At 48.6% G+C, this 124,334-nt stretch overlaps 8 protein-coding genes and 1 long non-coding RNA gene across 24 annotated transcripts; 4 read left to right on the top strand and 5 right to left on the bottom strand.

Annotated features, from left to right (window-relative positions):
- Positions 1-21,934: 21,934 nt before the first annotated feature.
- On the bottom strand, positions 21,935-45,253 carry LOC122388407 (zygotic DNA replication licensing factor mcm3-like). Of its 5 annotated transcripts, XR_006257785.1 has the most exons (18): positions 44,609-44,709; positions 43,270-43,371; positions 42,851-42,963; positions 41,326-41,534; positions 40,971-41,082; positions 40,715-40,833; positions 40,173-40,417; positions 39,909-40,042; positions 39,421-39,585; positions 38,672-38,870; positions 38,141-38,289; positions 37,742-37,891; positions 37,404-37,557; positions 37,081-37,221; positions 32,325-32,420; positions 31,880-32,064; positions 27,663-28,559; positions 21,935-21,950 (listed from the first exon to the last, which is right to left on the bottom strand). XR_006257785.1 is itself a non-coding variant. In XM_043379462.1 (17 exons), the coding sequence occupies exons 2-17, from the start codon at positions 43,348-43,350 to the stop codon at positions 28,358-28,360; spliced, it is 2,454 nt and encodes an 817-aa protein (XP_043235397.1). In that variant the 5' UTR covers positions 43,351-43,371; positions 45,022-45,253; the 3' UTR covers positions 27,657-28,357. The 5 variants fall into 5 exon arrangements, 4 of the variants coding, with proteins under 4 accessions (XP_043235397.1, XP_043235398.1, XP_043235399.1 ...); XM_043379462.1 differs by lacking the exons at positions 21,935-21,950; positions 44,609-44,709 and adding an exon at positions 45,022-45,253 and having other exon boundaries at positions 27,657-28,559; XM_043379463.1 differs by lacking the exon at positions 21,935-21,950 and having other exon boundaries at positions 27,657-28,559; positions 44,637-44,710.
- A 4-nt stretch (positions 45,254-45,257) lies between these two features.
- On the top strand, positions 45,258-47,772 carry LOC122388408 (60S acidic ribosomal protein P1-like). The gene is made up of 2 exons (XM_043379465.1): positions 45,258-45,414; positions 47,466-47,772. Exons 1-2 carry the CDS (start codon positions 45,343-45,345, stop codon positions 47,718-47,720), a joined length of 327 nt encoding a protein of 108 aa, XP_043235400.1. The 5' UTR covers positions 45,258-45,342; the 3' UTR covers positions 47,721-47,772.
- Positions 47,773-48,039: 267 nt separating this feature from the next.
- LOC122388406 (SH3 domain-binding glutamic acid-rich protein-like) lies at positions 48,040-62,736 on the bottom strand. 3 transcript variants are annotated; one of them, XR_006257784.1, is made up of 7 exons: positions 62,345-62,736; positions 61,876-62,061; positions 60,109-60,234; positions 58,990-59,493; positions 56,223-57,845; positions 55,271-55,313; positions 48,040-48,711 (listed from the first exon to the last, which is right to left on the bottom strand). XR_006257784.1 is itself a non-coding variant. In XM_043379459.1 (6 exons), the coding sequence occupies exons 1-6, from the start codon at positions 62,387-62,389 to the stop codon at positions 48,707-48,709; spliced, it is 909 nt and encodes a 302-aa protein (XP_043235394.1). In that variant the 5' UTR covers positions 62,390-62,726; the 3' UTR covers positions 48,040-48,706. The 3 variants fall into 3 exon arrangements, 2 of the variants coding, with proteins under 2 accessions (XP_043235394.1, XP_043235393.1); XM_043379459.1 differs by lacking the exon at positions 56,223-57,845 and having other exon boundaries at positions 62,345-62,726; XM_043379458.1 differs by lacking the exons at positions 48,040-48,711; positions 55,271-55,313; positions 56,223-57,845 and adding an exon at positions 58,644-58,822 and having other exon boundaries at positions 62,345-62,728.
- A 5,056-nt stretch (positions 62,737-67,792) lies between these two features.
- Positions 67,793-74,819, top strand: LOC122388373. The gene is made up of 3 exons (XM_043379406.1): positions 67,793-67,990; positions 73,647-73,732; positions 74,174-74,819. Exons 1-3 carry the CDS (start codon positions 67,793-67,795, stop codon positions 74,460-74,462), a joined length of 573 nt encoding a protein of 190 aa, XP_043235341.1. The 3' UTR covers positions 74,463-74,819.
- Positions 74,820-77,941: 3,122 nt separating this feature from the next.
- On the top strand, positions 77,942-88,652 carry LOC122388387. The gene is made up of 3 exons (XR_006257782.1): positions 77,942-78,074; positions 87,800-87,885; positions 88,205-88,652. It is a non-coding gene; the product is annotated as an uncharacterized LOC122388387 (long non-coding RNA).
- On the bottom strand, positions 80,685-83,563 carry LOC122388386 (eclosion hormone-like). The gene is made up of 2 exons (XM_043379425.1): positions 83,482-83,563; positions 80,685-82,002 (listed from the first exon to the last, which is right to left on the bottom strand). Exons 1-2 carry the CDS (start codon positions 83,520-83,522, stop codon positions 81,768-81,770), a joined length of 276 nt encoding a protein of 91 aa, XP_043235360.1. The 5' UTR covers positions 83,523-83,563; the 3' UTR covers positions 80,685-81,767.
- Positions 88,653-89,405: 753 nt separating the features above from the next.
- LOC122388384 (peptidyl-prolyl cis-trans isomerase NIMA-interacting 1-like) lies at positions 89,406-93,861 on the bottom strand. Of its 7 annotated transcripts, none has more exons than XM_043379423.1 (5): positions 93,810-93,861; positions 92,623-92,682; positions 92,080-92,280; positions 90,440-90,594; positions 89,406-90,225 (listed from the first exon to the last, which is right to left on the bottom strand). In XM_043379423.1, exons 2-5 carry the CDS (start codon positions 92,675-92,677, stop codon positions 90,160-90,162), a joined length of 477 nt encoding a protein of 158 aa, XP_043235358.1. In that variant the 5' UTR covers positions 92,678-92,682; positions 93,810-93,861; the 3' UTR covers positions 89,406-90,159. The 7 variants fall into 7 exon arrangements, with proteins under 7 accessions (XP_043235358.1, XP_043235354.1, XP_043235355.1 ...); XM_043379419.1 differs by having other exon boundaries at positions 93,741-93,857; XM_043379420.1 differs by having other exon boundaries at positions 93,819-93,847.
- Positions 93,862-94,219: 358 nt separating this feature from the next.
- On the top strand, positions 94,220-121,372 carry LOC122388381 (Golgi-associated PDZ and coiled-coil motif-containing protein-like). Of its 4 annotated transcripts, none has more exons than XM_043379416.1 (11): positions 94,220-94,256; positions 95,105-95,222; positions 95,357-95,529; positions 107,852-108,019; positions 108,929-109,104; positions 109,433-109,558; positions 114,187-114,283; positions 114,720-114,845; positions 115,197-115,321; positions 118,431-118,590; positions 119,679-121,372. In XM_043379416.1, the coding sequence occupies exons 2-11, from the start codon at positions 95,135-95,137 to the stop codon at positions 119,850-119,852; spliced, it is 1,413 nt and encodes a 470-aa protein (XP_043235351.1). In that variant the 5' UTR covers positions 94,220-94,256; positions 95,105-95,134; the 3' UTR covers positions 119,853-121,372. The 4 variants fall into 4 exon arrangements, with proteins under 4 accessions (XP_043235351.1, XP_043235349.1, XP_043235350.1 ...); XM_043379414.1 differs by having other exon boundaries at positions 94,245-94,278; XM_043379415.1 differs by lacking the exon at positions 94,220-94,256 and adding an exon at positions 94,268-94,290.
- Positions 95,861-106,425, bottom strand: LOC122388383. Its single transcript, XM_043379417.1, has 9 exons — positions 105,882-106,425; positions 101,099-101,257; positions 100,270-100,395; positions 99,640-99,744; positions 99,179-99,427; positions 98,787-98,916; positions 97,398-97,614; positions 96,989-97,097; positions 95,861-96,826 (listed from the first exon to the last, which is right to left on the bottom strand). Exons 1-9 carry the CDS (start codon positions 106,014-106,016, stop codon positions 96,656-96,658), a joined length of 1,401 nt encoding a protein of 466 aa, XP_043235352.1. The 5' UTR covers positions 106,017-106,425; the 3' UTR covers positions 95,861-96,655.
- Positions 121,373-124,334: the final 2,962 nt, after the last annotated feature.

Here is a 124,334-nt window from a genome sequence, read left to right as displayed (position 1 = left end):
CCCTACGGGTGGTAGGGTCCGTCGGTAGCCCTACGGGGCGCGGGTTTTAAGGTTGAACTCTGACTTGAGCCGGGGGCCTAACAGCAACAGCACCACCAAACCGTCCCAGAATTAGTGACACTCCATTACCACTTCACTCATACACCCACCAGTGACGGGGCATTGTCACGTCATCCGCCCCTGCTGTCATCGATCACCACGTCATCACAAACGCGTCATCGATCGCGTTGGCTTTGCGTCATCGATTGACTCGGCCGAGCGGTAAGAACGGTTCAGGGTACAGGTATTGTTTTACTGTTCAGGCTGTATTTTCGACAGGTAAGGGGAGCCCGCTATGGTATATGTATGTAGTTCAGACCCGAGAACACAGTACCGGCGTCATGTCTGTGCTGTCAAACATGCAGTGGTGAGCTGGTCAACGTCACCCATGAGGTCACGTGCGGGGAACAAGTGGCCTCATGGTGTGTGAGCCAGTGACGCACGAGCGCAGAGTACCAGGCGTGTAACTGACGTCCCCAGTTACAGGGACTGAGAGGCGGTATATCTGCTTCTACGGAATGGGAGGTCAGCGTATCGTTCGTCAATAGACGAACGATAAAGTAATATGAACTGGTATGGGCCAATTGTGTTGGGTGGTTTTGTTTTCCTGTGAGAGCAGCTATGTTTTGTGCCTATTGGCCATGAATGAGCTGGCAGAAATAAGGTAAAACCTAGTCGTCTGATAAGGGTTTACCTTGGGCATTTATTTGAATGCATTGCTGTCACATGTACAATTTTACGGTCAATAATATTCACCTAAAACTCAGCATGCTCGTAAGTTACCAATATTCCACGAGAAACGCTTTAGTGCAACCATATTTATTTCTTTAGGATTTAGTTACTTTTATGTCAGTCAACTTTATTTTTATCTCACAAGTCTAGCAACTTCTGTAATAAATTTAATGTGTAGCAAATTCAATAGATAAGCATCTACTGAGCTCCCAAGGACGCTGATCGCTGATCAATCTCAGAGGGGGGACGGTGAGGGGGTGTGCGTGGGCCGTGGAGCGAGTCATGCGTGCCGTCATAAGTGACTCATGTAGTGGCAAAGGCAAACACCGATGACTCAGGGGCCAGGACGGGGCCCGTGTGCCTGATGTAGAAACCCAGCCGGGGCAACACCCGTCGGGAAACGCGCCTATCATCGCCACCCCTTGCCGTTTTGTTCTCGCTCGCATTGATTTGTTGAGGAAGGTTTCCTATATTGAATATCTAAAAGTTAAAACAGAATCGTACGCATAGTACGTTACTATTTATCCAGTATCCTGCTGGAACCGAAACAGTTGGCATTATTTCCTGATACAAAGGCGAGACTTAAGCATATCATGAGAATGGAGGGATGATCTGCATTTGCATATCACTTTTACTGGATAATACGAACAGTTTCTGGAAAAACCGCATACTCCGAGACAGCCACCATAGATTATGCTAGGCATAACAAAACGAAAATGTAATAGAAATTAAACTTCAGGAAAGAGCAAAAAAAAAGAAACCATCGAGGGACGGCTGGCAAGTTTATAGCCGTATATTAATCCAAGGGCAAGGTTCAAACTTCAAATGTCAAAACAAGTAACCCAAAGTTTCTTATCTGAAAGCGAGCTACATGGCTCCGTGCCGGGAGATCCGGAGGGCTTTGAACGCGCACATCTGCAGCAAAACTTCTGTACAACTCCTAGCTAGGGCTAGAGCTTGTGGCTAGTTTCTGATTCAACACGGCAATCGATGTAGATGGGCGCATTTCATTCATAGGGATGGGTGGGCGCACTGCTTTCATCTCAGAGTCTTGAAGTCATGACATTGAGCCGGGGCTTCGTGTGTAGGTCCTGCGCTCTCGGCACGTATGTAAATACACGTCTGTTTGGTATCAGGGAAACTATATATTTGAATTTTCGTATCGATAGCCTTCAATGCTCTGAATAACGGGACGTAGTGTATTTACATTCGTTGGTATACAGTATACACTGATACGTCGGAATGGGACGGATAAGAACTTTCAAAGGGCTCAAGAAGGCAAGATAAATGATGTGATATCGAGGCATCTCATGCTGACTATGCTCGAATATGGCATCACTGATCGCACCACCATGAATACCATGAATAATGGGTTCCGATATGCCACTTTCAGGAATGGGCCATTACAATCTAGCATACGAGGCTGATTCAGATTCAGATATATTCGAATAAGGTCCACAATAAACGTGACTTTTCACTCAGTCACGTCATATGTAGAACAGAAAGGGAAGCTGGAACACAAGTCACTACGGCCACTCTCATTCGTTCACATACGCATGCACGCGCGCGCGCGCGCGCGATCGCGTATACACCAAAACGCTGAAGCTCACAACGTCATAGCAAATCGCTTCGCTTCAGCCCAAAAAGATGGAATGCTGGGCTCGATGCGCGAGTTATTAATCAGTGATATTCCGCGATAACAGAGTGTTCCTTTACTTTTTCGATAGCTCCGGGCCCCGGATGTCCAACTTTTCGCCATGCTCATCTCGCAGGTCCAATGCCATTTGTAAACACCTATACATTCTACAAGGTACTATAAAATGAATTTATTTGCTTTGCAGCGGCAACTTCGTCCAGCGTCCTTGCCTGCACTTACTATATATGTAATTGCATCCAGTTGTGATCCTGCATCACCCAGTTTTATCCGGCATTAGCTTTTGATGAGGAAGCGCCTCGTTTCCTCTGTCGGAGATAGATGTATGGTATGCATATTGCATTACTTGCGTACGCTGGAGCGGGACGAGTGCCGAGTGGTGAGCCATTTCTGTACCGCTTCTGGTCAACAGAAACTCTAATGACCAATAACCAGCAATATACCAACTGTGAGCATTGGGTAGTGCCCAACATTTCTGGATATCTTATATCGTTCATTATCAACATGCGCAGCTATGTAGCTAATTCAAGATAGTTGGCTATTCACACATAAATGTCTTGTGGAGAGGACAACACGAGGACCGATCTACGTCAATAGACATACCTAAATGAAGTGGAACACATAAACAATTTCGGTGCAAAATTGGTATAATTAAAGCTTTGACGTTCTTAAAAGATAACTTTTCAACAATGATGTAGGTAAGGCAAAATTTCACAGATAGTCCCCTTTTACCTTTTCGCTGCAGCCCTTCCAAAAAGCGACTTTTATAAAGAAAGGCAACGCAGTATTTATTCCGTTGGCAAATCTCCGGCATACATGGGCTGGAGCTACCCCAGCCATTTCGTCCCTGTCCCTATGCCTGCAGTCCGCCTGGCAACAGCTCCTATCACTCACGCACCAGTGGGGAGGGGGAGGGGGTCGCCTCCCACCGCCACCACCGGGCCGCCGTCTATTTTAGCCCACACGCACCTGCGCACGGCCTACTTCCAGGCGGCCACAGGCGGCTCCTGACACGCACTACGCACATCGGGGCTGCGGTGGGGAGGGGGCGACGAGGGGGGAGCTCCAAGCTCGGCGTCTGTAGCCGGTTGCGTCGGCTTTAGGGGACCAGACAGCTGTTATGTAACAGGTGATTTGCTGTTTCGACATCTGGGCTGGTAGACGCAGATCAGTTGTTTTGCGGGAGGAACTCAACTCATAGCGGCGACGCGGCTATGGAAGGTTAGGACCCTGCCCGGGCGCCACTGAACGTGACCGGAGCAAAGGGAGACGGGGGTCGGAGACAGATAAATCACCCCGCCGACAGACGCGGGGCAGACCCTGACTAGGGGTGGTGCGAAGGGGAGTGTAGGAACGGGCGCGCCGCTGGCAGCAGAGCTGAGAGGCGCGAACGGCAGTCGTCGACTGCGACGGACGGCGAGTGGAGCAGAGAGTGGGCGAGAAGTGAGCTAAGGAATCCGTGCGGAGTGCCAACGGCTACGAGGTTTATCCGATCACGCACTCCTTAACGCCGACATGGCCGCCGGCGAGTGGAGCGGAGAGCGAGCGAGAAGGGAGCCAGGGAAGCTGTGGGGAGTACCAACGGCTACAAGGATTCTATGGTCAGGCACACTAACGCCGGCACGGCAGGTGAGGCGTATCGAGCACGGCTCGGGGGTACGTACAGCGGAGTGCGGTTCCTTGGCGGCGACACCACGAGGATGGTTGCCCGGCGACTGACGCGGCGCCACCATGAGGATGGTTCCCCGGCGACTGACGCGCAGCTATTCAGAGGCATATTAAGCGCACACACAATCGTAAAGGAAACCGGGGAGCCTGGTAGGCACGCTTTGAAGGGTCGTGCAACGCGGCACCCCAACCTGCTACGCGATACACACAAAACACCTGGTTCCGGCCACCCTACAACTCATGCACACACATCAGGTCCGCCGCCGACCCCTCGGCTACTCTGCAACTGCAATGCGTCCGACGCCCCGGCTACTCCGCACTGCACATACATCAAGCCCGCTGCCGACGCCTCGGCTACTCTGCAACTCACGCACATACATACTCATGCACATGCATCAGGTCCGCCGCCGACGCCTCGGCACGCACATACATCAGGTCCGCCGCCGACGCCTCGGCACGCACATGCATCAGGTCCGCCGCCGACGCCTCGGCACGCACATGCATCAGGTCCGCCGCCGACGCCTCGGCACGCACATGCATCAGGTCCGCCGCCGACGCCTCGGCTACTCTGCAGTAGAGACGTCCTCGGATACAACTTTTCGGTATACCGATACCATACTGATACCAACTCGGTACTTGTTATTTGATTCCTAATGTGTTCGGTATTTTGTTGGTATAATGCACCCTAGGTTGGTACTTGGTTTTGTATCGGTATTCCGATTTTCCGTAGTCGACGTCCTACTCTGCACCGCACATACATCAGGTCCGCCGCCGACGCCTCGGCACCCACATGCATCAGGTCCGCCGCCGACGCCTCGGCTACTCTGCAGTAGAGATGTCCTCGGATACAACTTTTCGGTACACCGATACCATACTGATACCAACTCGGTACTTGCTATTTGATTCCTAATGTGTTCGGCATTTTGTTGGTATAATGCACCCTAGGTTGGTACTTGGTTTGGTATCGGTATTCCGATTTTCCGTAGTCGACGTCCTACTCTGCACCGCACATACATCAGGTCCGCCGCCGACGCCTCGGCACCCACATGCTCAGGTCCGCCGCCGACGCCTCGGCTACTCTGCAGTAGAGATGTCCTCGGATACAACTTTTCGGTATACCGATACCATACTGATACCAACTCGGTACTTGGTATTTGATTCCTAATGTGTTCGGTAATTTGTTGGTATAATGCACCCTAGGTTGGTACTTGGTTTGGTATCGGTATTCCGATTTTCCGTAGTTGACATCACTACTCTGCACTGCACATACATCAGGTCCGCCACCGACGCCTCGGCTACTCTGCAACCCACGCACACACATCAGGTTCGCCGACAACGCCCCGGCCACTCTGCAAATCACGCACATACATCAGGTCCGCCGCCGACGCCTCGGCTACTCTGCAAATCACGCACATACATCAGGTCCGCCGCCGACGCCTCGGCTACTCTGCAACTCATGCACATGCATCAGGTCCGCCGCCGACGCCTCGGCTCCTCTGCTACTCATGCACACACATCAGGCCCGCCGTCGTATAGCCTCAGCCACCCCATAAACTCTGCACCGACATGGGTCGAGAATATGGTATGGCAGGCATGGCACGCGCCACACCAACTTAAAAGATGGTATGGCAATGCCATACCAACTTTTCAGGGTAAAAGCTACGAAATTTAAGGATTTCAGTTTGATAAGAATAAAACACGATATTATTGTTTCAAGCAACTGGCGCCATACCAACTTTGAAAACAATTCTCCACCCATGTTCGCACGTACATGAGGTCCGCCGCCGACGCCTCGGCTACTCTGCAACTCACACACATGCATCAGGTCCGCCCCCGACGCCTCGGTTACTCTGCAACGGCACATACATCAGGCCCGCCGCCGACGCCTCGGCTACTCTGCAACTCACGCACACGCATCAGGTCCGCCACTGACGCCTCGGCTACGCTGCAACCCTTGCACGTAAGTACATCAGGACCGCCGCCGACGCCTCAGCTACTCTGCAACTCATGCACATACATCGGGCCCGCCGCCGACGCCTGGGCTGCACTGTAACCCCTGCACACATCGGGTCCGCCACCGGCGCCTCGGCTAATCTGCAACCCATGCACACGCATCAGGCCCGCCGCCGACGCCTCGGCTACTCTGCAACTTACAGGCGCCAGGTGCGCCGCCGTCACCTCGGCCCTCTGCAACACGGTAGGCACTTAGCTTACTAAAGCGCATTTTAGTGACATCAGAGCCTGAGTCGATCGCCGGCGACCTGGTCACTCGTGGAGATGTTCACCGCCGTACCGTACAACACGGAACGCAGACCATTTAGTCACGCCGGCGATTCGATCGGAGTCTGGCAGGCGTAGTTCAGACACGCTATTGTCATCGCATATAACATCTTGCCAAGCGTGACACGAAACCTGCCCGGGAGCCGCTTCAATAGCGAGATAAAGCAGCACTTGTTGACGAGGCAACGTGGGGGGTTGGTTAGATGTGTGCATGTGTATGTATGTGTATGCTGACCCAACTGATCGTCCGTTTTATATTAACGACTCCAGGGTACAGGAAAGCCTCAATTACGTGGATGTGCCCTATGACGTGAATACATACATACATACATACATACATACATACATACATACATACATACATACATACATACATACATACATACATACGTAGATACATATACAACAGGTCCGCCGCCGACGCCTCGGCTGCTCCGCAACTCGACATTCTTTTTTTTTTCTTCGCCGGGACTGGAAAACAGCATCTCTTTTTTTTTGTCTCAGAGACCAGCTTTAGGATAATGCCCCTTGTCAAAACAGACCACGCATTTCGAGAAGCGCTTCCGAACGCAACTTGATGGACATACGCTGCCGCAGATACACATCTCAGCCATTCACCTTGGAGGCTCGGTTTAGCACTCAAGGAGTCTCTTCGTAAAAAGGTCTCAAGTATTTTCTAAGTGGCCGCCTCCGTATTTCTGCAAATCGACATACGCATACATCCGGTCCGGCGCCGACGCCTCGACTACTCTGTTTACACTACACACCTGGTCCGTTGCCGACGCCTCGGCTACTCTGTCTACACTACACACCTGGCCCGCTGCCGACGCCTCGGCCACTCTGTCTACACTACACACCTGGTCCGCTGCCGACGCCTCGGCTACTCTGTCTACACTACACACCTGGTCCGCTGCCGACGTCTCGGCTACTCTGTCTACACTACACACCCGGTCCGCTGCCGACGCCTCGGCCACTCTGTCTACACTACACACCTGGTCCGCTGCCGACGCCTCGGCCACTTTGCGCTTAACACACACGCACACACACACACACGCACCCCCCCCCCACACACACACACATACACACCCGGTCTGCGTCATGCATCGGCTGCTCCGCAACTCGACAGGCATCTAGCTATCGACAGACTATGAACTTCTTTCGTTCAATGTCTGAAACACTGGGCTCAGCGGTGGCAGACGAGACCGAACGAACAATCCGCACACACTGAGAAAACAGTTTCTCCATTTTCGGTCTCAGAGATCAGTTTCGGGCTAATGTCCCCGATTCAAAACAGATCACACATTCTGAGAATATTTTCTGAGCAACGCCATTGATCGCAGAAACAGAGCTCAGTCGGTACCTATTTTCGGTGTCAAGCTTTTAAAAATTAGTCTCACTATGAAACCAGTTTCCAGTCCGAACCCCAGTTTCGGTATCGCTTGAATCCAGTATTCGGGTACATGAGCCCTTAGGAAGCCTTACTGAAACCGTTTTAAAATCAGACACATTTGAGGCTGGTCTCAGCGCTCAATTGAGTCTTTATTCAAACTGCTCTCAAAGTGTATTCTGAGTGCAGGAATCGAGCAAGCACAGACAAAATGCATGCAAGATCATGCCCGGACACAAATACACCGACTACGCCGCTGCCTGCCGGCTCCCCAATCTCGAGACTCCGAGTAAGCGTCGCGACACTGCAATCTGCGGCAAGCTGGCAGCCGACACTTTCGCGAACCCTGCCCACCCACGGTAACCCGTGCGAGCAGCTGCCAAATGTGAGTCCCCACATGCGCTGGCAATGCAAAGTCGTCATCCCGCAGGCCAGAACGGAGCGGCAGAAAAGTCATCGGCGCCCGTGCTCACAGGCCTCATGAACAGCACGTGATTCTTAGGTAGGGGTAGGTGCGTTTAAAGTACGCTAACAATGCACCGTTCCTACTTTCCGTGAGGCACTGTGCTTTGCGTGCGGTGCCATCACAGCACCGGAATCCAGGCACAACCTTTTCTACCAGTCATTCACGGCCACATGGCCATACAAACCTTATTTATGTATGTGCGGTCGTATGAGCACGTAAACCGGGTCCGCCGCCGACGCCGCGGCTAAGTTGCGCGCAACATAGGTCTACGGGACCGCTGCCGACGACTAGATAATCTGCAGCACGATATCAAAGGCGAAACCAGGCCACTGATCCCAGATTCGCGGCATTCCATTTTAGCCAGCACCGATGACGTCGGTTTAGGCGCCGGGAAGCGTGCGGGGCTAAACATCACAACCCCGAGGCCGTGAACACGGGGGTCCAAGACCGACACGGGGACAAAACCATCGGATCGGACCCCCCCCCCCCCTGACCGCAGTGCGTCCAGGCATGGCTTCACACACACTGGAATATCAGCGAACGACACAGCAGGGCCGCCGGGAACCACAGTCGCCCCTCCCCCCTCCCCCCCCCCAAGGCCGCCCGCGCCGACCGCCAGTCAGAAAAGACAGCCATCGGCGGAGCCAGAGCCGGCCGCCGGCCGCTGGCACAGCCCCGGCACCGCCACGACACCGGACCGGCTGATGAGACAGTCAACGCCGGGGCAGCCGCGGGCCCGCCTGCCGGTACTGTCCGCGGGGCCACAGAGGCCCACAGTGGGGCCGCCACGGTCCTCAAACCAGGCGACAGCGGCGGGAAGGGCCGCCCGCCGCAACCTGATACCAGCCGACGCCGCACGACCCGGCTCCCCCGCTGGTCCCCCGGCGGCCACGAGAGGCAGACGACTAACGAACACCCCGAACACGGTCACGTTCCATTAGTGGGTCGCGGCGCCCCCACGCCGGTCGACAGTGAGTCACTGGCGGCACTGTGCGGGGAGTATGGGGTCCAGTCACAGCTGACTCAGGACGGGAGCCGACCTTGGGGTGGAGGGAGTCCCTCGCCGCCCCGGTTCACACTAACTAAGGGTTCGACCCAAACTCACCACCAAGAGCCATGCCGCAATAACAGACCGGGCACCGCCAGCGGAACACACTGGGAACCTTTCCGCATGCGGCATGTGCCCGGATTCGTGGTCAAACCATTAACTGCTCAGCAGAGATCGAGAAAGGTTTGGGCAGCGGACGCTTAGCCTAAGACTTTTTCATTCCATTGGGTGTATTTGGCGTTTTTTAGGGGCCGTCCTACCCTACAAACGAGCCGACGCGAGTGGTTTCGGCCGCTGACAGCCAACTGAGGCGAACGCTTGGTGATAGTGGCGCGGGCAACGGGGGCCTAATCAACTCATAGCGGCGACGCGGCTATGGAAGGTTAGGACCCTGCCCGGGCGCCACTGAACGTGACCGGAGCAAAGGGAGACGGGGGTCGGAGACAGATAAATCACCCCGCCGACAGACGCGGGGCAGACCCTGACTAGGGGTGGTGCGAAGGGGAGTGTAGGAACGGGCGCGCCGCTGGCAGCAGAGCTGAGAGGCGCGAACGGCAGTCGTCGACTGCGACGGACGGCGAGTGGAGCAGAGAGTGGGCGAGAAGTTTCCCACCCACCCTCACCTATTTAATAGATGCGACTTCTAGATTCGTCAAACCTGCATATCCTTAATCCCGACCTATATACCTCGTCGTTATCACTCCGTCGGTGCGTTTTTTAGGGGCCGTCCTACCCTACAAACGAGCCGACGCGAGTGGTTTCGGCCGCTGACAGCCAACTGAGGCGAACGCTTGGTGATAGTGGCGCGGGCAACGGGGGCCTAAAAGGAGGCTGGTGTCGCAGCAAAGCAATGTGACCTGTGATCTGATCGGTCCGGTTTTGCTGTCAAACGTGGAAAACTACTTGTTACGTAGTGTGCGCTAAAGATAAACTCGCAGAGCGAAACGTAGCCAATTCGAAGGCTAACATTATCTCGGGTCTCAACAAGGCCACCGTAAACGTCATACTAATTTCTTATTTTAAACCCCAGCCAGTTATTTCTCAATTTAAAATTACTTCTTCGACTTATTGAGATATATTTTAATTGCTTTTTATGGACAACTTAAGTGTAAAATAAAACACATTTCTGATGAGTAGGTATGTATTAAAACTCCTGTTTTGATTTTTCTTATAGATACTATGAGACGGCTACGGCATATACCATACCATCCCTGCTCATATAGGAGGGATCTTAGCACTATAAAATCAACACTTCATTCAACATCTGCTCATACTAAGGTCACATTTATGCTTGCGCAAACATAGGCGCGGGAGCCGGGGGGGGGGGGGGGTAGTGGGGGCAGCTTGCCTCCAAACTTGGGGCCGTGGCACACTGGTCGGAAACGCCCTCACGAGAGGCCACGGGCGATTCCGGAGTTTCGGATTATTTTTTATATAGATCGATTTGAAATTGATCAAATTATTATACTTAGGCCAAAAAAACTAATCCGGGTGACCAAAAATAACTGTAATCAGCCCCCGAAGATGGGGTATCCCAGAACTCGGAAACTGACGCGGAGCAAGAGGTTTCTTGAGCCGGATATTCAGAGTCTTATTGCTGATAGACACCAAATTGAAATCCCACATATTATGCATCAAAATGTTCGTTATGAAGTTGCCGACTGGTCAGTGCAAAATTTTTGGTATACTTTTTCCCTAACTAAGATGTACTATAGCTTTTTTATGAAGGCTCTCCTACAGTGATTCTGGAATATAACTGCAAAGTTTAGGTAAGGAAACAACAGGTAGTCCCATCTAGTTCCACTCTGATTTTTTGTGAGATGAAGTAGGATTTAAATTTACACCAGGGCAACATAAAAGCTAACTGCGCATATTTGCGCAAAATTTGCAGGAGCCGCTCTTCCTACCCAACTACCGCCCGCCCCGCCCCAGTTTCGGCTCGGCCGCCGCGCCCGGCTTACGCTGACCTGTGTGGCCTGCACGCATCCATGCGTAGTTGACTGGTCATTAAAAACAGATGCGCTTAAGTTTATGAATTTTGTGAAAAGCGCGCTTTATGTATGCATTTATGTATGTATTGACATCAAAAGCCTTCCACATATTGCGTGGCGATTACGGCTTGCATTTAGAGAGCCTTGCTATTGACAACCATCACTCGGCTGAAGAAAGTGGAAATTGAAACCTTCGTGAATATAAGACGCTGCAAATATAGGACACCTGTCACTGACGTCGGGTTACCTTGGGCCGTCTTTTTACATTAGATCACAATTCCGGTATTTAACCCTGGCCGGACCGATTGGTTTTCTATATTGACCGGGGAGGGTTGGTACAACTCCCTCGCCGTTTCGCCTCTAATTGAGCTAGAGCCTCGCGGAAAAAAACAAGCTTATGTGCCGTTATAAGACGCAAAAATTAGGTATTACCCGATTTTAAGGTCTTAGGTCACCCAGTGACCTCTTAGGTCAGGTAAGTGCCACAAGGCACGGGCTCGGTTTTAGGTTAATTACTTTGCCAAAAAATGGTCGCACTGCCGCGATTTTGGCATCATCGTGTTTGTCTAGATCAGGCGCGTTGAATGCTATACTTGGTGTTCGGGTGAAGTCAACTTAAGGTGTTAACCTCGGGTCAAGGTCAGGTCGGAGCCCCTCAGGTCACGAAAATGGTTGAAGGAGGTCATATTGCATATCATTCGATTCGGCAGGTCTTCCTGAGTCCAATGGTGGCTTTCCCGACTCTCTAGCTCCATCTGATCAGGAGTTATTGACGAAAAACTTATAGGGCCTTAGTGACGTCATAAATGACGTCACGCAAAGTCAACAATGCTAAAGTCCAGCACTGGACCTTGCAAGGAGTGCATGAAACCATTCCCGGTGCCCAAATAGCAGCTCCCAATTTCCCTTGTTGACTTAAAGTGGTGCTAGATCCTGTATTGTACTCAATTATGACGTCATAACTTAACAGATTCACGTCATATATTTAGTGCTTGACATCCAAATGATAGCTTACATATGACAGAGAAGGTATGCAAAGTTTTATGAAGTTTGCTTCACTAGTTGTGGAATAACAAGCAAAAAACTTTTGCGGAAAGGCCGCTGGCCTCTCGCTGGAGCGTTTCCGACCAGTGTGCGTGGGGGCGATGCCCCCACAGCTTTGACACGGAATACCACACTTTTTTGCAAATGTTTTATTTTTTGTTGAAAAAGCCAAGGGATGAAAAATAAGTGGCCCAAAACCGGTGAGAAAACTTGATTTCGGGGTACCCTAGATTGATCTCTATTATGGTGTGCCTCCCCAGTCTGAACGTAGTTCCCGCGCGCCTGTGCGCAAATTTCCAAAGGTATAAAATTTCACGACCGGTTAGTTGCCGAAAAATTCTTCATTGTGTCTTTTTGTGGACAAAAGATCGCCATTACATCCCTATCATCGCTCAGGTTCTCGTAAATGAAACTGCCTTTAAAGGGACCCTCCCGGCTCCCACCTTCAAAAAAGTTAATGAATTGGCATGAAAGAGATGTCGCTCGGTTCAGAAAGAGCGAAAACGAATATCCACCAAATCTCATCGAAAAATATTCACCGGTTTTCAAGATATTAGACTTTTACTTTTGTTTACTTTTTGGGATCTCTGCTGTTCCTAGCGACTTTATTTGAAAGTGCGGTACTTTTTGCGCGAAGCAGCGTATACCAACCGCGTGCTACCAAACGTTTTAGTAAAATATTCAAAATCGTTAGATCTGCGCTGACGTCACACATTCAGAGGGGGCATCCTAATGCATTAGCCCCTCTGAATCCAAGTGCTGCAACTTTGAAATAAGATATTTTCGATTTGAGGCATTTCTCGATCTTGTGAGTGCTCAAACCGGTAAGTGCAAGCCAGGGACCCCATTTTAGCTATCTCAATTCTCAACTCAAAACTAATGTTAAGGTGGGATGGGCACTTTAAGCATGGTCATAGATAATATGAATTCATGTTATCTATGGCTTGGTAAAACATTTGACGAAATAATGCGGCTTGAAGCCTTGCGGCGTTCAGCGTTGCTTGTTACGGAGCCTGGGGTGAGCACCTATACTTATCCTGGTGGGGGAGCACCTATACTTATCTCTAAATCAGTCTTATCAATGCCTGTACCTAGCTGCGTATGCACTGCATGACTGTCAGATTTGTCATCGATTGCCGACTATACAATATACATATAACAATAAACGCTCACAATGTTACCGCTTTAGACCTTTACCTAACCATAATAGATGCTAAGCCTGTTCCTGCCGAAAATAGTCCTTTATTCAGCGGATCTCTTCGGCCCGAGGCAAAATGAATCATCACAGATGCATCTATTATTGACGGCGCAGCCAGCCTGCCTGTTTCAAGTCGAACCCCGGGTGCGTCAATGCCCGCGTCCATGAACTATAACTGACACTATACCTGACCGAGCAAAGCATCCGCGACAAAGCGCTCTTTGTATGCCCAACTGGCACAATAGCGGCGTCATAGAGAGGCGCTGCAGTGCAGGTGGTCCCGCGGCACTGATGGGGCCTCCGGCCGGCCGGCGCGGTGGGCCAAAGACCCGCGCTCGGGTTGTTGCTCTATCGGCACGGGGTCGACGACCTCCGCGCGGCGCCGACGGAGCGACCGTCGCCGGAAGGGCAGAGGGAGGGTCCGACGGCCACCGACCAGACGCGGAGGTGGCAGACCCGTCAGATATGTACATACACCCGTTCACTCACATTAGCGCTCAATGACACCCGCGGAATAATTAAATTCTAAATGTTTAATTACCAGAAGTGTTAACTGTGTGGCACAGCCACCAGACTCTAGACAAAACCAGTCGCCACTTATACGCCCGTCACTTTGTCCAGAAATGGAAAATTACCTTACCTGGGCCACAATTCTTGAGTCCTCTTTTTGACTGTGCGGCGTGCCATCCTGAAGGCTCACTGATTTGCTTTCCTGCCTTTGCAAGCTTTGAGGGGCTTCCGCTTTTCATGTTTGTTTTCATTTTCCAATATAGACGTAAATAGCCAAAAGTTGCAAAGACGTCAGACGGCGTTCCTACGCAAGATTATTCGTTTTAAACTCTCATCATGCACACTATCATGAGAGACGTCTGCACGCACGCTCTCGTCGCGAACATTGTAACTACAATGCAGGTTCTGAAGAAGTCGAATCTTTTTCTGTTGGTTACTGGCAGAACTGTCGCCACCGTGCTCAGTGATCACGGAGTCAGTTCGTGGCTCACCACAACCGCGTAACGGTTCGAACATGCAGTAAATTCCAGCCTTATTCGCCACCGTATAAGGCAATTAAGTCTGCATGTTGCATGGCCCTTATGATTTTCCCTTAAATATTAAAAAAGAGAGCCCGTGGGGCCACAATAAGTAGTCGTAGGCATTGAGCTGAGAAAAGAAATGAGCCAAACAAGTACAAGTCTAACAATGTGCCACGTCCGAGGTGACCATTACCGTGGCGTCACTGGACATTATGCGCAGGCACGCTGGCGTCGCAGTGTGAACACTGGCAGGAGCTGAAAAGCATCTATGAAATAATATTAACCATTATCTAAAATTATAGTTGTTTCAATAAAGTGTTCCCAATCTAACAACAACAAAAATCCCATTACAAAATAAATTAATTCAAGTGGTTACTGGTTACCTCAGAAAATATTCATACCTAATCATATCATATTCGCACTGTTACCTCATCAAACCCGAACAAGTTGAGTATATATAGTTGGAGTATATATAAACCCGAATATATATTAGTTGGAGTATATATAAACCCGAACAAGTTGAGTCCAAATTGTATATATATATGTATATATATATATATATATATATATATATATATATATATATATATATATATATATATATATATATATATATATATATATATATATATATATATATATATATATATATATATATATATATATATATATATATATATAAAGACCACGACACCATAAAGACCACGAGCCATCGCTATAAACCTGCACAGCAGATAATCATAACACGTCACTACGTCACTATCACGATTAGGTTCACTGATAGGAGCAGCGCCAGTCCCGCCGCCAGCCGCCACTCACTCGCTGGGAGTGGTGGCGCGCTCCTGTAATCCGGCTACTCGGAGGCGTGGTTCCGTGGATCTCTTGAGGGCGGGAGTCCTCCCCAGCGGCAGTCTGTGTCGATCGGGTGTCCGCACTAAGCCCGGCATCAATATGGGGCCCCCGGAGGAGTCCGGGGTCGCCAGGTTGACTAAGGAGGTGCGTACCGGGCCAGGCGGGTGACCGAGCAGCCAAAAGTACCCGTGTCGGGCAGTAGTGGGATCGCGCCTGAGAACAGCCGTCGCTGGGGAGCCCGTCCAATACAGGGAGACCGGATCCTTTTCCTGCATCCTCGACGATGTTTTTTATTTGGATTAATAACATACTTAAATGGACACGTTATGATGCGTAATTTTGCGACTTGCGTAAATTTTAAATTAACCTAACATCGAATAGAAAGTAAGTCAAAATATTGTTATATTCGAATATTTTAGCTTTGTTGTTTTTACGTTGTTTTTACGGGATATCATGATTATCACAATTATTCGCAGTCTTTTTAGTTCATCATAAATCCATTTTTTGGCAGAAAATCATTATTTTTTCATAAGCTCATTAATGAGCTTATGACTTAAACATCGTAGTTCGCTGGTAGGTACATACATACATGTACTTTCCATTCCTTTATGGTGCTAAAAATGTAAATGCTTGATAAAAAATACAAGCACTATAGGTAAAGATAGCATGCATAAGTGAATGAAGTTTTATTCATATTAGATATAGTTAAAAAGTAGGTAATCCCCAACCTTTACACCTACCTTAAATAAGACGAATCGAATTTCATAAAATTGGCATTACCTACTCTTTAATGTTAATTTTCTTTAACCATTACCATCATTTAGCTTTACTCTTTAGTCTGTTTGCAAATTTGATGTGATGATAGCCGTGTTCACACAGCCATCTGGTACACATTTGGTGCAGATTTACCCGGGCCCCACTGGGGTCTGCGCATAACACGCCCTACTGGGGGGGGGGGGCTATTCATAGCCCCCCTCCTAACTCCGAAACTGCTGGGCCGATCGTCAAAATTTAAGCGGCGTCTGATAGCCCCGGAAAAACTGTCGAGCTAAACCTAATTTCATTGACCTCGAAGTCACCGATGACGTCACAGGTCAGGTCAAAGTAAAAGTGATTAGCATTTTGGCTTGTTCACGTTTTGGGCTCTTCCCGCCGTCTTACAAGTCAGATCAGGCTCATTTTTGGTTCACACACTCGTGAACAGATGCTCTAGATTTTCTGAGGGTACCAAACTTGTACTTTGATTTTCAGGTCAAGGTCAGGTCATCACAGGTCACGAAAATATTATATCATCCGTCGGTCACGTGACACATGTTTTATGGTCCATTTAGGCTAAACATTTCGAATTTGATGTCTTCTGTGTCATTCGAGGTCATTTTGAGTCAAATTTAGCTTAGGTCAGGTCATTTTCAGGTCAAAAAAGGTCAAATTTTGAATTTAAAATTTTTCAACAAAAAAGGTGTCTATTGGATGCAGTTTGAGCTCAGGAACACGATGGTGCTATTTATATTGGCGTACGATGTCAAATTCGTGCTGAAAATTTGATTTGAAAAATTAATAATTGTTAATTTTTTGCAATAATGCGTATAACTTGGCCATTTTTGAAGATATTTAGCTAAAACTTGCTAGAGTTAGTCATAATAATGCGTTCTATCACATATATTCCGTTTTTTTTCGAAGTCAATTTTTTTTAAATAATGCAAAAATATAAATTTTGAATTTTATTATATTAAATTTTTTGAAATTTTCAAAATTTCGAAAATCCGAGATAGCAGTTTGATAGCGCAGTCTATTTTGAGTCTTCTCATGCAAAGAAATTGGATCTAGCTTAAAAACTGAGCTCTTGGGAGCGTTTGCCGTGGTTCAATGTTTTGCGTCGAAATCGGCCGAACATGACCAGTGGCGTAGACAGGGGGGGGGGGGCCATGGGGGCCATGGCCCCCCGTTTCCGCCCAGCCGCCCAAATGGCGCCCCAATTAGCGCCGACTAGGCTGATGCCGTTTTACAGAGAGAACATGAATTAAAAAGTGATGTGCAGGCAGGGATCGAACTCAATATCTCTTTGGGGGTGCCTGGACACCTAAATAATCTCCAGGGCACCCCCAAATACGACCTGAGCCCCCAAATGTTGAAGGGCGCCCCTCCGGAAACCAGAATATTCCGAACCTCCAGGGTCGATGGCGCCCCTGAAGAGCCGCTGGCACCCACCTAAACGGAACAGTCGCCCCATTAAAGCTTGATGGCGCCCCTCTAGAGCACCCGGCGCCCCTCTGAAGTTCACAGCTGCCCCAATCGACCCATCCAAGATCGATCCCTGAAACCACTGGCGCCCCTCTAAAGCACCCGCATTCTTCTCAAGATCACAGTCGCCCTATCCGAGATCAATAGCGCCCTCAAGAGCCACTAGCGCCCCACCCCCTTGAGACTGAAGTCGTCCCGCTTGAGACTAAAGTCGCCCCATTCAAGCCCAATGACGCCCCTCCAGAGCGTCCGGCGCGCTTCTGAAGATCACGCCCATCTAAACGAAGGTTACAGCCAGGGTTGTGCTCGACTCAAAAAAATTTGCCGACTCGACTCATCATTCAACTTCAGAAAGCCCTGACTCAACTCTGACTCAAACAAGGAGCTGATTTTTTCCCTTGACTCGACTCATGACTCAAGCGGCTCAATGAAAATGTGAGTCGAGTCAAACTTGACTCAAATTTTTTGTTGAGTCAAGTGAGTTGACTCAAAATTGACTCAGATAAAAAAGTTGCTGAGCGGGGGGGGGGGGTGAAAAAAATCAGGCAGCAGGGCAAGGGCTAAGTTATTAAGCGGGGGGGGGGGGGGGTGAAAAGCTTATATTATAAATTGTTTCTAGAGGGTTGAGTCAGCTGACTCATGTTCCTAAATGCTTGACTCAGCTCAATGTCAAAAGTTATTTTACTGACTCAACTCTGACTCAACTCAACACCTTAATATTTTTGTCCGACTCAACTCTGACTCAACTCAACAGCTCAACATTTTATCCGACTCGACTCAAATCTGACTCATTTGAGTCAGAGTTGAGTCAAATTTCTGACTCGACTCATGAGTCAAGCACAACCCTGGTTACAGCTGCCCCATCTTAAGATCGATGGCAGCCCTCTGAAACCAATGGCGCCCTTCTACATAGACTACCCGGCACCCCTCTGAAAATCACATTCGCCCCATCCGAGACAACCCCAATCTTATAAAATGCCGTACTATTCTATTTACGGCATTTGGTAACATTCACAGTGATACCAGTGCTGAAAAAGGTTTATCTGAGTCAACGAAATGATTCTTTAGACCGTCAAATTACGATGGACTGAAATGCGTGAAAACCATTTTTCATTTGATAGTCGTTTTCTGCAGCTGAACTTCAGCCAGTGCTGCCATATCCATTCCACGGCGTTTATAAGATTGAGCCCAGGGCTCAATCTTATAAACGCCGTGGAATGGATATGGCAGCACTGGCTGAAGTTCAGCTGCAGAAAACGACTATCAAATGAAAAATGGTTTTCACGCATTTCAGTCCATCGTAATTTGACGGTCTAAAGAATCATTTCGTTGACTCAGATAAACCTTTTTCAGCACTGGTATCACTGTGAATGTTACCAAATGCCGTAAATAGAATAGTACGGCATTTTATAAGATTGGGGTTGTCTCGGATGGGCCGACTGGAGACTACAGTCGGCCCACCCAAGCTCAAGCCCCTCCAGAGCCTCCCTGCGGCGCCCTGCTGAAGGCAACAGTGGCCCCATCCATGCCCAATGGCGCCCCTCAACGCCGTTCTAAAGATCACAGTCGCCCCATCAATCCGAGGTCGCTGGCGCCCCTCAAGAGCCACTGGCGCTCACCTGAACCGGGGCTTCAGTCGGCCCATCCTTGATCAATGGCGCCCCTCTGAAACCACTGATGCTCCTCTGAAAATCCCAGTCGGACCATCCGAGATCAATGGCGCCCCTCCAGAGCGTCCGATGCCCTACTGAAGGCAGCAGTGACCCCATCCAAGCATTGCACCCCTCTAGAGCACCCGGTGCCCTTCTGAAGATCACATTCGCCCTATCCGAGGTCGTTGACGCCCTCCAGTAGTCACTGACGCGAAACTGAATTGGATACTTCGGTCGCCCCCCCCCCCCCCGAAACCACTGACGCTAGGCAATTTTTTGACAATGGGGCTTTCTCATCGACACCAAGGGCCCTTTTCAAGATGCAGCAGCTAGGCGGCGCCGAGCTGGGCTTGGATGTGCCAAGCGAAGCGTTCCTTATTAGGCAGCCTTGTAAGTGCCACCCTCGTTGCGATACCGCCCCTCAACGCGACGCTGCCCCTTCACCGTACAATGCCACCCCTCGATGCAAGTTGCGCCCCTCAGCGCTGTGCCGCCCATTATTGCGATGCCGACAGCGCCTAGCAGTGGGGTGCCGCCCCCAGCGTAAGCGTTTTTTTATTGAACCTGCTTGGGGTGTTCGAACACCCACTTCTAACTCAGCTTGTGGGCCACGTCGAGACACGCAGTAGGCGGCGTTCGAAAGAGCGTCAAAAACTATTACAAAACTACTTAGATCATTTTAAGGCTAAGTCGAACTGGTCGAAGGTCAGGTCACCAGCGACAACCGAAAATCAAATTTCGCCGATGTTGACATTTTTTGACAAAGCGGCGCATAAGTCAGGATTCAGAAAGAGATTGAACTACAGCGCCGCAGCAAAGCGCATATTCGATAGCTCTTTTTTATGCTCTCTCTTATTGATTATCTCAGATTTGACCTAAGGTAAACGTTTTAGCCTCAAAATATACGTTTTCGCGGAGGACGTTTACATTTTGCTCAGACCTGCATGAGATTAGTTCAACCAGCATCGTGTTCCATTTTTCGAGACAGACAAGTCAAATGAACTAGAATTTGACATTAAAAGGGCATTTGAGAATTTGACCTAAGGTAAAGGTCATAACCTAACCGGTAAAGGTCATATTGCATATTAGTCGATCCATACTTTCGAGAAGGAAAATAATTATATAGGGTGTTTCATTGCTCTACCATATCTCTATCAAAAGTTATTGTCCAAAATCTACTGGAGACCTTTCATGACCTGAGATGACCTCAGTAACATAAAAGTGGTCACATCACGAGTGACATTTACCGATTAAATGTGTCATATTTACCTGCATCCCGATGGTTGAGGTTGTTTTCGTTCAGAAGAAGAGCATTTCAACTGTCTCCCATTGATCCGCGCCGTGCTGGAGGGGGGGGGGGGGTACGCCCCCTTAGGTTTTTTCCTCGCGAACATCTCAAAAACGGCGTCGCGCAGCGCCTCCGCTGTCTTTGGTACACCTATTCATACATCTTTTCTACACAGCTTGTTAAATTTCAGATGAGGGTCGTTCAAGGTCAGGTCACTAGGGCACGTCAAGTGACCTTACCTAAAAAAAGTTAAAAGACCCGCTATAGCTACACCGACAGAACGATCACTTTTGAAACTTTTAGAGATTGATAAGACTAACAATATGCATAAAATGTTCATCTCGGACTTTTTATGTCTGTGACCTAAGGTCAGGTCAATTTTGGGACCTCAAGTCAGTGGGAGAAAAGTGAAATGGGCCTCTTTTGGACGAATGTCGTTTAAAACCCCTTAAACATCGGTTCATAGGTAAACATAGCACACTGAATCGTAAAAATGCACATGTGTCCTTTTATGTGCCCTTGAGGTCATCTCAGGTCATAAGCGGTCACCTATTTTATCACCATAAACGGTTTTTTGGCTTCATCTTTTAATGGAGACGTGCTAGAGCGGTGAAAACACGTCAGATGTGGTCAGCTCGACGATACGGATCGACTGATCTGCAGAATGGCCCTTTACGGTCAGGTCATGACCTTGACCTGCGGTCAAATTTTTAAAATAACCTTTCAAGGTCAACGTATAGTTCATTCGACGCGTCTCGACGAGAGGAACACGAGGCAGGCAAAAGAAATATCGTCACTGTCTTGAACCAAATGTTATTGCAGAAAAACGCTTTTCATAAAAACTGTTATTTTTGGAATTTTTGCCCTCTGGCTGGAGGCTTAACCATTGACCTGAGATCAAATCCGAGAGCAATATTCAGAAAAGCCTGTAAAAGGGCTATCGAATGCGCTTTTCCGCGGCGCTGTAGCTCTATTGGTTCCCGAGTTAGCCGTTGGCAGTTTCCAAAATTGTTGAAATGGACTCAATTTTACCTTTGATGACCTCTGGTGACCTGACCTTTGACCTGACCTAAAAATTGAAACGAAGTCTTTCCGTCATTATTTTTGACGCTCTTTCGATTTCCCCTTACCGCGTGTCGCCACGTGGCCCAGGAGCCGAGTTAGAGGGGGGACGTGAAACCCCCCCCCCCCCCCAGCACGACACGGAAAGCACAGGCCACCAGCACGGCGCGGGTTAACTTATAGGTAATCGGTAACTTATAGGTACTTATAGAGAGGTAGCAAAATTGAACTGGCCCTCAATGAAGATATTTGAGAGGCTGCAGTCCACAGGTCATTTTGGTTCAGTGAGTGAACCTGTATGTTTTTTTTTTTGCAAAGAATAAAGATTGTGCCAATCGATCAACGCATATTTTACCGTTTCGAATTCGAATGGGTGTGTATTATGAGAATAACATGTCCGTAGCCTGAGCTCGTTTCCTATATCGTGCTAAATATGCATAAAGATTTTTTATCGCTTTTGATAAAAAACACTGAGCTGCAAATTGCATTAATTGGATTTCATGAAAAATCAGCGAAACCTGGTTCTGATACTCGTGCCGGTTCCGTAGGAACACCTAGTAAATCATGCATGAATATATGACGCTACATTTTAGACTGACCCCCTGTCACTAGCTCACTATGGCGCCCCTCTCAAGGGAAAAAGTCGCCCCCTCGAGCACCATGGCCCCCCCTTTCGCTGATTTCTGGCTACGCCACTGAACATGACGTCACTCTGACGTCATTTCCGGCCGACCTATGGTAGGTACGAAGTTCAAATTTTGACACAAGGTGTCAAATTGATGCAGCCGAAGGTACTGAAAGTTTTGCGTCGATACGTCAACGGTTTGGAAGTTATTGCAGAAAAACGGGAGGGGGGGGGGCTATAAATAGCCCCCCCCCCCCAGTGGGGCGCGGGTTAAGTGCATACTTGGCGCAGATTTGGTCAAATTAGGTTCATTTTGTTATGTGTACCTATATTTAAAGTTATCCGTTTGGGTCGCACAGATACCAATAACTAGATCTCATTTTTCAATTATCATACATTATTTGCGATTAACACTGAAATGAATAAGTGATATGATTCTATTTGCTTCAAAAGAGATTAGGTGCAGATTTGGTCAAATTAGGTGCATTCTCCAGATAGCCCGTTGTGAAAACGGCTAATGTGAACGAGAAGGGGCCACTGCACCTACATGGTGTGACAGCCACTGCCCAGTGCCCACTCCCATTTTCTTCTCGGAATCAGTCACGTGCGTCGTTTGCTTGTCACGTGACGTGAAAACCGGGCTGACAAACCCATGGCATTGTTCTTATGGCGGGCCGCCACATGGCGTAAAAACTAGACCGAAGCTGACTGAAGCAAACACGTGTCACTTGCCTGCTTCACTTCCTCCTTCACATCACACTAGAGGGCATTGTTTTACCAAATTTGGTGAGGAATTGGTTACTGAAGTACCATTAACCATACCCCGAAACGGCCTTAGCGAGAATTGAGAAACCAGGCTGTGTTGCAGAACGCAGGTATGCTGCAGACTAACACATAAGTAAATTCTAGCTATTGGCAACATTGCGGTGCCCATATAAACGTCGACATCTTCATATGGCACAATTGTTTTTTTTTGGGGGGGGGGGGTAAAATATATAGCGCAGGATTTATCACTACCCTTATTTGACATATTCCGATATAACTGTGACACACACAGGCCATTCAGTACCTATCGGCAGTAGGCTATAACACTGATATAAGAAGGCGAATCGAGGAGAGCTTCAGCCTCCACGGTGCCATCAAAATAAAATTTGTGGGGTGAATGATCGTTGTTGACCCGGGCGGATAATGTTCAGTGTTGGCCCGCAGGTTCATTAGCGTCTGACCACCTCTCCCTGCGCTCGTACATCACTAAGCAATAAGCATGTCGGACGTCTCGCAATGGTGTCGAACCGGGCCGTTTAAAAGTCAGCAATATAATACACCGCCAACACACACCCCAACACACAGACATACCCGCCCTTGGATGCCCTTGTCCTCTGTATCTACTCTGTAGAAATAATAATTATAAGCTCGGGACGTCGCTGGCCGGAATTCCACGTCGATTTACAAGAGTTCAGTATACCCCGTAACTGCCACCCTGCAGAGCCACAGAGAAGGCGGCGGGGTGTGGCGGAAACACGTCACCCCCGGTGGACCAGTCAATGGCAGGCTGGCGGCCAGCCACTGGCACGAGCCACTGGCCATGCATCACGACCGTTCCGCGCGGACGGCACCGTGCGGCTGGTGTGGGCAGCACGGCTGAATGAAACGGACAGCTGGCATCAGAGCACGGCACGGACGGGCGGCACGGCACGGACAGCCGGCACGGACGGCACTGATGGTACGGCTGAATGAAACGGACAGCTGGCATCAGAGCACGGCACGGACAGGCGGCACGGACCGCCGGCACGGACAGTTAACACGGCACGGACCGCCGGCACGGCACGGACAGCTGTCAGGCCAGAGCACGGCACGGACAGTTAACACGGCACGGACAGCTGTCAGGACAGAGCACGGCACCCTGCACGGACCGCCGGCACCGACATTTAACACGGCACGGACCGCCGGCACGGCTGGCACGGCGCTGCCGTGCGGCCGTCGACCCGATCGCTGACCCGAACGGTGCCGGGCTAGGCCCGTCCGCACCGGTCGTCGCTCCCGCCTGAAGATACCTACCCTCGGATACAGATCGGAGTCTCACTGACTGGATGTGCTGGTAATAGCTAGTTATAATTAGCGCCTGAGAAGAATCATGCATGTGGGTTTCTGATATTGATATTCGGAAGCTTCATTTCGGTTGGTCCATGGATCATTCAATAGAACATTCAATACAGGGCAAAACGACTCTATGGGGCTATTATTATAATGAAAGGTAGAGCCCATCTCACAAAGTCACGACTCTTGTCTCTTGGGCGTCGATCTGACCCGCTACATGCCTACGTTTCCCTGCACACATCTACTTAGCGTCGCACTTAGCCGCGGCATCCAAAGGTCAAACGCACACCGGCTAAGTGCGTTCGATTCTGGCGAATTCGGCAGCGAGGGCGTTCCAAAGATCCACGAGCGTGGCAGCGAGATATGCATAAAGTACACATGTTCGAACTTCGCCATCTGACGTGCCGAGCTCCACCCAAACTTCACGTCTCGCCGCCCGAGAATCGATACATGGCGCCGAACTAGGGACTATCGTGTGCTGCATACTGTCCCAGCACCTTAAGAAGACGGCCAGCTTCCGTTATGGGGAGGGGGGGGGGGGGGGTATGTCTGATTCGCGACGAATATAAGTAAAGGCAATAGCCAAGTTCAGAAGACTCTCGTCTCCTTCGTATATGTGGGAAAATGGTACATACATACCTATATTTTATCAGGCACGATTCAATTGGGTATGACTATGTAACCTTCTGGAGGCATCCTGACGCTTGTCCAATCCGATGGTCATGAAATTCGATAGAACTATAAAGTAATGGAGGTAAATGAACCTATGAAAAAGAAAGACAAATAGCACTATCAAACGACAGATCGGGAGTGAAACTCTGCACCGGAGGCTCTGTGACTCGACTTCTCTCAGCCCTCAGGGGGGACTGTTTCAGAGAATGTCACAGTCACGATGACTGTCCTGGCCCGCGCCTGCGAACAATGCCAGGTTGGGTACACAATAGGTACACATGGCCCTACATACGTTGCACTTGCAGACAATGCATGCGTTGAACATATGGCGGTTCGTCACTGTGAACCGTACGTAGGTATGTATGTCACGTTATACGATACGTTTATTGCCGACATGGAGATGGAGATGAGTTGGATTGCCTCCCGAATCAAACTCCGATGCAGTCTATACGAAGTAAGCATACATTATGCATATTGAGTACACATCCGCCTATTTCACCATCACGGCAACATCAGATGCTCCGCTGTCCCAGAGAGCGGCCACAATGGCTGGAGCGTCACATTGGAGCGGGTTCGCGGCGCGCTGCCTGCCTGCTGAGGCGGCGCACAATGCCCGTCCCCGTGTCGCACCAGGGCGCTTCGGAAGTCATGAGATGCGCATCTCTCATGAGGTACGCATTACGCCGCGTAGGAAGAACATCGGCTGGCGAGTCCGCGCTCATGTGAACACTCCTGTAGATGCATACGTGTACGCGCACATGCATACCTTCCAGTTGTAGGTAATCTAAATATATTCATTATTCTATGCATTGGGGCAGGGCCCGTAGAAGGGCATGCCTAGGGGGTCAGTGGTTACATAACGGCACATGCCGAGAACTTTGGAACTGAGCGGCAAAGTCAATTCAGGTGTCGGTAAATGTGGAAATGAAGCGTAGCGCCTCTTCGAAAACAAAATTCGAATCTCTTGGTGGTATGGATGGAGCATCGCTGATCGACTGAAGCCGGCACAGGCGTTCCTAAAATCCAACGGCGAAGGAATTGGAGGCTATAGGTAATAGGTATGCAACCCGCACTACACACGACGCGCTGGATAAAAGAGCATCTGCGCGCTGGCAATGGAATTACATAGTCCTGACCGTCACTTTACTTGTTCATAATCATCGGCCTTTCTGTAGCGCTCTCTCACTGAACGCATATCTTCCACAGGCCAGCAAATATGGACACATGGTGCTCCTTGCGCAAAATCCTTATTCTTGAGCCGTCTACCAAAAAGCCTTCCATACCTAAATATTCCTAAAATAGCCTTGAAGACTCGTGCCCGCTGGGTAAGCGCTCAGAAGTCAGAACCTTTCAATAAATCAAATACCATCGGCTCCCGGAATATTCTTTCTTTGACGAGGATGACTGGTGACTACCGGCTATGATTGATGACAAATCCCGGACCAGTCGGCGCTGGAGGGTCCGAGCCAGGGTATATTGAGGGTCCGAGCCGCGCCGGATCCTCGTATGGAGCCTGGGGACGAGGAATCGGCCGGACAGACACAGGACTATAGACGGACACATCGCTAACAGATGGCCGGCTCCCGGAGATGAGTCGATAGCGCGACCCCCAGCCACCGGCGATCATACGAGAACACTGCGCGCGGCCGGCCTCGTCCAGAGGAGCTCTCAGGCGGACGCTGCATGGCAGGGGCTACCGGCTGGCCTTCGCCGCGCGCCGTGCCGTTACAGGCAGCCCCTGGCTACGGGACAGGGTTGGGCACGGCGGCGGGGGCACCGCGCGGCAGCGCTCCTCGTGACTGGGGAGGCGATAGGATGAGTGGAGACTTGTCTGTTATTGCACAACCATGAGGTATGACCGCGGTAGCATGGGTAGCAACAGGCTTCCTTACAGACGGTCGGTGTATAAATAGAACGGCGGAACGGCAGGGCACTTTCCAATAAAAACGCCCTATGCTACCTTTATCACACATTTCAAACGAAGAGGCTAATTCTCACGAAAATGATGGAAGATCTCGGTGTTGGTACAGGTAAAGATACGTATAAAATGTTCGCACTCGGATCCTGCGCAGTGCGCATTACCTTACCAGATTTCATTATTTTTGTTTCGTAGCGTAACTCAAACATCACGTCGTAGGACCAAGTGCCACGCAGTTCGCTTCTTGACGCACATCTGCGCCAAGATGTACTGATAAGCGCAACCAGGAGGCGGGCGACGCACTTGGCGGCCAACATCGAACGGTGACGCACTATGCAGATTTTCATTCATTTTTAAACCAATTGCTGCTCAGTCCGTAAACACGTCAGGCTTGCCGAGCAACGTTTGTAGACCTTCGATTACAAAGTTCCTGAAAGACAGCCGGAAGTCCATTCTGTGGTACATATACGTGGTACAATGGTACATACATGTGGTACATAGTTCATACTAAATACGTCTCGCTGTACCATTATTCTCGGTTTTAAAAAGTCAACTCATTGCGAGTTGCGACCACCGCTTCACGGGCGATTGGGTGGGATATTCTCGACAGGCCGATGTTCGTTCCCAGCCGGTCCCTTCCGCTAGCAGACGGCCATCCCTGACCATCCCACGTCTATCCTATCCAAAGCTCACCCATCACAAAACACCATCTACAAAAACAGTGTATTCGAAGGCCGTCATCCACACAGGTCGACAGCAGACCAACAGCGAGCCGGGGGGCAGCAACTGCGCCAACCGCATGTGGCCATCCATACAAAACGCACGGTCCAACAGGTACTTACATAATGGGGGAGCACGGGTCGGCGGAGAGTTGGACATGTCGCCAGTGGGAGATCCCGGCTCCGGACTTTCTCCCGAGGCTGTCGGTGAGGCGGTCACGGGCAGCCGGGTGGGAAACTCTCGGGTGGCTTCTGTTCGTTCTCAGCCGCTCCCTTCCGGTCAGACCGATATCGCCGCCTTCAGTATCGCGGGCTGTGCCTCTGGCGCCAACCTTCCGCACCCCCAGACACACAGATACACAGTCTTCCGGGAAACGAGGCCACGTCCGAGTCACATGGCACGCCGGAAGTCAGCCAGTCGTCAGAAGTGGAAGTTGCCATGAACATATGGCGTGGTCCCTCTCAGCTGTTACATCTCGCATTAGGTACAAACCAGGCGCTGTTCTGATCTACCCAAAGCACAGGTCGAGCCAACATTCCTATTTAGGCGTTACTTCAACGCCCATTTTACCAGCGCTCCAAGAACGGCCAGGCGCCAGCTATTTGGAATCCATCGCATGCTTCCCCGGGACCCGAGGCGCCGCCTAGATGAGGAAGAGCTGGTTGGCCACTGAACAGAGCCCGAGGCGCCGTCTAGATGAGGAAGAGCTGGTCGTCGGCCACCATCAGCTGGTTGGCCTCCATCATGCGATCGGTGGCGGCCTCCACCTCCCCGGTGGTGAAGGGCCGCGCTGCGTGCTGTTCGGCCAGGTAGGAGCGCACCTCGGCCATCGGCAGCGTCTGCGTGCGCCGCTCCTTGAGAAGGTTCTGCAGGGACGTCTTGAACACGGAGAACCTGCAGGGACGGAGAGAGCGGTGTCAGCATCGGCAGGGAAAAGATGCGGTCACGAGATGCTGCCTTGGTGAAGGCGTGATTATAAAGACAATACGTGCTGGATTTGACCGTGATGGTCAGTTATGTGTAAGACATTCTCAATAGTGCCATGAGCTTTTCCACACAGAACATAACTAGATAACTAGAATAACAAACTACAGCGTGCTTAAAGGGACTATCCCACCTTTAACATGGGGTTTGAGTTGAGATAGCCAAGTTTGCGGCGAGGTTCAGAAACCACTATCTATCTAGGTTGCAACCCCCGCGGCCTCTTAGTGTTGAAGAAATTCGTTCCCTTCATTTGAAAATGGGCCTTGCGCAAGGCCCTATCTTCAACATGGAGCGACCGTTAGTGTGACGTCACCTCGTTTAGTCATTCTGATTTAAATGGGTTTGTTCTTTGAAAAATCGCTTAAAACTTGGTCTGAACTTTGTTGTGGTGCCTACAGAGTAAAAATAATCAGCTTTATGACAGCAATGTGGCCTGGGGAAGGAGGTAATTTTGGGCTGTGACGTCACATATTTGAAAGTTTGTGTTTGGAATATGGGAAGCCTAAGATGTTTAATGAAAAATAAATGCCAGAACCGTGTTCCTGGTCATCCAATCTTTAAAGTCGGGCACAATTTAACTGGTTTTAACAACATTTTAGAAGGTGGGATAGTTCCTTTAACTAACAGGTGCAAGGAAAAAGGATAGACACAAGGGAGGAAGAAAATAGAAACGATATTGCATAACACTCTTGAGTAACACTTAACTTATTCAATGCCAATACCCAATAGAAGTGATACACTGAAAATAAATTATCTTTTTACAAGCAGAAAGTAACTTAACAACCCTCGTTTTCTGGAACGTTGACGACCCATCCTATAGAACCATGTGATGCCTGGGACCGTAATCAGCAAAACAGGCTTACGACTCCTGGAGCTGATTCCTAGACCGCATTAAGAAGTCGGGTTCAGGAGAGCCTGTCAGTTTTCGCACGGGTCTAGACGCTTACCGGGTATACGACGCTTTTTATGATCATTTGGGACACTGCTGCGAAAGTTATACTGTGTGGGCTTACCGTGTACACGTGCGTCAGGCCCACTAACGACTCCTTGCTGCGAAAGGTATACTGTGTGGCGTGCGGATAACTGAGGGACTGTTCAAAAGAATTTAAATCAAGTTTGAAATTCAATTTAATGCTGTTGGTGCAAGTCATGTATTCGTATAGCTGAACGCATGTTTTCGTTGCTATTCGCTCAACATATACATAGTTCCAGTACATAGTTTCAGGGAAGCACGCACGTGCTGCACCGTGTCAGCTGGTTGTACACGTTTGGTACGTTGAAGGCAATACTCTACGTCAATGAACCCATCAAAGATAGAAGCGTAGAAACTCCTTTACTGGAACAGCACAGCGGCTTTTATTGAGCGACGGCGTCAGTTTTAGAGTCGGCACATTAGCAACCCGAACATTCTCACCACACCGCAGAGCGAATGTCAAGCAGTCGATCTGTACCGTTTCACCAGAATAGCTCAACGGTCCCGGACGCTGCCCACACCCGATATAGACCGGAGGAGCTCTGACGGGAATTGTCGCCGTCCTGCCGGAGTCACCATTCCGGTGTAGATTGAATCGTTGCGCCCCAAATACATGTATTGAACCTCAATGGACATCCGTGAGATCGAGATCAGTGGTTCAGCGAGGTAGGTACGGCAGAGAGCAAATGTGAAATTGTGTCCCTTATTGTCGACAGAACTCGAGACTCGAGGTTGTTAGTGGTTTGGTGAAGTTTTTGCATGTTGATATTTTTCATTACATATTGCTTACACACTTCCAGTAAAAGAGAATGAAGAAGTTATTAAGATGGAAAATGGATCAACGTCACCTTGAATAATATATAGCATTTGGGCAGCTACCGCTCCCAAATCTTCCTCATCCAGCGGGCGATCTCTTGGTCAGATTATCGTAATGAAGCTGCAATAATTTGTGGACATCCCCAAAATGCTCACATAAGGTTCATACCAAATAGAAAGACCTCATGCAAGCAGCCTTCTCAAATGCTTTTTTAAGTACACTACCTCACACTAAGAATCCCATCCTAATCTCGAAGCTTGACTAGAATAGGTAGTTTATATTCAGTCGAGTCCGTGTGCTGGCTACGACCGACCTTCACATCAGGAGTCCTTCCAAGAGCCCTATTCACACACAGGTCTATAGATGAGCTGTTATTACGCGTCGCAGTGCCGTCAATACCTTGCTCCTGACGGCAAAGGCTCACTGCTGACGGAACTTTCCAAGCAGGCAAGATCGTCACAGCCCCAGAAGATCCGGGAGTTAAACTGACACTAACTAAATAGCGGTGTAGCATTTATACAACCTGAGACTTCCCAAAATAAAGCCACTCCCCACCTGCACAACTGGCAACAAAGGACGGACTTTTGGGCAGGGAGCTACGCTGAGAAAGGGCAAGTGGGAGGGACTGAAAAATAAGGTAACAATAAAACGTGAAATCAGTTGGAACCCAACGAACGAGTCCAATTTTTCCTCTTGTGTGGCTATAGTCAGTTACCATTGCCCAGTATTCCAGGGTATTTGCGAACGCAGAGCGTCTATTTTGGGCGAATAAGCGGAAGATTTATTATCACCTGGCATTCAGGCCGGATGGCCGCTATACCGGTCGTCCAATTACTTGTTGCGTCTCGGCTCACCGGGACTGGCCTGGGGCCGCAAATACACACCTCTCGGCCAACTCCGCAGAATCGCACCCCGCCGCCGGCGGCGTCTAAAGATAGCGGCGTGGGCGACACCCGGACGCGTCCGGCGACTGTAATAGCCGCGCCGGTGTCGACAATAGAACCTCACACCAAAACGGGAAGAGCGCACTCAGCGCGGCGCCAACCGTGCGTGCAATTCAGAAGAGACCGAAATGGATTTCTGTCCGATCGCGATGACCCGTGGCAGAACCGAGCCAGGTGTGAAGTTAGACCTCGGCCGACCTGTCCGTTGTGGCACAACGTCCACACCCACCTAACCCGATCGGATAGCACGTGTTCAGTCTGACCTATGAATCATTACAAAGGAGCAGGAGGGGGACAATAATGCCATGTCAGAGTGATGTCGGATTTATCACCCACGTCTATCAAGAGTATCCGTGCACCATTTTCATTTGTTGCGGATACACCACGCATCACAATGTGATGTTGGTGTTTGGGTTTTAAGGACAACCGGACTATGATGGTCACCAGCGCCCATTTCGACCCCGGCGCCTCATATTTCCCGTCTTTTCCGACTGACCTCTCCTCAGTGATGGCCTTCTCGACTGGCTCGGCCGGCTCGGCCGTATCCATACTCTCCGGAGCCGAGGAGCCGGCCGTGGGCCGCGGCGAGCGCAGCGTCGGCGGCTCCTCGTCGGCCTCGTCAGAGTCGTAGTCGTACGGGTCGTAACCCTCCTCGCCCGGCTGGCGACGGGGCCGCTTCGCCTGGTGGCGGACCGAGAAAACACGGTCAGGACTCAGGGGAAGGAACAACCACCTACAACTAAAACAAGGGGCATACATCGAAACTACGATTATGAACGCACTGAGATCAAAACAATCCATTTCAAAGAAGACGAGATCTCAAGCGTTCCCAATTGCTACCGCTATCAGTCGTCAAAGTCAGACACACCTACAGATATATCCAATGACCCTCTGAGGACCCTGACCGCAACATCCCCCAGTATCCCCGGGCGGCCACTGACCCTGGGTCGCTCGGAGCCCTCCTCGCCGTCGCCCTCTCCCTCTGTGTCAGTGCCGTCGTCCCGGCGTCGTCGACTCTTCGCCGGCTTCTTGTCCACCTGCAGACGATAGGAAGAAAACGCAGAAGGCATCGCTATATCAATGAAAAATATGAGCGTAAACACTTATCCCAGGCACACGTGACACATCTTCAGCATCCTGGGTAAACATAACTTTGAAGGCTTTTACAGGGTGCGGAAAAAGTTCTGTCATATGCATGCTAAGCTCGCCTACGCGCGCTGCGGTTGAGTTCTGGGCAGCGAATAGCCGCAGGCGTGACCTTCGGTGACCTAGCCACCTGGTTGGAGGGCAGAAACTACCAGCCATTCACGGTCAGTCATGAATAGGCAGGCTAAACGTCGCCTCGTCGTTGGGTGCCTGCGCGCGGCGGCCGAATCGGGCATGACCGATAAGCAGGTTGCGGCAAAATGGCGATCACCTGGCGAACAGTCATGCGCATTAAAGCCAAAATACGAGCAGGGGAGACTGTCGATCCGATGGTTCGATTCAATCCGGTGAATAAACATCCACACAAGGTGATGGTGCTCGACGTGGTGGGTTCGGACGGCAAGAAATGCCCAATGAGCCTCATTGACGCCAATGAGAAGGTGAAGAGGGCGGTGTACGAACGTCAACTGGTCAATGACGTCATCCCATGGATCCTGGGCCCAATCTTATAAACGTCGTGAAATGGATATGGCAGCACTCTAAGGCTGGATATATGTACGCAATCTTATAAAACTCTGTGAAATCGAAAACACGGCACGCTCTTTACGGTATTGGTAGCCGCCGGTTTTGAGGATGCTGTAGAATGATTTGAACCGTGAGCAGCGTGCACATCTCAAAACACCGACAATCATCAGCTGTTTGCGGTTTCAGCGGCGTCCATTTCACGCCAGAATTTGTGGCGTACTTTGACGAGCTTCTCAGACATTTCAATTGATTTAAGATAAATTCCATGTTTTTATGATATAAGTATGCAATATTTTACATTATGATAATTTTAAGATTAAAACATCCTCCACATATTAACTCATGATTTATTATAATGATGCTTATGATACAGACAACGATCAATTTCAAAATATGTATTTCCAGGAACTAAATGCACACTAAAACACATAAAAACGATTGTTCGTCGTTATATGGCTTTATTTTTCAAATTCAAAGGGGATTTTTAAGAGGATTTTAGCACCAGTAACCGTCTTAGATTTTCGGCAGCCACTGTATTATAGAATCGGTACGGGTCTTTAGCCTATTCTCACGTCTCACGTATGACACAAATAACGGGCACTTCATGGCTTCTGATTAGATATTTAAATTAATGATATACCTAAGTTTGTCAAAAAATTGTAAATTCCCACTCACTATTCGTACATATCTCCTCACTTTCTGTCTGGCACAGTTACGGATCAATCTGTTGTTTCTCTTCCTGCATCTCGAGCTGACTTCTGAGCCGAGTATTTTTCTTGATATAGCTTTGATATGTAGACTGGGTTCTTCAATCTTTTGAGGAATTGCTTTTTAGCTTAGGTTAGGTAATAGGTACCTATGCTTGATTCTTGAATAAGAAGGAAAATAAGATGTAACTTGACCTAATTCAGTTCATGTACGTAATCTTCCAATTTTAGTAGTTTATCTTCAAGAAGGAAAATGTCGAGAGCTTATGACAAGAAGGAAAATAAGCTATATCTTGAATTGTTAATGAATTAATATGCGTTAATGTACGCATATCCTAATGCTCAAATTGTAGGAGCTTCATTGTCAACGGCATTACTTAAATTACTGAAACAGTAGCCGAGCTATAATTAAATGCCTATTTAAATAATTCTTTGACAAATTTATTGCAATGCCCTAACAGCAAATAAATGCAAATGATAAGTAGAAGAAACACTTTATTCACTCGAATTTCTGAGCGCGAGAATGCCCTCGCTGAAATTTACTTGGTCGGCAATCCACTTTTCAGGAGAATTCTTCAAGCATGTTTGTGTTTTCCATAGTTTGCTATCACGTTTTCCATAAATAACTTATTCATTACACATATGTGTGTCTCTAAAAGAAATAAATGCCCCATAAAGATTAAAACACATAACTTTTGCTGTTCGCAAACAGTACGCATAATTTCCAATAGCGACGGCGACAAGACATTGACCAATCACGTTGCGTGTTTCCTGCTGGCGTTGATTTGTACCGTGGGCAAAATGGCGTGAATAGAATTACCATACTATTCTCTTTATAAGATTGCGTGAATAGGGTGCCGTAAATAGAGTGGGGTATAGTGGGGCCCAATCTTATAAAGGTTGTGCTACCAAATGGCGTACTATCATTCCACCCCACTCTATTTACGGCACCCTATTCACGCAATCTTATAAAGAGAATAGTATGGTAATTCTATTCACGCCATTTTGCCCACAGTACAAATCAACGCCAGCAGGAAACACGCAACGTGATTGGTCAATGTCTTGTCGCCGTCGCTATTGGAAATTATGCGTACTGTTTGCGAACAGCAAAAGTTAAGTGTTTTAATTTTTATGGGGCATTTATTTCTTTTAGAGACACACATATGTGTAATGAATAAGTTATTTATGGAAAACGTGATAGCAAACTATGGAAAACACAAACATGCCTGAAGAATTCTCCTGAAAAGTGGATTGCCGACCAAATAAATTTCAGCGAGGGCATTCTCGCGCTCAGAAATTCGAGTGAATAAAGTGTTTCTTCTACTCATCATTTGCATTTATTTGCTGTTAAGGCATTGCAATAAATTTGTTAAAGAATTATTTAAATAGTCATTTAATTATAGCTCGGCTACTGTTTCAGTAACTTAAGTACTGCCGTTGACAATGAAGCTCCTACAATTTGAGCATCAGGATACGTACATTAACTGGATCAATTCAAGATATAGCTTATTTTCCTTCTTGTCATGAGCTCTTGACATTTTCCTTCTTGAAGATAAACTACTAAAATTCGAAGACTACGTACATGACCTGAATTAGGTCAAGTTACAGCTTATTTTCCTTCTTATTCAAGCATAGGTACCTGTTACCTAACCTAAAGCTAAAAAGCAATTCCTCAAAAGATTGAAGAACCCAGTCTACATATCAAAGCATATCAAGAAAAATACTCGGCTCAGAAGTCAGATCGAGATGCAGGAAGAGAAACAACACATTGATCCTTAACTGTGCCAGACAGAAAGTGAGGAGATACGAATAGTGAGTAGGAATTAACAATTTTTTGACAAGCTGAGGTATATCATCATTAATTTAAATATCTAATCAGAAGGCAGAAGCCATGAAGTGCCCGTTATTTGTGTCATACGTGAGACGTGAGAATAGGCTAAAGACCCATACCGATTCTATAATGCAGTGGCTGCCGAAAATCTATGATGGTTACTGGTGCTAAAATCCTCTTAAAAATCCCCTTTTAATTTGAAAAATAAATCCATATAACAATGAACACTTGTTTTTATGTGTTTTGGTGTGCATTTAGTTCCTGAAAATACATATTTTGAAATTGATCGTTGTCTGTATAATAAGCATCATTATAATAAACCATCAGTTAATATGTGGAGGATGTTTTAATCTTAAAAATATCATAACGTAAAATATTGCATACTTGTATCATAAAAACATTGAATTTATCTTAAATGAATAAAACTGTCTGAGAAGCTCGTCAAAGTACGCCACAAATTCTGGCGTGAAATGGACGTCGCTGAAGCCGCAAACAGCTGATGATTGTCGGTGTTTTGAGATGTGCACAGCTGCTCACGGTTAAAAGCATGCTAGGGCATCCTCAAAACCGGCGGCTACCAATGCTGTAGGGAGCGTGCCGTGTTTTCGATTTTACAGAGTTTTATAAGATTGCGTACTATATATCCAGCCTTAGAGTGCTGCCATATCCATTTCACGGCGTTTATAAGATTGGGCCCAGATGCCGTAGTCGAGGGAGTTCAGGTCGGGTGACTGAGGGGGCCACATCTCCTTGCGCCAGAGATGGGCCGCCCTCCGAGCTCTTCCGTCAGCTTCTGCTGGATGGAATTTGCAGTGTGCACAGGCGCTCCGTCCTGCTGGGACACAAAATTGCCATCTGGATAGGTCTCCTGGGCCCAATCTTATAAAGGTTGTGCTACCAAATGGCGTACTATCATTCCACCCCACTCTATTTACGGCACCCTATCCACCTACCCCTATTCTACCCCTATTCTATATTCTAACCTATTCCACCCTACCCCCACTGGAGCGTATTGCAGGAGGAGGTCCAGGGAGTGTCCCATCCCAATGTAGAGGCTTTCAAGGCGCACATCGTGAAGACGGGAGGCGATGGACCCCGCCTACATCTTCAAAACATGCCAGTTTTTCCGCCCCCGTGTGGAGAAGGTTATAGCCGCTGAAGGGGGTTTTATTGAGTGAGGGGGGAGTGAAAGCATTTGGGTAAGATGTGGCAAACTAGTGTTTGGTGGTTTTATAAAATATAGCTGCTCAGGTTGCACTTGTTTGTGGAAATGCGGAAATATGACAGAACTTTGTCCGCACCCTGTAGACTGTTTTACGCAAAGATTACATGAATTACGAGAAAACTATGTAGGTACTCACATCAGATATCTAAAGGCAACGATCCACATCATTACCTAGTCTTTCAGTAACTCAAAATAAATATAGGCGTACCACTTCTTATTCCGATACACCACGATTGATAAAACGTCCCGCCCGGTCGCTGCACCTTTTTGAAGATGGCGAACTGGAGGAGCTCGATGGCCGAGTGGGCGTCCTGCATGTCGACAGTGGGGCTGAGGCGGCACTTGGCGTGTGCCGTGGCCAGTCGGATCAGCGTCTCCAGCGCTCGGGCCGTGATCGGCTGGGTCTGTATAACAGAGAGGTGTGAAGTGTCAATGAAAACACCGGTAAAACACCGGAGGCAGGTAGCGTACGACACAAGTGTCTCACTTGATACAGATTACAGATCGACACTGATGATATGAGATGCATAACTCTTCTATACCCCCCCCCAAAAAAAAAATCCTACGCGTTGCAGCCGTGCCTCACCTTAGCCATGTCGTTGTTGGTGTTGTCCTGCGACCTCAGCCGAGAGTACTCCTCAGAGATCGCAGTGCACGCCTGGTTCGACAGCTTCGGCTTCATCTCCTTGGCGATGTGGATGTACTTGCGGATGAAGTTCATGCTGATGATTTTACCGGCACTGCATGAAGGCAGAACTAAATCAGCGAGTGTAGCCATAATGACGCATCAAAACGATCAATAGAAAAACAGAATGATTGCTTTAAAACCCAAGCCGCGTTAAGCAGTTAACTTTACCAGTCAGCTGCAGAAAGGACGTGAAATAGCAAAATCACAGCAGAACTAATAGTTGATGTGCCACTGACCCGTGTTCGCGTTTTCCGTGGAGGAGCGGGTCGTGTTTCTCGTAGATGGTGGTTTTCTCGGGCTCCTCCTCCTCCGCCACGCTAGCGGTGGCCAGCAGGTCGATCCCCGAGCCCAGCGGCAGCACAGCGCCGTCCTCTTCGTTCGGAGACCTGCGGGGCAGAGGGTAGTCAGGAGTGCTGTGATCGTGTGATCTGCCTAACACATAGTTCGCACCTCACCATTATCGGTACACACGAGGGCTGGCCACTGGACTAGTTTACGTCTTTAATGCACAACTTACCGGTCCCGATGCATGCGAGGGCTATATAACGAGTTACCTTTGTTTACGATTCGCGACACACCGGTACCGGTGAATGCTAGGGCTATACATCCAGTTACGTACACAGCTCGCGACTCACCGGTAGCGGTGCATGCGCACTACGTGGTCGGAGATGCGCCGGTCACTCTCGGCGTCGATTGTGTCCAGCACGATGAACAGCAGGTCGAACCGAGAGAGCAGCGAGTCCTGCAGGCCAATGTTCTCCATCGGAGTCTTGTACTGGTCATACTGAGAACAAACATGCACTCGTTAGCCCAAGTAGCTAGGAATAACAAGTGTGAGGGGTGTTGACAACCTGGTGAAGAGGACATGCAAGCACAGCTAAACATCGGCGTACAATCCACTTCCAATGCGGTATCGGCCGTAGAAATAAATCATGTTTCAAGATAACGTACATATTCGTGCGCTTCATTTAACGGCTTCTTAAGTTCCGCATAATTTCCATATTACTTAATGGGGCGGCCAATTGCCTGATACCAAGGAATCCGCAAACGTTCATTACCAATCCAAACCTGACGCAACTTTTCAGCAAATCTCGTGTTCCACCTCCTCCTCACGACCCGATCGCCCCACCATCTATCGACTGAGCGGCGAAGTTCTGCTTGCTTACCCGGCCGTAGACGGGGTTGGCGGCGGCCAGCACCGAGCAGCGTGCGTTCAGCTTGGCGTGGATGCCGGCTTTGGCGATGGTGACGCGTCCCTGTTCCATCACCTCGTGGATGGCCGTTCGGTCCATGTCGGTCATCTTATCGAACTCGTCGATACAGACGACGCCGCGGTCGGCGAGTACCATGGCGCCGGCCTCCAGTCTGGAAACGAGGGGGTAGGGGGCGATCGACGGTCGGAAGCGAGCACTCTGGTTCCAGTTCCTTCGTCTAGCTTGGTCTGATCCAAAACATATTTCTGTATGCCTCCACAGCATTTCCTGGTTGGCAATCAAGGCGCTGACCTGCGCTGGTTGGTCTCCTGGTCGGTGGTGACCTCGGCACTGACCTGCGCTCGTTGGTCTCCTGGTCTCTGGTTAAGTGGTGACCTCACTAGACCTCACTGACCTGCGCTCGTTGGTCTCCTGGTCTCTGGTGACATCACTAGACCTCACTGACCTGCGCTCGTTGGTCTCCTGGTCTCTGGTGACATCACTAGACCTCACTGACCTGCGCTCGTTGGTCTCCTGGTCTCTGGTTAAGTGGTGACCTCACTAGACCTCACTGACCTGCGCTCGTTGGTCTCCTGGTCTCTGGTGACATCACTAGACCTCACTGACCTGCGCTCGTTGGTCTCCTGGTCGGTGGTTGAGTGGTGACCTCACTAGATCTCACTGACCTGCGCTCGTTGGTCTCCTGGTCTCTGGTGACTGACCTGCGCTCGTTGGTCTCCTGGTCGGTGGTGACGGCCGCCGTCAGACCCACTCCCGACGAGCCGCGGCCCGTAGTGGTGATGGCTCGCGGCGCCGTGTGCAGTACGTAGCGCAGCAGCTGAGACTTGGCCACCGACGGGTCGCCGATCAGCAGCACGTTGATGTCGCTGCGGACACGGAGAGGCACGGAATGACAGCGGCGGACCAAACGACAAGTGGACAGAGTGACATAGTCAGATCAGCCTGCACACCACTGCTGTGTGCGGAATATCGAGACGTCAGCGCCAGGCCCGAAAAAAAAACTATCGAAACGTACAGCGAATGGCGCTACTTCTCTGGGGAATTTCGTTTATCGAATAACTAAACCGTTGCAACAATAAGACATTAAATCTAATAGGAATTCGGTCGGGCCAGTTTTGCGGGCAAGCTCAAGTCTAAAATAATTGTGCATGATACGCACAAGCTCAGTGTACTCAGTACTGAAACTTACCCTCGGAGACGGGTTCCGTTGGGAAGAATCTTCTCTTCTCCGCCGAGCAAAAGGCACAGAAGAGCCTTCTTGATGTACTCATGACCGTGAATTGAAGGCGCCAGAGAGTGGGCTAGGAGGTCAAAAACATCCTTCTGAAATGATGAAAATGCAGTGGATGAGAAAAAAGTCATGACAAATCTCAACCATAAAACACGCTCAAACTATTAGTTGCCAGCTCCAGTGTCCCTTCCTTCCTCCCAGTAATTTTTGGACAGTACGCACCCGTTTGGCCTTGCAGAACTTCCTGCAGAGTTTGACGTCGTCGGCGGTGATGGTGGGCGACGCCTCCTTGCTGAGCAGGGAGACGTTGTTGGCGATCAGGATGGTGCGGAAGGTGCCCGAGGTGAAGCCGTTCTGTTTCCCGGGCAGGCAGCGGTAGGTGCCTACCAGCTGGACGCGGTCGCCGGGCTTACACCGGTCCACCAGGTCGCCGTCACACACCACGTCCACAGAGCGCGGCAGCTGACCTGCAGGCGCGCAGCGCACGTCAGCGACCCGGGGTAATACACGGACCAGCCGGGGGCGATACAACCTCTCCCCCCCCCCCCCCCACACACACACCAATCCCAGTACACAGACCGGCCGGGAGCCAGCCGACAGATCACGGACGATACAGCATACCCGCCTTTATCCGGGAATCGGTCGTCAGTGTTCGCACTCACACAGATCATCTGGGGACCCGCACAGATCAAAGACAATACGGCATTTAGTTCATAAACGTTGCAAGTCCACATGTCTCGGACATCACGGAGGATCGTACACACCTGCGGGCGCCTTCTCCGGCATTTCCTGAATGGTCAGCGTCTGATGGTCCTTGTATCTGGACAGGCCAAACTCAGTTTCCAGCAGGTTACCCTCATCGTCCTTCGTTGGATACGCGGAGCTACGGAAACAAAAACAGACAACACTGAGGAAAATATACCACAAAAAAAAACACAAAAAACAGCTGACACCTGCCAAACGGGGGTGAAAAGAGCAGGTCAAAACTCGTCACAAATATAGCATGGCAGTCCTACTGACCCCGACGGGAAGGCGTCCAGTGACGTCATATCGGTGTAGCGGCGTTCGATCGTTTTCCCGGTGGCCGGACAAAAGTGAACGCTCTTCACCACCTTCGGCCGAACCAGCGAACCTGTGGGAAAGGCAGGCGTTAGTTGGCAGGGTAATGAGAGCGGAACAAGGCAGCCCATCATTGGAGATCACTGCCGAATTACGCAAAAACTATCTAGACTGTATAACTTCGACATATAGCCAGGTAATTTCGTCAGGCGTGTTTAATATTGCAGAGTTACAAGTTCATGTGAAGTGTTATGAAAAAAGAACACTGTAGACGCAAATAAACCAAGACCTTACATCAATATTTAGTATTACGTACATTTTGTCACGATGCCTTCGACGCAGACGACCGAGCCGAGAAACTTTGAAGTCAGAGTCCTTGGACTGACATGATGAGAGCCGAAGCTTCCCTCAAGACCAATGCTGAGTTCTTCATGCTGCTTAGCATAGACTGGGTCCGCTGCTCCAGCATACTCCATGAGAGCACGCTGAAAACAGCTGAGCTCTTCGAAGGCATTTTTCATGAGTCTGAAAGAAAGGCAGGTTTTCACGTCTCACCAATGCAAGCTAAATATCAGGCATATCCTGGCAAAACTTATTGAAGCAACGAGACTAACCAATGTCACTATTATTCTTGTTGACTCAAAAGAAATAATCAGCGAGCACAGCAAACTACCTGGAGAAAATGTAGAAAAATAATGATCTTTTACTTGAGCAAACATAGGTTTTGTCAGATTTTCTAAGCCAGGCAGACGACTTAAATTGAATATGGTACAAGACAAGCTGTTTGTTTGTTTGTTTGTTGGGGGTTAGGGGCGCGCCGACTGCGAGGTCATTTTGCGCCCATAGTAAGAGACGAGCCATAGGAATAAAAAGAAATCGAAAAGTGAATTCAACAGGAAGATAATATTTCCTGGTGGCTAGTCTTAACTGCATTGATCCTTCATGTGCGCTACGGCGATGAAAAAAAAAATCAAATTTTATCAGATTATTACGCAGAACCCTGCAGATTATGAGTATTGGTGATAAAACATTACCAAGAAAATTCTAGCCTCGTAGCTTGACATCTTCATGCCGCGCAGAGCATCGGAATTTGTCCGTATCGAAGGTGTAAGGCGTTACAGTCTCCAATGGTGGAGCGCCGCTGCGGGCGGTGCCCAACAGAGACCTCTCCTCCGTTTATTGTTCGAGCTAATAGACGGTGCTTTATGGTGACGAACGACGCATTTTCGCCATGTCTTCTACATCCTAAACTTTTTGCGTCTATCCTCTAGCCAACCATCGGCAGTGTTCACTGTACCACTGTTAGGGTCGAGGATTGGTTTCAGGCGCTAGAAGATAGAGGTAAAAACTTAAGATGTAGAAGACATACCAAAAATGCGTCGTTCATCACCATAAAACACCGTCTATTAGCTCAAACAATACACGGAGGAGAGGTCTCACGCCACCTGGTGTTAGGCACCACCCGCAGCCGCGCTCCGCCATTGGAAACTGTAACGCTTAACACCTTCGATACGGACTAATTCCGATGTTCTGCGCGGCATGATGATGTCATGCTACCAGCCGCTAAAAAAAACTGGCAATGTTTGCTCACCAATGCGCATAAGTTGCGAGGTTCTGCGTTCGCATCCGAAACTTTTTTTTTTGGCTCACCCTAATGTGCGCTTTTGAATAATGTACTGAAAGTGATAAGATAGGCTTACAAAAACTGATAATAGGTACATATTTGTCTCAGAAAATCATCGGTATGGAATTATCTAACAAATACTCATAGGCTGAGCACACATACCTTCAGGAAAACAATCAAATCATGCACCTGTCAAAAGGAGAGCAGGTTGTCTTACCCGGCCACTCGCTTAGGCAGCTTATTCCTCAGGTCATTCACGTTCACAATGAGTCTGGTCTTCTGATTTTCCATCATGTCCCGAACAAGATGCATGTAAATCCCTTGATCTTCCTGCAATTGTAACACAAAAAGATACATTGATTGGAGACTTTTGCAACTCTTTATCATGGTTTGTTAGATAACTATTAACTACAGTATGATAAGTAAGCCTCAACAATACCAAAGATAATAAAAAATACTGGCCTTTAATGACACCTCTTCAGAAATGAAAGCTTACCTACCCAACATGGAGCTTAAGCTTCAACTGCATTGAACATGTTGGCAAAATGCATGTTTATCACCATTATCACACACAAGGTACAAAGAAGTACAAAAGACACAACAAAGAATTAATAAAGAGAGCATAGAAAAACTTACCTCATCATCCAAGAAGTCAAGATAGTCTCTCTGGATATCTCTTAAATACTGATCCACCTCAATCACACCAAGATCACCCATCTTGGAAAAATGCTAAGTTACCTGCAAAAAGAAAAGAAAAATTGAATCTTAGTGATGACAATTAGGCACACCATTTGTTCCTTTGAATCTGTGCTTAAAGAGTGCTGGGGGTTGGGGGAGCCTGGAGCAGCTCTACATGTTTTTTTTTTGGGGGGGGGGGGGGTGTTTTTGAGGAGCTCAAGTCTGAGGACCTAAGAGGTTTGGGAAGTGACAGACACAGATCCAGTGCTATGTGAGTCACCACCTTTTGGTACAACAGTGCTGGTTGCTGATAATAAATAACAGGTACAGCACAACACTGTAAATCCTCCATTGTCAGCAAGATGGTACTTCAGAACTGTAAATTTTATAGTTTAACTCACTATATCAGTAGCCTTTGAATTAAGTGGTTCAAACCACATAGGTATTTATCAGCATATGTACTAGTGAATACCAAATGCCATGTGCTGTGCCTACATGGCTTTGTTTGAAACAAAGCCATTGTTCGTTTCAATTGTTTCAGCATGTGATGTTTCTTAAAACTAATATGTATTGGAAGTTGGAGCTTAGTTTCTAAGGAAATAAGCAAAATGGACAGTTCTGCTTACATATCACTGCCCATGGAAAGTGATGGCCAAAACCAAGTAGTGTCGGGCAGCAGCAGGCCAAAAACAGGGCCGTACTATTTCTAGCTGGCTTATTTTCTAGCTGGTGCCATATAGTAGCGCCAGCAGAGCTTGTTATATATATAAATACAAGGCATTAAAGACTAAATACCTATCTATATATTAATTTTTCTATGATCCCATTTTACATGTTCATGCCCACCTACTACCGTGTTTATATCAATAAATGTCATAGCTATCATGTCGCCAGCTGATTTCAACCAGTTGTTAGTAAGGCCCATAAACCAGGGCAGCAGGGCCCATAAGCAAGCAATTGTTCAAACATTGCGGAAAACGCAGGACATCAGTAGTAGTCCAAGGACGTCCTGCATTGACAGAAGCTTCCTAGCACTACAAGCAAAAAGTTATGAGCAGCTTGGCGGTTTGATCGTATGCATACTTCAATCGTACCTATTACCTAGTCTACACCACCAATTCAATTCTTAAAAGTTTGGAAGACATAATGAACGGCGCGGCCGTGACGTTTGCGGCGCAGAGCAACGGGTGGTTTATCCTCAAATCAATCGTACATACGCATGCTCAACACTGTTTCAAGACCGACCAAGACGAAAAAAAAAATTCAAAGACCTAAAAAATGCAAAAATGACAATTACCGACTAGCAGCACCCAACCACAACACACAACAACAAATCCACAATCGCGCTTTACGCGCTCCTGCGCGCTGCGCGCTCCGAGAAAGCGCGCGAACTCCTATTAAAATACAGACAACTTTGCTTCTTGCGGTCAAAACGTTTGATTTCGATTGAAGATTCTTTTGATGATATCAAACATAAAATATTCAGAACTCGAAAAAGGAAATTTCTATGATAAGTTCCTTTAATACCATTTTTTAATCAGAAAAGGCATTGAAAGCGCAGCTCTGAATGATGAATGGGGGCATACAGCTTTTTCCTTTCTTTCTGCGTTCCCTGATGAGACATCAATGCAAAATTTTGCACTTAAATACTGAATTGAAATATTGATGAAATACATTATCACCTTGATTATCACTGAAACTTCAGCTTACATTCTCTGGTGAACTTCTTCCTCCGTAAGTTGTATGTAAGGCTATCTGCAGCAAAATAATGATTGTGTTTCTTTGACTTCCGCATCAAATCGGCAGTTTTATGAAAAAATTGTTATGCAGTGGAGAAAATTCAAATATTTCCGCTGAAAATTTTTTTTTTATCCATTTCTCTTATGAAAATTATACTCAAAATATATTTTTATTCTTTTTACTACAACAGCGACGCATACTTCCTTCTTGCTTGGCTGCTTTTGAGGTGTAGTGTCCTCGCAAGGGCTAAGGTCATTTTTGACGACCTACACCGAAATAAACGCAATAATCATGTCGACTAAGGACGAGGCTTCATGCGTCTACGCTTCCCTGATCCTGGCCGACGATGACATCGCTGTCACGGTAAGCTTCTTCATTCTTGGCTCTTGCCTCTATGTCGGGGGCGCCTCGTAGGTACTGGTGTTCTGTTGGTAAATGTCAAGTTTAAGTTCTAAGACGATTTCAATGATAAATTTTTCATATTTTTACATTATTTGACATCCTGAATCCAAAAATGATACTCATGTCTCGCAAATAAAAGAAAAAACAATCAAACCTGACCTAACCTTACCTACTTACCTATAACATACCAACCTACAACATACAAACCTACCCTAACCTAACCTAACCTACAAACCTACCTACCTACAACCTAAAACCTACAAACCTACAACCTAACCTAACCTAAAACCTAAAATTTTTGCTGTTTCATATTTGTATCTGCAGCGTCACAATTGTAGTTAGGACCTAAACTTGACATATACCGTTCTGTTTTGGGGCTCGGGATAATGGATCTTATCATTTTGATAAGATGATATTGTTATATATGTTATATGTTATATAAACCATATAACATAATAATATTTTGCTGTTGTGTTCCCATGGATAGGGTTGCAGAAACTGCAAGCTTGAATTTAAATCATTTTGCATCATAGATTCTTACCCTGAATTGGTTGATGGATTCAGTCTGAACTGCTTACTTGCACTGCACCTGGTGGTAGGTATCATAGATTGCTGCTGTTTTGTAGCTTTGAAGTTCTGCAATCATGAGGTGCACTAAAAGTAAATTATGTATTTGTATTTGTAGTACGTTCAGTCAACTTGTGATCAGCTTCCTCTGCCATTGCTGTAGTCCACCAGGGATGGAAAATAATCTTTGTATGTGAATATTTGATAATTTTTGATATGTATTTTTATTATTTTAAATGTCAGATTTGAAAATGTTGCAGGAAAAACTTAGGAAAGTGGTATATTAACTTAAACCATTTTAAGCATTAATTTATATTTGCTAAGAAATGTCATGACCACCATAGAGACCATCTGATATTTCCAAAATTGTTGTAAATTATTTCAACTCATTACTGTATCATCACTTGATTTTCTTTGCTTGAACTACTGCCCCAAAATTGCATTGTAATAAGTTTTTAAGATCATACAGTGATATTTGTCAGTGATTGAAGTGATACCATAGACTCAAACAAGCTGTGCATACTGATAACTAAAAAATGAAATGAAAAATGAAAATGACAAAGCTGGTGTAACTAAAAATAGAAAATAAGATAATTGAAAATAACTAGGATAGTTGAAAATAAAATGACAACTAACATGGCATGACCTGGTCTAACCAAACCTATCCTTGCCTAACCTAACCTTTCCTACATCACTTACAGTAACTAGTGACATAAAATAGTTCAGCTGCCACCACATTTTTATCATTTGCCTTACTATTCAAACATTGCACTGCATGGAAACCTGGACAACTTGTGAGGGGCAGTGGTGCTGGTGCTAGAGTGTGATATGCTACCTTTAATTGTTTGACAGAATAATTGTAGGCTATTAAAACTCAAACATTGATATTGTAAGTTATGTTTTGTTGTACTTGAGCTTTATGGACATGTATGCTACCACTGGATAGTGGTTTCTGGTTAGCATTACCAGTAGTGTGGGTCACCCTTCTAGCAATCACCACTAGTGTTCTTAAAGTATTATCAGCCCAGCTGTTTTTTTTTTTTTAGATGGATAAGGTGTCATCAAACATGTGTAAGTGCTGGGGCACTCCTTTTGTAGCATATGTAGAATAATTTCCCACTGGTTGAAAAAGATAAGCCTAGTCATGATTGGTATAAGCTTGAAATGTGCAGCACTAAAACATAAAAAAATATAAAGTAAATTGGCAATGACCGAGTGTCAGCTAGTAAATCATCGGGGAATGTTGAAAAGAATGATTGCCTGTGCTGAGCATGGTTGAAGGCGGGGGGGGGATGCTAAGCGTCGCGCGTTTTCCGCTATCTGCTAGAACCTGGGGGGTGGGTGGGTGGGGGGTATTGTACAATGTACAATATCCCCCTTGCCTGGGCTAGGGAGGGTTGAGTTGAATGTCCGGCACCTCTGACGCTCTGTCTGTGCTGTTTCAGTCTGAGAAGATCCAGACTCTGCTGAAGGCGGCCGGCGTCACCGTGGAGCCCTACTGGCCGGGCCTGTTCGCCAAGGCTCTGGAGTCGGCCGACATCAAGTCGCTGCTGAGCAACGTGGGCTCGTCTGTGGGCGCCGCGCCGGCGGCCGCCGCCGCTCCTGCCGCCGCCGCCGCCGAGCCGGCCAAGGAGGAGAAGAAGAAGGAGGAGGAGCCCGAGGAGTCGGACGACGACATGGGCTTCGGTCTCTTCGACTAAGCGGACTACCATCTTCATCATTGTTTTAATACACAAAACCAATGACGGAGAATGAGCGTGTTTTGCGTTTGGGTGGTCCGGGCGGAGTGTCTCTAAGACGAGAGCTCTAGCGCATGATCGTGCAACTGAGGGTGGGTGCAAGACCGGGTAATGGAGGAACTGCGAATGATGGCCCTTATAATGCTAGCTAACGGTAAGGAGCAAACTGTTTGCTTATTGGCGACTCGGGGGGGGGGTCAGGACTCGCCCCCCCCCCTGAAAACGAATTACTGCTCAAGTCTCAACCGTGGGTAATCGCAGCATGATTGGAACAATTTTATAAAATTTGAGACACGATTTATTTCTGCAATCCGCAAAGTTAGGATAACATAACAGGTGAAAAACAAACGGGAAAGGTGGACACCAGATTACCAAAGAAATGCGATGCGCCGGAACAGGAAATAACAATCCTACACTAAAGCTAGGGAAAGCTCAGGAAGCATCTTGACATAGTCATTGGACAGCCTGGTGTCCGCACATACACATCTCGTTGGTAGCAATTCGGATAAAATCGGCCTCAGAACAGCGCAGCACACACTGCCACTTCGTGATCATAGGGTTTGGCAAACGACTTACTGGATTGCGCAGTGTGCTAACATTCACGCAGGCGGCGCAAACATAAAACCAAACCGCCGAACGGCGGGGGTCGGTTAACTACAAAGCAATAACGCATATGTAAAGCAAGAAATCTCAATAAACAACCGATCAGAAGCACTTGATCGCCATGAACACAGCGTCGTGTGGGCTCACTGAACGGAATCTCGCGGTGGTGCAGCGATGGCCACCTCCCTGCACATCGGGCTGAGCAGTGACACAATTTCCACCAGACTTCCTCCTCCGTGTGAACCTTGAAAGCGACGCACGCACAAGCACGAGGCGCCGGCGGCGCCCCGTCAGCACGGTATAAAAAGGCCGGGCCGCCGGGCAGCACAGCTCGACGACCAGCCTCAGTCTGCAACAGGGAGCCACAGAGTCAGACACGGACATGGCGGCGGCAAGCGGGGCACCGGACCGCAGGCGATAATAGACCTGCGCTCAAACGGTGCCCAACTGCGGATATGAACAACATGAACTCGGTAGTCACTACCATATGTTTCTTAAGTTAGCCTTGGACGAAATTCCACCAACTGCGGGCCGTCCTTACCACAACCATGGATATCGGATCACTTTCCTGGAAGGATCATGGCCGAGGCGCCTGGTCGCGATTAGCGAGTCGCATGGTGGCGGTCTGAGGAACTAATAGTTCATAGTACCGCACTGCGAGCTCGGTAACCGGACAAAAGATCGTAAAGCAGAAGATCGTATGGCAGAAGATCGTAGGCAGTTGATCGTATGCAAAATATCGTAATGGATAAAGATCGTATGACATAATGCTCGTATGGACAAAAGATCGTATTCGCTAAAGATCGTCAAGGAAAATGATCGCATGCCAAAAAGTCGTAATGGATAAAGATCGTACGACATAATGATCGTATGGACAAAAGATCGTATTCGCTAAAGATCGTGAAGGAAAATGATCGTATGCCAAAAAGTCGTAATGGATAAAGATCGTACGACATAATGCTCGTATGGACAAAAGATCGTATTCGCTAAAGATCGTCAAGGAAAATGATCGTACGCCAAATGATCGTATGAGATAAAGATCGTACAGTCAAAATATGGTATTCACATGGTGCAGCCCAACTCCAGCGCATACAAAGCTTACCTATCAATTTCTGTGTTCGCGTAGCAAGTGGCCGTCGTAAGCTCGACCATACATTGATGTTATTTCAGAGCTTAGATGGCTCAATGACACTTAAAGGGACCCTCCCACCTTAACATTGGTTTTGAGTTGAGATAGCAAAATTGGTGGCCATGGCCTGCAAATACCGGTTTGGGCACTCACAACATCGAGAAATGCTTTAATTCGAAGATATGGAATTTCAAACTTGCAGTTTTCGGATTCTAAGGGGCTAATGCATTGGTATGCCCCCTTAGAATTTGTGACGTCAGCGGAGATCTAACGATTTTTAAATCTTAGACTAAAACCATCGTTAACACCTGGTGGTATACGCTGCTTTGCGCGCAACGTCTGCCGCACTTTAAGGCTGCCAAATTATTGCTTCCAAATAAAATCGCTAGTAACAGGGAGATCCCAAAAAGTAAACAAAAGTAAAAGCCTAATATCTTGAAAACCAGTGAATATTTTTCGGTGAAATTTGGTAGATATTCGTTTTCGCTCCTTCTGAACCAAGGGACATCACTTTCATGCCAATTCATTAACTTTTTTGAAGGTGGGAGGGTCCCTTTAAAAGCAACGCGTTGTATATGTGCCGAATAAATGAATGTATGTGCTGCCGTTTTCATGTACCTATTTGAAGTGAATACAACTAAACCACCGTTCCGTGCTTCTATCCTCAGGATACTGAAATCCTTCTCCTCCACGCCGCAACCCCCCTCCGGGCTGGACAGGCAACTTTATCTCATGCGGGCTGCTCCCTTGGAGCGGCACCGCTGCTCCCGAGGGAGCGCACCCCGTAGCCGGGTGCAGTGAGTGCCTTGGGGCTGGGTGGCCTGTCCTCTGGACGGGCTCAGCCCCGGCGACTCACTAGGGTGCCTGCCCAGACCAATGTCTCCTCCTATATCCTATCATCCTCCCGGCTCTGAAATGGTCTCATTGGACCGAAAGGGCCTAACCCAACAAAACAAACAAACAAACAAAACAACTAAACCCATGTTCCCCCCACCCCCCACCCCCACCCCCACCGCCTGGAAGTTTAAAATGTTGCTTAAGCGGCTGAAGTAAACGGCGTTAAAAATACTTTTTGCTTCGCACTGTTACATTTTCATACTGAATTGTCATCGCTTTACGAGTCATCAACAGATGTTTATCGCGTTATCACTATCGAAGTCGCAATTCTCCTAGTTATAGGATCCTAGTTTCAATCCAATCCTAGTTATAGGAGTCATTGTTATCGAAGACCGGTTAAAGATGTCAATTGTCCATCATTGGTTCGAAATCGCCCCAGTAATTACCTAGTTACTGAAATGGGAACAAATTTGGCACCTCTCCTTTTTGTATTTTGCACGTGCATTGGGGGTCACTCACATAGATCAAGGGTATCCGACCTTTGGTAGAAGGGATGCAGCTACCCTATAAAAATTACCGCAAGACAATCGCTCAAGCCGCTGCTGAGATATGGGCCTCTCAAAATCATTACTTTTGCAAAACTGCTTGAACACCCTTGACTTCTCACGTGGCACGTGCCACGACGGCCACTGAGATGTATCAAAAGTAGTCAATTACGGGGAAGAAGGGATGGGGCTACCCAGCAAAAAAGACCGCAGGCCAATCGGTTCAGCGGTTGCTGAGATATAAGCCTCTGAAAAGCGTTACAGGCCGGGCCGGGCCGGGCCGGGCCGGGCCGGGCCGGGCCGCTCATACTGAGATTTTCCTGTTATATTCAAAAGACTTCGCTTCGCTCGCTGCGCTCGCTCGCTCGTAACAACACTATTCTATACGATTATTTACTTTACGAACATAACGCTACGATCTTTTGTCGAACGATCTTTTACAACATACGATCCTTATCTTACGATCATTTTCCTTCGATCTTTTTTGTACGATCCATTGCTTTACGATCTTTTGCTTACGATCCTTGGTCGTACGATCTTTTGCGACATACGATATTTATCTTACGATCATTTTCCTACGATCTTTTTCATACGATCAATTGCTTTACGATCTTTTGCTTACGATTTTTTTGTCGTACGATCTTTTACAACATACGATCTTTATCTTACGATCATTTTCGTACGATCTTTTGCATACGATCAATTGCTTTACGATCTTTTGCTTACGATCTTTTTACCGTACGATCTTTTACAACATACGATCTTTATCTTACGATCATTTTCGTACGATCTTTTTCCATACGATCTTTTGTCTTACGATCTTTTGTCACGTAATCGCGAGCTCAAATGCACACTTCTGCGTGTGAAGAACATTTGTCTCCAGCAATGCTGTTCGGCCCTTGCGCCGCCCACCCAAACGAATAGGGATTCCCGCACTAGAGGCGATTTCCGCTGGAACACCAGAATAACTTAAAATTTCAAGTCGCGGCACTCCCAGCTGTTATGGTCACTTTTCACCTCGTAAATTGATGAGCAGATCTAACGTAAATAGGTCCTACGATAAATTTAAGGCATGCAGCATCTGAAAAGTGAGAGGGCTTAAAAAGCAACTAACAAAACGTAAAAAATAAGCCAGTGATGAACCTTTATAGAAAGCTTTCAGGCGACACGAAAATGATCGGAAACGGTAATTTGAGGAAAGATAAAGGGAGCAAGTCCATTTATGACAACGCGACCTTAGGTGAAAACCGAAAAATGACGGGCAGTGACGCATCACATGTGGGTATGACTTTGAAGATACAATAGCTAGTCAGCTCTAGTCGACTGGGACATGTTATGGATGAACTGTACCTATTGGAGAGTGGATGGATATGCCTCTTATCTACGCAAATAACGAAACACGAATGGACACTAAAACCATCACTACCGCAGATCACGGTACACCCTGCCGGACTATAACTGATGGAGGTTCGGATGGCGTGCAGTGCACACAACTCAAGAGACTAGACTACTGTACCTGAACGGGACTACCGACTCTACGGCCAGTGCGCGCTAGTCTATACAGATACCGTGTGTTGTGTGCGTGTGTGCGTGTGGGTTGGGCTCAGAGCTCGACCAAAGTGTTTCTGCGGCTGAAGCCCCGCGGCCACACTGCAACGAGTCACACAGGGGTCGGTGAGCCGGTGGAAGTTCGCACTTGTCCTCACAGCTACACATAGAGCACAGGGGATGCAGCGCCATGCTTTGTACACAGAGGGGTCTTTTTCAAATGTGGAACAAAACATTGAAACTGTTACGTTTCTACTAGCGAATCGGCCGTATAACTTTATCTAATAGGTACATCGCAATTACATGATTTTACTAGCCTGCCTAGTGCGTGCTTGCACAGTTATGAGAAAGTAATACATCCTTCGCCAACTCTTATTGCGATAAGTTGTGCAACGGTTAGAAATAAGTATAAGCATAACTGAGGGATTAAGTAAAATTTACACTTGAAACATCTATCCATAGACCTCTGTGCACCCTTAGTACAGAGGTCGCAGAGGTCTATGATCTATTTAATGTATTTTCAATCGTAAAAGGGGTTTTGGCATTACAAAGTCACTATTCACTAGGTACCCACATCCATGGGTGGAGAACCTGCCCCGGCCACCCCGGCCGTGGCCGGGGTAACTTTCAGCCGACCCCGGCGCGGCCGGGGTAACTTTTCCACTTTTGTAAATCCTAAAAGCTGTCTCCATACGAAAAAAAACTGCCACCTATAAAAGTGTCTCTCATTGTTCTTATCTACCTTGAAAAGTTTGTGAAAATTTACTTTATTTTCATTTTGGAGCTTCTATGTTTTCAAATCTTTTCATCGCGGAGCCCGACAAGTTTCATCAAACAGAATTAAATCATATTTAAGGGCAGTTATCTTAAGATGGCACTGCAATAACATCACAAGACAGAACGAGGGTAATATCAGTGAGATAGAAGGACGAGCTGCTGGGGCTCAAGGCTCCCCCCACTTAATCCGCGCCAGGGTGGTGGCTCTATCGTAACACGTTGAGTCGAGAGGAGGGCGTTTCACGCTCCTTCTAACTCGGCTACTGGGCTACGAGGCGAGAAGCGGAACGACGTTTGGAAGAGCGACAAACGTGATCAGAGAAATCTGGTCAGTGGTCATCTTTTAGGCGCAAGCACAATAATAAGCCCACCATAGATCATCAAAAGCCAAATTTCTCTGATTTTAGCGTTTTCCGACAACTTTTCTCACAGTTCATGAACATAACGGAACTAAAACCAATTTCATCATGAAACTTATATAATTTAATTAAAAAACTTGAAATCCTTTGAGTGCTTGTCCCAACCCCTGCTATACCTTTGGTCACGTGACTTCCATGATAAACTTTGCGTTTTGCAATGTTATGACTTAAACAGAAGCAATAAATGTTACAAGCGTATTATTTATGATGTTTTAGGCAGCAATCGTGTAATAACATCCTTGAATTATATACATTCTGCTTAAAAGAGGTCACGTGATGTTACCAGATTGTGCTCGGACAGCATTTTCTTAAACTTCGATTTTGAGTACTTTTTACCTTCATTGAGTCCTAATAACGGACGTTTTTAGTTATAAAATGAAGCAATGAATCTATTGAGGGCAAAATTTAATCATTTTTGCACTTTCAAGCCGGGCTATCCTGGCATGAACTTCGGCCGGTTTGTGTGTGAAGCCTATGGTGAAGGGAAAACTTCACGCCCGGCTGACGTCACAGACCTCGGCTACCAAATCGTGTCCGGTGGGGGTCGGTGCATGCCACAGGTATCGACCAGAAATTTTGTATTTAAATACATACTGGATCTTAAAGGGACCCTCCCACCTTCAAAAAAGTTAATGAATTGGCATGAAAGTGATGTCGCTCGGTTCAGAAAGAGCAAAAACGAATATCTACCAAATTTCATCGAAAAATATTCACCGGTTTTCAAGATATTAGACTTTTACTTTTGTTTACTTTTTGGGATCTCCGCTGTTCCTAGCGACTTTATTTTAAAGTGCGGCATTTGTTGCGCGCAAAGCAGCATATACCACCGCGTGCTACCAAACGTTTTAGTAAAAGATTTAAAATCGTTAGATCTCCGCTGACGTCACAAATTCTAAGGGGGCATACCAATGCATTAGCCCCTTAGAATCCGAAAACTGCAAGTTTGAAATTCGATATCTTCGAATTAAAGCATTTTTCGATGTTGTGAGTGCCCAAACCGGTATTTTCAGGCCATGGCCACCAATTTGGCTATCTCAATTCAAATCTAATGTTAAGGTGGGAGGGTCCCTTTAACTGAATCTGGACTTCGCGAGTCCAGTACCAACCTCTAATGCATGAGTATGAATAACACAGCCATTCTACAGGCAAGCATGAGTCATCTGAGGGCTCAATAAATCAATAGATGACGGCGACTCCGAACATGAAAGCCGCTCGTGTGCAATGCGCAGAGCAGTGCAGCTACCAAGGCAGAAATAAGGTGCTGAGTTTCATTCAAAACATACCTACAAAATACACAGAGAGAACACAAAGGCGGCAAGAATCATTAGACAAGGGAGGGAGAGGGAGTGGAAGAGAAAAAATAAGGAGGGAGATAGGGGCACGTAGGAAGCTTTCATGCAGGATTACTAGAATACTGAGCCAATTCCATTGTCTCGCAGCGTGAACTGCTGTACCACCCATCGGGACTGAACCTAAGCCCTAATTGTTTAAGTGTCCGGCCGTACACTGATGGACACGGAGTCGGGCACGGTCCCCGGGTACCTCCCCAGTAAATGACAGAGCTCTCGGGACAAATGCCCGCTGCCGGCGGGCAGTCGGCCGGTGGGCAAACACAATCAGCGCGCGCGCGGCGGGATGCCAGGCTGCACTCACCCTCCTTCTCGGGGTTCTCCTGTTCATTGTCGCCGCTGCCGACCTGCCGACCGGTCACAGCGGTCACTCGGAGGGCCAACGGGGGGGGGGGGACTCGGGGGTACGGTGAAACCACACGACACAACACTGGCGAAATTCAACAGCGAACCGGAAACCAATAGAGAAAACTAGACTACTATATAGCATTAAATACGTGAACAACGGTATTTTTCTTATTTTCCATATTTTAGCATGAGTGGTTGCAAGTTGCAATACATTGTATCGAGAAGTCACACTTGCACGTTAGTGGAGCTTTTCACACTTTGGTTGTTCGCATGCCAAAGCGTTGATAAAGGAGAGGTATGCCAATAGCGGGTTGAAGACCCATCCAGTATTCGCCAATTACATTGTAACAGAATATCGACAAACTCTTCGAAAATTACCAAACTTTTGGCCGCAGCAGGTGGAACTTCTACACAGGCTGCAATATGAGGATGGCATTTTAGGATGTAAACAACTGTGCCGAAACAATCTATGCAAGGCAATAATTTTGGTGGCACGATTGCATGGTTACACGGTTGGGCTTAGCGCAGTCGAATGCAACCAAACTTGTCATATGCTTCGAACATTTAAAAACAAAACAAAGGGGAATGCTTGAAGCCTAACTTTGTTTATACAACTGGGAGCAGCATGCTTTTATCGATACAACACGCCAAATGAACTGCAGGCAACTCACGCTGATATTGTTATTAGTGCCCTGGTTATTATATAAACTAAAACGTCAGACATTTGCATGCTACCATGGTCGTAAGCTTTCAAACACACACCGGAACTATTTTGTTATAACTCACACAACTTTGGTGGAGCACAACCCGTTCTACCACATCACCAAGCTGTTAGTATCACTCGCATTGCAATAACGCTGTTAAGTGTAGTCAAAGTGGTACAAACCACACCGGCAAAGACCACATACCAAGCCTCTGACGCATCTCTAACCGGAGACATCCTCGTCATCACCAGTGGCCTCTCCTCCTTCAGCTTTAATGCCATCTCCATTTCCAGTCAGCGGTCCCGTGCCATCAACGTTGCCTTCAGAGCGTCCACCTTCCTGAGCCCACTCCGGCTCTGCGGCTTTCTCTCCATCAGCAATAACAGCTGCGACGCTCTCCTCCGCATCTCCTTTGTCGCTTACTTTTGGATCTGCCATTTCAGTTTCATCATGGCCTTTGGGCTCTTTTTCCGAGTCCGATTCGTTACCAGTACCAGACTCTTGCTCTGCGGAGCCTGGCTGCATAGCTTCTGTCTTGACCTCAGTGTCACGACGCTCGTCTTCGGCAGCGTCTGTCTTATCGGCGTCGGCGTCCACCATCTCGCCATCACCGGATCCCTTGCGATCCTCATCCTCGTCCAGATCAACATGGGCGCCCTCATTCACAGACCCTGGGCTATCCCCTCGCTTTCCATCAGCGTGCTGATCCTTAATACTGTCCCCAGAACCAGAAGAATCCCCTTTCCCCTGAGCTTCCGCTGTGAGATTTTCATTTTGACCCAGAGATCCACCAGCCACCTCCATATTTCCGATAGCTTGCGCACCCTCCTTGCCATCCACAAATTCCTCATTATCATCGGTATTTTTGCCCCCAGAATGATCGTCATCCACATCGTCCCAGAACCCCGTGGTATCATCCTCCTTCCCTGCCTCTGCAGACGGATTAGCCACCTTAGTATCATCCCCGGCTGCCCGTGTCTCCTCTCTCTCGTCTCCTCTAACTGGCGTGGCATCACTCTCGTCCCTTACTCCCGATTTATCCCCTCTCTCTTCGTCCCCTGCCGAAACTGTTCTTTCCTGGAACCCAGGGCTTTCCTCTTTTTCCCCATCCCCCTCCCAGAATCCCGGACTTTCAACCTTTTCTCTTTTACTGGGCAAGTCGTCTTCGGGATTCTCGTCCCAGAACCCTGGGCTTTTTTCTTTTTCTTTTCTACTGGGATAATTGTCTTCTGGATTTTCGTCCCAGAATCCAGGACTTTCGTCTTGCTTCTCTTTTTCAGTGGGAGTATCGTCTTCTGGATTTTCATCCCAGAAGCCTGGACTTTCCACTTGCTTCTCCCTTTTAGCGGGAAAATCGTCTTCCGGATTCTCGTCCCAAAATCCGGGACTTCCTTCTTTCTTTTCCTTTTTAGTGGGAAAATCATCTTCCGGATTCTCATCCCAAAATCCGGGACTTTCCGCTTTCTTTTCCTTTTTAGTGGGAAAATCATCTTCCGGATTCTCATCCCAAAATCCGGGACTTTCCGCTTTCTTTTCCTTTTTGGTGGGAAAATCGTCTTCCGGATTTTCATCCCAAAATCCGGGACTTTCCTCTTTCTTTTCCTTTTTAGTGGGGAAATCATCTTCCGGATTCTCATCCCAAAATCCGGGACTTTCCTCTTTCTTTTCCTTTTTAGTGGGAAAATCATCTTCCGGATTTTCATCCCAAAACCCGGGACTATCTTCCTTAGTCGTTTTCCTGGCAGGCAAATCTTCCTCAGTGTTCAGATCCCAAAAGCCGGGGCTGTCTTCTTTCTTCCCATCGCGATCCTCTTCGCCCGATGTCGGCTGTCGAACGCATGCGAAAGGTCGATCGCTAACTACTACATCAAAGCATTTGAGGAGTGCGTTCAACTAGACTGGGACACCACGAACAAATAGAGGTGGCTAGTTACGCCAGAACAGGCTGTTAGCGACCACATGATACTGACATACAACTAGGGGTAGACGTCAAAACATTTACTAGCTGGGACAGGGGCGTAGTCTGCCAGTCCATAATGTAAATATACTTTTCGAGAGACTGAAAATGAGTGAAGTAGACAAAATGAGAGTGAGAGAGAACTGGCAAACCCGCACGTTCGAAGCTCTACACAAGGTTCTAAACAAGACAAGCACGGTACGCATGATGCATATGTACTTTGTAGTGATGCTTCAAATCACCTTTCAGCTAACACTACTGCTCAGTCTATTGGTGACGGAAAGCATAACAATGCAACCATTTTAGAGAAGCGTAACAACACAATTCATAGCTAAGCATTCGGACTAAGACATGGATACGAATTAAATGACGGCATTCTGGAATCATGAAACTGACAAAAAGCAAATCCTATCTTAGGCATGCTCTTGTCTGGACTCTCAACAGTCACATGTTGTGATGAGGAAACTGGTTAATCAAGGCCGACACTCTGCATCCATTTGTTATATAAGGTGTTAATGCAAGGAAGAGGCTAACGATAATGCAAAGCATGGACAATGAGCAACATACGTGTCGAAATTCGTATTACTATGCGTAGTTAATAATCAGCTCAAACCTTGTTAGAACCAAGTTAGAACACAGCAAAACATGTTAATGAAATCCTGAAATTTTGTTATTGACTAACCCAGAGTGACATGAAGTACACTGCGATCGCTTCGTAATCGCAATTTGCTAAAAGTTAACACAGCTATAAAGAGTCTTCCAAGTTCCAATGCCAGCGTCGATTTTTGGATTAGCCACGCTGGGGGCTGGACGATGCAGAGCAGCGAGAAGATGACACCAGACTGTACTACAAATGCGTGCAAAACATGATGACTTAGGTAAGTGACAAATGTCCTGTGCTTAAAATGCTAGAAATCATGCCCAAACGTTAGTAGAATCCGAAGAGTACGGAAGACTCCGCTAATTCATCGATAGTCAGCACTGCAAACTTTGTCAAACTCAAAATACACATACCAGTTTCTGTGCTACATCCTTCAACTCTGCTATATCTGGGCTTTCATCGTCATCTTCCTCCTCTTCTTCTTCTTCTTCACTTTCGGATTCTTTTCCTTCATCTTTTGCATGTTCCGCTTCCACATCTTCGGAGGGTTTTACTTCTTCACTTCGTTCCTCGTTCTTTTCGTTATCTCCCTGTTCGTCCCAAAATCCAGGGCACTCGTTCTCTTCTTTCTTTACTTCCTTTACAGGACTTTCTTCTTTCTGATCCCAGAAACCAGGGCTGTCATCCTCATCCTTCTTAACCTCTTTTACTGGGCTTCCCTCTTTCTGATCCCAGAATCCTGGACTATCGTCCTCTGCTTTTTCGTCTTTGGCAGTATTGTCTTCGTCTTTCTTTTCATCCCAGAACCCTGGACTATCATCCTCCTCTTTTTTCTCGTCCCAGAAGCTTGGCTCTTCTTTGGCGTCGGTCTGGTCGCCGTTCGGCGTTTCGTCGAGGCCGTTCTCCGCTGTTGTGTGCTACACAGAGCCAGTCGTCAGCACCAGGGTCAGCACGACCACAAAACAACATCTCACAGTCAGGAAGACAGAACACTCAGTTGTTCAGTTGACAGAACGCACAGTAGCGACTAATAGTGACCCATTCGACAGTCTTTATCACAAAAAACGAACTGCATCCTGCATCGACCACCGTATTTTAATGTAGGCTCAACAATAATTTATAGGCATTATATACTTATACCTATATATATATATATATATATATATATATATATATATATATATATATATATATATATATATATATATATATATATATATATATATATATATATATATATATATAATATATATATATATATATATATATATATATATATATATATATATATATATATATATATAATATATATATATATATATATATATATATATATATATATATATATATATATATATATATATATATATATATATATATATATATATATAGAATAGATAACCTGAAACACGTCGCTCTCAGCGTATCATGGAAGGGCATCATCAATAGTCAATACAGTGCTGCCATTACATTCCATCGGACAAAAAAAGGCCCAAGAAAAGTTTAAAAAGCCTCTGGTCTGGACGCCGTACCTCTTTGATGGAGGCGCGCCGGTTGGCGGAGAGGATGTCCTGGGCGGTGTTCACCTCGCCCTCGCTCAGCTTCAGAAACTGGTGCAGCTGATCGGTCTCGTTGGCGTAATCGAAGGCGTCATAGTCCTGCCGGCAACAGGCGGTCGGCAAGGGCCGTGCCAGCGGGCTGAGGCGGCCAACGGAAACGGCGCCGGACGCGGCCCGACAGCTGCGGCCAGCGGTCAGTCGAGCCGGGCGGTCAGCCGGTCAGCGCTCGGCCGAGCCAGCGGCCAGCGCTCGGCCGAGCCAGCGGCCAGCGCTCGGCCGAGCCGGGCGGGCAGCGGTCAACGCACAATCGACACACTGCACACAGATACCTCGAACTCTAAGGCAGTGGTAGACTATTTTTGATCTAGCAGATACCAGATTACCATGATGATTTTATGTTAAATTTATCCTAACATGATTTTTTGTTCCGAGTATAGTGATTTTAAGTGACAGATGTGAGTCAGATTAGGACATGTCCTCAGCTTCCAACAGAACGACGACATTTTATGTCTCGGCAAGCCGTAGACATAGCATTTCGGTGAAAACATGATTTCAACTGCAATCCATGAAGGCAAAGTTCCTCTGCAATATGATGCAATCAAGTCTATAGAAATGACTGTGTATTATAAATAACTTCTGAATAATATATTTCAAAAATAGGCTCCCATGCTTGAATGGACACATAGACAGAGGGGGCCAAGCGAAACTTATCACGCAGGTCCCGGCTTATACCATCCGGTACCTATAAGCCGGGATGAATTCCGGGTTGAATGAAAGTCGAACAGGTTGAATGAGAGTTGAACAAAAGGGCAATCACCACTTTTGGCTCTCTGAGGACCACCATTTTACAGGTCAGCTTGTCCAGAGGACAGGCCATCACATTCTGCGGTATTTTCGGGGTCGTATGAGGGCCGTGGTCGGCACTTTGGATTGCTTTTGCATGGTAGAGGACAGGACATCGACTCGTACAAAAAAAAACATCTGGAGTGAGCGTGATATATGAACAATGATTCTCCACCAGGCACCATGTTATTTTCCAGATCATGGCCCAAATACCTGTACAAACCCCTGTGGTTAAGGAATGGGCCTAGTGCAAGATACATTTACATACAACTATGAGGAGTTAGCACCTTGCTTTATAAAACAAGACAAATGAAGGCTTATGCATTAAACATTGCCTCAAAATTATTTGCCAAAATCGATTTTGGAGGTAAAACGCATATATAGGATACTGTGACTGTGTAGGTCATGACATCTAGTGCATGCTCAAACACCCAAGAAACAGGAAGAATGCTCAGTCAAGTTTCTATAGACATTGGGGATGCCCAGTGGCCGCATACACAGAGGCAGCTCACCCCGTTCACTAACTTCACAAGGCTTTTAATGTGAGCACTTGATACTGTTGGAAACTAGTATATAGTTAATTCCCAGTCCACACAGCACACCATTAGCATACCTTATGACATTGACAAATAGGTACTAAATACTGACACTTGAGGGTTATTATAACTTTTCACATCTAAGCAAACACCTGCTAGTTAGTCAGCAGAAAACTAAAAAAATACCAAAGCTAGAAATACAGTGAAATAGCATTCTCTGAAGATTTGACAAGATGGACATTACTTATATGTAAAAGGTATGTGGAAGGTAAACAACAGGCAGTAGGTACAAGAATACATCCCAAAAGGCAGAGTACCTATGTGGTGGGCTGGTGGCCAAATAAGCATGGTAGGTACTTACACCACAGTAGTCCTTGTCATTGAATATCTGTGGTGGCAGGGGGTTCCGGTCCCCCTCCTTTGCTTTGGCGGTCTCCTGCATAAATTTTCTCTCATCCTCACAGCCAGCTTCCGTAATGTCTATCAGCTCATAGGCAATGGCACACGAGTCCAGCACAGTCTGAATCCGCTGCTGGCGCTTCTTTACCTGGAAAACACATGTTGGGAAAAGGCCAGGAATCAGTCAGCTGCCATTTATAGAAAACTGATAAGGCATTTATAGATAAAACTTTAAAAATATTACAATAGATAGATATTTAGTCATCTATATCTCACATCGGTACCTATACAACAAGCTCTGCTAGTGCCACCATACAGCGCGAGCTGGCAAATAATCTAGTTAATAGTACGACCCGGCAAAAGGTTTAACAATTTTACTTGGAAGTCCCCCCCACAATCTTGAATATCATGTGTTTCCAGGGGTTACTTGCCTCATAGTTTCCAGACAGCCCAGAAACGTATATTTTGATTGTCATCTTGACTAGCTACAGGAAGTCTAAGGCAGCATCCAAACAAACCAATCTTCCGTAACAGAAAATACACTACACTGATATTTTGAACAATTCACTTTAAGCTACGAAGTACTACTGCAAACAAAATGCCACAATATGCGTGCACTTCAACGCACTTCCTCAAGATTCAACAATACAAATAGGAACTGATCACGCCCTCTGACTGGTATCATTTAGTGACGTTTTGTTTGGTATGAACTTGCTAATCTCTGACGTCATAGAACGTACAGCTCGGCATATCAGCCAATGAGAATCGATCTTTTATCGTCTATTTTAGTCGATGACGTCATCGTTCGATGTTTGTGCTATGAATAAAGTAGTGAATAAAGTACACCTGATGAGGCATATTTGCCGCACCCTATTTGTCAAAGGCTAAAGAAAAGCGCTACCATATCTCAAATTTTCCCTTCAGTGGCGGTGGAAAACGGGAAGAGGGGGTCGCAGTAGTAAAGGAATCTTGGGGGGGGGGGAGGGGTCGCAGGAGATGCAGCTGGTTCATCTGCAACTTTTCAAAAGCATACATTTCCGTACCCACGACAGCCTGGGGGGGGGGGTCGGATCCGACCCCCCCTGTTATCTCGAGAACCAATGGTCGCATCGAGCCCCGCGAGGCGGCGTTCGAAAGGTCTCTACGAGACCTTCCAAAAGCACTCTTAACGGGCCTATTAGTGGCAGGCTCCTGGCTACCCCATATTAGTGGCAGGGGGGGCTGTTTACGACCCCCCCCTTGATATCTCGAGATCTAACCGGCCGATTTTCAAAATTCAAACGGCATTCGATTTGGCTCAACGAGATCTAGGGGAAAGTGGGTGTATTGCGCCCTCCTAACCAATTGCGCCCACCAACATTCCCACGGATTCAATGGCATGATTAGAATTTTGTGTTCGAAAACATTATTTTCACCACTGGATAGTTCCTTTTATGGCCCAAGCTTTCCGACGAAGCCAATCAGCAAAGCTCATTACGCCATCAAAGATGTTACGGCGTTTTCTTAACTTTTTTGCAGTATTTTGAACCGTTGGCTATAAAAATTTGCGATATTTGTGTGATTTTCAGAGTGATATTTAGAAAGAAATCCCCTTTTTTAATTAAATTCACTGAAACAGTAAACTTCCTTCAACATCTTTATGATAACTTCATAGGCGTAGGAACAGGGGGGGCCAGGTGGGCAAGTGCCCACCCACTTTTCGAGGTGGGGGGGCCAACCATGTGTTTTGGCCCACCCACTTTTTACTCGAGGCCCCTCGTCTCGATTTGAGAGGACGTCGTCACCTTCCAGAATAAACAAACTCGGTACAAATAAGTTCCACGAATCCCCACGCACGGACTCCAAGGGGCCGTGATGGATCCAAGGAGGCCCTCTGTTCATACTTGTCAGTCGAAGCCCTTGAGACTGATGGCCTGAGAGGCCCTAGTGGATCTGAGGAGGCCCCAATATCCGCACTGGTCTGGGGAGGCCCCTGACACTGGCGGTCTGGGAGGCCCCTCTATCCACACTAGTCAGAGGTCTGAGACTGGTGGTCTGGGAGGCTCCTCCATCCACACTAGTCAGAATAGGTCCCTGACACTGGCGGTCTAGCCGAGGCCCCCTACCCTCACTAGTCAGAGGAGGCCCCTCTAACCTCAATAGTCAGAAGAGGCCCCTGAGACTGATGGTCTGGGAGGCCTATCCATCTACACTGTAGTCAGAGGAGGCCCCTGAGACTGATGACCTGAGAGGCCCTTATAATCACACCAGGCAGAAGAGGCCCATGAGACTGATGGCCTGGGATATATCCACACTAGGCAGAGGAGGCCCCTGAGACTGATGGTATGAGAGGCCCTCATATTCACACCAGTCAGAAGAGGCCCCCGAGGCTGATAGCTGTGAGGCCCTTCTGCTCATATAACTGGCCACTGGAGGCCCCTAAAACCGGTGGTCTGGGAGGGCCCTCTATCCACACTAGTCAGAAGAGGCCCCTGAGACCGATGGTCTGAGAGGCTCTTATATTCATCCTGGCCACAAGAGGCCCCTGAGACTGATAGTCAGAGAGGTCCACTCCTAATGAATCTGAGGGGGCCCTCTATCCACATTTACACTTTTCTAGGGAGGCCCCTGATGGTCTGAGAGGCCCTTTTATTTATACTGTCCACAGGAGCCCCCTGAGATTAATGGTCTGAGAGGCTCTTCTATTTATACTAACCAGAGGAGGCCCCTAGGATTGATGGTCTAACAGGCAGACTGGTCTTTGATTCATCTGTGATTGAATCGATTGGATTGAATCAAATAAAATTTGTTGAATCAAAAAGGTTTGATTCACCGTCAGGATTGTTTGATTCACAAGCCATTATTGAATCAAACGCATTGGGAATCAGGGCTGATTGAATCAAAACAATTAATGATTCATGAACTTGGATCATTCCTTTTATGGTTTTTTTTGATTCTCTGAATCAAAAGGAATCGATTCACTAAATTTTTTGAAGGAATTAAACGGTGATTGAATCAAACAAAAATCAAATGAATCAATGATTGAATCGATCCAAAAAAGGTGAATCAAAAACCAGTCTGCTAACAGGCCCTTCTATTTATGCTAGCCAGAGGAGGCCCATGAGACTGATGGTCTGAGAGGCCCTTCTATTCAAACTAGGCAGATGAGGCCCCTGAGAATGATAGTCCGAAGAGCTATGCGGCGGCAACTGGCCGTGGCCATATTTCGGCTCGATAGGGCCCCACAGAGCTCATGAGAGCACCTCAAGGGCTCCTAAGTAGACACGCTTATCCCCATAAGGCTGCCACGCCGGCTTCTGAAGGCTCCTTGTAGGCATCTAAGGGCCTTTTCCGGCCTCTAACGGCTCCACCCGCCTGTGATGGCTCCACACCAGTGTTTATGAGCGCCACACAGCGGCGCCTTTGAGGGTCATACTAGTGTCTCTTAGGGCCCTATATCGGTGGCTCTGGGGGCCCCACACCGGCGCCTCTGTGGGCCACCACACCTGTGCATCTCAAGGCTCTATAGGTACATCTGAAGGACCCACACCGACACCTCTGAGGGCCCCACACCAGTATCTCGGAGCTCTGAAGGCCCCACACCGGCGTGGTGACTCTGAGGACTCACCGGCTCCTGAGAGCACTATGTTGATGTCTAACGGCTCCACAAGGCCACTGAAGGCACCACACGAGCTCTCACTGAGCTCTAATGTCCATGTACCGGCCTCTGAGGGATTTAAGTCAAAGTTTTCATAGCTCCACACCAGCAATTGTATAAAAGGCTTCACACTGAAGTATCTGAGGGTTCCACACCGGTGTCTCTAAGGGCCACATACCGGCATCTCTGAGGGCCCCATACCGGCGTCTCCGAGGGTCCACATCTGGCGGGCACCCATCAGCGACTGAAGGTCCCACACTGTCGACTCCGAGAGCCCCATCTGCGTCTGGGAGCACCATGCCGTCTCTAAGAACCACAGCGGCTCCTCCGTACGAAAGATGGGCGTCTGCATGCCAAAGGGGAGCGGTTCTAAGACAGTAGGGCACCTACGTGCAATAGAGGGGCGCCTATGAAGCCGATAGGGGCGCCTCAATGCGAAAGAGGGGCGCCTCTGAGGCCTACATATATGGGCGTCCACATGCAATAGAGGTCTGCAGCAATTGATCAATGCCATGGCCCATGGGGGTGCATTCATAAGAAACAGGGGCGCCGGCATGGCAAAGAGAGGCGCCTTCAAGTGTCCATAAAAGAGAGACGCCTATGATAAGCGCACATTGTATGCGACAACGGGGCGACTGTGGGACATATAGGGATGTCTCTGATGACTATACATAGGGCACTTATATGCCAAAGAGGGCGCCTATGAAGCTAATGGGGGCACCTGGGAAACAAGGAAGACATCTTGTGTAAGGGTTTTCAGGGGTCATGCGCCGCTTGCGGCAAATAGATTCTAAAAAAAATCGGAGGGGGAATAAGTTTTAAAAATGGTGCGGACTTTCCGCACTGTTCGCCCCTGGGTACATCTGCCCGATCTCAGAAGCTAGATTTGGAGGTCATAGTTGAAAGCAGCCAGCAGGACGAGGCAAAAGTTGGAGGCCTCTGAAAATAGGAGGCCCCCTGGAAAAGGAGGCCCCTTGACAGGGTGGCCCACCCACTTTTCATGACGTTCCTACGCCCGTGGATAACTTCTACGCTTTTATTAAAAAGTACCTCAATTTTAATTGCGCCCATGGCAATTGCGCCAGGGGGACGCAAATAGAATAATGATGTAGCTATTGTATCACGACAGTATGAATGCATCATTAACTGATTGCAATAAAGAAGGAGTTTAATAAGCAGGCAGGGGAGCAACCCGCTGTCGTCAGTCCGCAAATTATTTCTCTCGTCAAACTTATAATGCAGCTGCCATTTAGGCTACGAACTTGTGGTGTAACTGACAAAATACATTTTCAACATGGACTCAGGCGTGAGAGGTGACAGCTATGATAAAAAGGTAAAAACTGATGTCATTAAGTTGTCGAAACGATAAAAAAATTATTAATTTTGAGAGAAACGAATGAAAATTTAACCGTATAAGCGCATACGTTCACATATATCTAGTCGGTTACAGTAAACGCTTTCGTTGCACGTTTACAAGCGTACGGACACATGTCAAGTTATCTACCTGGGCAAAAAACATCGCGATTTATATCTACATTTATTATTTATCCAGCCTGAATAACATTATAAATGTTTAAGTAAGCCGCAATGACATTAGAATACCGGGGCGTATGCATTTCGTCTCATTCGATTAGCCATGTTAAAGTATAGGGCGCAATTGGGTTCTAATTGCGCCATCCCCCTGGCGCAATTTACAGCAGTTGTTGGCAAATGCGCCCTTTTGCATGTTTCTGAAAAAGCAGCTGTCAGAAGCAAACGAAACATTCTTAATTGATCGGGAGGCTCTTAAATCGTAGCCAATGAGTTCCTCTTTGAAATGGTTACCAGTGCATGCTTATATCTCCAGCGGTTTTCTTACAATTAGCGTTTTTCCTTAAGGTGGCGCAATTCACCCTCCTTCCCCTACATTTCTTAAAAAAGAAATTAAAAAATGTCAATAGGGGGGTAGAGGGGGGTAAAAACGGGCAAATTGCAGATACATTTTAGACTGTTTATCACGGCTAAGTTTCTGAACCAATCTTAACGCAACTTTTGCCGATCAATAGAGAATGAACCAGGAATTCACATGGATCCTAAAAATATGCATTTTCAAAAATCATAGGCGGATACAGATCATTGAGATTGGGGGTAAACAAAAAGTATAGTAAATAAGGTTTTTGTTGGTACTGTTTCTAAAAAGGGTGGCAATGGTCTTGTTATGTTACAATTTTCTTATGAGAGAACGACTATGTCCGAGGTCGCAATGTCCGACCATCTCCCAAAGCCACAGCGTCTGCGCGGCGTCGCCGCCGACGTTCCATATAAGGTGTGCTCCGTCGCTGTCGACACGTGCACAGCAGCTGAGAGCGGCCCCGTGAGCGCCGTGCACCTCATCTGTGTCATCACATCCGCTGCGGCTGGCTGCTCCACCACCGAGCACCACCAGAGAAACATGCACAGGGTAAGAGGCACGGACAAGTTAACATGTAATATTTCTCGTTTCCGGACACCCAATAACAGTGCAAGTCTCCAACATCTAAGTACGGCTCTAGCGAGATTAAGCAGTAGGTTTTGCACTTTTACATTTCCGGTTATATTTCAGAAACTAATCGATCTACGACGAAGCCATTTTTTACGATCATGGCCGGCTTGTGAACCAACAAGTCGATCGCATCTTCAAACACTTAAGACCTTAAAACGACGAAGATATAGCCTGAAGTACGTTAATTTTTCTTGGTGCAAAACCTACCGCTAAAACCCGCGAGCCCTGTACCTACCTTGAAACGGGAGGTGCACGTAATTACCGAATGGTATTCCTCACCTCTCTAAAACAGCGATCTTAAACCTATTTCTTATTCGATTACAGTAAAAAACAAAAGGCGTCCCAGCACTAATTCAACATAAATTTGTCAAAAATTACAAAGTACCCAAGTCGCTTAATGGATAACTCTTCCGTGCTTAAAAACAAAAACAAGAAATGCGATAAAGGAATAATGCAGGTTCGAGATACATTCACGAAATGTGCATTAGGTACCCATGTGTCATTTTCTATAGCCATTTGCTAAAAAGAGCTCTAACAGATGATTTCAAAGCAAATAATTCAAAAATTAAAATCGTTTTTTTTTTTTTAAGACGAAACAAAATTGACTCAATCACCACGCATGGAACGTCTTGGGTTCATTAATCCGCCCCGGGCCGGGGGAGGGGTGTTTGAACACCCCCACTGCGGTTTATCGCAGATATCTCAAAAACGGCGGCGCGGAGCACCGCCGTTTTTGGCACATCTGTTCGCGCATCTTTTCCGCACATGTTGTGGAAATTTCAGACCCAGGTCACCTTAGGTCAGGTCACCAGGTCACGTCAAGTGACCTCACCTCAGAAGAAAATAAGAATGCTCGTCATAGCTACACCGATTGATCGATTGCCTTGAAACTTTCAGCGATTGATTAGAGCAACATTATCTATAAAATGTATATCTCGGAATTTTGATATCGGTGACCTAAGGTCAGGTCAATTTTGCGACCTCTCCATTATAAGTCAATGGGAGAAAATTGAAAAGCGTCTATTTTGCACGAACGCTATTCTAGACACTCTCAAACGTCGAGATTTAGGTAAAATGGACACACTGAACCGGAAAATGGCAACTGTGACCCCTCGTTATGTCCCCGAGGTCATCTCAGGTCACGAACAGAATCTAACCGTTTTTCGCTAATAACTTCTGATAGAGACGTGCTAGAGCGCTGAAAACGCCTTAGATGTGTTCGGCTCGACGTTGCAGATCGACTGATATGCAACATGACCTTTTCCGGTCAGGTCATGACCTTGACCTGAGGTCAAATTATAGTTCATTCGACGCGTCTCGACGAGAGGAACACGATGGTGGCAAAAGTAATGTCGTGGCTCTTTTGAGTCAAAAGTTATTGCCGAAAAAACGTTTTTCGTAAAAACGGCTATTTTTGGAGTTTTTGCCCTCTGGAGGCTAAACCGTTGACCTGAGGTCAAATCTGAGAACATTACTCAGAAAGGTCTGCAAAAGGGCTATCGAATGCGCTTTTCTGCGGCGCTGTAGCTTTATCGGCTCCCGAGATAGCCGTTGGCAGTTTCCAAAATGTTGAAATAGTGGACATTTGACCTTTGCTGACCTCTGGTGACCTGACCTTTCACCTGACCCAAAAAATGACCGAAGTGTTTTCGTCCTTATTTTGGACGTTCTTTCGATTGCCGCTTACCGCATGTCGCTACGTGGCCCAGGAGCCGAGTTAGAAGGGGGGGGGGGTTCAGACACCCCCCGGCCCGGCGCGGAATCTCAGAGCACCGGCCGGCGCGGGTTAACAAAATGCGTTAAGATGTGGAGAAATCCAGAAACTTAAAGGAAAAGGACGTGATATAACGTTGCTATATGACAGATCATCTCAATTTTTCTTGTTTATGTAAAAAAATCAATATTTTTTATAGAAGACGTCGTGTAGGAGAAATATGAAATACTGAAGATTTTAGTTGCAGTCTCGAGGTGTGAAGACATTGCAAGATTAATGGAGCAGAACAGATTCTGCTTCTCGGCCTCAGCAGGCGTGGATCAAACCAGTCAAATCTTGAGTCAAACCCAGAGGCCAGATCAAACCAGTCAAAACTTGGGTCAAATTCAGGTCAAACCAGTCAAACCTCTCGCTGTCGGCACGTTTTAAAATATTTTTGTTTGTGACTTAGTCTTAGTCTATTTAACTGCATCTGAGTGAAGACCTCAGAGTCAGGCAGGGCTATGATTTCAACCGATGGTGGCCCCACATATCTCGTGGTTTGACAACTCCCGATGAGTAACAATCGTTGAACTCTCAACTCCGCTATTCATCCGATGAATCGATTTTCAGGTAAGCCGTTGTACCAATGTGTAACGCATGCGTGCACCATTGGATAAGTTGTTTAATAAGTCAGGCTCACGAGCTCAAAGTGGCTCGTAGGCACTGCTTAACAAGTTGTGCTTTCAGCCTTCTCCCAGAAAGGCATACCGACTTAAAATGCTCACATGATAAAAATCTTATGTCCTGAACCCTACAGCTAACTCAGGAATGTCATGTTCTGCCTCTGAGTGAAGTTATTTGATCCCTACCGTCCACCCCTGTCAATCCCGACAAAATGTCAGCATTTCATATGTGGTAAAGAGATAGTATAACACTGAGTGGGTTGGCCGTCTTTCAGGTGCAATGAGGCTGGGTGACTGTCTCTCAATGGGGCTCAGCTGGGCGAGTGTAGCAGGCCACTGGAAGGAAAGTAATGGCCATCAATAATCACAGTTACTCCGTGGACTTTGGGGCATAGTCGCTCACCTATCCTGATTCCTGAATATACATACATAGGTATGTATATGAGCTTGGGCATAAGCTTTGAACCATTTAACTATCCATTATGTTATCCATTTTGGAAAGAGTAGTTTCAGCGGAAGTAAAATGGTTTAAGGTGGTGTGGTTTGCACACTCCCCTTAAACTTCATCTCATTTTCAAAAAGGCTCTTCGAATTTCGCTTCGTTGTGCATTGTTTTGCGGCTTCAAGCAATCGAGCCTTGTTATTAAAATTGTTTTGTCTTCTTCTATGCAAGAAAAATGACACAAATTTGTCAATTGTGGGCGCTGCGGGAGGGTCAAATGCCCCCCTATGGATCTGCCAGTGCCGCCCGCTGCACTAACCGAGTCACACCGGACGCGGAGTGCTCCACAGTGGCTGTATCGCGTCTCTGCTGGGACCAAACAGTGGTAATACGGCCGGACAGCATATCGATAGGCCACGTCTGGGGGTAATGTTAGACGGCCGCCGAGCCGACAGCCACACGGGGCGGTATCGGCAGGGGGGCTTATTCTTATTTGTTGTTTTTAAAAGAAATACAGTCGGAATAATTTGATGAGTGGTAATGGGAGCAGACCCTGTTGACTCGTTGGTTGTTGCACGATGTAATCACACGACAGCGTGAACCCACTACGAGACCTCTATTATTCAACCGGTTCACTGATTTAAGTTCAGACCGAATGTTTACTTAACCCGCGCGGGGCTGGGGGGGTAAATTTTACCCCCTCGCGAATTTTTGCAATATCTTAAAAACGGCGGCGCGCAGCGCCGCCAAACTTTCAGTACCTTTTCTTACATCAATTTGACACGTTCCCTGAAAATTTGAGCGAAATCCGTCGGAAATTTTTTGGGAAATTGACGTTTTAGTGACGTCATGTTCGCCATTTTCGCCTCAAAAACGGCAAAATTTCAAACGCCGCTAACATCTTCATTTTTAAAGGAATAAAGACGTAACAAAAAAGGTTATATGTAATTTTACTTTGTCTATCAAATGGTTATCTCGGTTTTTTGAAAATTTTGGATTTGGGCCTAAGTTTTTTCAAAAAACTGACTTTTTTGGGAAAATGATTATAAAATCCAAAATTTTGAGTCTATCGAAAAAACCGGAAGATATGTCAGAGAAATGGTCTATGTGCACCTACATACCAAATTTTAGAAGAATCGGTTCAAAAATGTGGGAGTTATTCAAAATTGTATGACGTCACGACACACAAATTTTTGAAAAATGACTTTTTTGGAAGTTCTAGACCTCGTACGGAAACAAAAATAGCACCATTCGATTCGCCGTGAAAAACTGCATCAGATAGACACCTTTTTAGGCCTTAACAACCAACTTCAAAATTTGACCTCACTTGACCTGACCTTGACCTGACCTCGACCTGAAATTCATCCAAAGGTGGTCCATATCACTTATTGAGTGTGCCTATTGAATTCTATGAGTAAAATGACCCATAAAACATGTGTCATACATGCCCTTTTCTATATTTTGTTTTTTGGTGACCTGACCTGACCTGACCTGACCTTGACCTTGACCTCTGAATGATATTGTATGCAACGAATATTGTCTTGGTAGCCTAAGAACACGTTTTGGGCGATCGGTCTCAGTCCATGACTCCATTCTTCGGCAACTACGGTGCAAGGCCGATACTGTAGAAACTTGCAATTTGTACCCTTGACCTGACCTCGACCTTGACCTCAAACTTTAAATTAAGTACATGTTTTTAGTTGTTCGTGATGAGAGCTTTCGATTGGCGTTTGCATTTTCCAAATCGGACCATTAGTTCGGGAGATAACAGGGGGGGGGGGTAAAATTTATCCCCCCCCCCCCCAGCCCCGCGCGTTCGGCTGGAGACCCCAGCGGCAGCCCCGCGCGGGTTAATGCATCCCAGAGGATAGCGACTCGGTCCTACTTGGTCCAACCGATTACAGTTGAAAAACAAGGAAAACTCAGGAAGTCAAGATGGGATTAATTGGAATTTTTTCTAGATGATGCACGGAAGAGCCCAAGTCTCTAGGTTATCCCAGAAACTGGGATGCGTGAAATGTAAAGTTCAATTATATTTTACTCAGAAAAAAAAAAAACATAACAATGCCGGAATGTCTCCAACTGAAACAAATATGTAGAGAGGTAGCGCCATGATTGGCTCGAAGGTGCACTGTGCAGTGTGCAGGTAACCATACCCTAGTGCGATGGTGCGACCAACTTCTCGACACCAAGCTGTCAAAGTTTTAAATAGGGAAGAAGCGAAGCAGGTGACTCACAAAGTTAAATGGATGTGTCAACTGTCAGGTCGAGCTCATGTAGTGTACAACCTGCTCTGTGACTTAACCCCTTCAGAGATGTTTTAGAATTAAGTTCATATACTCCATAATCAGATTCGAGACTAGCGAACGATAAAAGCGTTTATTTTAGTGCAACCAGCTTTGTGCTTTTATTTCGGTGTTTGAGAAATATTTGCTTTCGGGCAACAAGCAACATGTTTTTTTTTAACATTAGGTATTCACTATGCATGCTGAATGTCCATTGTTCATCAGAAATCGCTGCATAGCTTTAGCCCATGCTATAGAGGCAATCATAAACGCTCCCTCCCTGCTTTTTATACTGCAGCTAGTCGAAGATATAGGCAGGGTATAGGCTGCACTGTCTGTGTGAGGATCGAAAATTAGGAGGACTCATTGGCCATTTATTATCATCAAATACCACAAACTCCCCATTTTGTTCAGCGTGCCCGGTCTTACTCCCGTCGCTGACACGTCGCCACGGGACCTGTTCCCACAGACCGAGTCGCTGCTGGTGCTCTGCGGCGCGATTGCCGTCCTCCTGCTGAGCGGCCCGGCCCAGGCCAGCATCGGGTCCTGCGTCCGGTGAGTGGGGGGGGGGGGACAAAAATAACTGCATTTTGACCTCAGTGCCCTCAGTTCACTGTTGAGCGAGTTGCACAAAAAGAAGTATTTGTGGACTTGACTTCCTGGCTGACTTGACTGACATGACTGACTTGAGAAGTGCGCTGTCATGACTGACCTACGGACCGGAAAGTAAATAAATAAATAAACACTAATCGCTGGACCGTATCGACAATGTAGACATGCATTGATTCTCGGGCTGTCCGCGAGCACCGCTTCTATCGGTGCGGGATGGTCGTCAGTGCACGCTTTTATGTCTCAAGGCCTCATTTTATACCAAAAGGAGACGCCAACGCCCTCTCAGATATACGTCAGACCTAAGAGCTCCCAAGAACGTTGACGGCTCCTTGAGGCTTACGTCTCTCGTTACCCAACCATCAATCGTTCCATCTCTCGTTACAGAAACTGCGGCCAGTGCAAGAGCATGTACGGCCGGTTCTTCCAGGGCACCGCCTGTGCGGACGCCTGTCTGGCCGGGAATGAGGGCCCCGACTGCTACAACCCCTCGATGGTCTCGCGCTTTCTGAAGCGGCGAGCCTCGCCGGTGGTCCCCGCGTCCCCCGGGCTGGCGTCCCTCGGCGGCAAGTACGAGTATTACAGCGTGGACGGCCAGCCGGCAGAGGCGCCCATTTCCGGCAGCTCGGCTCTCTTCAGAATGCTCTCAGCTCGAGGAGTGGAGGCGCGGAAGTAGCCCCGGCGAGCTCTGCACCTCCATTACGCATTTCCCCTCGTGAACTGACGAACATGACCTCATTATCACTCTCCGCCTGATAGCATTCATACGCGTGTGAATGGGCGCTACTATGTGTATGAGGAGATATTGAAATATAAATAACATGCATTCGCAAATGATGCAATCAGCAACTGCGTTTCGATCTTCATGCGTCAATAAATAATAAATACCGTACGTTGAACGCTCCCAGGATAACAACTCAGGAACGAAATATAGGTATATAGGTACTGGCTGCTGCAGGCAAAAGGCCAGTTTTTATGTAACGACTAAGGTAGTAGTTATATGGAATGAAATAAATACCCAACATTGCTCCTTTGATGACTTTCTTTCTCCCTTCCCGACCGCTCAGCGGCCGGCGCGGTCTACCTGCCTCCCTTACGGCTGGGACCTGGAAGGTAGGCCACCCGCAGTGCTCTGCTGTATGGCGGCACAGTCTAGACTGCAGGCACGCTGGCGACACCGCGCCCGGCGCTGCTCCCAGAAAGCGACGCGATATAGCCGTAGGCCCATAATGCATGACTCCTGGCGCCATACCGATTGGTTTGGTTACTATAATCAATCAGGCATGTCTGTGCGTTGTAGGTACTCCATCCTCCGGCTGCGCTTCAGCACTTCGAACATACAAATGAACACGTATATGCGACGCGTCATCTCATGAGGAAAATGAAGGTAGCTTGCATCTTCACACATGTATTCATCTGGCTGATTAGTCGAGAAGCGGCTTGAGCTCATCAAATAACATTTGAAACAGCAACTCATCCTAATCAATGCAAAATATATCTTTAAGCTCTGCGTTTTTACGTTTATAAGCTATTTCCCTCAATGGCAGCATTTTTCCTCCGAAATAAAACCCGTTTTTCAATTCTACCACTAGATCACCTATATCGTTTTGGCTTGATATCGTCGTTTTTCTTTTCGCTTCCTTTTTCTAGCAATTAAAAGTCAATAAACGGTGAAATGAATGGCGAATAAATGACCAATTAAGAAATCCCCTTCTTTAATTGCAATGTCAACTGTCAGCCACCTGTCTTTATGGCTCGTACGCCCAATGCAGTCAGCTGGTTCAAGGAAAGGTGCGAAGGTAATACGCTGGCGCAGTGAGATTACTTTATCTACCTGGCCGTCAACTGCGCCGTCTGCATATAGTAATTCAAATAATAAACATCATATCAGGAGGCGTTGGTCTCGAAACATGCATTGCCGACTGATAGAGTATCGTCGACACATCGCCAGGGCCGGCGCAGCTGTAACATTTCTGTTATAATTAGGCAATAGGCATGCCGTGACCATCGCAACAGCACTTATATCAGCGGACAGACGACCGGCCAAATAGCACCGTGGAATGGGAGGGGCGGGGTGGGTGGGTGGGGGGGGGGGGCGCTGATGGCTGTTCATCTGCGGTGTTACCTGCTTAACGGTCGGGGAAGTGCAGTTTCATAATATATGTTTTGCATAGCGCGGTAGACGCTGCATCTTTACGGCCTTTGTGCAGTTTAGAGTGGGATTAAAACATACGATCAGAATTGTGCAACTGGGGTTCAAAAAGCGAAAAGACAGGAAAACGCACGGAAAGGGGAAATTAGCTCTCAACGAGCACGTTAAAACAATCCAGATCATTTTCCGATTTGGTCAGTATTGCAATCACTGTAGGAAATTAAAAGTTAATTTGTTTTTATTAAGACATTTTCTTATAAATGAACGCCAAACTAATTAGCCCATAGAGATGTAGCATTAGAAATAGGGCTTACGATAGTTCTATTATAAGCCTTGCACTAATGTGCCTTCGGATTTGGTCTAAGGCCAACGTTTTGGCCCAGAGGCTCCGGCTCCACCAGCGGGGGACGGGGATGGGGGAGATAGTAGGTGTCCAGACCCCCCCCCCCTCCAATAACTTAACTTCTGTAATGCAGCTATAAATGTATTAGGGTATGTATTTTGGGTCGGATCTCCGCCATCCTGAAACCGTGGCGGAGTCCCTCGAAGGACAATGAACCGTCTAAATGGAATTGCTTGTGTGAAGTTACTCTGCAATAACGTTTGATACAAATAATAAAGTTTGTACACTTGTCATAGACTACACTGTGTAGTGTGTAACCTGGCCAATTCAAATACATGAGTCGGAGAGGTATGGTGTAAACTGCAGTGTAAAATTGACCACGGTCAAAAACGTTAGGTACGGCCCTCCAGGTATTAAGTGGTTGGTTGCCAACATCACAATAGTCGATCTACATTGATGAATACGTCTAATGGTTGTTGAAAACCACTGCCGAAATGTGTGCACGGACCCTCTTCTCATTGCTATTGAGTCATTTTACAGGGTGTCTCTGTCATTTAAAGTTATTACACCAAAAGCACATAGGCTAACCAACCACTCTTTTGCTGGAGGGCCGTACACCAGCTTACACCAGGCATCATACAGTAAAAAACATACCAAACTCGGCCAATAATAAATTTTCAAGGCCTCAGTCCTTTCTGATTTTTGAGCTCCGTCTGCGGCTTCGCTCAAAATTCCAGCAAGAACCTTGGTCTTGAAGTTATTTACACCGGCCTCGTTCAGTATGAGATATAACTAATATGCAATGTACTGTGCAGTGTGCGTTGTGCCCATCTATATACCCTGCATTGTACAGCAGTGACTCTACGAACAACCATTCTTATCAACGAGTGGCGCCGAATGAATTTTAACTAAGTCTTACCTGTGTACTTACATAGTAAACTGATGATTTTGCAAGCTAAGGTCACTTTTCTGAACCTGAACAGAAAAGGTCACTTTTCTGTTGAGGCCACAAAGGTCCATTCATATTGTTACGCGGAACAAACCCATGTATTTTCATTGTTTCGCTCATCTTTCATGTCTCGATTATAAAAACTGCGTTTGTTTTGTTTTAAGTTCTTTATGATAGTGAGCACTGAGCTGATAAGTATTGCCTAACCCTCGTCTCAGATATACATAAAATCCATAGTAACCAAATCGCTAGGAACTCCACTGGTACAATCGCCTACGGAACAAAGTACCGGGACTCGATCCGCCCTTTGCCCATTGGGCTCAGTCCATGGCAGCCGTCAGCACAGACAGCAGCCGCCTGGAACCGGTAGACTGCCGCTTGACGTAAGTGCTTGGCGGCACAGCCTATCCACGCCGTAAGACGCCGGCCCCGGGCGGCATGGATGGAATGCAGTGCGGACCAGTCGTAAGTAACGTCAACGCAGTGCAGACCCCGATGACTTGAGTCCTGTTTCACGACACGACGCTGCCCACTGCTATCAGATATTGGTGCTTTGATTCCATCGAAAAGTAAACAAAATTACAAATTTGCTTTTGCTTCCATAGAAAGCGAACGCCAACGCCTTATAGTATCGTGCAGCGCTGGGCAGCGGTGCACCATGAAATAGGCCCAGCGCTGCCCGGCGCGGTGGCCCTGTTCGGTTTGGCGGCTGGCGCAGGCCGGGGAGTGATGTTGGGCGTGATACACCAAGCGTGAACAAGTGCAGCAGCGGAGGGGCGAATGTGGTCGCCTCTCGGTTGGCACCGATGTCCGATCGTGTGGCCCAACAAATGCGCTCGAGCCGGTGAGTTTTTGTTGCGATTTGAATATTTCTTGTGATATATGAAAAGAGTCCGTCTTACACACATACGAAGCCTGTTTGCTGAACAATCATGCTATATTTCATAATTCACACCAATAAGTTCAAACCACAGTGATGCATAGCAATGCCCAACGGACTGGGTCCACTGTACAGTCTGTCTTGAAAGTACCGCAGCATGGCAGGGTGGCGCTGGTGGGTCGGCGCAGCGGAGGGCGGTCAGGTTTGAGGGCCACTGGATCGCCTGACCCTGGGGGGGGGGGAGGAGGGAGGAGAGGGATGGGCGCGAGTGAGCGGGCTCTCGGTGCTGCCAGGGCGGCAGACAAGGCGCTGCTTTATGAATACTTATACAGAGACACCAGCTAAGCGTAGTAATTCTTTTCCTGGCATGAAAGTTTTGATAAATGAAAATTGATGCTTCCCTTTCGAGCCTCGCCAGACATTTACGTGTTACACATGTAATCCGGCCAGAGGGTAGCGGGTGCGGCCTCCGTCGTTTGGCTCAGATTAAGCAAAAAATTGTGTGCGTGGTTACGAGACACAGTGACTGGTAATTACTTTTAACATTCCCAGTATTGGCCGCTTTATAGCGTCTACTGATGGAAATGGTCCGTAGGAACCCGCCTTACAGCCGTTCGGCTCCTGATCGGCCATTTAAAATGATCAGGTCGGCCCTGATCATTTCACCTGCTGGGACCTGATATTTCCAATCACAAAATGCCTGGAAACGCGTGGATAATATGCGCTGACATGCATGGAATCGGCATCTTGGCCTGACATAGTATCGAGAAAGAGGTTACAGGTCAAAGGCCATTGGGTTCAGGGTCATAATTTTAGGGAAGATATAACATTGATCAATTCGAAGATATTGAAAGTTTTGTCGTGGTCGGTCGGTCGGTCGCTTTTTACGCGAGTTATTCGTGAAAAAGCCGTGAGGTACGCATCGGTTTGAACTCCTCCTGTAAGTGTGAAGGTTAAGATCTCGGGTCGATCGCTGATCTCTCGAGCATTATTCAGTGCCGGCGAGCATTATAACTTTTCCTGAGGCTAGGACACTATAACGTAACCTAAGTGACCCGACCTTGAAAGATCTGGGTCTGATTCATTCCGCCATCACAACTGTTAAGAAAAGATTTAAAATCACTTATCAGGTATGGGTGGAGGGATGTCGCAGCCCCGCCCCCCTCCAACGCAGCAGTGTGCAGAGAGCCTGCTTTGTTAAGTAATAAATCTAGCCAGCTACTTTGAAGCCGAAAATATAAAGAAAAGGGGTTCTGAGTCGCGACGGCGCTGTTCCGACTGCAACTCTAAATCTGACGTCGGCCTGCTGATCGGCTCCGACTCCGACTCTGACTCCGGACCAGTGCACTGCCATAAGATAAACGTATCACTTGCCGGTACGGGGATGGACGCAACTCTCCCGACTCTCGGACTGCTTTGGTAGCTAGACTCTGCAACATTCGTTGGAGTCTGCTAAAATTTTCTGCATCTTATGGAGGGGCAGGGAGAGAGAGAGAGAGAGAGAGAGAGAGAGAGAGAGAGAGAGAGAGAGAGAGAGAGAGAGAGAGGGAGAGAGAGAGAGAGAGAGAGAGAGAGAGAGAGAGAGAGAGAGAGAGAGAGAGAGAGAGAGAGAGAGAGAGAGAGAGAGAGAGAGAGAGAGAGAGAGAGAGAGAGAGAGAGAGAGAGAGAGAGAGAGAGACAGAGAGACAGAGAGACAGAGAGACAGGGAGACAGGGAGACAGGGAGACGGAGAGAGAGGGAGGGAGACGGAGAGAGAGGGAGGGAGAGAGACAGAGAGGGAGGGAGAGAGAGAGGGAGGAAGAGAGGAGTTTTGATAGATCGTTAAACGAATAAAATTCACACTATACAGTCCCGTATGATCTCAACTCTCATCCTGAGCTGAACAGTGAACAGTGAGCACTCAGGAACTGAAATTGATTAACCCTCGCCGGCACAGGCCATTTTGCGTCCTTCGACGGCACAAGGGGGGATTGGTACGACCCCCCCGTGTTTGGCCCCTGATTGAGCTGGAGCTTCGCAGAAAAAACGAGCGTGTTGCCCGTCACGAGAGGAAGCCGATGATACCCAATTTTAAGGTCCTGGGTCATCGGGTGACCTTCCAGGTCAGGTCAATGACCCGAAAACCGGGAAAATCGGGACCTGTTAGAAAGTCTTAAAGTGTGGCTGCTATGTGGTTTTCCGGGGTGCTGATCACGAATATCGTATTAGTTTTGATCAGAGATGATGTCTCTAAGCATTTAGACCAGGTCGGGTCAGGTCAGGTCAGGTCAACCGGTAGGGGTTGTGACGGGTATTCGTAATACGTGTCAACCGCCTCTGACAGCTTCGTAACATGTTACGAAGGCACCAAAACTACTTCGTAAATGTTCAAATGGTTGCTAAATTCGAATTCAGCTCCAAAAACTAGCCTAGAAACATGTAAAACTCGAAAAAGTGAACCGAGGTCACCCGAGGTCACCAAAGGTCAATGACCTGACCTGATCTTCAGGTGACCTTGACACCCACCCTAATGTATGTTATTCGAGAAAAACCTTAGGGGGGTGCATCAACCCCCCCTGTGCCGGCGAGGGTTAATATGCCGCTACCTGTTAATACCCATTATCTCAGTGACCTCCCGCATAAATCCGCATAATTCGTGTTTGGTATACAATTATCAAAGTGATCGTATCCTCTACCTGGAAGTAGGCGCTACGAACAATTGCTTGGCCATTCGATCGTAAAAAAGAAAATATTTGCCTGCAAGTTTTATGGATAGGAAACAAAGGAGTATAATGGGCTAGTTATTTTGTGATGTTTTTATGTAGCAGCCATTGGTGGTCTATAGTTTGAATGGTTCGTAACTTTTTTGGCATGATAGTGATTATACTTGTAACCAAGACTACTTTACTACTCCTTGTAATGAGATGGAAGAAAAGAAGACGAAAAACACCCAAGTGTAGGATTTGCTTTGGCTTCCTTTAGTTATGAGCAAAAGCCGCAAAAGGTTTCCATTCCATCTTACTTCCATTGGCTTTCGCTTTTCGTGTTTCAACCTCAACAAGGGTGGTGAGAATGGGATTTCTTTTTTATCTCGCATTAATAAATCCGAAACAAATTACCTTATCCTAAGTTACTGGATCAATCGATCAGCTTTTAACCCATAGTTCTGAGATTTTCACATTTATTCTGTTCCGTTCCATGATCGTAACTTATTGTTCAATATGTGTCATGTTCTGATAACAATGCAAGCAGTCGCGCTCATCCTTTAGATTGGCTACGTCTGTCTTTTCGTCGAGAATAAAACAGTTCCAAGGGTGAACCGGCAACCGGGGGATCGGCCGGGCCGGTCAAGTTCTCCACTCGTGCTCGCAGACGGCCCGTGCCCCCGGGCGACAGGCGCCGCAGCGGGGTGGAAAGAGTAAGGGAGAGCGGCACCCCACGCGACCTGCCCGGTCACTCTCTCCTGGCTCACTGCCGTCACGTGCTCTGGGGCTCTCAAACCACCGAGCTCCCGACCTTTAGTTCGCCGGGCCGCCGCAGCCCATGCTGCGGTACTTTCAAGACAGACTGTACACCGAGATCATATGCACGGTCTGGCAGCTAGTGACAAAGGCAGCTGATGAGAAGTCCCAGGCACTGGCTGACGCCCGTGACGAGATCGTGAACATGCCGCGGTTCCTACAGGAGTGTTGACGCTCCGGGGACCGCCGGCTGGCCGTCCAGACCGTAGTACTCGTATTTGCCACCGGAGGACGCGTCCTGAACAGCAAGCGGTGCCGAGCGGCGCTTCATGAAGCGCGAGACCATGGACGGGTTTACGCAGTCGGGGCCCTCGTTTCCGGCCAGACAGGCGTCCGCACAGGCGGTGCCCTGGAAGAACCGGCCGTACATGCTCTTGCACTGGCCGCAGTTTCTGCGGAGAGAATTAAAGGAAAACGATATCAGTTGTTGACACGCTCAATTAAGAACTTCCTTAACCCGCGCCCCGTAGGGGGGGGGGGGCCGAAACGGCCCCCCTCTGTCCTTTTCGGTCGATATCTCCTAAACGGCTGGAGATATCGCCACCAAACTTTCAGGACCCCTCCGGGCATCAATTTTACACATTGTGACCAAAAATTTTTCCAGAGGCTATGATAGGTTGGCCACAAATGACGTCAGAGTGACGTCATGTTCTGTCATTTTCGACCGAAAAAAGACCTTCGCGAGAAGACCTGTCAGGACTACAGCTTTGAAGATACAGAAAAATGATGAAGACATAAAAGGTGTAGAATTGACAGGGCTACAAAACTGCTATCTCGAATTTTTGAAATTTTTGAGTTTAGACCCCCAAAAATCAAAAAAGCATTTTTTTGGATATATTCGCCAAAAAATCCAAAAAGTTTTTTGAGTTTCGAAAAAACCGGAATATATGTGATAGTGCCTACCGTCTTCTATCTACATACCAAATTTCAGATCGATACCTCGTTTTTTGGCCAAGTTATAGCGAAAAAACTGTTCAAAAATGATGACGTCAAATTTTCAAACTCAATTTTTGGCAATTCTAGAACTCGTAGAGCAAAACGAAGACCACCATTAGACTCCCCGTGACGAGCTGCATCGAATCGATACCCATTTTATGCAAAATATCAACTTTGAAATTTGACCTAATTTGACCTGACCTTGACCTGACCTTCACCAAAACGTGACCTAGGCTGGCCCCAAAGGCTGCCTAACCCACATAATCGCATTTGTCATGTAAAATGGACCATAAAACATGTATCACACGACACATTCATATTGTGACCCCCGGTGACCTGACCTCGCTGTGACCTGACCTGGTATCAGTGACCTCAGATAGCAAATTATGTGTTTGACGAACAATGTACCATCGATGGTTTTCAATAAATTACCAATTTACTCGCTTTCACAGCACATTTCTTGAATTGCCTGTGAACGGTGAAAATCTGACCTTTGACCTGACCTGTGATGTCATCGGTTTGACCTAGGTCAATGAAATTTGGTCACAAGGTAGTTCCCGGGTGGGGCTATCGAACGCCGTTTGAATTTTGAAAATCGGCCGGTAACTTTCCGAGATCTTAGGGGGGGGGGCCGAAACGGCCCCTCCCCTACGGGTGGTAGGGTCCGCCGATAGCCCTACGGGGCGCGGGTTAATCCTTGGTATCTATCTGCGGAGACTACTGGGAATGTTGCTGCTGAGTACACATCTAATGTAATTAAGTGCGTTTAACCCTGCTTTTGTCAGACCTTATCTAACATAAAAAAACTGAGAAAATCAGATGCCAGTAAAAGCAAGATATTCGAGCCTCATCGTCCAAATTTGTGCAGCTGTTATTTAATTGTTCGAATGTCGCATGAATTCATTTCAAGTCACCCAGATCCAAACATGTCTTACCTGACGCAGGAGCCTATATCGGCGTGGGTCGGTCGGGTCATCAGGAGACAGACGAGAACGGAGCAGAGCAGCACGAGGGTGGACGACTGTGGACGGAGGTGGACAGCACGGTCAGACGAGAGTGGAACACAGCTGTAACAGAGTGGACCACTGTGGACGGAGGTGGACAGCACTGTCAGACGAGGGTGGATGACTGTGGACGGAGGTGGACGGGGTAGTCAGACGAGAGTGGGACACAGCTGTAACAGAGTGGACGACTGTGGACGGAGGTGGACGTACGGTCAGACGAGAGTGGAACACAGCTGTAACAGAGTGGACCACTGTGGACGGAGGTGGACAGCACTGTCAGACGAGGGTGGATGACTGTGGACGGAGGTGGACGGGGTAGTCAGACGAGAGTGGGACACAGCTGTAACAGAGTGGACGACTGTGGACGGAGGTGGACGTACGGTCAGACGAGAGTGGAACACAGCTGTAACAGAGTGGACCACTGTGGACGGAGGTGGACAGCACTGTCAGACGAGGGTGGATGACTGTGGACGGAGGTGGACGGGGTAGTCAGACGAGAGTGGAACACAGCTGTAACACAGTGGACGACTGTGGACGGAGGTGGACGGGGTAAAATGGTTACCAGGGGTAGCAGCAGAGCGTCCGACAGAACTATAGAAGAGCTCCACAACCCATAGTTTTCAGAAAATCATTTATACGCTTAGCATGAGTTTCCGCTATAGGCTTTAGTCTTTACGCCTTACTTTTGTGTACCAAAAAATCACTTAGGAACAATGAACAATGAAACAAAAAATAAAGAACACATTATCATAGGCATAAGAATTGTCCTTTTCGTTAACCACCAGATTCTGGGTAAAACGGCAAACGTGTTGCGGGTAGGTATACCTTGCTCATGTTGTTGGTATCTGTGCTCGGTGGTGGAGCAGCCCAGCCGCAGCGGATGTGACGACACAGATGAGGTGCACGGCGCTCCCGGGGCCGCTCTCAGCTGCTGTGCACGTGTCGACAGCGACGGAGCACACCTTATATGGAACGTCGGCGGCGACGCCGCGCAGACGTCATGTCTTTGGGAGAAGTTTTCCCACTCATGGCTCAATGAGAGCGAACATCGTAGGCATGTGGAGAATGGAGATGATGTACATATTGCACAAACGATATTTGCCAACGCAAAGATATGAGATTGATAAAAAAATCAGCAATGAGCGAGCATGCTTTTCGTCAGGTGAATGGATTACAATCTTGGGTGGCGATACGATTTCATTCCGATCTCGATCGGAAAATGCTGTCAATGCCGGCCATAAAAATATCGGCAAAATCGGTAAGTTTTGGCAAAGCACCCTGGGACCGACCGCACTATCAAGCCCATTAACCCACGAGTCGCTGGGGGGGGGGGGGGGGGGAGGGGGCATAAAGTTGCCCCCCCCTCCTTTACGTTTTGTAGAATATCTCCGAAACCTGATAAGCTATGAACGTGTAACTTGGCATAGCTTCAAATGAATACCTAGGCAATGTTTGAGAAAAGTTTGGTGGTTGTAGTGTAGCGCTTAAAATGACGTCAAACTGACGTCATAAAGTTTTGTCGTTTTCCGATATGGACCGTTTCTGATGTCGCTGAGCATGACACTCAACTGTAAATGAACTAGACAGCACCTGCTGTCATCCTAAAACATCTAAGTAGACTTCCAACTAGTTACTGACCAATAATCGGTCCTTTATATTCGGTCTCATACATCGGATATATCGTGAGGAAACTGAGAGTCGCAAATCTATACTTTGACTTTTGACGTCACTGTGACGTCATTTCAAATGGAATCGACACCAAATTTGGACACAACCTCAGCTAGGTATTCAGGAAAAAGTGTGCAAAGTTTCGCTTCTCTAGCTCTTCGCGTTGCGACGATATCGCTGCAGAAGTAAAGGGGGCAACAAGTAAAGGGGGCAACTATATGCCCCCCCCCCCCCCAGCGGCCGACGGGTGGCGCGGAGGCCCAGCGGCCGCCGGGTTAACTTAAACATAATATACAGGCAATCCACATAATAGCTTTTAATCATCAAGGCATTTTCTCGCGCCCTGCAGTACCTACTTTCATTTCGAATCATTCTGGTAAGTACATCGATCATTTTACATGCGAAGATTCAAACCATAAAAATACCGCATTTCCCTGTGGAAGAGTGTGCCTTCATAGCAGGAAAGAAATGCAATTACAGCCTAACAGTCGAACTAGCTCAATGAAATTAGGACAGATCGAAGTGACAAATTCAACCGAGCTGACCACCGACTGCTTTCCAAATGGCTTTCTAAAATCTAATCGCCAGACGACTTACGCCCAAGAAATTGGATAAGTGTATAGAGTATCGTCGTTTTGAAGACCGACTTGGCCAATATTCATTTTGTAAAGCCTAAAGGAGTAATTACAAAAGTCGTACAAACGAGGCCGCCGAGGGACACCGTATTAGGATTCCTATAGGAAGAATAGGTACAAAAATGTACCATTCCTCCTATCATAATGCATTATAATAAGAAAGAAGAAATTTATCTGCAAGACGGTTATGAATAGGAATCATCGCCTCGAAGTATGTAGGTATTTCCAAGTTACTGGTTTGAAACGTTCTTTTACACTCCTACGCTGAAATAAAAGCGGGGCCAATGACTGACTGACCTGAGAGTGGTAGGCCTTTTCCTTTTTCTAAGGTTTGACACAGGTGCGATATATCATGGACAGTTTTCACAAATTTCGGTCTAATCTGGTAAGTTCCAAGAATATAACTTGACAGCACTGGTTGACGTTCAAATGTATTAAACTGCAATTCAATCAAACAGCTTTTATGCATTTCAGTTAGGCAGCCCTTGGCGTCCTCAATAATCGGCCCGAGCTCAACGTCTTGCTCAAGTCAACGTCCTGACTTCCTCGGATACGCTATTGCCAACACAATATTACACATGTTGGCCGGAATGACCGAGTCACAGATGCCTTGAAATAGGGAATTGCGACAGGTTGAGCCCACAGGTCATGCTAGGTTACCTTGCCTACAAAAAGTTACCGCACTTACACGGACCAAGTCAACTATTCAACGACTGAAGACAGTGAAGAGCCGCAGGCTGCACAAAACACAATTCATATTTCTTTGGCATTTTTCTTTGGTAATCATCATCATCTTCGGCAGTCAATTTCATATCCTTCCACTAAGAATTGCGTGCGAAAATTTAAGCTAGTTATCGCTGAAATTAAATCACTCGTCGTGATTTAATGAGTAAAACATAGATTGCAGTAACGAACACTGGTCTTCATTGAAGTGTCATGAGCACTGAGCATGAACCGAACACGGCGTCTGCGCGGCGTCACCGCCGACGTTCCATATAAGGTGTGCTCCGTCGCTGTCGACACGTGCACAGCAGCTGAGAGCGGCCCCGTGAGCGCCGTGCACCTCATCTGTGTTCGTTACCTCCGCTGAGGCTGGGCTGCTCCACCACCGAGCACAGATACACATCAACATGAGCCAGGTATATACCAATACCTAACCATCAATGGGTAAAATCAATACCATCGTTATAATTAAAAGACCTGGTAAAATAAGGTAAAACGATGCTCTTACATATATATGCGCTTTATAAGAGAGGACTTTGGGAAAGACGTATCTACTTAAGCAAATTTGAGCTCCATGATTAAAGTAATGGGTGAGGTGTTCCACTCTCGTCTGTCTGCTGCTGACCGTGCTGTCCACCTCTGTCCACAGTCGTCCGCTATGTTACAGCTGTGTTCCACTCTCGTCTAACCGTGCCGTCCACCTCTGTCCACAGTGGCCCACTCTGTTACAGCTGTGTTCTACTCTCGTCTGACCACCCCGTCCACCTCCGTCCACAGTGGCCCACTCTGTTACAGCTGTGTTCTACTCTCGTCTAACCGTGCTGTCCACCTCCGTCCACAGTGGCCCACTCTATTACACTGTGTTCTACTCTCGTCTGACCATGCTGTCCACCTCCGTCCACAGTCGTCCACTCTGTTACAGCTGTGTCCCACTCTAGTCTGACCACCCCGTCCACCTCTGTCCACAGTCGTCCACTCTATTACACTGTGTTCCACTCTAGTTTGACCGCCCCGTCCACCTCCGTCCACAGTCGTCCACCCTCGTCTGACTGCCCCGTCCACCTCTGTCCACAGTCGTCCACCCTCGTCTGACTGCCCCGTCCACCTCTGTCCACAGTCGTCCACTCTATTACACTGTGTCCCACTCTCGTCTGACCGTGCTGTCCACCTCTGTCCACAGTCGTCCACCCTCGTCTGACTGCCCCGTCCACCTCTGTCCACAGTCGTCCACTCTCGTGCTGCTCTGCTCCGTCCTCGTCTGTCTATTGTTGACCAGGCCGGCTGACGCAAACATAGGCTCCTGTGTAAGGTGAGTTTTTAGATTGAAGTCAGAGATACTTGTATTCGATGACCGATTATTAGGCAATAACTACGCAATCTCGATATCTGAATGCTTTACACGGTGACGTCCTTTCGACCTAACTACAAGGCAAGGGATCTATTTTAGGGATGACGATTTAGCCCCGAGAAAATGGTATACCTACATCAAGGAAAGGAATGGTTGCGTCCTTCGGATTAAACAAATCTATTTGCTTAAAATAAAAATCTAGACTCCTTGTCCTGGAAGGTACACTATTGTTCAGTGTCATGCATTTCTCAACGATTGAAAGTCATTCCTTTTGTTACAGAAACTGCGGCCAGTGCAAGAGCATGTACGGCCGGTTCTTCCAGGGCACCGCCTGTGCGGACGCCTGTCTGGCCGGGAACGAGAGCCCCGACTGCGTCAATCCGTCCATGGTCTCACGGTTCATGAAGCGCCGCTGGTCGCCGGCCGCCGCGTCGGAGGTGCCCCTCAGCGGCAAATACGAGTACTACAATGTCGACGGCCAGCCGGTAGAGGTGCCACTGCCGAGTGGGCCCGCTCTATTCAAAATGCTTTCAGCCGGGGGAACGGAAGCAAGAAAGTGATTTAACCGCCATATTAGTCCATAAGCCATAAACAGCCCGCCAGAAACGTTCTCTTAGTCTCCACGAGGTACTAGTTCTCAGCCAATGAAACTATCGTGAGATGTATTCGCAATTTGAAATAAAAATTAAAACCGCACCGTAAGTCGCCCGCATTTGTCATGCTCAAACAACTCCTTGAGTAACTGTCGATTGGAGATAGGCAGGTCTGTGATCGATTCTAGGACTTCGCCCCGCAGTGACCTCAAAAATCACACGTACCGCTCCATTTTTGTCCGCCAGCTACCGAACGGGGCCATGCTCCGCTGCCACAAGCCACCTGTTTCAATGACTGATCGGTAACCGTCACCGAGGAATGCTCATACACACACAATGCGGGTAAAAATGGCTGCATGTGACGGGGTGACCAAGGGCTGAGGGTGTCCTGAATCTGCGCTACAGGTCACCAACAAATGAACGTGAAAGGCTTATCGACCACAAGGCGTCGCTTAGACACATCTCAAGAATTTGTCATTGGCATGGGGTGTCTGACGTGATGTCACGGAAAACAACCCAAAAAAATATAGTTTCTTTCCATCGATACCACAATTACCTCACCCTTGTGACTATCAGCGACCTTTGCCGCTGTGGTCACATTCAAAGCCCGTGCATTTTCGCGAGGCTGTGGACTGTGTTCAATAGCGAGATAGCCTGCGCAGTGCGCAATGTGCTCATTGTACAGATTCGTGTGCTTCATCAGCACGTAATTTTCGATGGGAGGGAACGATGCGGTGAGCACTGTCTTTCGTCATCCGATTGCAGTTCATTGCTGACATCTTGTCACAGGCCCCCCGGGCCACCCTCATTAACTTCCAGATCAAGGCCAGCTAAGGGTATTACCGGCGTAATAACTACATATTTCATCCCCATATTTCAGAGCGCGCGCCATTTCTAACACATTTATTGTCAAACAACAATATGTTGTCCAAGGGCAGGCTAGCCAAACATTGCAAGTTCATGAAAGCGGCGACAGTAAAGTGAAATTCCAGTAACAATTATTAGCTCGTCAATGCAAATGCCACCGGCTCAATCACACGACACTGTAGCAAGGTCGATACTCGGAAACACCAACAAATGATTCGACGTGCAACCGTCCGAAAATCGCCAGTCGACGCCTGGCTCAGGTATGGGACAGCCGGGAGGGCGGGAGAGGGGCAGGTTCGCCGTATCTTGGAGCAAGACAACTCGATGGCAGCGGAACAAAAGGCCAGCGCATCACTTTCCAAGCATGATTCCCATACGACTTCCCAGCGTTGAACTGATTGTAAGTGCGTTCCCATCCAGCAGCTTATACACAGCCCAGGCAAACGAGCCGACGGCTCGACGGCCGGTGCTGCCGGGACACATAAGCTATCGGGAGTAGAGCGGGGAACGGGGCTCTACAGCACGGCGGTCGTCCGGAACCATCCCAACTCAGAGGGACCCGCTGGCAAGGGTCCGCGGCTACGGCTCACAACACTGCCTCCATCCGCGAGCGGGAGTCGTCCACGGGGAGGGACACGACACCGGTCCTACTGCATTCCCCGGCCGGGAGGGTCGGCTGGGAGGTGCTCACGTCGCTCCGGGAGGGTCCATGTAGCGGAATGTGCCGGCGCTGCGCCGACGGCTGATGGCCGGCTCTGCGGGACGGGCTCGGAGCTCAGGCCAGCCGCTTGATGATGTGGACGCCGGAGTCGGTCCAGACGGGCTCACTCATCTCTCCGACCTGCGGGCGACACAGAACGTCAGCGACTACTACCGACTGGGACAAGATAAGGAATCCAAAGCAGTATAGCTTCTTCAAAGAAAAACTGATGAAATGTACAAAAAAAAAAAAAATCGACAGCGATGCTGAATAAGCTAGGACTGAGGATTTATTCTAGCAGATAAAAGCCGGAAATGATACAAAATCGCACCCCGCCGCGATCGCCCGTAGTCACCTGCAGCGCGAAGGCGGCGTCCTCGAAGGGTTTTTGCATGGCGCCGCGTCCGAAAGGCCCAAGATCACCGCCGCGCTTGGCCGAGCTGCAGTCGGAGCACTGAGAGGCCAGGTTCTCGAACGTGTCCTCGCCGGAGACGATCCGGTCCCGGTACCCTGCCGGACCGGAACACACCAGTAAGAACCGGAAAACACAGGTCAGAGCCGGAAAACAAAGTCAGAGCCGGAAAACAAAGGTCGGAACCGTAAAACAGCAGTCGGAACCGGAAAACGCAGGTCAGAGCCAGAAAACAAAGGTCAGAGCCGGACAACACAGGTCAGGAGTGGAGAACAACGTCAGAGCCGGAAAGCACAGATTAAAGCAGGAGAACACTAATCAGAACCAGAAACTGCCGATCAAAGCCGGACAACGATCAGAGCCGAAAACACTGATCAGAACCGGAAAATAAAGGCCAGAAGCGGCAAGCACCGGTTAGATCAGAATCATGGTAGACTATGGAATACATGGATAGCAAATCAGCCACATTTTAACAGCGCACTGCAGCGGGTCTGAGCCGAACACGAACTGCAGGGGGGGGGGGGGTTGAAAACAACCCCCCCTGAGATCTCGAAAACGGCGCAACGTAGCGACAAACGGTAAACGGCGTTAGATAGGTGGAGATGTTATATAGAGGAAATACTAGGTCATTTTTGTCTCAGGTCAAAAACGAGGTCACCAGAGGTCACCGAAGACAAAATGTTACGATTTTCACAACAGGAATTTCGCGGTAGTTTTTATTGAATAAATTGTCGTGCACACAAGACAGAGGATCGATTCGAACGCCATCGTTCTTAGCTCGTCAAGGCGCATCGAATGATATATAATATGACCTCGAAAGGTCAAGTTGAAAATTTGACCTCAGGTCAAGGTCATGACCTGACCGAAATAGGTCATGTTGCATATCATTCGATCCGCATTGACGAGAAAAACACGATAAACGTCGAACGGAGTCTCTATCTCTATTCAATCTCAAGTTATTGAAGAAAAACCGCTGGTGACCTCAGGTGACCTAAGATGACCTGGAGATCACCTTCCAAAGGTCATAAGTGATATGTTTCGGTGAAATCACCAACAGGGACCTGTAATACTATGATCCTGAGCGTATTGAAGTCATAGGATGGCATTCAGAGTAAGTTGAAATTTCTCCCATTGACTTATAATGGGCCGGTCGCAAAAATGACCTGACCTTAGGTCATCGATATAAAAATTCCGAGATATACAAGTTGTAGCTCGTGATGACTTTACTATTTCCTGTGGGTTTCAAGATCATATCTCAACAACTGTGGGCTTGGTGGGATTGCAAACTTCGAAATTTACGTTTCGAGGTAGGGTCACTTGACCTGACCTGGTGACCTGGCCATAGGTCACCTGGGGTAAAAATTTTTACTCAAGGTGTGCAAAAGTTGGGAGAATAGGTAAGCAAAATTTTGCGGCGCTATGCGCCGCCGTTTTCTCGCGATTTGCGAAAAACCACAGGGGGGGGGGGCTGAAAACAACCCCCCTGCAGTGCGCGTGTTAATTGTACCAGGTGATACTTGAGAAAAGCATCCTTCACGTTCAGGATTATTTCCCACTTTGCGGAGAACTACCGGCGGACTTACCCTGCAGGATCTGCAGCGCCTCCTCCTTGGTGCGGGTGATGGGATCCTGGCGCCAGGAGGCCGGCCGGCGCGAGTCGCGGTGCTTCACCAGCAGGTGGGACGCCTGCACCTTGGCCGGACCGTCGCCGCCGCCGCGCGCTGGCTCGGTGGGCACCTCCCACTGACTGTCCTTGGTGTACAGGTTCAGGTAGTAGACCTGACCTGGGGTGGATACGCATAGCAGAGGGTCACCAGTCCACACAATATACATCCTACCAATAACAGCATCAACTGCCCATTGATAATGCATTGCATAGGTATCTAGTTACTGCACATCCAATTTCACCAATGACAACATGATTAAATATATTAAGGTAGGGATAGCAAACATTAGAAAATAAAGGACAACCTGTATCCATAGTTGTTAAAAAGTATGAAGCGAGCCTTCATTCTGATACAAAGCATTTAATGCTTCTTGATATTTGTCTAGTTTGGTAGAGGAGAGGATAGGTACCTACCTATATCTGCAATTCTACAATGATCTTATACTGTAAAAAGTCTCACCTGTAGACCTGCTGGTCTTCTTTTCCCATCCTTCAGGCAAGTTATCTCCAGCCATTTTTCCTGAAATGCATAATAAATGTTGAATCAAAGCCAGAAGGTATGGAGAGTCAGTTTTAAAAGTACTGCGCAACAGTGTGGTGGATCCATCAAGCCTGACAGAGGAAAAGTCTGCTATAATTTGAGTCACCGAACCAACTGAACTGGGGAATGGACGAGGATGCCAACTGCTTCAGTGACTCAAATTTAGCAGTCCTTCCATGGTCGGGCTTGATGGATCCCCCACAGTGTTGCTCAGTACTTTTAAGACTGACTCGACTGACTTTACAGTAAGCAGGATTGTAGGTAGGTACCAACATGTTCTTACCAAAATTTTAATTACTAGAATGTAGGCACATACTTATACTTATACTTATACTTATAAAATGCGGAATTTAGGAAGGCCTTTTGGCCTCTTGGATCCGGACGTGACGAGCTTTGTGTCAGTGTGTCACTGCATCAGTCGTTGGAATGTATGGTGTACTTGGCGTGAGCCCAGTGTTCGTCAAGCCTGGCCTTGAAGCTATTGACTGAGGGCGCATCGACGACAGCGGATGGCAGAGAGTTCCAGTCGTTCAGGACTCGTATGCTGAAGGCGTTCCGCCGCACTCTGGAGACAGCTCTTGGCTTGGACAGCTTCCACTCATGCCCTCGAGTTCTGGTGACTGGTCGTCGTCACCGCAGTGAAGAACTGAGATGGGTCAACATCCACTCCCCGTCGAAGCACCTGGTGAGATCATGTTGCCTCGTCGGCGCCGATAGTAGAGCGATGGCAAATTCAGGCTCCGGAGTCTCTCCTCGTATGGCAGGTGGCGGATGTAACACTGGAGATGGAGAATGTAGGCACACAAACTTCACCAGAATTACTCAAATTTGAGTACAGGCTTTGAAATGCGATGTCACGACCGACTTATACCAGAATTTAATGAAAATTAGTCATAGTTAGCCGGCTCAGCTCAAGCTTGAGCTAGAGAGTAGGCACGCCGTCGCCAGCCTTTGGGATCGGTCTGCGACTGACAGGAGGAAGACAGACATAGAATCATGGAGGGTGGGTTATCTTGGCTCTCTCATGATCTACCTACCTGTCCAAACAAAATTTACGAGAAAAACACAGCCAGCTACCACTCAGCTCTCCCAATTTGAACTCACACCTCTTGTACCAAACACAGCGTGAGCAGCGCGACGGCGCCTGTGTATACTGTGTATTCGTCCCACTCGCGCCAGAATTGACGCATGTAATTACAAAAGTCAACGGTGAAGTAGCTTTTTCTAGAGGTAAGGTAAATATCTAGGGAAATAAGGATATAGCTCTCTTATTTTGGCGACTTTCTTAAAATCATTTTTGAATGTTTTTGTATGATTGTATCTTTTAAAGTAACAAATACATTAAAGTATACATCAAATGCATTACCTTCGGTCAAATTTAAAGCTTGTGGTTGATAGAGAAGCATCTTTTTCATTCTTTGCTGAGTACTATTTCCAGCCTTTTCAGCATTCCCAAGGATTCCCTATGAGCTAAGACAATAGTTGCAGTAATTGATCTGCGCCTCAAAACAAGTGTGTGCATTGCTGATTCCCCTCCTACTGCTTCACAACACGTAGCAACAATATAGCAACAGTGTATTTAAATAGGTGCACAATAGGTGCTTGTTGTTTATTTATATTTACTGGGGTTTGGTTTGTCTAAAGTGAAGAACACTTCCCATTTATTAGTTTTCGTTTCAGTATTCACTGTGTAGTGCAAGGTTGACCTAGTTTTTATGTCATGCTTAATTCAAATTGATTCACTTGATACCTATTGATACATTGGGTTGATAACTTAAATATTTAATGTCTTGAGGTATCTACCTACCTACTGGTGACCCTGCCCCTGGTCACGGGCATGGCTATGGCTATCAATATTTGACAGCCTATGCTTTTAAGACTGCAACATATCAATATAGTCTGGTGCATGTTGCACTGTAGAGGAAGCAAACACTAAACAGTTCCGGATTGGAACGACCCTCTCCAGCGCAGCGAGGGTCCTCAATCCTCATCCTGGTGGTGGCCACTCAGACTCAGCTGCTGCTGGGTTGCTGAGACTCCCTTCTTTCAACTATTCCACAAATCTAACTCCCAAGATGTTAGAAGTGCATACTACATTGGTGTGATCATGTCCATCTTTACGGCATTCCAAGTCCAATGTTGGGGCCCAGGCGGCCAGGCCTGACTGGATGGTGCTCAGGGCTGGCAGTCTGGCACAAGCTTCAAGCATTTGAGCTAGATTGAGATTAAGAAACATTTTAGTTAGATGGATTACAAAGCAATATAGGCACAAAAAAAAACTGCTGAGGAATAGCTGTATCTGATGTCTCTGTTTGTTTTGTCTCAATAGTGTTTATACTGAACATGGGTTTTCATGCCATACATAGGCAGGTTACTGACGGAATTGTGCTCATGTTTTCAGTATTTTAGGCAACTACAGTTGTGAAGAGCCATGGCAGTGGCTGCAATGTCATTCCGGTGGTTGGATACTCTGGAAAAAGACTTTGATGTTGCCTTTGTTGATTTGGATACCATTTTGGGTAAGTGCAACACCTACCAGTCATGCTGGATGGAAATTGCCAAAACTACAGCTTATCAATGTGTTTTTGTCATGGACCAAGTTCTTGCTGATATGTCAGCCACCACCCCTCACGAGTCACCGCGGCTCCCGCAGGCAGCGGTATCCTGGACTCCCTGGATGAGGCGGGTGATATGCCGCCGGAGCTGGACGAGGCGCCCGGAGGCCTCACGGGCGCCGTGCGGCACAAACTGGCTGCCATGGCCTCGTGCTGGGCGCAGCTCGTCCACAAGGCGCAGACCGTCTTCCAGAACAACGCCAAGCTCGAGGTGGGTCCCAGCGACGGCCGCTCAGAGAGACGGCGTATCCAGCGGAACAGCATCACTCTGGTGTTTGTTTGAATTTATAGGCGCAAGGTACACACATAGGGACGGTGATACAGTAATGGCGATACACGAATTAGTCGATGCTTTCTTTGTTGTGTGAAAACGTTGGCAGATCAATCAGATAGTGAGAATGGATTAATGTAATAAACCGAAAAAGCGTAAAACACGCCATGTAGTTGCATTCCATCGAGATGCCCTGTCCCCTGAGCAATCTTCATTCTGGAGGATGCTCCTCTGGAAAGCTGTTTTGTCATTATAAATCAAACATCTTTCATAACTTTGTAACAATCCATCTTTATTACAGTTAAAACGTATAAAAACACATCTCGCACGTGATCGTCCACTCTCGACGTAAACGTGCTCGTAAACACAAACCTCATAATCATTAAAAGTTTGATTGACGTTGAACAGAAACACGTGAAGTGTAGAGAAGGACCCTAGCTGATGACACAATGGCGCTCGGAAGCTTCCTGGCTTCTTCGTATTGAGTTTATAGACCATCAGACGGCGCTGGTAGATATTGGCTCGCACACGCACTGGAGTGTCACCGTTCAGCGGCGGCGCCCTAGCCGATGACACGACAGTGGTGCTCGGAAGCCACCTGGCTTCTTCATACGGAGTTTGTAGACCGTGTAGGTATCGGACGGCGCTGGTACTGGTAGGTGGTGGCTCGCACACGCCCTGGGGTGTCACCGTTCGGCGGCAGCGCCCGGTGTCGACGGTGCTGCGTTCACTGTCACCCTGAACACTGATAGCGCTGTGCTTCATCCCGGTCATCGAAACTCCCGAGTGTAGTGTCCGTAGTTCAGTGTCCTCTTACACAGTGCCCCTCGGGGAAAGGATGACATGTCTATTTTTCCACGAGCTTGAATAGCCGTTCGTGCGATTAGCCGTTTCTATGAACGGGCTACCTTACCGGGCGAAGAAGACTGAGTGAACCACCATCATATTCTGCGCTGGCTTATTTTACATTCCGTAAATTATGACTGAGAGGTGTGTACAAGGCGTGGGCTCGTGCACCGCTGCTGAGCTGGCGTCGGTGTGAGCGCGGTGCGGACGGTGTCGGCTGTCAGGTGGTCTGTCCGCCGGCCAGCTTCAGCTCGATGTCGCGCAGCTGACTGCTGATGTTGCTGAACATGTGTCCCATCTGGGCGGCCAGCTCGGCGTCAATGTGGTCCGGGGAGGCGCCGGCCGTGTCCGGGGGCGCCTTCAGCAGACTGTACAGCGCGGTCAGCTTGGCCTGCCGACACACGGAGAGGGTAGGGGGAGGAAAGAGACCGCCCGTCAGGGTCGTATAAGATAATGACTATCCAAGGACGAAGGAAGTATAGGTACAAAGCATGTGGTTAAATAAGATATAACGTAATTTTATCGCGTTGAAATTAGGTTTTGAGCAGCTTACGTTCAGTTTGCTGAAGCCCTGGTCGATGTCGCTCTCCATCTGTCCGAGTTTGGCCGTCACGTTGCCCTGTCCGCTGACGGCCTCCTCCAGTTTGGTGGACAGCACGTACCTGGCCATACAGAGTCCGTCATAGTATACAGCACTTACACTGCCCTGGCCGCTGACGTGCGACTACGAAGGTACGAGCGATGGTACGAGAGCCACTATAGCGCCGCACCTGAATTCACGTATTTTCCATTCTTTATTATAAGATGCTGCAACAACAGTGCCAATCAGGGATAAGCTCGAGCCCATAATTACTTTGGGACTCCATGAGACACCGCTACGTGCCACATGTCCCGGGATCTGCACTAACAACAGCTACTTTCTATCTGCCTGAAATAGACCAACAGTCCATCTGTCACGTTACCACATATCCGAATCGAAGACGTCATATAGTATGGCCTCCAGTGCGGTGATGACGCTGTCGTGCGCTGCCACCTGTCGGTCGCCGCCGGCGTCGGCCCCCTGTCCGTCAGTGGCGGCTGTCTGCAGGCGCAGAATCTTCTCGGCCACCTCCTCCAGGTGGTCGCGCCGCTCGAAGAAGCGCGTGCGCAGCGACGAGGCCATGGTGGCCAGGTTCTCCTCTGCCGGAGCGGAACGTCGTCAGCGGAGACACGACTCGGGAGTTGTTACGGAGCAACGTGTTTCAGCGGTGGATTGTGACGCTTCGTCGAGGGTTTTAGAGCTCAGATGCCGTGGTTTGTCCATATCTACAGATCACCTATCCTGTGGCAGAGCTGATCTCAAAGACATCGCAAAGAAGCTATTGACGGGAAGATCTGAGAGAGGTGCGATAATATAGAGCTGTCATTGAGGTCGGCTGTGTCGGATGGCTGAGCTACCTGAAGGTCGATCCGCCCTATCTCTGCCCCCGCGAATACCAGCAGTACGCGCTGTCCAGGGACTCCAGCTCACCACTACCGAACCGGTAGGGGGCGCTAGGAGCGCGACGGTCACCATGAGGTGGATACTTGCGGCGAGGCAGCCAGGGCGCATTGAGAGACGAAGCGAGAAGTATGAGTGAGATCGATCCACCTGTACTCGAGGTCGCTTTTAGAGGCGACCTCGAGTACAGGTGGTACAGGTGGTACAGGTGGTACATATCAACTACAGTGATATTTGATCATTTATTGGCTCTGGCTTTATAGCAGACTTTTCAAAATGTTATTAAGCGAATCTGCAGTCTGGAGCGCTGTCGGTCGTAAAGAGCTCAGCATGTAACCTAAGGAAATGATGCTCTCACGCTGCTCGGCATTTAACGTCAGGACATGTCATGTGACGTCAGAATATATCGTGTAGCATCAGGATGCCTTTTGAGAACTATCGTGCTCAGTCAAGCCCCCGCTGCACTCTCCGCCGAAACTCGCATTACGATGCGTCTCGGCTGTGTGGGCTGATGTTTCTGACGAGATCCGTCTGCTGTCGGTGCCCACACAGCAGTCAGGGTCACTGAGTGCCTGGGCGCTCCATCACCGGGGGGGGGGGGGGGGGCATGTAAGCCATCGGCTTCTGTCCTCTGACTTATGGAAACTACCGTATCTACCGCAGTATCCACCGCGGTATCCATGCTTCCCTACATGATAGGGGATGGTAGGCAACCATGCGTTGAATCGTATCGGTTTTCATTTGGGGTCATTCGTACGGTAGCATGCTTGTATGAATTTATCCATTCAAAATGATTAATCTCAATTATTGCTTGTTAGATAGAATGGCGTGCTGCTGAGCCCCCTAATTAAGTTCAACTCCGTGGTCATACTTAGTCCTCTGAACTTGTATCCGACGCGCCCGTCCAGCCACTCCAGGCCCTCCTCGAGCTGCAGGCTGACTTGAAAAATCTGCCTCTCCACCGCTCTGAGCAGCCGCAGCGCCGGCAGGAGCCCCTTCGTCTGGGGACATAGTGGGACGCGAACAGCTGGAGCGCACGATGCCATGGGTTACAACGTGCCTCTTATTCCCAGCAAACTACTGTCTGGCCATGAGTTTCGCAGTGCATCTGTCAGCGACACCAATGACGATGCGCTCAACACACTAATGCGTACGAGCTCCGTGATCTGGACCCTAGTATTCGTCTATTTGTTGGTGCACTGTGTAAGGTCAATCCGTCCCTATCCGGGTCCGGCAGCCCCTGCTGCAGTCTCAGCTCCCCACCTTTGAGCGGCCAGCGGTGACGGCCCCGCTCTCCGGCGGCGGTTGGTCCGTGTCTCCGGCAGCGTCTCCACCGTCCTCGTCCTCCGGCGGGGCGGTCCCGCGTCCCTCTGTCCGGTCGGCCGCGCTCCCGCCACTGTCCCCACACTGGAGCCGCTCCATGCCGTCCGCCAGCCGGCGCAGAGCGGCCGTGACGTCACTGGCTCCCTGGCTGCTGGTGACGTCATCGGTGACAGCAGGCTGCTGCACTCTCTGATGGACCGGGAAGGGTGGATGTGTAAGTTCCTAGCCAATGGAGTAAGTCCTTCACGCTGATGCTCAATTTTGCTTCAGATGAGGTAGAAGTCTGTTGAATGGATGGGAGCTTGCCAGCTGATTGCTTTCATTGATTTGATTTATACGATGGTCTACATTGTTTCAGATATCCTGCTATGTGTGGGCCACAGGTTGGCATTATTACTCACTGTTATCTGTTCAGTTGTCGCTGGATCAGAGGGGACGCCGTTCCGGAGGACTTGGAGCTGGCTCTCCAGAGTTGTGATCTTCTGATTTATTTCATCTAAATTTCCCTGAGGACAGCAATAGCATTTAAGTCTTTTTTCTGCTCTACGCCTTCATGCAGAGTTTGTTTATTCATTAGCATATCAGTATGTAATGTGTATTATGCATTGTTTTCCTATGTCCTTCAGAAATAAAGAACCTGCCACCCCCCGTGACCCGACCTGATCTGATGCGTCTTGTAACCTGACCCTGAGTCCCTGACCTGCCGCGGGCCTTGACCTGACCCTAACCTATCAGTGGCCCTGACGCGGCCGTGACCTGCCGCGGGCCGTAACCTGACCCTGACCTGCCGCGGGCCGTAACCTGACCCTGACCTGCCGCGGGCCGTAACCTGACCCTGACCTGCCGCGGGCTGTATCCTGACCCTTGACCTGCCGCGGGCCGTAACCTGACCCTGACCTGCCGCCGGCTGTGACCTGACCCTGACCTGCCGCGGGCTGTGACCTGACCCTGACCTGCCGCCGGCTGTGACCTGACCCTGACCTGCCGCGGGCCGTAACCTGACCCTGACCTGCCGCCGGCTGTGACCTGACCTGGAGACTGGAGTCGAGCTGTAGGAGCTGGCCGTTGACCTCTGTGAGGAGCAGGGCGGTCCGCTCCAGCTGAGCCCCCTGGCGGCGGCTGGTGGCGTCCTCCTTGATGTCTCTGCCGATCAACACCTGGAGCGGAGACAGGGGTTATCCTCAGGCAGTGCCCAGGGGCGGCTGCGGGGTGACTGAACTGTGACCTGCGGTCGGAAGGGGTAATTTGCTAGGTTGCGCCGAGTTCACTGACTAATCATTTATAGCCATCACATGATTCACGTCTTAACTCGTCTGCTCTGTATCCCAGGCACATACGGTGCCGAGTCGCGCTGTTCTGAGCCGCACCGATCACCCTGAGGTCGACTCTCTGTACTTTGGCCGGGCCGTTTTCCCGGTATTTACAATCGCCGGCGTCTGGCGCCGGCCGTGACGCATGTTTGTCCGACCCACCGGACGTGGATGCTGCCACACTGTCTCCATGAGCGCCGCACGGCCGTATATTGACGCACTGGTGTGCCACCGGCGGATATCATCGCCCTCTGTTGTTTGTTGGAACTAGTGGCCTGTGACTGATGACCACCCAGCTGGTCACTTCTACCCTTCCAACGGCGCTGTCTCAGCAATTGAGGCCAGCTGAAGTCACTGACGAGTTAATGAGCCTACTGCGCACAATACGTTATATTTTTGTTTTGTTTTAGGAACCTAAAACTTCCTGTGTTTCCTATTTCGGTGTCGCTCAGGGTAGACGGTTTGCGGGAGGACGCTCCCACCTCATCCTTCCACTGCGCGCTAATTGAACCTAACAAGGTTTAGTCTAGTGCCGCCGGGCAGTATCTACCTCCTGAAGACGGTCCATCTTGAGGTCCATCTTGGTCTCGATGCGCTCCAGCTCCAGCGCCACCTTGTCCAGCTGCTGGCGGACCGAGTCCAGGTCCTGACGCTGCTGACGCCGCACGGCATCCTCCGAGTCCAGCCAGGCGGCCAGCCGGCGCAGAACCTGCGGCAAGATAGAACCTCAGTGTGAGTGGTATGTACGGCTCTCGCGAGATTAAACGGTTGGTTTTGCCCTTTTACATTTCCGGCTATATCTTAGAAACTAATCGATCTACGATGAAGCCATTTTAAACGATCATGGCAGGCTTATGAACGAACAACTCTATCGCATCTTCAACACTCAAAAGGTTAAGACGATCAAGATATCGCCTGAAGTATACTAAATTTCATAGGCGCAAAACCTGCCGCTAAAACCCGCGAGACCTGTACCTACTGAAGAAGATTGCAGGGGGGGGGGAAGGGGTGACAGCCAGGAGACGGAGGATGGTGGATATGACGAAGCAGCGCAGCGAACGATGAACTTAAACTTGTTTTAGACTGAAAAACTTTTGACAAGAGAGCTGCTTCGCAGAAGAGCAGCTGGACTTTATTGCTGACAAGTGACATATCAAACATTAGCGTGATATGCTAACAAGTTAGTAATGACGCTAGTGCTGATTTCTGTCACAGCTTGTTTACGATAATCTGATCACACGATTGCGCTGAATTTTGTTGATCCAAGCATGTTTTGTTTATCCGGGAGGTCGCATGTCTCTGCACATGTGTTCAACATAGGCCAACGTCGCCGAGTACTCCCCTGGGTAGTCGGGCTTTCCGTGTTGCGCCCGCGTTTGTGTTTATCAGTTAGGCCTGTTTGAGAACAGCGAGTCTCCTGCAATCCATGCAACATTGTTCCGGGTCCCAGCTCCCGCAAAGTTGACCTTTGTTGGAGATGTAGCTGGTACATTTGACTTCTTCAAAGAGCTGGCAACGCATACTCGCCATTTCTGCTGATCATTCTACTGATTATTATTAATTCTCTTCACTGAATCGTGTTCTGATGTGTTTTTTTTTTTTTGTTGTCGGTCTTGATGTCCATATGATTCCGCGTCCTCGAACACAGTTAATTTATGAGCATGATTAGGTACAGTGTTGGAAATGAGGCCCCGTTTGTGTTTCCCAGTGGGTCAAAAAGATTTACTTCTCTTTCATTATATATTACCACATGCCGAGATATCCCTTTAACATTAGCACGTGCATTTGGGAAATGACTTCGGCCCGCCTCGGCTAATGTTGAAGGTATTTGGGAAACGATTCGGCCCTAGGGCTTTTTGATTTTCCCAGACAAAGTTTTACTGAATATTCTGAGCGGAAGAACCAATTCCAAAGAAGATATTTACGAATTGTGTGTTCACTAACAGCATCAGCAAAAGTAAGTGACTGCGTGTTTACTTACTTTTGCTGTCAACGTACTTCAACTATAAACAAGGGTATCGTTCCAATGCCAATTTATTTATTGCTGCAGAACATGGTCAGAATAGTCATTATCACAACATAATGCACGCAAAAAACGAACACTTAAAATGCGCAAAGCATCTTAACGAGCCACAATGAAACATTTGATATTGTTCCAACTGGGATCCAAGACTCGTTTGATTCAGCGTTTCACCCAATATTCAGTTTTCATCACGGTTTCCTCACTCTTGCACCGGACTCCATATACTTCTTTGTTCTAACTTAGTGATCCAGCTAGCATGATTCAAGACGCGTTTGATTCAGCGTTTCACTCAATTTTCAGTTTTCCTCACGGTTTCCTCACTCCTGGACTTCATATACTTCTTTGTTCTAACTTCTGGCGCTTCACCATCTTCATCCTCAGCTTTTTTTAACCCAAAATAAGGGAAAAGTATGGAATTTCATCTTTCATTCTTAACGCAGTCCCACAATAAAAATACAAATATAATAAAAACTGTTACGCCGGTACGGCATGTGGTAAATCTCTTCCCAACCTTGGGCTGTGAAAATGCAGTTTTATTCACCTCGGTTTTTGGCTACGGACCTCGTGCCTACCGGCACTCGGTCCTCCGCACAAAAACCTCGGTGAATAAAACGCATTTTCCCAGCCCCGGTCGGGAATATATATTCCCGACCGGGGCATAAAACGAATAGGTGAATAAAACTGCATTTTCACAGCCCAAGGTTGGGAAGAGATTTACCCAAGATTTACCACATGCCGTACCGGCGCAACAGTTAATATCATATTCATTTGATATTTTACACTTTAATCTTAACATTGTGTTAATATTATATTAATACTATGTTCATATTTATAGTCATCGTGGTTATTTTTTGTGTTTTTCATTATTGGGCTGCGTTGAGTATGAAAGATGAGATTCACTACTTCCCCCTTATTTAGGGTTTGAAAAGGCTGAGGATGAAGATGGTGAAGAGCCGGTGAAGAGCCAAAAGTTAGAATAAAGATATGGAGTCCAGCAGGAGTGAGGAAACCTTGAGGAAAACTAAAAATTGGGTGAAACGCTGAATCAAACGCGTCTTGGATGCCAGCTGGAACAATATCAAATGTTTCATTGTGGCACGTTAAGATGCTTCACGCATTTTAATTGTTCGTTTTTTGCGTGCATTATGTAGAAATAATTATTATTCCGACCATGTTCTGCAGCAATAAATACATTGGCATTGGAACGATAACCTTGTTTAGTTGAATAACGTTGACAGCAAAAGTAAGTAAACACGCAGTCACTTACTTTTGCTGTTGCTGTTAGTGAACACAAAATCCGTAAATATCTTCTTTGAAATTGGTTCTTCCGCCCAGAATATTCAGTAAAACTTTGTCTGGGAAAATCAAAAAGCCCTAGGGCCGAATCGTTTCCCAAATACCTTCAACATTAGCCGAGGCGGGCCGAAGCCATTTCCCAAATGCACGTGCTAATGTTGAAGGGATATCTCGGCATGTGGTAAAAATATATCCTCCCTTCAATTTCTATCATCTAGGAGGCTGCGAGCAATGATGATATTGGGCTGTCTCTCCCATGCTTTCCACCCGCCCAGCAATTTTTCAACGATTTTTCTTCTTCTGCAGTTTGTTTAAACACATGTTATCAGTTATATGAAAGTCTATGAACCCTGATGGGAAAAAAGCTACTCCCCGATTTCATTTTATTCCCCGCCTGATAAGGGAATTCCAACACTGTGCAATGTGCATGAATGCCATTGATAAGTGCATAGGTATTAGCTACTCGACATGCATATGTCCTACGATTCATATTACATCGATGGGAAACTTCATTCTTTCATAAAAATGTTGGTATTTGAACAGGCGAAGTAACTGATAAAATAGAACGCAACAAAATCAACTTACGAAAGAAAAGGAGACATGACGAAGCTCTAGCGAAGGGGTCAGCTGCACAACTAAAGATCTATTTCACTCGATCAATCACTTGACGCATACCAAAGGCAAATAGCGCTCCTCATGAGGTAAACTACGTCACGACTATGCCTAAGTGCGTATTTTGAAACGCACCCTTTATACCTGTCCTTTCTGTTGTCGTTTTTTTCCGATCGCTCTGTTCGACTAAACCAAGGCGTATGGGACTTCAGACCATGTTTATGTAAAATGCGTCTGTTCTCCAATCCGTTTCTGTAGACAGCTAAGCCTAGATAGTGTCCGTAATGAAAGAGAAGTTACACCGTTATTTGCCATGCCTTGCAGGGATGCCTTGCATACCTCCAGCTCTCTTGCGCATCAGTCTTCTTACTTTGTTTGCAGTTTTATTAGTTACATTCGATTCACCCGTCTGTGATGCAGACTGGCGTTTTCTGTGGTCCCACGGCTGCCGCTGGACCTGGGATTGGTCCGTGGTCCCGCGGCTGCCGCTGGACCTGGGATTGGTCCGTGGTCTTACTACCGCTGGACTTGGGATTAGTCCGGAGTCTTACTACCGCTGGACCTGGGATTAGTCCGGAGTCTTACTACCGCTGGACCAGGGATTGGTCCGTGGTACCGCGGCTGCCGCTGGACCTGGGATTAGTCTGGAGTCTTACTACCGCTGGACCAGGGATTGGTCCGGTGTCTCGCTACCCCAGATAGATCGCTCGGGACGCGCCTGTGTTCCGTCCGGCGCGGCGCCGGTGACGTGCGGTCGGTTCGGCGACCCTCGCCTCTCCCCCGGTGTCGATCTGTGTTTGTTTATCGGGGGCGACTGGCGACTGACGCCGCGGAGACTGCTGGGAACCGGCCGAGAACGGCCGCGGTCACATCCGGTGATCTGGCGCAGCTCACCCTCTGGGTGAGACGCGGGATCTGCGCAGATAACACTGATAAACCACATTGAACTGTTCAGCAATTTGATGCTTGAGTGGAGTTCGAATAATTCCCCGTTCGACGCTTGTTAGATTAGTTGGTTTGGCTAATGATTGTTCTGTATTCATGTGATTCAATTTGATTCAACGAGGTTTCCGCTTTGCGTTTTAAATTTTCCTGCTTCCTGTCCTGATTAAATTACCGCTTGATGTCTTGACTCATCCCGATCCACGATTTTTAGACTGATAATTTGTTCGATGGTTTCGGAGTGTTGTAGTTTTTATGATAGCATACCACACTTGTTGTCCTGTTCGTCTGATCACATTTTACATGAAACCCATCAAAGTTCAGTAGTTATGATAGTGATCTGAAGCACGGGGGCTGGTGAAGAGACCAAACTCTCGTTAGATGTTCAAGGGCGACCCGCTCGAGCCACTGACCCGGTTCTCAGCTCGGTCGCCCCTGTAGCGAGCCCTGGCGCCCTTACCTGATCGCTGCTGAGTGCCGCTGGCTCCACGTCCACCGGACTGGCGCCGACAGAGCCGGTCAGCAGCGTCTGTAGCAGGACCACGGTCAGCAGGATCCCGCCGACCGCTGCTCGGCCCCGACCCCCGACGGTCATCGCGTCACCGCAGCTCGCTCGCTCCTCAGGAGACAGGCGGCCCGACTTGCCGGTCTGAGCCGATCACTTTCACAGGCGCGCACACACGTGTGGGCTCCGGCTCACTCGCGCACCGCTCACTCACGGGTCGCGCTGCTCCGTCCCGACTCACGACGCTCGGGTCGAACTCACAATACTCGGGTCCAACTCCCGGCTCACGTTTCTGCCATTCCGCGCTCGTTTCGGCACCATTCGCCCGGTCTGTCTCGGCGGGCGACTGCCGTCGTTAGTGTCGCCGCGCCGCCTTCCCCGCCGCCGTCACACCGACCACTGTTTACACTCGCCCCGCGGGGTGTGTGGTAGGCACTCCGGCGGCGGTGGATGACGCCAGACGCCGACCACGCGCTCTGGCGGGCGGCATCGGCTGGGTGATGATGTCTCGGGCGATGACGTACCCAGGGGATGAGGTGTGAACTGCTGAACTGCTGATGTCAGGGCGGTGACGTGATTCTGCTGATTGCGTAACGGTACTGAGTGATGAGCGATGCGGAGGACAGGAAGGTGTCTGTTTCATCTGTTGGGATGTGCTGCTCCAGCCCGTTCGCTGCCCAATTGGAGAGGATGGTAGGTGGTGCTGTGGTGGCGTTTAATACCTCATCAAGCAGTCTAGTTATTTTACCACGTGCCTGAAATAAAACGGAAAATGTTGACTTGATTCCAAAGCTCAGTGGTGAGAAGGTCCGTTTTTCAGTAGACACTTTTCCACCGACTGCTATGGCTGATGCTGAAGACAAATTAGTTTCCATTTTGCTTTTCGCATCCGCCTCGTATTTTAACCAGATCAAAAAGAGCTCAAAGATGATCTTAGATTACCGAGCTTCTTGGAAGATATTCTTAGATTACGGAGCTAATCTAAAAACGAAGTTGAACAAATGTGAGTACGTTATATTTTCAGAGGAAAAAACAGCAACACCAATCATAGTATCAGGACCTGCTGGTGATGCGAGGTCCTACAATGCAAACCCCCACGTGTGGAAGACGGTTTCCTGTCCCATGTTCCGCTCAGTTGCCGGCCTGCTGTCGCTCCGCGTGGGCACACCCCTGCCGGAAGCGCTGTCTCCAGCCGGGTCGGTGCTCACCGCCGCCCGTTTTTATCAGAGGCGGCCGCTCTGTGTCTGTCATCACTCATCAGGCTCTGAGCGGCGGCGGCAGTCGTCTGGCAGGCGTCTGTCGGCCGCCCCCGCCCCCGCCCCCGCCCCCGCCCCCGCCCCTGGTACGCTCCCCTGCCGCCCCAGAGGTGGTGACAACTCCCGGTGTTCGGTGTCCTTTGAAGCAGGGGAGGCGAGACATGAAGAGGTTGGTAGTAGAGGTGGCAAAATGTGGACCCGAGGACCCGGTCCAAAGAACCAGTCTGGACCCATATGGGTCCAGACCGGTTCCTGGAAATTTTCTGACGGGTCCAACCGGGTCCTACCATAAACTATACATCTTGCGCACCACACACTATTGCAAAATATTAAGCGAATGAAGTGAATGTTTCTTTGCACACAGTAGCTGATGAGTATTCCCAGTGGGAAATAGGCTGTTTTACATAATGCAACTAATGATACCTAAAAGTAGTTTGTATTAATTGACTTTTGGGGAACGGGTCCAACTGGTTCCGCGATTCCAACTAAGACCGGGTCCGACTGGTTCCAGAAATGTCCAGCCGGGTCTGGTTCGAGTCTGGTTCCCAAAATTTTCATCTTTTGCCACCTCTAGTTGGTAGGACGAGGCCCGAGCTTTGAATCGTAGAGCTGCAGCTCTGCTCTCTGCTGAGCGCGGCGCGCACTAACAGTTGTGTGTTTGGCCGACAGGCGGCGCTGGTGCAGGCGCGGGACGAGCTGCAGCAGGCGGAGGCAGCCCGCCGGGTGGCGGAGAAGGAGATGCGCGACCAGCTGCTGCAGCTGCACGCTGCCCAGCTGCAGCTGCACAAACATACAGCTGCCGCCGCCGCCGACTCCGACACCATCATGAAGAAACTGGTGAGACTGGCTCGTCTTTACTGTCTTTTGGATACCCCGTGAGGTTTTAGCGAGTTGTGAGCTCCATGGAAATCGTTTCGTAATTATCCGGGCATCTTTTACAAGAAAGTCAACTTGTTTAGCATGTGATCACTAGAATCCATGCCTGCATGTTCATGTGATGCGAAGATGTGACGCTTGCCTGCACCCTGGAGTACGTTCTTTCTTTCCATAGTTAAAGGGACTATCCCACCTTCAAAAAAGTACCATTTAGGATTCGGAAATGTTACTCATGATATTGTGACGAATTCTGCAAGGTTTTACGCGTTTTCATTGTATACTTTTTGAGATATTGTGACTTTTATATTTCATCGTGACGTCATTTAGATCGGATCTGTGAAGTAATGAAGGATTTACTTCATGTCAATGTGGGGGGAATTTGGCAGCAAATATAGGTATTTGCTCTCAAATATGACGCGGCTCATACAATAACAAGTGTCTCTGATTAGCTTATTCGTAAATCAAGTGAAACTTCACATACGTGACAGGCGTTCAAAATGCAAATGACGTCATCAAACGGCCGTTAATAGTTAAGAGATAGGGCCTTAGCCAAGGCCCACTTTTCAAATGAAGGGAACGAATTTCTTTAACACCACGAAACTGAGGATATTGCAACCAGGATATATAGTGGTTTCTGAACCTGGCCTCCAACTTGGCTATCTCAACTCAGAACTAATGCAAAGGTGTGACAGTCCCTTTAATGGCATCGACCTTCACCGTCTGATAACTGCGCGTTCCCCAGGACTCTGACCTATACTGACCGCGTGCTCCCCAGGACTCTGATCTGTACCGTGTGATCTCAGAACTGACCTGTACTGTCCGTGTCCCCACTCCCCAGGACCTGACCTATACTGACCGTGTGCTCCCCAGGACTCTGACCTGTACCTGCGGCGCCGTGACCTGCTCCGGGAGGAGAAGATGGTGTCTGAGCTGCAGCGTCTGCGCTCCGAGGTGGACCAGCTGAACGCCTACATCGTCAGCCTGCAGAGCGAGGTGGTTGGCTGCCGGCTGGCCGCCAAGTACATGGACAAGGAGCTGGCCGGAAGGTGGGCGGACGGAGCGCGGGAGTCGTCACAGGGAGTGGCCATGCTGCAGGGTGTGTCACGTTGAGCAGTGCATGCATATGACATGCCCTTACTCATGGGATAGGAGATAGGTTCACATGCCATATGCCATCATTTGGATACAATAGCCAGCGTATCCAGCTTTGCCTTTGGCTCTGTACCGATCTTGTATCCGCCGCTGTGCCCCGATAGGATCCAACAAATTCAGCTATCCATCTGGTTCCGTGCTGACCTCCGCTATGTCCCGGCAGGCTCCACTGAATCTTGCTGTCTCTCTGGGTCCGTACTGACCATGTTTCCACCACTGCAGGATCCAGCAGATCCAGCTGCTGGGCCGGGGTCTGCACGGCCCCGAGCACGACCGGCTGTGGGCGCAGCTGGAGGCCGAGATTCAGCTGCACCGACACAAGACGCTCATCAGGGCATGCCGCAGCAGGTGCGTACGGCTAGACCTGTCCAAAAAAAACCAACTTTTCGATGGACAAGCTCCCCTGGTGTTTTCCCATTGCTAGATGGCCCAATAGCTAGCACACCGAATTTCAGCCCTCTAGCTAAACCCTCGACCCTAGCGCAAGAGCGTCAAAGTTTTCCGGTGCGAAGTACACAGAGAAGGTCATTCTCCGGTGTGAGTCCTGCAGTTGTCGTGTCAGCAGCACTACGCATAAATGTAAAATAATGTGTGGTGAGATCCGTGTCATGGTCTGCGCCCCCCTCCCCCCCCCCCCACCTATATCCCCGCGCCGCCCCTGTGCCGCCTTCGCCATATTACCGGAGGGGTTGGGTCACGTGACCACGCTGACCTGGGAGCCGCGACCGGTCGGCGCGGTCACTTGTCCCCCGGTCACCGACCGCACCGCAGCGCCACGCCCACCGACTCTACTGCACCGCTACCAGCTACGTAACTGAGGTTAGTGTGTTTGTTTAATGTTGCCTCGTCAGCATAAAATATGCACCAAAAACGATAAAAGCACTAATTTGTTTTGTCGCATGAATAGTGGACATTTTCAGTCGTTTCATTTCCACATCTCACTTTTAAATATGGGCTGCTTTCTGTTTTGTGCTATGCTGGGTTCCCATGAAAATCTTCACACAAAACAGCTGCAATAACCCAGCAGCTAATATAGATAATTTAATTGATGGTCGCTTTCAAATTAAATCGTGCTCATTTTTGGTAGATACATTTCGGATTCATTTGTATACCGGTAATAGAAATGGACCCATCTTATTTCTCTCGCTTTCAGACTGTTCCTGGCCACTCGTTCGTGCCATGCCGACCACTCGAGGCGGCAGAGAAACTGGGTTTACCAGCCCGAGGAGATCGGGGAAGGCTCATCCAGCACGCCGATCCCGAAGCAGAGCCAGCATATGGCTTGTGGGTAAAACCATTGAGGCGTTTCACCCTACCCAGCTGCCTACCAGGAGAGAATGTCTACAACGGCTCTTCTACCTGGAGGAAATCGAGGTAGGCGTCGTCAGCATCAGGAGGCTGGCGTCCAAGGTCGCCGATGAAGCGCTGGCTCTGTACGCTGCTGCAACGCTTACAACTGTCCGCCCCGACAAAGCTACAGACGTCATCATAAAGCTGCACAACCAGTGGGCCGGGCTGAAGAAGAGCAGGAACCGGGATTCTGCGATTGAGAGGAAGAAGAGGCGGCAATTCGAGACATTCATCAACAAACTGTGTGACCTGACAACCGAAACCGCCGTGCGGGACATTCAGCAGGATCGGCTCAGGGATAAAGCGGATAAACAAATGGACCTGAAATTTCTGCGAGACCAACGCAAGGATCGTAAGATGCACCTGGCTTGCGAAGACACCAGCTACAAAGCAAGGGTCATCCGGAAGCGGAAGCGAGAAGCTCCAGCAGTAGCACCGCAGCTGTCCAAAAGTGCAGCTGACGCAGCCGACACCACGGACGCAGGGCTGGCACAAGACGAGGGCGCGGCAGAAGAGGATGTGCAAGACGATGCTGACTACGTCGCCCCCGTAGGTCGGCCTTCGCGATGCAGCAGTGTCACGCTGCATCTCCCCAAGAGAGTCGCGGACGCCGCAGTGTCCAGTGCACTAGACCGGAACAAGGTCACTGATGGCGCTGCAACGTATCTGCTGGCGGCTGCCATTCAGTCCGGTGGAGGTGACCTGCAACAGTTCCGGCTCAGTCGATCAACGGTGCGGCGCCAGCGATCTGCCAACCGTAACCAGCAGGCTATACGAATTAAAGAAGACTTCTCACCGCCTGTTGACTCCACCATACATTGGGACGGTAAGCTGTTAGAAGATAAAGATGGTAAGGGCGAACGGCTGGCCGTCATGGTGTCAGGCAACACATCTCAGTGCAACCAAGGCAAGATTCTATCGGCGCGCAAGATCAGCGATGGAACCGGTGAATCGCAAGCATCCGAGGCCCTGCAGTGCATCCAGGACTGGAAGTTGAAAGACAGTGTGCGCGCTATGTCGTTTGATACGACCGCATCTAACACTGGCTGGGAAAAGGGAGCAGCGATCAGGCTGGAGGCCAAGCTATCCAAGAAGCTGCTGTACACGCCCTGTCGACACCATATTCAAGAGCTGTCCGCTAAGGCTGTGTGGGTATTACTGTTCGGCAAGGACCAAACGCCTGAAACAAAGCTGTTCAAAGTGTTTAAAAATGTCTGGTCGAAGCTGAACAAAACGCAGTATGAGACCCTGCAACTAGAGGAAGACGATTTGAAGCAACAAGCGACAAAGGTGCTGACAGTGCTGGCCTGCATCCGTGGGAAGAAGCAGTTGCGTGCGGACTACGAAGAGTCTGCGTCCCTTGCAGTTATAGCTCTGGGCGGTGACTCGACAGAGGCAAACGGCGCTGCATCTGTGCGCTTCAAGAAACCGGGTGCCTGCCACAAGGCGCGCTGGATGGCCCACGTCATCTACGGCATCAAGATGTTCTTGTTCCGACATCAGCTACTGGAGCTGGGCATCATCTCCAAGGACATGCACGACAAGCTGCGGCGGTTCGCTGTGTTTGTCTGCCTCTTTTACGTCAAAGAGTGGCTCACCTGCACAACAGCTGCGGATGCCGCTGTCAGCGACCTCAGCAGGTACCAGGACCTCAACGTTCTCCGCAGGGTGGACCCTAAGGTAGCGGAGGCGGCAATGGAGGTGTACGGTCGCCACACCTGGTACCTCACGCAGGAGCTGGTTACCTTGGCGCTGGTCAGCTCCCTGGTGGATCCTCCAACGAAACGGCGGATGGCAGACGTCATACACGAGTATGCGACGGAGCAGGCAACCGCAACCAGAATGGGCAAGCCCGATCTCCCGACTCTGCCCACCGAGGCCGGCCAAGTGAAGGCACTGGAACTGGATGACTTCATCGGACCAGAATCCCGCACAGTGTTCGGAGTCCTCGGCATCAGCGCGGGATTTCTGCGAAAGCCGCTGCCGTGGGACGGTGATCCGGACTTTGATCGCCTGGCGACATTCGTCCTGCACCTGCGGGTTACAAACGACACTGCGGAGCGCGGAGTAAAGCTCATTAGTGACTTCATCGGCCACATCACGACCTCCGACTTCGAGCTGCAGGAGCTGCTACAGGTTGTGGAGGCGCACCGTCAGCGGTACCCAGACTACAGCAAAGCCACCTTGTCAGCCGCCGTCTGAGGCCATGAGACTGTGATTCTGTGACTGATCAGTGCTGTGCGTCTTTCATTGGCTGTGATGTGACAGAAAAGATGTGATTTAGGTTGTTTATCGTCTGTTGAGAAATGCATTTGTTTTATCGTCTCATCAACATATGTCTTTCGTACCAAATACGAGCAGCAGTGGAAACCAGACGCTGTGTTTTGGTTACCTTATATCTAAAGTAGGGTAAAGCTGCCTACCTCGGAAAAGTGACATAATGATTTGCCAGTTGTTACTTGTTTCGTATTTGTCGTTTTGTTTTGTGTCATTACCATTCCTAGGTAATGTATTATTCAATACAAATCAGACGGGTTAGACCACCTGTGCCGAGTTTACGAGCGAAGATGTGTCGATGTGTCAGACAATGACACGGATCTCACCACACATTATTTTACATTTATGCGTAGTGCTGCTGACACGACAACTGCAGGACTCGCACCGGAGAATGGCCTTCTCTGTGTACTTCGCACCGGAAAACTTTGACGCTCTTGCGCTAGGGTCGAGGGTTTAGCTAGAGGGCTGAAATTCAGTGTGCTAGCTATTGGGCCATCTAGCAATGGGAAAACACCAGGGGAGCTTGTCCAACGAAAAGTTGGTTTTTTTTGGACAGGTCTAGCGTACGGCCCGTGTGGAGACTCTGTCCAGCGCAGATTCAGTGTCCAGGTGGTTTCATTCGTTGAATAATTACTCGATTTTTGCAGTGATATCGTCAGCGATTTGTTAGCTCTAAAAGTCTTTAAAGGGACTATCCCACCTTTACATTAGGTTTGAGTTGAGATAGCCAAGTTTGCGGCGAGGTCCAGAAACCACTATCTATCTTGGTTGCAACCCCCGCGGCCTCGTGGTGTTGAAGAAATTCGTTCCCTTCATTTGAAAATGAGCCTTGCGCAAGGCCCAATCTCTTAACCATTAACGGTAATCTGATGACGTCATTTGCATTTTGAACGCCTGTTCAAGTGAAGTATCACTTGATTTACGAATAAGCCAATCAAAGACACTTTTGTTATTGTATGAGCCGAGTCATATTTGAGAGCAAATACCTATATTTGCTGCCAAATTTCCCCCACACTGACATGAAGTAAATCTTTCATTACGTCACAGATCCGATCTAAATGACGTCACGATGAAATATAAAAGTCGCAATATCTCAAAAAGTATACGATGAAAACGCGTAAAAACTTGCAGAATTCGTCACAATATCATGAGTAACATTTCCGAATCCTATACGGGACTTTTTTGAAGGTGGGATAGTCCCTTTAACTGTACTACATTGTGTCACTGCCCCATATATTGGCGCGTCTTGCACTTTTAACCGTCGCGTCCCATGCCGTCTTCCGTCTCCTTCCGTTTCACCCTACCTGATGTCGTCCCGTACTATAACCCGCTCACCCCGCTGCCACCAGGTCGTGGCGGGACCCTCCCCCGGAGCCAGCCGTGTCCGGCTCTCGGCTGGTCACCGTCACCAAGGCCGACAAGGAGGGACTCGGCATGTCCATCACGGTGAGAGGGTAGTTTAAGAGTTCGGAAGGGGGAGTCACGGAGCGGGGGAGGGAGTCACGGAGCGGGGGGTGGGGGGTCACGGAGCGGGGGGGGAGTCACGGAGCGGGGGGGGTCACGGAGCGGGGGGAGAGGGTGTCGCGGGTGGAGTTTTAATCCAGGCGGCGCTCAGCTGCGCACCGTGGGGGCGCTGAGGTCAGGCTGCCTGCCCGTTGGGTGGCAGAGGGACTTGGTCGGATGAATATTGACGGACTGCATGCTTTGTCGCTAGTTTACTGTTGAAATATGAAATAAGCCCTGCCGTGCCGTCCGTTGATTTCAGAATTGTGACTCCGCCGTATCCCCCTGCGTGACATCCAGTGGCCCCAGCCAACCTCCACCGACCCCACTGACCCACGCTAACCCCTACTGACCCTACTGCCCCCTCTCTGTCCGTTAGGGCGGCGACGACCACGGCGTGCCGATCGTCGTCTCTGCCCTGAAGCCGTCCGGTCCGGCGGCTCGCTCCGGTCAGGTGCATGTGGGCGACACTATCCTCTCCGTTAACGGCATCAGTCTGCAGCAGGTGAGGAAAGACGGCGGTGACCGGTCTGTGGTTTGCAGGGACGGGGAAGGGTTCATGTGATTCGGGATTCTTGGATTCGGGAAACTATTTTCGACATGAGTGGAATACTCCACGTGAAGTCGGTGTCTTATGAAATTTAATAATCTAAGAAAGCTCTTACTTTGTGGTACCTACTCTACTTTGGTAGCTGCTTATGGGTAGTGACTACTAATAAACAATTGGTGAATATTACTTAATTTGGCACTTTGCCAGTCTTTCTTTAGAAAGTAGTTCTTAATGTATACCCGCCTTCGTCAGGTTCGTCACGACGAGGCGGTGGAGGTGCTTAAATTCCCCCCTCACTGCCCCCAGGTTCGTCACGACGAGGCGGTGGAGGTGCTGTCCTCTGTGACGGGCGACATCCGCCTGGAGCTGCTGTACCTGCCCACGCTGCCCGAGGACGTCAGTGAGGGCATCTACGACATGGAGCGCTTCAGGTGAGGCCGGGGGATGTCAGCGCGACGTGGAGCGCTTTAGGTGAGCAGCAGACCGCCGCGGGCGGCGGAGAAAGGGCTTCAGCGGCTAGCCACCGACGGTTAGCAGCGGAGAGGCATCGACGGCACGGCCGGAACAGACTGCTGAGCGAGGCTGAGCTTGGTTTGTTCATGAAAAGTGTGGGTGACAGTTTTAGGAGGCGCTTCGTCGGTCGGTGCTGTACAGAATAATATTGCCAGGCATTATCAATCGATTGCCGTTCATTATTATTCAACTGTCGTTTTTACTAGCTTCACTAGTTAAAGCATAGCAATCGTTTCAACTGAATAATTGTATCCGATTGCAACAATTGATTATCTTCAGTTCGATTTTCCATTCGCTTCAGCGCTGTGTAAAAATGATGACATGGTAGATGTTCGGGGTTTGGCACCTCTGCCAATGAATACCGTGATTTGCAGCCTGCGAAATGTCAGCTCACTGTTGAATCACTCAACCCGTCGAAAGATGATATTTTCCCCCGCGGCAGTCGCGGGCACACCGGGCGTGTGCCAGTGGTATTCTGGCATGTTATGACAGCTCGAAGATACACGACCATGCACGCCGGAAAATAACACACACAAGCACATTCTTTCGCCTCTGTCGGACGACCTCTGTTCCAAAACACACTAAAAGCTTATTCTGCTTTGAGCAGCTTCACTAAACATTGCCGTTGGCACCTCACAAAGAGTTGGAGCGGGCGCCTCAGAGGGCGCGTCGGGACTCGTCCTGCGCAGTTGGGAGGCTCCGTGTCAGTCCAGATACGGTGTGGTGGGGTGTGACGTCCGCCACCTGGCCTGTGCTGACGCCGAGGTCACAGAACAATGAACGTTTTGGTATCCAAGGCGACTGGGATACCATACCTGTAAATCATGCCGGGCTCTGGCGAAGCCTCGAAGGGACTAGGCCAGTGCAGCTGCTCCGGGCCGTCGCTAATGGGTGACTTTGTCAAACGGGATTTTTATAAGCTTGTTACATGTGCTGGTATTTGGATGTGGGTCGATAGCACGTCATATGAAAGAGGCGACGAATCTATAAGAATATATATGTGTGCTAAAAAAAAAAAACTGTCACGGTAGGAGATGAACTCTTCTTTCTTTTGTTGCCATCCCATTGCAACTAAATTGTTGGCGCTAGTACGTAGTGGAATTACGTTCTCAGGACGTTCTGAATCCTATAAATTCTGTAGGTTATCGAGATCCCGCTGTCGTGATGAGAAGATCTTGTTGTCTTTGGTGTAAAGCCCCCGCGACAGCTGCCAGCATTCTGTCCGCTTTCGAAGCTGGGCACTTCTAACTGAGCCCTTACATAATCTCTTTCTCCTTCAAGTCGATCCTGCTTACATAAACAGGTTGTTGTCTTCTCTTCCAACAAAGTTGCTGTCTAGAATTCGCCTGAAGGCACACCACCTCGCATGTTTGAAAACCATCAACATTTGCTCCACATGTAAACTATCAAAGACCTCCAAACATTTTGTAATGGCAGCGGCTTGCTGCCTCTGAAAACACGGGCTGGCTATGGAGCTGTCAGTGTGCGTGACTCGGCGCCGCTGTGAGTCAGACGTTAGGCCCGCGCCTCACATTACCACCTGCCAGGGAACAGCGACACGCGTTATAGGCGGCGCGCCAGAGGCAGACACGCACATTCCGGGACTGACGCCGCGTCATCGTCCCCGGGGTAGGGAGGGGGCGTCACGCGGTGTGCCGGTAACTGCGCCGCTGCCGCCGAAGCTGCCAGGGGGCGGGTATTTGTGGCCGGGGGGAGGGGGCTCGAAGGACGGCGAGGAGTGACAGGGGGGACGCTGGGGACGCGGGGAAGGGGGCCCAGAGGACCTCGGAGACTGACAGAGATTGACAGGCTGGGCGGCCGTTGATGGGACTGGGAGTGTCGGCAGTCGGTCCGACTGGCACCGGCCGAGGCGTCTTCCCAGAGCTACAATATATTTACACGACCGTAGAATGCTCCACCGAGATGAATTTAAGTGTTACAAATGAAAATACCGACGATGGCAGGACAGCAATATCAAAGGACTATATACTCGCCGATAAGTTTGTGCAATTTAAAATGTTTTCTTGCCTATTTTGGTAGTATATCTAGAAATGTCACATAATTTTAATGAAAATTCTCATCCTGAAGGTACAGTCATTGCCAGTTGCTTAGTTCCTGACTGATGCATTTGAAGGGATAATGAATATACTTCAAGTGATAAGCGGAGAGAAACTTTTTTCGGACCTAGGTCTTGCCCTGAAAGGTGCCCAAGGTAGAGAGGCAGTTGCAGTGTGTGTCACCTGTTTTGATTTCGTCATACTCTGTGGTGTTTCGAACGTCGCTGAGTAATGTTGTTGGTGTCCACATCTCGGTGGCATCAGCTGTAAAAGCAGAGCGGCCATTTTTCCGCTGTGTCGCATCCCGGCGGCGGCCATAACTCCACGTGATTTGGCCGGGGTGTCAGCTGCACAGCGCTGTCCGCGGCGGGGACTAACGGCGACCGTCCACCGCCGACGGCGCTCGGCTGTCTCAGACGGACCCTCGGCTGTCTCAGACGGAACCTCGGCTGTCTTGGACCGACACTCTGCTGTCTCAGAGCGGTTCCATGCTGTCTCAGACCGTTTGCCATCTCAGACCGACTGTCTGCTGTCTCAGACCGTTTGCCATCTCAGACCGACTGTCTGCTGTCTCAGACCGTTTGCGTCTCAGACCGATTGCCTCTGTTGCCTCTGACTGGTCATTGGTCACTGTTGTCTCAGATCATCTGGTCTCTCAGACGGGTCATTTGCTCACGGTGTCTGACCCCACATCGACCCCAACCATTCACTTCATACATCATGATGACACCTGTTTGGAACCGATGACCATTCGCTGGTATTTTAATCGGGTCAGCTCTCCGTAAATACAGCTGTGCGGTCACTGGGTCACACATGTACCATATGACACCATTTTTCCCGGCCAACCGGCGCTACCGCACATCAGCGGCCGCTAACCGGTGCTGACGCGCTGTCTCCCGGGCCGTCATATACAGTATGTCTGACGGGTCTCAGTATGTTGGTACTGACACCCCGTCTCCGGGGCCGTCAGGTACAGTATGTCAGACGAGGAGGCCTTGGTGACTCCGTTGCCCCGGCCCGCCCCGGCCGGCCCCCCGCCGGTGCCGCTGGCCCGCTCCACCCCTGTCCGACGGCCCGGAGTGGCCACCAGGCGGGTACCGGAGCCCTCAGCAGCACCCGACGGCCCGCAGGTGAGAGATGGGGGGAGTGCTTTTCGCCTAATTTTAGTGCATTTTTAGTAACAATGAGTGGTAGAGATAAATGATATTTCCGAACATTATTGAAGCGATTGAGTTCAATTGTTTCATGCCCTTCACATAACAGTTCTTGAAAGTGCTAATCATTGCTAGTTTTTCCTCATTCCCTAGTTTCTACATCCAAGCACAGGATATCCAAACATTTTCACATTACCTACACCTGTATCTACCCGTACCCTCACCGCTCCCTCACTCTGTAAACACTCTTGCCGCGCCTGGTCGTCGGTGCTGGCTCCGGCGGCCCCGCGGACGGGAGTCTCTCACCGCAGTAAACACCCCCTCCCCGTCCCCGGTCGTCCCGTGTGTCCTGATGATGGCCGTGGGTGACCGGGCACAGGCCGCGCCCACCACTCCGCCAAATGACCCCCAGTCACCGTCACTCGTGCTACTACGGGATGATCGGTGAGCGCTGGGGGTCATGTAATGTGGACACTCGTGACGGGCCTGATTCAAGTCACTATCACTTCTGTCTGATTATGGCGGTTGTTTAGACGGGAGCTATTACGTCTATTCAACGATTGTGTCCCGAGATTAGGCCAGTGTGGCCAAATTGGTGATGTTGCGGGGAAAGTCACCCCCAATGAAAAGTATAATGACATCCTCAGAAATTTTAAAATTACATCATCACGACGTTTTTGTTGTGAAAGCATACCTAGTGTAGGAATACAGATTAAAAATGTTCCAATGTACGATTCGCACCGTCATACTCGTGCTGTCGCGCCTGCAATGTTGTTTTTTTTTTTACATCTTTAATGACAATATTTGGAGTTTTTTTCTTCTTTCCACCAGAGCTTGACGTCAGGCATAGTTTTCCACTTTACTTGTAAAAACTGCACCTAAAATGAGGCTGAAGACGATTTTTTTTGAAAATAGTGACATCCTCATACGACTTTTTTATACATCCTCCCCCTAACGCTAAACCAATTTGGCCACACTGGATTAGGCTGTAGCTGTGAGATGCCGCGCGTCTGGAGGCTGTATTTTGTCCCGGAGTGTGGCAGCGGTCGTTCCCGTGCTGACAGGAGGGCTCCGGGAGCGGCTCCCCGGACGGCTCGGGTCCCTCCCCGCCGCCGCCGGAGCCCGTCGCTAACGGCGGTCCGTCTCCGTCTGTCCCGGCGGCACCGCTCACCAACGGCGTCCCGGCGACCCGGCCGGCGACCCTCGACCAGCAGCTGGTCCCCTGTCGAGAGGTGTAACACCACCGACCGCCTGATCAAAGTGCTTCGCAGCAAGAATTCCAAGGTACCGTGACTATAATAGGGTGATGCTTTGGCATTTCTCCACGAGGTGACGGGAGTCTTCGTCGTATGGCGATACCACACAGAGCGGGTTGCTGTATAAGTCACGAATGGTGTTACACGAGTTATGTAACAGTTATCGGTAAAGCAATTTCTTTTGCTATCATGGTACAGGGTGGGAAAGGTTTTGCCAGTAATCCGAGTTTGCTCATGATGTGCTGCAAGAGCAAGTTTACATTACTATTAAGGTTAAATTTTGTGTGTATGTGAAGCTTTTGAACAAAACAATGCCGCTTTTATACCAAAGTAAGTTATACCATTAGGTAATATATTAATTGTTTTCAGGTTAGCCTTTTATTTTGTAGCAGAACGCCCATTAGGAATATGTGGCAGGTATGTTAAGTGTCAAGCCAGATGTACTATGTGTTTCTTGCCTCCTTCGCCATAGCTTCAGTTTTACTACGAACTCTGAACGGCGTAAACAATAAGCACTGCATTTCCAGAGATTATATGTAATAGGAGTCGAACTCTCCTGGTTGCCACCTCACCCGCGTTTTATACTGAGAGACAGCTGACGCCAGGCGTGCTGGTAAATTCCGACAATCGTGCCCTGTCCCGTCTCGCGTGTTAAATGTTACGGCAATCGTGTCGGGTAGATGCGTAACTCCTCTGAACTGTTTCGCGGAAAAAGGTACTACGCGAGTGTCCAATAATTTTCCGTGTTAACTAAGAGCCGTCGTATTTTTCTCGCGGATGCCATGAGACGCTTTTGAAATCCGGCGTAGCTATTAGCCTACACTCGGAAAATGTCAGTGGTGTTATTCTTCCATTGTTTGTATTGCGGCTAACTCCGGAGTAATTGGTGCATTTGGCCAGGTTGTGTGTCGGTGTTAGCGTGTGGAACCGGGGTCAAACTGTGTGCTGTGCTTTTCTGGCGTGGGGGAACGGATTATCGAGGTGGCGTGTTTTTCGGCGCTAAGTGCATAGCGCAGTATCGGTCCATGTGCACAAGGTTGTCGCACTCCTCTCCTGTGTATCATTGCCGCCGGTGGTGGCGCACAAGGTTGTCGCTCCGGTGGCACGCGTGTCGATGCCGGCGTTTGTTGTTCTGGGCAGTGTCGCCGGGCTCCGTTCGGGACCGGCGAGGAATGCGGGCTATTTTCGCCTCTGGTGGCGCAGCACTGCCCGCGGCCGATGGGTGCAGGACAGGGGAACTGCGCCGGAGAGGGCGGCCTCTCGGTCACTGCGCGCCACCTCAGGGCAAGGGGTGCCCCCTCAGTCGCCACCCGGGCCCGGCCGGTCGACCCGAACCGTGTGATATGGTGTCTCCCGCTCACCGTCCTGTTGCTATCTCGTCGCTCTTTACTGCTCCGCTCTGCGCTTTCTCTGTGGGTCTGTTTGGGCTAGGATTATGAGGCTTTTTGTTGCATATTTTATTTGTATTGTTAAGTTTTGTATAATAAATTGCTTTTACTCAATGCCTCAGTGTTTCGAAAAGTGAACCTATGTCGCGCTTTTGAAACTCAGAAGTCTCAGTACGTTTTACATTAACCCTCGCATGTGTGCGGCGTTTTACAGCTTCTAATGTGTAGGGGGGGGGGGGGTCGGTTGGACCCCCCCCCCTTGCCGTTTGGCCCCTGATCGAGCTAGAGCTTCGCGGAAAAAACGAGCGTGTTGCCCGTGACGAGAGGAAGCCGATGATACCCAATTTTAAGGTCCTAGGTCATTGGTTGACCTTCCAGGTCAGGTCAATGACCCAAAGTCGGGAAAATCGGGACCTATTAGAAAGTCGTAAAGTGTGGCTGCTAAGGGGTTTTTCGGGGTGCTGATCACGAATATCGTGTTAGTTTTGATCACAGATGATGTCTTTAAGCATTTAGACCAGGTCGGGTCAGGTCAGGTCAGGTCAACCAGTAGGCGTCGTGACGGGTATTCGTAGTACGTGTCAACCGCCTCTGACAGCTTCGTAACATGTTACGAAGGCACCAAAACTACTTCGTAAATGTTCAAATGGTTGCTAAATTCGAATTCAGCTCCAAAAACTAGCCTAGAAACATGTAAAACTCGAAAAAGTGAACTGAGGTCACCCGAGGTCACCAAAGGTCAATGACCTGACCTGACCTTCAGGTGACATTGACACCCACCCTAATGCATGGAAGCAACATCACATCACATGTTTGAACGTTTGAAACCACGAAAAGCTTGCAAACGCGCGGCTAATGCGAGCCGACGTACGCCGAATCGCGATTCCGGCCAAACATGGTCTCGGAAAAGAGGTCACAGGTCAAAGGTCATTTGGGTCAGGGTCATGAAATTTTCAGGGTAGGTGTCAAATTGATCAATGCGAGGGTACTGAAAGTTTCGTCGCGATCGGCCGCTTTTTACGCGAGTTATTCGCGAAAAACCATGGGGGGGGGTCCATCCGACCCCCCCCCCCACCCCTACACATGCGAGGGTTAAGGAAAAAATATTTCAGACCCTCTCACCTTTATTATTTTATATTTTGGGGTTTTTTATGGTTTGCCATACACCGATCTTAGAGTCTTCAGTTGTTAGTTTACCGATTTCAGCAGCCCCTGTTTCATATGAGCTCATTGATGTGTTGATTTATTGATACCATTCGCTATCGTTGTGGTGGCAGGATTTATACCGCCTCTGTCCGTGGCCGTGTGGGCCGGTGTGTGTCTCTGGCTGCCCCTGTGTACGGCCGATGAATAACAGTGGGCGGCTTCATAGGCGGTGTATCGTCGGAGAGAGAGAGAGTGGCTGACCGACCGGTATGCGGCGCCTGACCTTCTCAGGGCCTCCAACGCAAACAGCGCGTCAGCCGCCCCCGCCCCCGCCGCCGCCGCCGCCGCCGCCCCCGCCTCCGCCCCCGCCCGCCGTACCGCCGGTCACCGTACCGGGCGCCATTCATGGCCGGCTCGGCGGACGGTGTTCGGTGCTCTGATTCAGAGACAATACAGCAGACTGCCAACACCTGACATAAGATGCAAACCAAAAAACGGCGGGAAAGAGATTGCACACAGATAGGAAGGATACATGCGAACACATACTTCTTTATATATAGAGAAGCATGTAATACAGTGAACAGCTACCCTTTCTTAGAACCGTCCGTCGAAGGATGTGGGGCTGCGAAAATAAAGACCTCTCAAAACTAATCGAAATTAGTCTGTAATGGTCAGGCCGCCCATTTAGATTTATCCGTTGATGTTGAGGCACTCCTTTCGATCTCGCTGGTAATCAGTTTGCATTGTGGCGGAATGTTTTGTGATGCGCAGATTTGTAGCGATGCACAGCTGTTGGCAAATACGCCACTTTGATCTAATCCAAAAGGCTGGGAAGCGACAGTGATGGCAGAGAAGCGGTGCCGGCGGAATCTGCCTGTCCTGGTAGACTGTCCCGCCGGACACCAGAGCATTGCGGGTAGCCTACCTTCCAGGCAAACGGCGGCGCACAGTGATGCAAATGGGGTTCACGAGTGGCCATAAATACCCAAAAGTCAAACTTACCAAATCGAGTTAAATGCGATATGGCCGAGTAGACAAATGTTTGGGGCATCTGAAATCACATGGTTTTCATGTTTTTGTCAAAACCGGCCACGTGTATAATCGTCAGAAGTCGTGACATTTTCTAGGTCGTAAAATGACGGTCAGACACTCGCAAGTTCAAACGCCGCTGGTTTGCGTTCATTTCGTACAAATTGGAAAAATTATGCATGAGAATGATCCCTAAAGCCTTCTGCTTCTAGTGCCGGGTCACAAAAAGCCGTATCTCATTCGGTTTGGCGGTAATCTGACTATTTATAATCATGTTGCAGTCGCAGTTTTTTACTAAGAAAAAAATGCTTTCGTTTCACCTACAGCACTTAACACAGTGTGTGCCCGTTAGTTCACCATACCATAGCCTTTCCTAATCATTTCTGAGTCGCAACGTGAAAGAATTAAGGCGCTAGCACAGGGCTGACCGGCGCTACAGAGGTTTTTGTCCGGGCTGTCGGGTGCCTCAGAGCGGGCGCGCAGTGGTCGGGTGGGTGCCGCCGCGCGGCGTCCGGGCGGCGCGGCGGCGCGGCCGCCCGGGCCGCCCGCTGCGCCGCGGCACCCGACCGTGCCGGACGAAAACTTCTGTAGCGCCGGTCAGCCCTGTGCTAGCGCCTTAATTCTTTCACGATGCGACTCAGAAATGATTAGGGAATGCTATAATATGTTGCACTAACGGGCACACACTGTGTGAAGTGCTGTAGGTGAATTGAAAGCAATTATTTTTGGTAAAAAACTGCGGTTGCAACATGATTACAAATAGTTAGCTCACCGTCAAACCAAAATAGATACGGCTCTTTGTGACGTGGCATTAGAAGCAGCAGGTTTCGGGGATCATTTTCATGTATAATTTTTGCAGTTTGTATGACATGAACGCACGCTAGCGGCACTTGAATTTCAA

The sequence above is a fragment of the Amphibalanus amphitrite genome, unplaced genomic scaffold (assembly GCF_019059575.1).
Source record: "Amphibalanus amphitrite isolate SeventyFive unplaced genomic scaffold, NRLGWU_Aamphi_draft 000320F_arrow, whole genome shotgun sequence".
NCBI lineage: Eukaryota > Metazoa > Arthropoda > Thecostraca > Balanomorpha > Balanidae > Amphibalanus > Amphibalanus amphitrite.
This window is presented reverse-complemented; position numbering and strand designations above follow the sequence as displayed.

What these genes read in the sequence shown, in the direction of transcription:
- LOC122388407 (XM_043379462.1), bottom strand. Translation starts at nt 43,350, where the DNA reads ATGGGTGATCTTGGTGTGATTGAGGTGGATCAGTATTTAAGAGATATC. An exon ending in TTGACTTCTTGGATGATGAG is followed by an intron (nt 42,964 to 43,269) that starts GTAAGTTTTTCT and finishes TTACAATTGCAG; the next exon opens with GAAGATCAAGGGATTTACAT. An exon ending in AGTTCTGCAAGGCCAAACGG is followed by an intron (nt 40,043 to 40,172) that starts GTGCGTACTGTC and finishes TCATCATTTCAG; the next exon opens with AAGGATGTTTTTGACCTCCT.
- LOC122388408 (XM_043379465.1), top strand. Translation starts at nt 45,343, where the DNA reads ATGTCGACTAAGGACGAGGCTTCATGCGTCTACGCTTCCCTGATCCTG. An exon ending in ACGATGACATCGCTGTCACG is followed by an intron (nt 45,415 to 47,465) that starts GTAAGCTTCTTC and finishes GTGCTGTTTCAG; the next exon opens with TCTGAGAAGATCCAGACTCT.
- LOC122388406 (XM_043379458.1), bottom strand. Translation starts at nt 62,389, where the DNA reads ATGACAATCAAAATATACGTTTCTGGGCTGTCTGGAAACTATGAG. An exon ending in ATGACAAGGACTACTGTGGT is followed by an intron (nt 60,235 to 61,875) that starts GTAAGTACCTAC and finishes TGTTGCCGGCAG; the next exon opens with GACTATGACGCCTTCGATTA. An exon ending in GGCGCGCCTCCATCAAAGAG is followed by an intron (nt 59,494 to 60,108) that starts GTACGGCGTCCA and finishes GGCTCTGTGTAG; the next exon opens with CACACAACAGCGGAGAACGG.
- LOC122388373 (XM_043379406.1), top strand. Translation starts at nt 67,793, where the DNA reads ATGTCCGACCATCTCCCAAAGCCACAGCGTCTGCGCGGCGTCGCCGCC. An exon ending in ACCAGAGAAACATGCACAGG is followed by an intron (nt 67,991 to 73,646) that starts GTAAGAGGCACG and finishes CTGTTCCCACAG; the next exon opens with ACCGAGTCGCTGCTGGTGCT. An exon ending in AGCATCGGGTCCTGCGTCCG is followed by an intron (nt 73,733 to 74,173) that starts GTGAGTGGGGGG and finishes CTCTCGTTACAG; the next exon opens with AAACTGCGGCCAGTGCAAGA.
- LOC122388386 (XM_043379425.1), bottom strand. Translation starts at nt 83,522, where the DNA reads ATGACCCGACCGACCCACGCCGATATAGGCTCCTGCGTCAG. An exon ending in GATATAGGCTCCTGCGTCAG is followed by an intron (nt 82,003 to 83,481) that starts GTAAGACATGTT and finishes TTCTCTCCGCAG; the next exon opens with AAACTGCGGCCAGTGCAAGA.
- LOC122388384 (XM_043379418.1), bottom strand. An exon ending in GAAGACCAGCAGGTCTACAG is followed by an intron (nt 92,281 to 92,622) that starts GTGAGACTTTTT and finishes TATCCACCCCAG; the next exon opens with GTCAGGTCTACTACCTGAAC. An exon ending in ACGCCGCCTTCGCGCTGCAG is followed by an intron (nt 90,226 to 90,439) that starts GTGACTACGGGC and finishes TGTCGCCCGCAG; the next exon opens with GTCGGAGAGATGAGTGAGCC.
- LOC122388381 (XM_043379416.1), top strand. Translation starts at nt 95,135, where the DNA reads ATGGCAGTGGCTGCAATGTCATTCCGGTGGTTGGATACTCTGGAAAAA. An exon ending in TGATTTGGATACCATTTTGG is followed by an intron (nt 95,223 to 95,356) that starts GTAAGTGCAACA and finishes CGGCTCCCGCAG; the next exon opens with GCAGCGGTATCCTGGACTCC. An exon ending in CAGCACCCGACGGCCCGCAG is followed by an intron (nt 118,591 to 119,678) that starts GTGAGAGATGGG and finishes CCGTGCTGACAG; the next exon opens with GAGGGCTCCGGGAGCGGCTC.
- LOC122388383 (XM_043379417.1), bottom strand. Translation starts at nt 106,016, where the DNA reads ATGACCGTCGGGGGTCGGGGCCGAGCAGCGGTCGGCGGGATCCTGCTG. An exon ending in AGATGGACCGTCTTCAGGAG is followed by an intron (nt 100,396 to 101,098) that starts GTAGATACTGCC and finishes TCTCCGCTCCAG; the next exon opens with GTGTTGATCGGCAGAGACAT. An exon ending in AGGGCTTCAGCAAACTGAAC is followed by an intron (nt 96,827 to 96,988) that starts GTAAGCTGCTCA and finishes GTGTGTCGGCAG; the next exon opens with GCCAAGCTGACCGCGCTGTA.